This window comes from Labrus bergylta, chromosome 11, assembly GCF_963930695.1.
Source record: "Labrus bergylta chromosome 11, fLabBer1.1, whole genome shotgun sequence".
NCBI lineage: Eukaryota > Metazoa > Chordata > Actinopteri > Labriformes > Labridae > Labrus > Labrus bergylta.
In genome coordinates, this window is record NC_089205.1 from 17,441,569 (window position 1) to 17,585,747 (window position 144,179).

The 144,179-nt window shown below is 39.9% G+C and overlaps 3 protein-coding genes and 1 long non-coding RNA gene across 11 annotated transcripts; 3 read left to right on the top strand and 1 right to left on the bottom strand.

Moving 5' to 3' along the window:
- Positions 1-12,114: 12,114 nt before the first annotated feature.
- oafa (OAF homolog a (Drosophila)) lies at positions 12,115-25,191 on the top strand. The gene is made up of 4 exons (XM_020653877.3): positions 12,115-12,827; positions 22,880-23,014; positions 23,100-23,280; positions 24,192-25,191. Exons 1-4 carry the CDS (start codon positions 12,597-12,599, stop codon positions 24,464-24,466), a joined length of 822 nt encoding a protein of 273 aa, XP_020509533.1. The 5' UTR covers positions 12,115-12,596; the 3' UTR covers positions 24,467-25,191.
- A 1,178-nt stretch (positions 25,192-26,369) lies between these two features.
- tlcd5a (TLC domain containing 5a) lies at positions 26,370-32,368 on the top strand. 4 transcript variants are annotated; one of them, XM_065960621.1, is made up of 3 exons: positions 26,370-26,722; positions 29,302-29,505; positions 29,950-32,368. In XM_065960621.1, the coding sequence occupies exons 2-3, from the start codon at positions 29,310-29,312 to the stop codon at positions 30,387-30,389; spliced, it is 636 nt and encodes a 211-aa protein (XP_065816693.1). In that variant the 5' UTR covers positions 26,370-26,722; positions 29,302-29,309; the 3' UTR covers positions 30,390-32,368. The 4 variants fall into 4 exon arrangements, with proteins under 4 accessions (XP_065816693.1, XP_020510812.2, XP_065816691.1 ...); XM_020655156.3 differs by having other exon boundaries at positions 26,375-26,722; positions 29,857-32,368; XM_065960619.1 differs by lacking the exon at positions 26,370-26,722 and adding an exon at positions 26,923-27,625 and having other exon boundaries at positions 29,857-32,368.
- Positions 32,369-33,869: 1,501 nt separating this feature from the next.
- Positions 33,870-73,761, top strand: arhgef12a (Rho guanine nucleotide exchange factor (GEF) 12a). 5 transcript variants are annotated; one of them, XM_020654430.3, is made up of 42 exons: positions 33,872-35,000; positions 35,088-35,294; positions 50,848-50,868; positions 51,601-51,692; positions 54,067-54,132; positions 57,196-57,294; positions 59,073-59,122; positions 59,352-59,409; positions 59,494-59,666; positions 59,839-59,916; positions 60,656-60,775; positions 61,262-61,369; positions 61,783-61,899; positions 62,126-62,227; positions 62,437-62,547; positions 62,667-62,765; positions 63,937-63,979; positions 64,261-64,366; positions 64,514-64,651; positions 64,751-64,783; positions 65,323-65,437; positions 65,539-65,644; positions 65,729-65,932; positions 66,021-66,159; positions 66,248-66,280; positions 66,389-66,540; positions 66,738-66,884; positions 67,214-67,299; positions 68,013-68,138; positions 68,382-68,496; positions 69,385-69,485; positions 69,701-69,778; positions 69,959-70,034; positions 70,155-70,322; positions 70,533-70,620; positions 70,710-70,787; positions 70,871-70,965; positions 71,075-71,275; positions 71,372-71,608; positions 72,002-72,231; positions 72,344-72,422; positions 72,515-73,761. In XM_020654430.3, the coding sequence occupies exons 2-42, from the start codon at positions 35,263-35,265 to the stop codon at positions 72,523-72,525; spliced, it is 4,311 nt and encodes a 1,436-aa protein (XP_020510086.2). In that variant the 5' UTR covers positions 33,872-35,000; positions 35,088-35,262; the 3' UTR covers positions 72,526-73,761. The 5 variants fall into 5 exon arrangements, with proteins under 5 accessions (XP_020510100.2, XP_020510086.2, XP_020510094.2 ...); XM_020654438.3 differs by having other exon boundaries at positions 33,872-34,779; XM_020654444.3 differs by having other exon boundaries at positions 33,870-35,294; positions 72,005-72,231.
- Positions 57,163-59,345, bottom strand: LOC136180473 (uncharacterized). Its single transcript, XR_010667122.1, has 3 exons — positions 59,030-59,345; positions 57,439-57,640; positions 57,163-57,303 (listed from the first exon to the last, which is right to left on the bottom strand). It is a non-coding gene; the product is annotated as an uncharacterized lncRNA (long non-coding RNA).
- Positions 73,762-144,179: the final 70,418 nt, after the last annotated feature.

The following is a 144,179-nucleotide window of genomic DNA, read 5'->3' on the forward strand; positions in this document are numbered from 1 at the left end:
GCATAGAGCGATTCAAAGTGCTTTACAGCGTTAAAACAAAACATTTATAACATGTTTTGATACTATATAAAACATAACTTTGAAGCTCTGGGACTTGGAGCGTTTAGAACATGTTATGTCATTATGTATGTGATTACTTGCCTCTAGAATAATGAAGTTTTGTTTATTAGATCAAATTCATCATTTTCTTTTAGCAATTGTATCTAATGAACAAAACCCTGGTTATATATTTTGATGATTTTCCTATATTGTCACCTTTTGTTGCTATAAAATTGACTGTTTTCTAACATTACACATTCATTTTTTACAATAGTTTCATCAGCCTGAATGAAAAATAATGACTGAGCAATGCCAATACCAAACCATTTGCACTAAAGTGTTAGTGAGTCACTGATTTGGTTTTGCATTACCATCATGTTGGAAAAATCACAAGAATAAAAAAGAGAAGGGAGTAGAGTTTGAGATATCCTGACTGTGAGTTTGACTTTTAACTGTCAGACAAGTTTTTTACATAAGTAGAGATTTGTTCAGACTTTGGGAAGCTTCTTCTGGAGGCACAGGATTTATAATTCTACTGTTAGAACAAGAGGACTGGTACTCCTTGGGGAGAGGAGCCTCAATTTCTTTGACTATAATACGACATACTCTTTTTCATATCATTTGAACACTATTAATGTATTTATTTTATTTAACATATTTAGACCTAGTCAACATTTGGACAGTCCTTAGATCAATTTAGGTAATATTCTACTTTTCCACTTGGTGATAACAACATTGGAAATGTATAAATCCAACTCAAAATGGCTTTAATTGTTCTTTTTTGTTATACTCACTTCATATATTCATGGTTTTATTAATCTAGTTTCAGTACATCGCCTCAGGTTGAATTCAGAGTTTAATTTTGTTTTGGTTTGATTTACAGTATTATTAATACTTGCGATCCTTTCCAAATCCCCGCACCATTATTAGTGGCTGTCAAAAGTAATGATCTGAGCGGGTCCCACCCACAGCTTTAACAGCACAGGTGGTCTAACAAACCCCTGAGTCTGAGCCAGGGGGAAAGTTGAAAACACTCGGAGAAACGGAGAGGTAATTTGATCCCACTTTAGTCTGTCTATCTAGTTTGATTGCAGCTTATCAGATGAAAAGCTGTGAGAAAAAAAGTTAAAGGAATGTTGATCAGATGTGATAAAATATTCAGCTTGCAAAGCAGCACGGAGAAGGGAGGGAAAAAGCATCCACTGTCTGTTGTGTCTGCAATGCTATTGATCTGTAAATGTAAACCTGTTTTGACTTGAGGATTGTAAGGCAAACATTCAGAGTTTACGGGAATTCTGTTGAAAAAGGAAATGTGTGTAGTTTGTGTTCATTTTTATGGCCAAAATGTTCTCACTACATACTCTGTTAAGAAGGTGTGTGTGTGTGTGTGTGTGTGTGTGTGTGTGTGTGTGTGTGTGTGTGTGTGTGTGACTGTACACTGTCAACACGTTTCCCAAAATGGAAGTCTTGCAGCAGGAAGCCTAGGATGATCTATGGCCTATAACTTCATGGGGATCTGGCTAAAATATGAAACACATGGCATACAATAAGGTCTGTCTGTATGACTTTGTAGCTCTTTTATGGCCTCACTGGCTATCAATCTGTTCTTCATTATGTACTTCCAGCTTGTCTGCCAGTTTGAATCAGATGTGTCTGTTCTATGATTCTCAAAGTCGATATAATAAACAAAGAAAACTTTCCATGTGTCTTTGGTCTGACCAAGGATTAGACTGCAGCGTTAGTCAGGGACATGATTCAGCCAAACAAGCTTTTCTCTGCTGACAAGACAACAGCAAAAAAAAAAAAAAGAAACAAAAAGAATGAGACCTGTTTCATGTGAGCAAACACGCAGGCAGACAAAGCCACGCTTGTGGGAGAGGCGGTTAAATCATCCTGGATGTCCCCTTCCCCTGACTCCCACATCCAAGAATGCCTGTGCTTGTTTGATGACTGGACTGTGACGAAACAACCTAGATTAACTCAAGACAGTTACATCCCTGACAAGAATGGCGAGAGGTCAAAAGTCAGAGGAGAGAGTTAACCCGAAATTCTGCTCCTGCATTTTTGTGTGGGAGTGTTTTGCAGTCGAGGGGACAAAGAGAGGTGTCAGTGTAAATCCGGGCACCAAAACAAAAATGTTTTCTTTTTCTTTTTCTGTTTCTTTCTTGCTTAAACATCACAAGTCGACAATAGCAGTCACTCTCCGTATTATCTTTCCAGACAGTGTTTTTTATTTTTATTTTTGGCTTGATTTTAAGAGACACTAAATCCCCAAAAACAGCCGGTTGATTTAGCAGCTTCACGTTTTAACAAGGTATGAAGACCTCACACACTCAGCCACGGCCAAAAGACACCTGTACTACATAGTGAGAACACAGCTCTTAAACTTAATGTTTCCATGAAGAGCTAAAAGCTGAATATGACTCATTAAGGTGAGAAATAGAAGGCTTTTCACACTATTAAGAATGTGTTAACTCATAGTCATAATGTTTTAAGTGTAAAACACTTAATAGTTCTGAGTTTATGATAGACTTGTGGTGCTTTCACACTTGCACAAAACTCTTGAAAACGTCCTGAAATTTTCTCAGTGAGCTGCATGTGTTCACCCAAACAGAACAATCGAGCGTGAGAACAAAGGGTCTAAAATCTTCCAGAAAAAAAGTTTAGTGTCCTATAAACACGTCCATAGGAACAAGGGATCCTCTTCATTCAAATATACTTTCTACATCAAAAAAAGGAACTGTGGCAAGATCTTTTTTAATATAATGATTCTAATGATGGAAAAGATAATTCATTGTTTTGTTAGTTGTTATTTAGATGTTTTTCGCTGGTTTCAAACAGACTTTTTTAAGTACCAGGTAGTTAAATGCCAGTTGGCACTTTTTGCTTAGAATGATCAAACCCTACATTTAATTTGTCTGAAAACATTTCTCTATAGATTATATTCTGTTTCGAAGTTGATTACTTTCTCTTCCCTGCCATCATGTGACATGAGTTTATTCAGTGATGATGATCATCCTTCATTATACCACGCACCAACCTTACTCAGTACAGTGTGTTCTCTTTTAGGTCACTGCAGGGTTGAACTATCAAAGGAGACATTGGCTTAAGTAAATATTGAAAGGTCTGCTTTCCAAAGAGCTGTGCACATAGAGGCTATCGCAGCTCGAGTATCCATTTCCTGAATACCAGCATTGTTTAAGTCAGTTTCCTCAGCTTTCTTTTCTGCCTCATGCAGGCTTGACCCATTATGTTATGGTGCATGATGTCAGAGAATGGCTTCACATCTGCCTGCATCCTCTGTGTGTGTGTGTGTGTGTGTGTGTGTGTGTGTGTGTGTGTGTGTGTGTGTGTGTGTGTGTGTGTGTGTGTGTGTGTGTGTGTGTGTGTGTGTGTGTGTGTGTGTGTGTGTGTGTTTAACCTGAACCTGACTGACTTTGGTCAGAATTTATTTTTTCTTTTGTACTGGTTGCGAAGGGGAATTATCCACTGAAATCAAAACAAACATAAAATATCTAGCAAACAGGTCTAAGTTTGGTGATTTGTGCAGATAATCTATATCTATATTTGCATGCTTGATTGTATTTCGAAAGAGAACAGATTGAAGCTCAATGGTCGAAAGCAAATATGAGACACGTGTAAACAACAAAAACCAACGCATCGAAAGATGTTTGTTTTCCACAAGCTGCCATTGCTGTTGTGAAACTTTGGGCTTTGGGCCCTTTTTACTCTGACTTGACATTTCTAAACCCAGTTAACTGCAGACTTTTATTGCAGGCACACTCCCTGTGGTTATTTCTTCACACGTTTAACATTCTGCACGTGTTAAAACAGGAGCAATTATCTTATGTTGACTACTCACCGGGTTACAGTCTCTGTCAGTATAAAACACATATAAAAAAGCTGTCTCTTTCCCCCTCATAGTTTTAACAGCCTTCCAAAAACAGACATTTTACTGGTTTGACATTTAAGGGAGAAGTAGTTAACTTAAGAGTTCCCCAAGTCAAAAAGAGCTTCAGAGGACTAGAAATGTTTTACATAAGTACACACATGCAGTGCCGATGCGCTAGGATTTGTGTATTTGTTTATCTGCTATTTTTTGTTCTACACACATCTCTTCAGTATCGAGAGAGAAGCAGTGAGCTCGCCCTGGCAGCTGACAGTTTTAAACGCTAATCCCAGCGTATGAAAGAGGCCTGACAGCTCTTTAAGGGAGAGGCCCGCATCAGTTTGTTTACAGCGTGATAATCTGGAGCAGGCATCTTGATTGTGTGCTGGCAGAACATCAGCGTGCCGTGACTACCGATCCGCACGGCAATTACACTGGCCTCTTATCTGCGTGAATAGCCGCTCTAATGACAGATGGACATACAGAGCATGGTTTTTAAAAAAAGAGGCCAACAACAGAAAGTATCTTCTCTCAGTAATCTCAGGCTGGGTGAGAGCATGGGGCTGGGGTGGAACTGGGTTAGGATTTTCTTTCAGTAATGCTAATCACAGCTTTACACATGGCTTTTGTGAGCTTTACATGTAGGGGTGAAAACTGCAAATTTATGAATGTTCCTAAATTTTCACTGGTTCCTTTAAGTCCTGAGAAATCTTAGGGTGAAAAACACAAATCTGGAAGTAAACTTTTACTCAACTCTAGGTAATGTTTGTGTCCACTTGGGGGCAGGAGAAACAGCGCTGACATATTTTCACCTCTTTCGTTGATATGGAAAAACTTAAAAGCATATTTAAAAAAAAAAAATGTGTGTCACAAGTTGTGTTTCTGGCCACTTGACAAATATGAGTCCAAAGCTGACTTTCCATTTAAATGTTTTGGTTTCCTCCCTCCACAGCAGGGATTATTGGGCTCTTAATCTGCTAAATGCTTCACCATGTTCCCCAGCTAGCTGCTTACTCTGTTTGCCTTTTGATGCAGGCCAGGTAGTGGGCAGTTGGTTTTTTAGAGCTTTCTTATCCGAACACAGATGAATGGTCATAACAAACAGTTAGCAGTCAGTGTAATCTATAGAAAAAAATGGTTGCTGGAAAATCCTCTTCAAAGAAGTGTTATTCTTGTTTAGAGCACATTTTGCAAATAAAGTGATGCTGGCTCAGTATGTGTGTTGGATGTCACCCTCAATGGACAATAGAGATTTATAAATAAGGGATGAAAAAATACATACATACATGAAGAAATGTAACCAAAGTGAGAGCTATATTCTGCTAGACAACAGCACACAGTATATTTGCTAAGTAAAGTGTGATAAAGAAGGTTTAATTGCATCTGAAACTGTACTTGGGATTTACTTCACCAGCAACCTTATTAAACCCCCCCCCCCAGAGAATTAGCCGTAATTTCTGCTTGAATCTCAGCAGGCAGAGAGTTTGATTAATTAAATACAGAGGAGATATTCCCTGTATCCTGACCTGAACAGATGTTTCCTGAGTCATGCGCTCCCTCAGAACCAGGACTTTTAATCAACACCATCTGATGAATGGAGAATATCATCTACCTTGACGCCCAACATTTCAGGAAACTTTGGCTTTAACCTGAATGTGTACACATGGGATAATTACCATAGATGATGTTATTTGGGAGTTTAGGAGTTTTCCTGAAAGAAAATTAAAAGTGTAACACTTTACAATAAGGTAGACACATTTTGCATAGTTAGAGGAAAACTAGATGGAAACTAACCACTAGGTAACAGTTAGGTAACCACTAAGTAACCACTAAGTAATAGGTAGATAGTGAGTACTTCTTCGTCACATATTCTGTAGTAGCTAATGATTAGGTCATGGGAAACAAATGGGGAAATAACTACTAGGTAACCATTAGGTAACCACTAGGTAACCATTAGTTAACAGGTTATTTAAGTATTCTGACTTCTTCATGTTGAGAGACATTTATGTTATTTTGAAATATTACTTTGAAAGGGAATTTTATTTCCTCTTCCTGTTTTACCACATGTTGCTGGTGTATCCTCATGTTATTATACTGTTAATGAAAACAAAATACTTTGTAGAATAATTATGTGCTTGCTTAGTGGTTACCTAGTGGTTACTCAGGGGTTATCTAGTGGTTATTTAGTGGTTACCTAGTGGTTACTTAGTGGTTACTTAGTGGTTACCTAGTGGTTACTAAGTGGTTACCTAATGGTTACTTAGTGGTTACTTAGTGACTACTAAGTTATTACTTAGTTGTTACCTAGTGGTTATTTAGTGGTAACTTAATGGTTACTTAGTGGTTACCTAGTGGTTACTTAGTGGTAACTTAATGGTTACTTAGTGGTTACTTAGTGGTTACATGTTTATTAATTACTGGTTACTTAGTGGTAACTTAATGGCTACTTAGTTATCATTTAGTGGTTACCTAGTGGTTACTTAGTTATTACTTAGTTATTACCTAGTGTTACCTAGTGGTTACTGAGTTATTACTTGGTGGTTACTTAGTGGTTACCTAGTGGTAACTTAGTGGTTAATTAGTGGTTTCATTGTGGTTACTAAGTTATTACTTAGTAGCCACCTAGTGGTTACCTAGTGGATTCTTAGTGGTGACTTAGTGGTTACTTAGTGGTCACCTAATGGTTACCAAGTAGTTACTTAGTGGTTACTCAGTGGTTACTTAGTGGTTACCTAATGGTTAACAAGTAGTTACTCAGTGGTTACTTAGTGGTTACCTAATGGTTAAAAAGTAGTTACTTAGTGGTTACCTAATTAACTAGTAATTAGTTTCCCATTTGTTTCCCACTAACTATGCAAAATATGTGTACCATATTGTAAAGTGTTAGCTCCATCTCAGCTGTTAGATCACAACAGCCTGGACCTCCTGTAATGGAGGAAAGACAAATGATACGTTCCTACGCATGTGTTTAAAGTAGGATTGTCTTTCAACTCATGTTGGGACGCTGCCAGGAAAGATTCCCACTGTGGAGTTTAATGCTCCGAGCTATAAGCCCAAACCTGTTTATTTATTTTTACTGTTCAAAAGAACCTTTTCCCACTTCTGTATCTCTTTCTTTTACCCCCTCTCTCTGTGTCATTAACTTTATGGGAATTTCCAAGGAATTCTTTTGTAATGTAAGTAATTGTGTCGATGGGGAACCGTGTGTGTGTGTGTGTGTGTGTGTGTGTGTGGGGCGGAGGGGGGGGGGGGATGATGCTTTCCTTGGAAAGGCAGGGGTTAAACGAACCTTGCTCTGTTATTTCACCATGTTTTTCCTTTGAACTGTGCCCCTGCTAGTGATGACATGAGAACATCTGGATACCACTCAGGCAGTGAGTAATACTAAATAATTTGAAAATAGCATTCAAACATTTGTGTTTACTTGAGATTATGTAACCAAGATCATCACACAGAGAAACAAGTTCCAGGCAAAATTTCTGCTTTTCACTTTAATCCTCGGTATAAAGGGTCAACAACACAATTTACTTTTTTTATTCCAAGATGCTTGAACAGGACCTGACATGTGTCCAGTCTACAGTGGTAGATGAATGATTTAGAGCTATTATTATAGCAAAAGCAGAACATTACAAAAAATGTAAATATAACACTAACAAAAGTAGGTCAAAACAAGTTAGTAGTTCACATTATGTAAACAGGTGTTGGCGACTAAATCTTTTTGAAGCCTCTTCTTCAGCATTGTGGAGCCAGTAGTCACATTTTTTAACAAGATAGCGGATACCCATTGCTCTACCTCAATCCATACTGTTAGATCGCCATAGACCAAATTCACATGTCCATTTTCCAGGGCGTGAAGGTAAAATGGTGTTATTGTGTCCAACTTCTTAGTTCCAGGTTGTTATGTTTCTGACAAATTGTTGTAATTTTACCATTTCCTGATTGATAAGCAGCCACAAAGTCAATGGATTCTGAAATCTGGAGAGATGTCAGGCCATATTTAATGCTCGAATATTTGATAACCCACTAGATAAGACCAGAATGTCTTGTTAGCCATTTTCTCAGAGACTGCAGATACTTCCTAACCTGAGCGTGACGTCAATGGAAAAAGTGATGTGTGACTATTGTCTATTGGTGCAACTTGTTAAAAATGCATGTTCCGGAAAAATATCCTGCTTATATTCAATTTAACTCAAATAAGCTGTATTGAAGAGGTTTTGGAAATTGCCCATAAATCAGAAACTCAGTAGGAAAATGTTTACCGAGGTCATGAGGTTATTTTTCTCATCTGTATTACTGATTCATTAATTATCTGATTTTATTGGAAGCAACAAGTGGAGTCTCCACCTGGTGGCCATTCAGAGAATGCAGGTTTAGGCACTCCCTACTGCTATGACAAAAGTAATGTTGCACTGGTTGGCTGTTGCTATGAATGGCATTCATGTGTGCTACTATATAAAACAACCCTTGGAAATGAATTGAGAATACCAAAATAAAAACACAAATAAAAGCACAATAACATCGAAAATATTACTTAAGGATATTACTTAGGCTAACAAATGCTTTTGGTTTCAGTCCACTACTGTCAGTCTCCAATTTTCTTCTGTCATTTCAGTGAAGTACTTTTTTTTTTTGTAATTGAATTATGTGTGAGTATTCCTTTTTGCTATTTTTGATTGACTTTCATCCTTATCACTATGATTTTTGTATTTCCATTGCTGTTATAATATGTTTCAATTCTTAAGTATGCAGGCTTTTTCTGTACGTAAACTTCTGTTGCCTCTATAGTATCTTCCGGTTCCTATTCTCCTCACTATCATCCAACTATTCTCTTCCCTTGCTCTCTTTTCCTCCAGGAGAGCCTGTGCTCCAAAGGGTTACTGTGGCCCCAGAGCCCCACATGTGTAAGGGGATATCTCCTCTCCTCGCTCAGCCTACAGCAGGGAGCTAACCCAGAGACGCTGCTGCTGCCCCACCAGACCAGTTAGAGGGAAGAAAAGACGTGGGAGCGAAGATATGAATATATCATCAGAGGACTGGAAAGCTGCTTGACTCTGGCTCCTAAAATTCATGTGTAAATACTGCACACGTTCTCAAAAAGCATACACACATTACACACACAAACACTCCTGGCATATGTCTGGAAGAGGGATCAACTCGATCAACCACAGTGCTTGACTCTTCCCCACTTCCTGTCCTCATTCTGCAGCCCTACAGCGGTGAAACATCGCCAGTTTGTTAGTTTTGGAGGCTTTGTGATCACTTCTGACTACTTTGTTCAAGCAAACCATTATGGGCAAAAATATTACATCTCTTCAGAGAGTATTAGTAGTATTAAAGCTAGGCAGCATGTGATGGCGATCAGCCCACAATGCAAATATTGTTTTTCTGTATCTGGAGTTTTCAATCCCTTCTATGAAAGCAACATGTCCCAGTTTGGAAATATCCTCTTAATCCAACACTGCTTTTTATTAAAACAAGACAAACCTGATGATGAGATACAGAGGAGTCCGGTTATTTGTTCTGTTCAGTAGCAGAAAATTGCTGTTTTGGTAAAAAGCTCAATCTGGGTGGCACAAATCCCATGCAAATGTAACAGTTTTAAGCCAACCTTGTGCAAGTCCTCACACATGCACACACATAAACACACACATAAACACACACATGACTGGAATGCAGCATGAGCAAGCTGTGCTGTATAGTCAAAGCTGAACGCCTCACAAATAAGCATGATTTTGACTCATGAAAGGGTTCAAATACTTCACATTTCTAACAGTAAAAGTTGAAGTGCACATGTTGAGCGTTGGCAGCAACAGCGCTTTTTAAACAACATTTATCTTGGTGGTATGACCTAAAAACTTGCGTCAAATGTTATGCTGCTTTAAATACATAATTTGACTTTTTAATGATTAGAAGTAGGCCTTACTTTTTATTCATCTGTAATCATGGATCGTATTGATTGCTTTAAAAAACTCCAATGGAACATGTTCAAAAATTAAACAGATATAAAGAAATGTAACTCTACTATCTACAGTGTCATATCATTGTTTTTGTTTGGAGTCAATGCATCAGTCTTCCAGATTACAAGTGTGTCGATAAGGAGACTTCTGCAGCTGTGTCGTTCGAGTGAAAAGCAAACACATGCAGGAAGCAGACCTGGCAAGACCTGGGTGTCTTTTTCATAAGGTTTAGAAAGAGCGTAAACACTTTCCATGCATATCTGAAGGAATATTTATGTCAATTAAGTTAATGAAAGCATTGTAACATTAGGATTAAGGCAGTACAAAATGACATTAAGTGAAAGATGATGAAATATGTTGCTAATATGTTGCCAATATACCTTTATGACGCATAGCCTAATAAAAGGTGTCAAAATATTGTCTTTTCCTTCAAAATACAGATTTCCCCCCTCTCTTGCTCACTGGTTTATAAAAGACCAGTGATTTGAGGTATAGTGGCATTGCTAACCATAGACTGCTCTTTGTGTCAGGTATCACTGCAGAACAGCACAATAGCTAGTTAATCATAAACACCCTCTGTACACTGTAGCTTGTGTCTTTCTTTACTGTCTGACTGAGTCACGGCGGGCAAACTCGTGGAGCTACTGCACTTTGGACTGCTGTGTGTGTGTGTGTGTGTGTGTGTGTGTGTGTGTGTGTGTGTGTGTGTGTTTGTGTCAGTGCCAGTGCCAGTGCAACAATTGAGCACATGATTTTGAACTAAGCCTCTAAATTGTTGTTGCTTAAAATTGTAGGAATGAAGCAAGGAGTAAGCTTTACATGTTTGCAGACAGTGTGGAAGGTTTTATATCAGGTGGACTTTGGAGAATCCCATCTCATCACCAGCTTCAGGCTGCAGCTCTTTAAGCGCTCTAACTAAGATGTAGCCTCAGAGTACTTGAGGACTAAACTCCATCACAAAGGGGGGGGGGGGGCTGTTTGCCTGACCTCCATTCCTCCAGTCTATCAGGGTGCAGCAGGACCCAGTTTGGTTTGCCAGACCCCACAAAACAATGTTTACTCTGCTTTACAGCCCCTCTGTTTGTTTTCCCCTTCACTGGAGCGACCACCTCTCAGTCTCAGCAGCACTCAAGAAGTCCTGCCACATTTGGGGTCACTTGTAGCCCACCCACCCAGAATGCAGTGCGTCAGCTTACAGAGATAACAACACAACTCCTTAGGTGGTTTACTGCAGGGATGTTGCCCTCCCTCTTGAAACACACACACACACACACACACACACACACACACACACACACACACACACACACACACACACACACACACACACACACACACACACAAAGTGATAATTTACCATTTACAGATCTTCCCTCTGATTGGCAGCTTTTGTCTTTCCAAAGTTTGTCAGGCTGTTTATCATGGGCATCATAAAACTAAATAACTGATGCCAGGAGAATAAAGAAGCTATTGTGTTCTTGTTCTTCGAGTTGTAACCTGATAATCAACTGTATGCTGTCATCAAAGGTAACAATTAACTGACAGATTTATTTCAGAAGGTAGCACACCTGTATTCATAAGAAAAAATGTGACAGAGAGCTTAAATGCCGTAGATTAACAACTTTAAAACCAAAGCTTTTGAGTGAAACTTTTGGATTTTCTTCTCAGAACTGGTTATAAGCCAATAAGAGTAACAAATGACAAATGCAGGGAAAAATAGACAATCCTTTGTTTTGCTCATTTGGCTTTAGGGTAGACATGCTGCGCTGATTTTCACAGTTTAAGTCTAAATTTCACAGACTCAGCTAAACAAACAAGCAATAAAAAAAAGGATTTATGCGCAAATGAACGCAAATGAAGATTACATTTCACAGCCCAACACCTAATTTATATTAACTGGATTTAAAAAAAAAAATTCGATTTAAAAAGGGTTGTAAACTTAGGAAAATATCATCTTCCTCCAGGCCTACTACTTTTTCTATTACAACCAGCTGCAGGTTACAGTTTGCACACCAGCCTTTTATTTATCCTTACATGCTACGAACAACTCACCTAAAACTATCATTTGCAAATCCCCACAACACCTTAGTCATAATTGTTGTGGGGTATTATTAGTTCAGGCAGCTTGCTGGAGTGCAGGAGAATCACATGAGGCCTTTAAAGGGGGATGGGCAGGCTTTTCAGAGGGTGGTATGGCTTTAAGAGTTTACTACCATCTCTGCACTCACTCACTCAGGCGCACACACTCAGTCACAACAGAAAGTTTGGAGTCCAGGCGAGATCTGGTGGAATACGGACGGATAGGAAGTGCATGAATTAAATGAGGAAGGGAAGGCAGAAGTAGAGGAATATCAACCAAGCGCAGAACGAGAAGCGACGTGGGAACTTCGGAGAATATGTGGAGGGGAAACTGAAATGCGCATGAGCTAATCAACAACGCCGGAGCGAGAGACTTTCAATGGAAGTGAACTACTGAAGCTCCCAGCGGAGTCAAAAGCTCAGATTTTAGCCTAGGGAGACTGTTGTATCGTTCTGTAAACGTGCTCGTAAATCTGTAAAGTGCTGGCACACAGCAGACGACATGAACACTGTGAATATGGAGGAACAGACTTTACGCAAACTCCAAGAAAACAGTTAGGGGATATGAGCGCTGATCTTTGGATTTCGCCTCGATTTTTTCCTCTCTCGGGTTCAGTTTTGCTTCTTTGGGGATGTTTGCGAGTTGCATCTGTGCGGCTTCAGTTCGGATACTGACCCGTCTCTGCGCCCTGGTACTGGTGGTCGCTGTGGGATTCGGGTCGGAGCTGCGGGTCCGGGTCCGGCTCTCGGACGGACTGGTGACCGATGAGGTGTTGGAGGCGGACAGTGAGAGAGACTCCATATCACTCGAGTTCAAACAAGGAGATGGGACGCTCATCACTTTTGTGGCGGACTTCAAGCAGGTGAGAAGTAGTCATGTGTGCCGGTTTTACTGAACTGTGGTGCCATAAGAGGACGTTATTGCCCACTTAGTCTGACACATGAATGATAAGAACTATGGCAGATAGCCTACTGTTAGAAAGTCTCACACTACGGTGTAACTGTGAAGTAAGCCTGAAGCAGAATCTGTTTGCCAAAACAACAAGGCAGGGGGCCCATAAGAGCTCTTTGAGGGATCCCCAGTAATCTAAAACATTATGGTTCTTAAAAGGGTCTATTTGATAACATTAGGTAGACATGATAGGTAAGCACAGTGACTTAATAATAGATGATCTTGTTCTTTTTCTTCTGGAGCTCTCTGTGACTGTCTATGGGACCCCATTTTCAGTTTGGAAACTACTGATCTGATTTGATCTCGGCTATATTAAGAAACTTTTAAGCTTAATGGGGTTCCTAGGATAAAACTCAAATCCAAAAGGGTGTGTGTAACTGTGACCTTTCAGGGACTGAGGCTGTATTCAAAAGTGTAAATGTCTGATATTTTAGCTATTTCTTGTTGCCTTAACCTTTTTTCCCCCATTAGGCTATATCAAGCCATCTATAACACAAAAACTGTATTTGATTAAGGATACATTTGAGACACAATAACACTGTAACACACATGAACTTAAGAGATCTCTTCATTGATCGTTTTCCATCTCAGTGTGAGTTTCACTGAGGTCAAGACAGCTGTTGCTGTTGATGTGGATGTCCACACAGACCCCTGTGACCCTGCTGCTCGCAGGTCCAGAAGTGATCGTTATAGCCGCCATTTTTAGCATTCTTCTAAGAGCAGATCAAGTGTCCCCCTGCGTGGTCAGTGCTACATCCCAGACTTTTTTTTGGGGGGGGGACTAATGGCACTGTTTCACTTTTGACAATGACTGTTCATGAGACAAATAAATGTCAGTGCTGGAAGGAAGCTACAGCTGCTGCTATCGGCCAGGGTGGATGAGTGAGCGAGTGAGTGAGTGAGTGAGTGTGGGGGGGATTCAGAGAGGCGCACAGAGCAAAGGCATGTGTCTGTGATGGTTGCTGTCACACAGAAGCTGACAAGCTGGCGAGATGTGAAGGGGGAGATTTACCAGGATTAAGTGGGCATGTCTGACCTTTTTGATCTGTACGTCTGGTTCACTAACCAAAACAGCTAATTTAGAGTTGAAAGAGAAGAGGCCGTCACCCCCGATCATTGGTGACAAAACTGATATAAAGAGGCACACACTGATCTGTGTGAGGGGAAGCTTTTGCTTGGCGGCGCAGGGCCCTTTATGTTGCTGCGTTCCTTCATGCATGCACATATGGTTCTGTTTATTCGAATAAAGCCAACAGAACCTCTTAGATCACTTTACTTTTCCGCTGGCTGATTTATCTCTTCAGTTGTAGGTCGGCCTCTTTGCCCCCCCTCCTCCTCCTCCTTTTTTTCTTCTTCACCCTCTGTCTCCTTCTACCTCACTCCTTCCTGTCCACCTCTCATTTCTCCTGCATGTGGTTTTCATTCGGTCCTTTTGCACTATCTCTAAGATTTATGGAAACTTGGATGAGCTGTCACTTCCAGCTGCCACGAATCTGCAGTCCAGCATGTGGGAAGTAGAGCAATATAACAGGGATGTTTAACTCTGGAGATTTATAACCAGAAAAATGCAGCCAAAAGTGGAAAGGTGATGTAAAAGTTAGGTAGTACCACTCGGAAGATCTAATCCCTGTTATTCATTAACCCGATTATAGATGATTGATTCATCTGGGATTGAAGTCTATGTTCAAACAAAGAGATCAGATCTTTGTTAATGACTGGACAGTTTCAAAAAGAAGTCTGTGAATAATCACCAGACAGCAGGCGTCTTGCTCTTTTCTTTGTGAATACGTGGCAAAAGATTTGATGGTAAATGTTATAGCCATTAGACACTGGCTGAGCAAGAAGGAAGTTCAGTCAACCTTATCCAAGCAATGAATCACTGTGAGAATCGGCCGTACTGCGATTTCAGGAGGGTTACTCTGCAGACATATGGAAAAGATGATGTGGTTTAGCTCGCTCCTCACACCTCTGTGTCATGTTGAGTAAATCTCAAGATGTAGATAACATCGTCTGTTAAGTTTAAACCACTGCAGAACTGTGCTGGTGTCAGTTTTATGAAAGAGGGGCATCATGGGAGGGTTGGTTTATCCCCTTCTGGTTATTCTGTAATTGCATTTCTATGTTGCTCAACTTTTTGCAGAGTAGGAGGTAGGCTTCATCTCAATATTTCATTCCTGTGTATTGTATCAATCTGTTTGCAGTCCAGTGGTATCTTGATGACATCTTGCAGTTTCCCAACAAAAGACCAACCTCATGTGTTGTTGTAGCTGCAACATTTCAGTACAGATCTGCTTTTTTCACTTCTGCAACAATTTATGGTCAAACAAAGTCTGAGACTTTGAGCTGAACATAAACCATGTCTTTGAGTTAAATCCAAGGGAAATGTCTTGCATATCTGAAAGGCTGTTTTGGGTCTTTCCAGATGTAGAAGGTTTGTCGGAGAAGCTAATCAGTTTCTACTCTATTTTCATGTACAACCAGCGGATCTGGTACTGTAGGACTCTCAGACGATTTAAGACTTTTAAAGAGGGTTTCATTTCTCTAAATGCAATGGTGCACATCCTTGTACGCCTCTTGACCCGGGCTTTCTCAAGCATTTCAAAGGAAATATTTCTTTAAGCATTTGTCCAGAACTAATCTAGATTGATATGAATTGGCTGTTTAAATTTGGAAAGCTCTCCACCCCCACAAGTCATGTTCTCACAGTCTGCTGTCAAAGATGTTCCAAGATGCCGAACAAGTGAGACAGAGCTTGAGTTTGGAGGGATTGATAATACTTAGCTGTTATCTTCGTATCTTATACTCCCTAATACTGATACGACAACTTAAGTTTTGACCCGTACCAAGTGTTCCCTTCTGTATCCGTGCTGAGTAAAATACATGGGATACGTGTGATAACTTACTTGAAGAAAGTTATTGTTATTATTATTATTATTTTTTTTTGGGGGGGGGGGGGGGGGGGTTCTAAATAACTGTATCAGATGGGTCTGTTGTCTAGGGAACTCTCCGATACCCAATACTGCATTTTAGGCAGCATCAGTGGCCCATTAAACACTATTACTGGCATCAGAAACCATTTTTAAAATCATCCACTGAGTGTTCTGCAGAGTATTTGTCTGCGCTGGAAGGTTACATGGTTTTAGAGGTAGCCTGACCTCATGCTGTGCTGATAGATCAAGGGAGCAACAGATGTTTCAGATTACTTGACACTCACTATCTCACACTATCATGTTGAACTGGTCTGGATTATGTCAACAAAAGCACCATAATCAGAATGAGCCTGTCATCCATTTAGATGGATGAAGCTTTATTTTATTTTTTCACCAGATTAAAGCCGCTTCCATTTCATCCAGATGAGTTTTTTTTACCCACAGGTCACTTTACTGATTGTCTTCAAAGCACTGTAAGGCTTCATGGATACGCCCAACAGTGAGCACTCTGTGAGAATGAACTGGAGATTCTTTACACACCCTCATGTGTGATGTCAAAAGCAGAGTGAGAGGCAGGTTAGTTTGCCTTTCTGTAAGCCCTCCCCTTGGGATATATACAGTATCTGTTCTCTTGTAGCCTCCACAAACTGTGTCAAACATCACTACTGTTTAAATTGGATTTGGATTGAAGCTTTTATGAGCTATAAGACATACTCTTTTTCTCCTGCGCGGGAGGCTTTTTGTCCTTTTTATTTGTGGGAAATGCTGTTGTTTTCCAAAGAAGCAACTGCAAGTCAGTGCAGTGCAGTCACCATTACTTGTATTTTTTTATTTTTTATTTTTTCTGCCACACCTTACCTCTCACTCAACCCTGAAACACCATCCCACTTTGTCACTTGCACAAACTTGCAAAGTCTTTGTAACAGGTAAGTGTCACCTGTTCTGGGGAATGGCCTTGCTTCAGACACTTTTGAGGGGGCACACTATTGGGCCACATTGGGTTTGCCCTCAGTGCTATTGTGAAAGGTCACAGTGAGTCATCTGCGAGTCATCGATAGATCAAATCATCTGTGTGAGAAACGGAGCCGTGATTGAATGAAAATGAAACACAGCCAGTAAAAGACTTTAGTTATTTATTTGATACACAGGTACACAGGAATTAGGTTTTTGTTTTACATTAAGCAGTACCTTAAAAGACCTCTACTCCTACTCAGTTTCACTTCTCACTATATGGCTCCTTTCCACGTGGAAGAGATAATCTCCATAGAGAAGTAATTGCACAATGAGGTCCCATGAGGTCACTCTACAAGGGAAAATCGAGAGCAAAGACAACATTTTATACCTGGGATTATAACTGATGTGCATTTTCTTATTTTTTTTCTACTCCCACTGCACCTTTCATTGCACTGTGTTCAGGCGCTGGTTCCTTTCAAAGATAAACCCGTACACTTAAGCCTTTTCTCCTAGCCACCCTTTGTTCCCTTCTGACTCCCAATCCAAGGAAAATAGCTTCCTCTGTGGCCCTGTTGTGGCCCTTCAAGGCCCCACATGGGCCCCCTTTGGCCTCTTGTGGCCCCTGTTGATGTCTTTATCCTTTATCCTCCTCCCACCGGCAGGCCAGATGTTCGTCTGTGAGGCTGCTGATAAAGGGGAAAAAAACTCTCCATTCCCACAGACGTGCAAGGCGAGAGGACGCAGCAGAGTGACACATCTTTACAGTTTCTTTCCATCAGAGACATTGACTGCAGTAGCTGTGGCCAGCACAGAGCATAGTTAGGATCATTTCACCGCAGAGGTTTTAAGATTGCATGTGGCCACAAAAAAAAATGCTAACAAAGGGTTTACTTTGCCAGAACCTGTGTCCTGTTTTCCATCAGGTGTCCTGAAATGTCCTTTTGTCAAATTTGTGGCTCTGTCCTTTCAGTTGGCTCTGCCTGGTTACTGCAAAGATATACAAATATAGATCAGATTCCATGCAAAAGCTATAAAGGCCCACACTTGGGAAGGTAATAATTACTCAATTTATTGTCAAATAAACGACTCTTGTGTCACTTTTCTAAATTGTCTCTATTGTAAAAGTTATAGAAATTAAAGGCATGACTTTATGTTTTTCTAGTTCTGTAGAAAGTAGCATCAGGTCGCTTTTTGATCGTGCTATTATGTTTTAATGTCATTAAAGAGCTGTTTGTGTGTCCCTCTGCAACAGGATGCAAGCTGTGGGACAACGGTTAGAGGCTCAATGGGACTTTAGCCATCTCCATTGTTTATGCCTTATCTATCTGCCTCATTTCCTTCCCTGTTAGCACCCACTGTTTGTCTCTCTGTCATTTCCTGAATGCAAAGTCTCCATAAACAGTTTGGGTGTCTGGATAATTGCATCCAGACTCGGTGAGAAGGAAAAGTTCCCTGGTTGTGACCTGCACATATTTTGCACAGGTTTTAAAGACCCATTGGTGGGGTTTTCTGGCTGTTTTTCTGTTTTACAGAACACTCCTTAGTTGGAAACAATGTTACCTTCCATTGTTATCAGGCGAACAGCCAAGGGGAACACCTTTCTTTCCATGGCCTGCAGTGTTTTTATTGTCCATTCACTGCCACTGTTTACTAATTGGCGCGCTCCTTGGACAGCCAGGTGTGACCCAGCCCCAAATCTGACTCCACATTCCTGCCTTTGGAGACTGTGTAATTAGCTTCAACTCAAGCATTTCTCAGCACAGCAGCTTTTCTCCTGCTCCTTTTGTCTGTGTGAGTGTGGCTCACCCTCTCTCCCTCTTTCTCCCAACATGATCTTTAATCCCTGCCTACACCTGTGCTTTCTAAACAGGGGGCTCTCCTCTGCCAACACGGACCTTTCCATCACCAAACAGGGTCAATCTGAATGTTGTTTTAAAAGAGGCAGATCTGCCTAAATCCTTTTAAAACACCTACAACATTTTCCACTATGTTTTTACAAATAAAGACCAAAGAGATCAACTGAGATCCTAGAGGATGCTAGTCCCTGGTCACAATTTTATAGTATTTCAGAAAACGTTTTGGTTCCTGCTCTGAAAGATTGACTGATAAAATAATTCCAGACCAACCAAAACACCCACACAGACCCACCGTGATCCCTAATGAGTCATCAGAGCGTGGCTGACCAACAGTCCTCTCCAGGCAGCCGTCAGCCTTATCAACAGACAGGGTCTTAGAGGGGATTGGAAAACAGGAAGAACCTCCCGCACAGGGAATAGCTGCTGGCACACTGTTTGTGTTTGTGTGTGGGTTTGTGTGTACATACATTTGTGTGTGTTTGAATGTCCACCCATGCATGCAAGTGTGAGTTGGCACAGTTAGTACAGTTTTGCAGTCGAAGTCTTTTCCCTTGAATATTTAAACCTCTCTTAGCCACAGAAAATAACCTGTTTTTTTCTGTCCATTTAGGGCTTTACATAGATCTCATTTTTACAGCCAGTAAAGCAGGTACAAGCTAAGTGAAAAGAAGGTATTTGATTAGCTGGGTTACAACTACAGTGACTGAGACTGTGCACTGTAAATGGCACTCTGACTGACTGAATGGGCTTTTGTGCACCTCTTAAATAACCTGGCCCACCAAAGGTAACTGCCAATGAAACAGTGCCCCACCTCTCTGCTGTTTAACAGGTCAGAGTTTGACCCACTAGTCACTTTTCATGAATACAGGCTTGTGTTTGGCTGTTGGCCAGAGGTAGTTTGTCTCCAAATGAGACTAAGTCCCGGGTGTCAGGGAGCGATGCTAAGGAATCTGTACTTGTGTGGATTATTTATAGCTGTGCTGACATTTACAGGGCTCTGGTCGGGAAAAACTCAAGGCTACAATGTCCTTTGATTATGGTATTACCCCGTCTTTTTCAAGACAGGGGAATGTCACCCTTTTAATTCTTAATGTCCGCACCTGGTGATTTTCTCTAAATGTTGGTCTGCAGACCTTTAATTTTCACTTAGGTCTGTGAAAATGCACGTTCAGGAGGTGACTCATTCTCCAGATGTAGGCCTTACTTCTTTAAGGAGTACTTGTGTACTCAAGTAGCCTTACTAGCCTTTTTTTCCCTTCAGTTTAGAGAATGCAATGTCCTGAAGCTGAATCAGTGTTTTTCTGTTCGAAAGTATCTCCAGCTTTCAGGTCATCTTTTGAATAACAGGAAATACATGCATTACCCCCCCCCCCCCTTACTGCTTTCAACACAAGCTTGACACCTGTCTCTATCATGTTTGTCTGGTCAACTGAGCTGGTGGCACATTTAATAAATATATAAATATGTTGCTGTTGTTTGATCAGTCAGTTCACTCTCTTCTGTTTGGTGACCGTATGTTATCATAAAATCAAACCTCTGCAAATATTGCATTCTGACTGCTCTATTGTCTTTTATTTTTGACAAACAAGTCAGTGTGTGAATGTGCCAGGGTTGGTTTCAGGCAGGCACAAGTGAGTCTCGTCTTGTCCAAACAAACAGTTGGATCCTGCAGCTTCTGTCTGGATGGGGCTGTTGAGATGATGTCATTGTTGTCACTGTTTTTGCTATTAGAAGAAGTGCTGATTATTATTTCAGCAGCCAAACCACAAAGTTAAAAACACTGGGTTGTTATTGCTATTTAAGGGCCTCAGTTAGAGTAACTTTTTTAATGGGTAGTCGAAAGACTCGCTACTTGGAGAATTTTTTTTTTTTAAAGGCCACCGGTATGAATTGAGTAATGGTTTTAGAGTTGATCAACACCATTCTCATGTCTTCATGCTAAATTTGAAGCCACCAGTAGATGGTTAGCTTAGCTTAGCATGGCTAGTAAAAAGGGGGATACAGCATACTTTGCTGTGACAAAAGCCATCGGTCCGATATTTACCGAAGTTTGCTATTAGTGTGTCTGAGAATGGATCCTTGGCTTATCTTTTCCATTTAGTTTTTATGTTTAATTTTCTACAGGCACCAGCTACTCCGTCAGCTGTTGGGAGTTATTTCAAGCTTTTTTTATGCCAACAAGTTCTGCATTTACTGCAGCTGTTGGAGCACTCAGAAAATAACACAACCAACTTGATAAAGCGACTCTAGAAGTATCATGACAAAGAGCATGACAAGTTGTCCTTCCTGTTTCTGCATCGCTGCTCTGGAGGAAGTCATGCCTTCCAGCTGCAAATTAACATACAGACCTGAGAGTGCTCTCCCTTTTCTCCACCCAATCTGAAGCTAATTATTCTGGATTTACTTGTTTCCTTAAGGTTTTCTGTTGTGTGCAGATGATGTTGGCTTCAGACTAAGTTGCATCAGCTATCAGTTGCATCAAAAGCTGTTGCCACAGTAAGCAGAGATGCCCTCTCCTTGCCCCCTTTTTGGCCTTACCCCAAAGCAGGGCAGCAGAAGTAGACAATCATTAATCTGGACACATAATTACACAAGAGGAGGAGGAGGAGGAGGCAACTCAGCGTCTACATTTTACCATTCAGAAACATCCAAAGAAGCATAGTTGGTGGAGCTACCCTTCTCCTCTGTAATTACCCAGAGAGCCCTGGGGCAAATCTTGTGCGGCTGACACGAATGCCTTCCCTCCTTTCTGTGCCTACACTTACACATGTGCGCACACACACACACACACACAGCATCCCAGCGTAGCGCCATGTGTCTGCAGTATGGGAGGTCTCAAAGTCGTGGCCTCCGCGTCTCCCAACACTGGAGGGGGAAACGTCGCTCTTCGCCGTGTCTCTGTCGGCTTTGTGTTCCCTCTTCGTTACAACTCACTTTGATAGATTCATGCCTCCTGCAGTCTTGACATTCTCTTTAATCATTCCTACTTTGTTCTTTCTGTAAAGATAAACTACAAAACTGGGTTATTATCACAGCAAGGGTACATCTGAGGTATTTAATTTCAATTTTCTTTGCTTCTACAGTCATTTTGAGTCCTTCTTTTCTTACGACACTGAGCACAGAGCCATGAGGGGAAAGTCTGAGGTTAACATCACAGAATGCCTGCAAAGCAATATTTGCTCTGTAATTTGCTTTCCAGAGGTCAAATAGTCTTGAATAATTGTCTTGTGTAATACCCATGCCTGTATTGTACCCCTGCCACAAACTCTTTTCACAGACTATAGTGGTACTTCAAGAGATGAACCAGTGATCACGCAGAGTGGTCTATAAAGAGGTACAGAGCGTAAACACATCCAAGGCTATGCTGCATTGCTTACTTGCCAGTGGGTACACTGTTGCATACAGGAAGTGGAACCAAAGGGCTTAAGGAGAACTCAATGGGGTTATCTTTAGGCTGTTTTAGCGGTCCCAGAGTTCTTCCTGCTCAGAAACAGCTTCTCTTTCCACAGGCTTGGTTGGCTTCAGACTTCTGTGTGAAAAGTGGAGGAGGGGTGTTTTTGGGCCTGTGTGAGTCTATCTACAAGCCAAAGGTTGGGGGGTGGGAAAGGGGTTGTCTGATGAATAGGAAGACGGGTCTGCTGCTCTACTCTCCCCACTGCTGGAGCTTCCCATCATGCTTTGCATGCCCTCTCACACAACTCTTTACGGCCTTGGGTTTGGAGCCAGATTTCTCAACACGGTTGCCAACAGCAACAATTTTTTTCCCCTAGATTCCTCCACTATCACCATTTTCCTACTTGCACAGTTCCACATAAAACAGAGTGGTAAAATGTGCCAGACTTTAACAGCCTGTGAGAAACTTTGATAAGTTTGTGAAAAAAGTGCCCTAGGGATTTAATTTGACAGTACAAAAGAACCAGAACATAGCTAGATATACATTGGACAGACATACAGAATATATAAAGTACCATCAAAGTGTCAGATGATGCTCTGTGATTGTAGAAATAATAAACCCTCTTCACTTTTAGCAGACAGTTGTTTAAACATCTTTGAGCTCCACATATTGAATTACTTTGAGCGTCTGGAAATGGAAAGAATATTTGTTCTAATCTGTATGAGCCTACACATATAAACAGTAAGTTATTACGTCCTCGCCTGATGCACCACTTCAGCGTCTTCTGGGGAAGGTCTGTTTATCGTCTCGCATCCCTGATGTCTTGCAGGATGTGAAAATATTCCGAGCGCTGATCCTTGGAGAGCTGGAGAGAGGGCAGAACCAGTACCAGGCCCTGTGCTTCATCTCTCGCCTAAGCCGCAATGAGATCATACCCAGCGAGTCCATGGCTCGTCTAAGACAGGTATGATACCACTAATGGAAGTATTCATGTCTTATTTTTGTGTGAATATGTTCCTAACTCTTACAATGTTTGCTGTTCTGCTTAGAAAAACCCTCAGGCCATTCGCTTGGCAGAGGAGCGGCGAGGTCTGGAACAGCTGTCGATGAGCGCAGCGGTCAATCTAAGCCGGGCCTGGCAACTCAGCTCCCATATCCACAACATGTGCAGCGAGGCCCGGGAGGCCATCTACACCAGAGAGGCTGATGTTAAACACTGGCTGGACAAAGGTGAGAGTTGTGCTTCGTTGTGTGTCAAAATGTATATCCCCGTCCTCCGCTGTACTGACACTCTGTTTTTCATCACCTCAACTGCATTCAACTTCATTATAGTGAAATCACTGTTTATTTCTCTGGCATCTTCTTGATAAGGCTTCACTATTCTTGATCCGATCTTTTGTTTACACTTTTCTTTCTTGTTTTACATACCTGATAACATGTTTTCACTTTTACCTTGAATACTTTAGAACTTGAATAATCCACCCCTTGATCTTGGAAGTTGCACGTTTTTCCCCCTTAAAATGGATTTATTTGTACTGCATTGCCATGGACCTAAATTCATAAGTAAATTTGCTATTAAGTAGGTAAAATCATAACAGGAAATAAATCCCTCTTGCCACAAGTGTTGATCAGAGTTGTGAGATTTAGATTTCAAATTGGGCTGCACAGCTCTTAAATTTTCTCTTAATTAAAAAAAACAAACTGTAACATAATTGTACAACCCTCACACCTGGACACACACCTGGATGAAGAACGTATAATTTCCCATTAACTATACTGCCTTTTTTGCAGAGGGATCAAGTATCTAAATGGCAATGAAGTCCAATATATCCTAGCTGAGGAGAATCTTTATGACAGCACTATTGTCCGCTGACAGCACTGTTATAGAGGAAACAATGTTGATGGTCATGGTTCACCAAGCACTGCGCACCATTATCAGCGGAGGGAATCACAGTAGCATCTCCTTTGCATAACAAAGCTGCCTTTTTTTTGCCGCACCATCTCCTCTATTTGGAGCCACTCAGTTCCCCCTCTCCAGTTCAATACAGTATTTAATTGAGTGAAATCACACCGAGGATGATAGCTTGCTTTTGTTTTTTAAAGCTTTGGTAATAATGCACCCTCTCATCTCTGTGTCCCAGGAGTGGATGGCTCCATGTTCGAAACCCTGCCCCACACAACAGAGGTGCCCAGCTTTCAGGCTTGTCATTCTACTAAAGACTTGTGGCAACCGTGTCTCTGCACATACAGCCTGCGTCTGGAGTGGTACCCGTGTCAGTTAAAGTACTGCCGCAGCAGGGACACAACAGGAAAAGGCTCGAACTACAAGTGTGGCATAAAGAGCTGCAGCAAGGGCTACCATTTCACCTACTATGTCCCCCAAAAACAGCTCTGTCTATGGGACGAGGAGACCTAACATTTTGTTTTTAACTCTTCTAAAAGGAACATTAGTTTTGTTTCCCCCTCAAGCAAAGCCAATGCTTCTCAACCCATGCTATTTAAAGACAACACAGTAACACTGGACCTCAGTTTATATGATATTAAGTGAAGCTGTCTTAAATGGGGAGTGAGGAGAACATGATGTCCAAGCTGAGACAAAAAAAGAATTCAGGTTCAAAATGAGACCAAATCCTTTAAAGGAGGAGAGGTGCAGCTCATTGTTCTAAGAGGACCCACTTACTCTGAGCCTCTTTTGGGAAATTGACATATCATTGTCAACTATGACGGGACTTTGCCTAGAAGCTGTCACTTTTGTGCCTTTTTTTTCAGGGGTGGGGGGATTTGTGAAGCAGATGATTGATGCCATCGACGCAAACCTGTCAAACAAGCTACAATGTGCACAAATCTGGATAGTGCATTTCTGCTTATGCAAACACCAGCAGGGGAACAACAAAATGTGCTTCTGATCAAAGGAGCCGTACAAATGGTCGCCCATTCTGGTGAAGGATTATTTGGATGGTGGATTTCTCTCTTTTAAAAAAGCTCCGTGATAAACGGTTTGTAGTCAGCTAAATGCCATGTTTGTTCAGCAGCAAAAGCTGGCCAACAAAGACAATTCTTCCCCAATGCTGGCTTTATTTATTTTAATTGCAAAGTGAAATTATGGAGGACTATTTTTTTATCTTTTTTTAATTTTTTTTTTTATAAATAACTCATCTTATCTTTTTTGTGTTAAACAAGCTCTCAAAGTCACATAATCTACAAGTCCTCAGTAGCAGGAGTTCTTTGGATGTTGTTTCCAGGCTCATCTGCACACCATGCTAGTTGATTGGCAGTTTTAATATCTTATTTCATAGGACAATTTAAGTAAGGTCTCCTTTTTAAAAGCCATGAGTGGAGTCCTCGTGTCTGTCAATCACATTCTGAGTCAGTTAAGTGTCAAGTAAACCAAAGTCAAAGGAAATACTGTTGAAGGAAGGTTGTAATGTCTCACCATCCTGTTTATCCATGTTTGAGTTCAATAAACTGCAGCGTAGCCTTTTAAATGATCTCTACTGCCATCTGCTGCTCAAACAGGGTTTCTCATATCTGTTGAATCCAGAAGCCAGAATTAATATAATTTGGTTTCATGCCAAAAGCTAAGTGTTATTAATTTAAACATTTTATATCCCTAATCGTTTTGTCATGCTTTTGCGCTTCTTGATCTTTTGGGACCAAATTTCAGTTTGTGTGTCTGTTCTGTGTGGTTGAAGTATAATTTTGGTCTGTCATACCTCCATCTTCATCTCAGTCTTAACTGCCATATACTGTTCATTTTGTTTATGTTCTGTGATTGTTTGTCCTGCCTACTAAAGAACCAAATGAGTGAAATATTTCTATTTGTGGCCTTTTATGGTGATCAAGTGCCTTAACATTTCCACTGATATCTTTGCCATGTAATTATAGGATAGGTTCTATAAAAAATGTTTTTTTCTATGAAAGAGTTCTGACTACGCTGTTAAAAGTTGCCATAAGGAGAATATGAAGCAATTAGGTAATGTACCATTTAGGAGTTGTGTTTTACATGAATTGTTTCAATAAAGTCTTTCTTTGCACTGCAAAAAAAAAAAAGTGAAAGTAATATTTTTTTGTAACTCTCTCTGGGGACATTTTATGCCTTTTTCTAAGCAGTGAACAGAGGCCTGTCACATTTGACCACCTCAGCTTCCAGTGTACACATTTTTACTTTGAAGGTCAGGGCTTGCCACCAAGGTATTAAGCAATTACGATATTCTCAGCGACATTAAGTAAATTTAGCTACTAACAAAAATGAAACCCCTTTTTTACATTTATTGACATGTATGTGTATGTAGTTCCTCCTACTCACCACATGATGTCGCCACTGAAAAAAGGATGAAGCAACCTCCCATCACATGGACAATACATTATGGAAGATGGAAACATGTTCTCTCTGATATGAAATAATGACGCCATAATATCTAAACAACGACATAGAGTGGGATGATACGGAAGAAGAACCCCTCAACAATTGCCAAACAGTTGCATGTAGGCCTACAACGACCAGTGAGGTGGAGGGGCAACAACTGAAGAGGGATGCTGTGGAACAACGACACAGAGCAACCACTGTCTGCAAACAAGCCTTTTACAGCCTCCTAAACCAATATAACTTCACTGACTGAACGCAAAACGCGCAGGATGTACGCGAAGGAACAACTACATGTGCAGCCATAAGGTAAAAAAAATAATTTAATTTGACTGCTTTTGAGAAGCATCACCACCCGATAAGAAAACACTCCGTTAGCCCTTTAACGTTAGCTTGCTGTTGTTACTTTGCTAACTGGATAGTGCTAACTGGGTAGTTTTGCCTGCATGATCGTGTCTCTCTAAGGGGGGGGGGGGGGGGATATTATATCTGATGAAAAGGGAAGTTTTAAGTTTCGCTCAGCACGGGGATAACCATTAAGGCTAACATAAACTACAGCTGTTTTCAATTTACTTACCGCTAACGTTACGCCTTCGGTTTCCATGGAAAGAACCCTTCGACAATTGTTTCCATGGAAACCTAATAAAAACTGCTGTGCATGCCGCTAGATTTTTGCGTGTTGCGTTAGGGAACCTTGCTTCCACATCTGTTATTTCAAAGCCTTAAACCATCCCTATAACTCATCTCTGATCATATAACCAACAAAGAAATGTTCAAACAACTCTTCTATAGGAACACCACATAACATTTACGTTTCTAAAAATATAACTTAACTTTTTAAACTTTTTTTTTTTTTTTTTTAAATAAAGTGTAGGCCTATGTTAGGGCCATTTGTGTGTTCAATTTATGTGGGCTCTTTGTAGCAATTCATTGCTGTCCCAGTAGGTGGCATATTCACTTCGGTGTTGGTGAATGTACAATTAGAGGCGGAGGTAAACACTGACAGGTGAGCAGCCGACCGAGAGACGCGCACTGTTTTTGACCGCCGTTTGAAGTGTAGGGTGAATTGAACATTTAGCCTGGTTTTTGTTTTGCATTCAATTTTAAGTGTATGTGACGACCAGAAGATCTATTGTGAACAATTCGGATAAACCTGTTTGAGTGTGACAGCACGGAGTGAGTTATTCCCACGCAACACGGAAGACAATAAAAGTAGGGTAACCCCTCACTTGCTCAAATGTTTTGATATGCAAGATCAAACCACGACAGTGTATATTCTTATCGATTGCATTTATGTTTCTGCCTGTTCTCATGTAAGAGATAGGATACAGATTTGTAAATGTACCCAAACGGAATTGTCCATGTAGGCTATTTTGTGTTTATTTATATCTGTCACACATACCATTAGCACCATTGAATTCTTTGCTTATTAGTCATTTCTCGTCATGCAGATCCTTATGCAGATACTAGGCCTATGTTAAATTTCTTTCTTTCTTTCTTTCTTTCTTTCTTTCTTTCTTTCTTTCTTTCTTTCTTTCTTTCTTTCTTAAATGTTGGGCCAAGTGTTTTATATGTTAGTTGTTTTTAACAGAATACAACCAAACTAACCTTGCCTTTATATATTCTGTCATTCAAAATGTGTTTTTTTGTTTTTTTTTACCCAAACCCTTACAGAATCAGAATCAGAAATACTTTATTGATTCCGGAGGCAAAGCCGGTCGTTGCAGTTGCACAAAAACACAAGCAGTAGAAATATAGTTATATACAATCAAATATGAATAAAACAGTAATTAAAATGAAATATCAAGCAATAAGAAACAAGTTGTGCTTTGCAAAAGCACAGAGAGTGAGGACAATATGGACTATATACACATTTGTAAGACTATTGCACAGTTCATATAATATAACATTTTGTATTAATGGACAGATTATTCGTATTATTATATTGCACAGTTTAAATAAATAATGAAAAATGGAGGAGGTTACAGTTTTTTAGTGTGAGATAGTCCAGGGTCAGTTGTAGACTTTGATGGCCACAGGCATGAATGACCTCCTGTGGTGCATCGAGGGGGGGAAATCAATCTAGCGTTGATTGTGCTACTGTGCTGTTACCTGGAGATTTAAGGTGTTTTGTTATATATATTTATGCAGTCTGATTATGTTTGGACTATTTGTTGGACAAAACAATCAATATGCAATATTACAGACTATTTTCACTACATAATGACAGTATACTGCGGAATGGCCATTTAAGAAAATATTGGGAAGTTGTCCACCTTTTTTGCTACCTACTATGTCCACAAAACAGATTTGGCCAGGTAACCGAATTAAGTTTTCCCACTACAAATGTAATCACAGCTTCAACTCCCTCTGCCATCATTACTTATAGGATACCCCTTGTATTGTGATAGTACACACAAGAACAAAATAACTGCTGCATTAACCTTTCTCCCTCATGATGAATGTCTGACGCCCGGCACCCAGTAACCTCTCACCTAGTCCAGAAACTTGCTTGAAGTCTCAGAGACATCTTGTTCCAGACCAGTGAGGGTGGGCCTTTCCATTTGCATGGTCTGACCTCCTAGCACGAATGTCACAGCAGAAGAAGAGACGTCCCCCTCACCCCACCAGACCCTCAGCCTGCCAACTGTAGTGCTATTATAGTTCAAGCAAAGGCTAATTGTTGTTCACTTACAAAGGATCGCACAGTCCATGTCTTTGGATCGTAATGCTGTGTCTTTCTCCTGTAAGCGATATTACAGCACAAGATGAGTCTCTATGGATTTTTCTTTTAACTGTGTAATGTGATTCAAAGTTCACTTGATGACTGCTGACCGGGAAATTGTAAGGTCATCGTGAGGTTTTAGCTGTTTTCTTTTTGCCTGTAGAAAAGAAGATGGCACTCCTTGTGGTTTTTGCGCTGCTGTGCCTGTCCTGCTGGGCCTCTTTCTACTTTATCTTGTGCATTGTTAACGGGTCCAGAAGCTACGAGTGGAACTGTCGCCTCGTCACGCTGGTACATGGCATCTTGGCAGTCTGCATCACATCATACATAGGCCATGTGGATGGACCCTGGCCTTTCACTCATCCAGGTAGGGGGCTCATCAAATCATCAGTGTGTTATTATTTTTGCATAACAAACACATTTAATGAGAGTCAATTGTTAACATTGTTGCTGATTAATGCTGTCTATTTTGACTTGAAGTTTGAGCTCAAAATTGCTTCGCATGTTGTCCAAAATGCTGAGTGTTATTCAAAACAGACATTAGTGTGCACTGTTTAGACTACAACAACTTGCAAAGTGTGAATAAGCTCTTCATCAGAGAGCAAATCCTTTAACTGTGATCCTCCAACCTTTATTCTGTATTGCTTGTGTTATTGCAACTTATGTGTACAAATATGCTAACTACAGACTGTTGCATGTTTCTGTTCATGGATGCCAGGTACCAAGAACACTCCCCTGCAGATGAGTGCTTTGGTGGTGAGCCTGGGCTACTTTATTTTTGATATGGCCTGGTGTGTGTACTTCCGCACAGAGGGACCCGTTATGCTGGCCCACCACACCATGAGCATCCTGGGAATCCTGTTGACCCTGTGGCTGGGGGAGTCTGGCATCGAGGGATGCGCGGTTCTCTTTGGCAGTGAAATCACCAACCCCCTGCTGCAGACACGCTGGTTCCTCAAACAAACAGGACGCTACAGGACAGTGCTGGGGAACGTTGTAGACATCTCGTTCGTACTGCTGTTTGTGGTAATGCGAATCTTTGTGGGAGGCACAATGCTGTACTGTGAGCTGATCTCCCCAAGACCGAGATTCTTTATCAAGTGTGGGGGAGTGGCTATGTATGCTCTGTCCTGGGTGTTCATGGTGGACATTGTCCGATTTGCAATTCGGAAGAGCAAGAGCTGGCACAAACAGCAAAAGAACCAACAAGAGAAAGTGACAGCTAATGGCTACGAGTTGAAGAATGACTAATAGTTTTGTATTATCTTTTAGTAAACCGGTTCACATTTGGTGAGTTTTTCACTTTGGGTTACTTTGTAGAGACAGTACAAAAACAGTTTTTTTGGTATTTTAAACTAAAATTAAAAAGGGATATTTCACACAGTAGTCATGACTTTCTGTTTAGAATTGTCCTGTGACACCTTTTTGTGCTTTTTTTGATAAACTAGTTTTTATTGCCATAATGTCTGCTGAACACATGATAAATAAGGATTGATAATATACAACATGCAGTTAACAAACAACACAAATACAGTATGTCGTGTGTGTTCCTGAAAACCAAAGCACTTTCTATCAACACGTGAACAGATGTTACTCTAGTGGCCTACTCAAGTGAAGTGTTAGTGAAGAGACAGTTTACATGTAACACCCGTGGTGCTTGTGAAACATTTCTATTCACATCAGAAAGTAAGGGCTTAGCGGGGTTCTTTTGGCTCGTGTGAAACTTTGAGCAGAGCTGAAAGATACACTCAGGGAGAAGAAGTCATACCAGAAAGTCTGAGTGAGATACAGAGAGATGCATTGAGATGATGACTGTTTTTTTATGATTTACAGAAAGAAGTCTTCTATGCTTTTAACCACTGTAAAAAAAAAAAAAAGCTTACATATGATGTATTTCTCTCATGTATAGAAAGCAGTTCTCCTCTGGAAATGCGCTGATTTTGCAGTCTGTTTAGTTATGATTTACGCAAATTATAACCACTTCAAATGTTTACTACAAATTATTTTACATATTTTGTATTCAAAGTTATGTGAAATGTCTATATTTGCTGTATAGTTGAGTATGGACCAGAATGACTTGATTAAGTTGTTAAGACAGAAGTCCGATGACAGATCTGTATACTCTCTACAGGAAGTTCACTATTATTTAATTTAACAGAGTCATGTCACAGTCTCATGAAGATTTTGTCAGGTGAAACTAAAACTATTGAATGAAATGAAATTCACTGTGAGCTATCACAGCCAGGCTTTCTTTAGTCTTTGCCTTATGTTTGATCAAGAAAAAACAATGATTTAAGAGGTATATGTTCTACGTTTGATTAAGTCCCATAAACATTTTGATTTCTATATAAAGCCTTAACACAAGGGAGTACTGCCCAAATAACTAGGGCTGACAAATAAATAACTGTTGTTGTATATGTTCAATACAATGATAATGAAATAACACTGAGGTAATTGTGATTACAGAAATTCTGTTTCCCAGTTTAGTCATTTCTAACATGACAAAATAAGTAATTACTCTTTGTTTTATTGACATGTGGCGACTTTTGTCCTACTCTTTGTGTGGATTTTGACAGTGTTTGTCATTTTATATAAATTGTTGTCAGAAAAATATTAATCAAAGTATTTACATATGGATTTTAACTGGTATGGTCCAATCAGAAAAACACAAGTGCATCATGGGACTAAGGCGAAAGTGGTTTGGTATGCAGGTTATTAACATGAGTTAGTCAACTTCATGACTGGATTTGTTCGTTCGTTTGTATGAGGACAAACGGCGAACCACCAGCTTTCCTCTTTGTGCTTGGGCTTTATGTTTTTTTTTTTTTGTTATTATTATGAAGTTGTGATTTTAAATCTATTCAACATGGATATCTGCAGTTTAAATGTCTGTCATCCCTTTGTTTTGCAACTTGCATGAAATCACTGAAATAAGATGTGCTGCTCTCACACAAGGTCTAGTTTCCTCTTCACTATTTCATCTAAGAAAGTAACATCTCTAACTGGTGTGTGCCTTAGTTTTCTGAATGTACTTTCCTCATTTTCTTTCGTTTTTTGGTATGTCTTGTATTGTGAACTCTCAGTACATGTTGAAATTGTGAAGAGCCACTTTCAGTTTTGGGTTTCATGATTTGCCTTTGTAATGCCTGTGTGGAGTCAAATAAAGATGTGATTGATTGTTTTATGCATTTAAACTATTCAGAAAGAAAAATAAACATGAAGCTAAGGGATGGGCAGTGTTTGTGTCAATTAATTCAACAGACACTCCTATGTCTTTGTCTTACACTAGAATTGCACTGAGACTGAAGTTACCTTAGCTGTCCACATGATGGTGTCATATCAATTATAAATGAATGAGCAGCATGGCAACATGAGTAATTCTAAAAATGCTATTATAACAGTAAAATACAAACAAACAACAAAAAGACATTGTAGAAAGTAAAAAATGGTGCTGAAATTCCATGATGTATTTAAGAACTAGAGCATGCAAAGTTGTTTTGTACAACATTTTGAGTTATAGTGACTAGCATATGTTGTAGCATCATACAGTATTTTAAAGCTGCTACAAACATGCAGTTTCACATATGTCATTCATCTACACAAACACTGGCTATGTGTAAATAAATACTAAATTCATTGAATGAAATGTAAAGTTTGATATTGTTTTTGACAGGCAGTTTGAACACCTAACACTTACCATAACGTAGTTTGTAAAGTGTATTTTCTTCTCTCAGGTTAGTTTAATGAGACAAACACATGTAAACTAATATACAAACATGTACTCCAAGGGACTGTTAATGGAATCAATGAATATTAACTGCTCTGATACGGATTTTACCCAAAAATGATTTTTTTTGTAGACTATTGTCAAGGACATTGATGAAACCACCCAGCTGGACTCGAATATCCTTTTCTTTTCATTTCTGTCTCTGAAAGAGATCAAAACGTGCACAAACACATACATGAACACACAGACACACACCCACAGTCTGTCTTTCAGGCTTTATCTGCTGATGGGTTTAGTAAGATTCATAGAACAGGATTGTACTCTTATGGATGATGGACAAAGACTGAGCTGTGGGCTGTAAATAATGAACATAATGACTACTCTCTAGGTCCCTGAACAACCACAGATACACAGAGTATCATGAAATAATCATAAAACAGGACGCATAATTAAAGGTATTCAACAACCTAGAATAAACTGCCTCCTTACCACTTTCAAAAATGTCAAAGCAATGTTGTCGTATTTAAAAATTCAATAAATCAATTCTTATTGACAATTTTACCTAATATTAGTTGTTTGGCTTTATCTGCCACACTAATACTATACAAATCAAGTAGCCTTCTTATATTTGACAGGGTGACACGAGTGACTTTTTTCTTTAAAGTATGATTTAAAGATGAGTTGACCGCCAAATACAATCCATATTCTTCTCAATAATCAATAAATGAATTCACCAAAAGTCCAACACTTTTCATTCATAAACCTCTCAATTTAATTCGGTGATGAAATATTAAATATGCTACTTCAGAAATTAACAAGAAACTACTATTAGTCGCAATATTAGCAGTGGCTATTTAATAGTTATTGTTGTTTTTTTTGTGTATACCAGTAACATTTTCAGCGGTGTTCCCCAACATTACACTGAAACAATATGAGTTTTCTCATCTCCCGGCGGAAGTGGTTAGTGGAAGCGCTATAGTGGACTACAACAGCTAGCGAGCTAGGGCGTTGCTAGCGGCAGAAAGTGGGATTTTTTTTTTTTGGTATCTTTCCGCAAAGTTGTGTCCTCGTACAAATAACGTCTTGCGGTGGAAAAAGCTGCCGTGTGTGTTCGCTTATAAGTTTTTTTATGCGTCTCGTTAAGTATTTGTAGCTGGGGTGTTTTTTTTCTCAAAGGACTGGTGTTACTTTCTGTCCCGTTAGCTGACCACATAGCTAGCCTGCTCGCATCCACGGGAATTCTGCCGAGAAACGACTGAATTCTGGAAACATGGAGTCAAGGAACGTCGCGCTGTGCTAACCCGACTTCACTGGATTTTCTCTCGGGCCAAGGAGACTTTTTTTTTTTTTGAAGGACATTATACGAGGAAGCCCAGTCAACATTCACGCCGAGTTGTGTGTATATATTTTCGGTAGCTGGCCCCGGCTCATTGTTGTGAACGAGAGTTTGCTTAGTTTGCACTCGAAACAAGAGCATACGAAGCAAAGTTTTTTTTTTTTTTTTTTTTTTTTTGCTGAAAGAGCTCATCTGTTTTGTTAGCTGTTAGCTAACGACATTCAACAGCCAGCCTTCCCCGTGAGAAAAGATTTCTAGGAAGAAATACGTTGTTTTTTTATCCACCATCTTATCATATTTGTTGTGTTTCTATTTTACGTCGGTGTTTAACATTAGCTGCGGTTGTTTTTTGCGCTAGTGTGTAACACGGGGGGTTTGTTTTAAAAACTCGCTTTTTGAGCCACGGGAGAATCGTCCCCACATCCCCAGACAGGCATTTCTGGGAGCAGGGAATACCAAATGGGACTGGAGGAATTTCCAGCATCTTCATCAAATATCATTTAGGAACCGAGGCCATTCAGCCGAGCCCGGGGTGGTGGTGGTGGTGGTGGCAGACTGGACTACATCGCTGGGCCAAGGTGTGTGTTACATTGGGAGACAGATTGTTTACACATTTTACATCGGCGGAAAAAACTGGCATGTGAATGCACAGGATTCATACAAGGAGTTCGTACATGCAAGACAACTTGCGCCAGCTGGTGCAGTGTATTATTCTTGTTGCCAAAATATTGTTCATCGCCGGGGTAGGATATCATCTGACTGAGCAGCTAATACGACAGAGGCCCCGATTAATTTTAAGGTCTGCACTGTGGACAGATTCCTCACCTTCTGACAAGGGATATTGGGGAACAGACATTTAGACAGTATTTTTTTTTCTTCCCTAAAGTGTTTGGACGTGCCAGCTGTGTCCTACAAATAATTTATTCTCGACAACACCAGTCTCTAAATCCTTGCCTACCACAGACGAATGCCAGAGAAGGACGCGCCACTAAATCGCCTCATCACACTCTGGAAAATGTTAATCGGATATAATTTGCTGCAAATCTAGATCCGGAAGCCCAATGAGTGACACACAGTCCAGCTTCACTGACAGGTACAGTATACAACAGCATTCATACTCTTTTAAAGCACTGTCTGTACTCCCATTACCTTAGAGCAAAACATAATGTTAATTTGTTGCGAATGTTTGGTTATGGTGATATTAATCTGAAATTCAACCCGCTGTCTGATGAAAACATGTTTGACATGCTCCAAGCAAAGCACTTCTTTGTGGTGATGTGCTCCATAATAACTGGGTTACACAATCTAATTACTAAGAAAGGACATTAGATCTTTATGGAAACTCTGCTGATCTCAGCATGGGTAATGGAGTCCTCTGCAGACAGTAAAGTACCACTTGTCAATAAAGTAAGAATGCCACTGTCAGTCTGTGTGTGCCAAGGAACAGCAGCCCCATGATCCCTGCACACCTTTCAGCATCACTATTACCTCTAAGCCTTTAAAGCTTACCTTCTCCAACACCTATTAAAACAATCTCTGGATTTAGACAAAACCTTAGCTTCGTGGAGTAATCACCTTATCTCAGGCTTCTGTTAACTTCTACTCAGTGGTTGGACACTGTTGCTAAGATCAGCTGGCTAAATAGTGTGTCATGGCCTGAAGATCAAGTTAAATAGTGTGGAGGGATCAGTCTGTCCCATCCTAAGCCACTGTTCTGTTATTTCATAATTATAAGCATGAATTCCACTCTGTTTTTGTTCCTGGATAATAAGGAGGTCTCTGCTCTCAGTTTGATGTACTCTGGCATTGAAACAGAGAAGTGAAGCTGTTGCGTTACGTCATGTTCCGTCCCACCTGAATCCCACATACCTGCAAGGAGAGCAGGCCAATACCGTGGAATGTGATAGTTGGATTTTCAGGGCAGAAGGAAGCTTTTGTGCACAGGTTGGGATCTGAAAATATCCTCATGGGCTAGGCTAGGGCATAAGCTAGAGGCAAAAACCCAACCCCATTTTACATGACCCCCCTCCCCCATTGCTGGCACCAATTGCTATTGTGGTGCTCTTTATTGTGTGTCATTTGAGACGGCATTACCACAACAAGACAGCATTGTAATCATCATATCTCTCGTTGTTTAGGATATTACTTTCCTATCATTTCAGAAACTGTTAATGGAATTTAAACTGTACTTGATGCAGTGAAGAACTGCTCTTGCTGTTGGTGTAGTCTGCTGTAGTCTGATGTAAAGGCTTGAATCCAAGTTTTGGTTTGATATCTTTAAAGGATGGGGATTTCAAACAAATAAACTATTTTGTAGTCACTGACAATTCATTGAACATAATTTGATTGCCCTCCACCCACACATGTACACCCACACCTAGCCAGATCATGTGTTTCCAAATGAATACTTGTGATCAGATCTCACTTTCTCCCTTCATATGCAAACAAGGAGCTTCATTCAGCTTCATTAGCCTTTAAAAACAGTAAATGATAATAACAGACCGTGATGCAGCATGTCCACATGTGGTACAGAGGAGAGGATGGTTGCAGACTTAATATGATGACAAAATGACCTACGTGATTACGTGACCTACACAGTTCCACATTATAAAACATCAGTGTCCTAACTGTGCCGCATTAATATAAACTGATCAACAGCTTGCGTGTCACATCTTGCTTGATTCACAGTATGTGGAGACATTGATCACGTATCGTTGCAGGCTGTGCACGGAAATAAGTGTCTCTTTTTGAGTCAGGGAAGGGGCATGTCAGACAGAAAGATTTGCATTATATCTCATCTTCTCCTCTGTGGATCATCTGTATTTCCATTGCCCTGTAAGTGTTAAATCTCAGAAACTGTGTTTGTGGATCACGGTATGCCCCGCGCTGACTCATCCTCTTTCTTCATCAGAGAGGTTAAGAACTTACTTTTCACAACTCTTTTGATTTTATTTTCATGTCCAAGTGTGAAGACTTAGGCTAGTTTTACAAAGTGGTAATCCACACAGAATTTAAAGGCTGCAGAAGTATCTTTATCTGGTTCTGAATGTCACAGCCTCTACAGCAATATCACCGGCCCCCTGGCACTTGTGCTTTTTCTGCTTCTTTGGTTGTTTAATGGTGGTTAGCAAATCATTTTCACATGCACCACAGTGACTGTCTGGCCATAGTGCCGCATTACAACCAGGCGCTGGCAAAACTATAGAAAAATATATTTTCACAATATGGTTTAAGTTGCATGAACGCTTGATTTTTTCGAAATGAATGACTAATTGATTATTCCAAAATCATGACCCATAGTCAACCCTCCCTACCTCCCACACTCAATGTCTCTGTCCTTGCTTTCTCTCCCTCCAGCCTGTGTTGTGCATTTTGTTTTTGTTCTGTTGGCTTGGGTGGGAGCATGCATCCAACATCTATTGGGGCTGTGCCGCCAGCAGATGGGTCAGTTTAGTGTGCTGTGAGCTCTTTGTCATAGAGTTCTGCTGATCTCCACGTTTTTTCCCACCCCCCTCCCTGAGGCCCTCCCGGGAAGTGGTGCTGGTGACATCACTAATAGTACACAATAGCTTTCAGTGGGAGCAAACTGGCTGTACACAGTATGCTCCTCTGCAGGTCCATCAGTGTAGGTCAGGTGTGTACAGAGAGGCTGGTTAGAGACTATCTCCAATGTTTCCTTAGTGGAGGAAAAGGCTTTAGTTATTACTATTAGGGCTACACAATGGATTGCAATGGTCGGAATTTCTCTCTAGGTGCACGATTTGACCTGTTTGATGGAGGCCCAGGTATAATGGCCATGCTTCAACAACATGTTGATGCAGTCCCATAAAGCTCCCTTACCATCAGATACCCTCAGATGGATTGCCCCCAATGCAGTGATTGAAAAAAACCCCCAGCTTTTTTGGGTTAGGGAGGGACATGTTGCAAAAAGTATTGTGTAAAACACAAACAACAGCAGATAGACATAAAAAGTGAGTCATAGTCATTCAAAGGTGAGACAATATTACAATTGTTGTCACTTATTTCTATGTCAGTGGACTACTAAAGTAATCACGTCAACACTAAGTGATTATAACAACACAGTTTATGTTTGCTTTACTGCTGTGAAATTAGTTTCCTCATGATGGATGTTTCCATGAGTGCTTCTGTCAGCTGGGTTTGCTTGTATGTGTTTCCTGTATTTGGCATCTCTCCCTGATAATGCAGTCTGCTAGTGCTACTCCATCTAGTCAGCATTGATGCTAGTGAAGCAGTGTCAGCTGCTCTGAATGGTATTATAAGTACCCAGAAGTCATTGCACATGCCTACAGCTCAGTAAGCAGCAGAGAATGGCACTTTCTATCTTTAAAGCTTACATGTTTGTAGAACTGAAAGAAAAAGGGAGCTTCAGGTGGGAATTGCAGGGTTTCTCACGATATGGTTCATGATGCATGCCTAATGATAACCATAATATCATGATACAGCAATTCTGCAATATCTGATGTAATGCATGTAGGGCTACAGTAACCGATTATTTAAAAATCCCTGTCTTTAGTCAAGAGCAATAGTAATCTACAAGAGGAAATAAGAGAGGTCTCTTAAAAACAATTAAACTACCGGTAGTTTCCCTTTTTGTCAAACATGATTTCTTGCCCCTTTTACATATTTATTTTCTTACTAATTGTTTTTTAATTTATGCTCATCTCAATTGTTGTATTTTTACCTTCACTGATGTGTCACTATAGATGCTCCTAGGATTATCTTATCTTGTCTTATTACTAGGCCTTTGTAGTATCATATTTTAAGTCAATTAGACTGGCTAATGTAAATGATTTCCTATGTTGAAGAGATGCCCTACACCTGCTCATCCTACTCACTGCAATCAAATCAAAACAGCACAACAACTTCAACAAAACAAAGACATGTTATGACTGTAATTTAAATTGTTAATAGTAACATTTAATAATTACATTTGTTAACAAATGTAAAAGATCTGCTTTATTGTTTATAAACTCAAACTTCATGCAACCACTGCACAAGTCGGAGCTGGCCACCTCTGTCAAAAAAGTCTGTATTTATCCCTGCTCGTTGAAATAATGTGTCCAACAAAAAACAGAGTCACATGCTCTTGTAACTGTGCCGAATACAAGTGCAGCTAAAATGGGCAACACCACAAACCTTAGCCACCGTTTGAAAACAATATCACCCGTTAGAACACACAGAATGAAATAAATGTCCCAAACGACTGTTAGTGTGGACCATAGACTGTAAACAATAATATCTACAGTCTTGGTGTGGACCCTCAGCAAGCAACAGGCAAGTAAGTGTTACTGCCTAGAAGCAAACTGTCCTGTCAGCGTTGTGAAATGTTCGTCTGTTCAAGTAAAGTTTGTCAGGTTCTGGCAATAAAGAATGGTTAAACCCCAATTACCATCTGGTTTATTCAACTTTCTCTCGGTTCTTTCAATTTAAAGAATTAATGATTTGACAATTATCGTGATAATTATCGATATCGACTGATATGACATTTTTTATCGTGATAACATTTTTAGGGCATATCGCCCAGGCCTAATTGCTGTATTGATATTTTGTCCCACCCCTAAGGGGGAGCTTTTGCAGGTTCAGCAACACTTATGTTCAAGTCAAAACAAATCCTTTGAATTAATTCAGCAACATATCTATGTTTTATTTAACTGAGTATCTCATCTTTAGGAAAATAACAATGTGTTATGCTGTTCAAAAAACAACTAGCAGGCTATTCAAAATAAAAATTAAAAACTTATAGTTGCATCCCTAGTTCTTTAGAGTATCTTAATACTTTGTAATCTGGCCAATCCTATATCTGTGGAAGTAGTGTAATTGTTCTAAAAGCAGTGATGTTTCAAGAGTATCACACATTCTCTCGCACAATTTAAGTCAAGAGCAAAGAGACAAAACCCTCTGAATAATTTACAACCATACCTTATCCCTTGTTGTGATGGCTGTAGGCCTTTTCTTTTCCATTCAGTTCTTTTTCACTGCATTTTTTTAGGTCAAAGCAAGCTGTTGTCAGCCTTTATATCACCAGCTTTTAGCTAGCAGATTAGTGTTGATTATTTTAAGGGTTATACTTGACTCAGAATGAAGTAGAACTAGAACTTACATTATTTTACAATAATACAAACAGTTTCAAACATGTTTTCTTTCTACCCTGCCTTAAGAGGTCTGGCCAAAAAAACAACAACCAAAAAACATTTTAACCAGAAGGACACATTTACAGAAAATCATATCTGTAAAATTAATGCCACCCATGGCATATCTCTTCATCGATGTGGTGCCTGAGAGAAGTATGGTGGCTGGTGGATGCAAATACCAGTGATAAAGAAACGTGTGTAAACCCAACAGCTGTGCAATAAATCCCCCGTTGTTTAAAGAGTAACATAGTAAGATTTGGGTTGGATTGTGTTTTAATTATGGTTGCCCTGCAATAAGATGTTTGGTATACTCCCCCCCCCCCCCCCCCCCCATCCAGGGAAGATCTAAGAAGTCCAGATTGATGTATTGCTCTCTCGTCTATTTCTAATTATTTTTGTGTCATAGCCGGGTGTCAAGTCTTATCAAGGATTTTGTCATCGTGGGAATAAATGTGCATAGTTCTTGTTGCTTACACTGTGTATGACTTTAACTGGTTAATATTTTCTTTTTACATTTGAAGAGAGAGGACAGTAATAAGGCTTCAACCTGTTCATCCCTGCTAGATGTCATATTCATGCCTTGAACCATCACAGATACATTTACACTGAAGTCACTAGTGAGAAGAGAGCCTCTGAATCCTGTCGAGTCAGTTCTTTCTTGCAGCGGTTGTATCATATTCTTTGTTATGTCTGACCATAAGCTTTTCCCCCCGTCTCCTCAATAACATAAATGAGACTAGCACTAATTAAACTGCATTATATCATCCTTCAATTGGATCATTGCAACATACCACCCTGGAATTATTTTGCTGACAGTGACCGATTAACAAAGAGCTCTGGTAATAGGTTTATTGATGACATGGTCACTTTTGATTTCGGTGGGCAATTTAATATTCTCCAAAAAGAAAAATGAATGTCATGGTTGTCTTAAAAGCTGAGCTCTGTAACTCTGTATTTTAAATTATTAGTTGAAAGTCTGTTGGTCCAGATTCTTTGTTCTGTTTATTTATAGAATGTAAATGAGGACCTTAGGAAGACCCTGCTCACACCTGCATGTAACTTTGGCATGCACACACCAACTCTCACCTCTCAGTTCATGCTTGTCAGGTCCCATTTCACTCTTTTCACACACTCCCTTAATCACATCCATCTTTTATTTCACTCTCTGTTCCATTGGGCCATTTCTCTCCTCTTCACCACTAGAGATGTTCAAATACCTTTTCCTAATCTTCTAGCTACCACGAAAACAATAGAAAGGTAAAGGGGATTGGGGGGAGTAAGGGAGGTAAAGGTTAACACTGACATTGTACTGTCTTTAACTTTCTGCTAGCACCCTTTTTGTTGTTGTTTGTTTAGTGATATACCTCAAACTAGTTTTTTTTTTTTGTTTTGTGTTTTTGTTATGGTACAGGATAGGTGCATTAACTGGTGTACATCACAATACCTGCACGGCAGTCTTTCTGCCCTATCAGGGGCAAACCAATACTAGAATTGATATTGCTACAACATTAGTCGCCATCACATTTTTTATTTTGACTGAAGGAAGGACGTAGAAACAGTTTAATGAAATTTGCCTTGACAAAATAGCCAATTAGACACACATAATGGTTATATTCTATGATAAGCTTGGTCTTTTTTGTGTTTTTTTACAGTTGATAATAGAAAAGGGAGGAATTTTTCATCTTAAACAAGTCAGAATGTGCTAACAGGGAATAAATGTACACAAATATAGGAAAGGCAGGGCGATATAAGGGAGGGAAAGAAACAGGCTACGCCCCAGGGGTAGGGACTTTGTAGAACTGGAGGAAGTCTGGGCTGTGGCAGGGTCTCTGACTAAGTGCTGGGGGAGTTGGGGGGTCTCTCACACAGCACTGTGATGCTGATGCTTGTGGACACCCTCTACAATCCTTCCCTGTTAGCCAAGAGAGCTTCAGGGCCAAAACATTACTTTCACTCTACAAAGACAGGATCACTACAATGGAGGAAAAGGGGACACGGCTGAGAGAGAGAGAGAGAGAGAGAGAGAGAGCGCTGTCTTCCCCGAGTGTCATGTCCTCACATGTCCATGTAAGGGTTTTGTTGCAATGAACAAGGCTAATGCCTTTAAGCTAAGTGTGGCACTTGTGAAGCGATGATATTCTGCAGTCTGCACACTGGACAATAGATCTGATGCTGGAAATTTAACTTGTCTTCATATCTAAGTGCACACATGTCTGCTCAGTCTTTGTTTGATCTGTCAGGAAATCAATGGTTGATTTTTAAAAAGCAGCATCTCTGCTGTAGCTCCCCTCTCTGTAGGGTCCAAGAATGGGGATGCCCCTATTGAATGTCGCTGAGACTAGCAACCTACTTTCATACAGTGATTTATGTTAAACCACCTCCTTCTGCTGATTCGGGGGCAACAAGACACTCTTACACCTTCCTCTTAGGGCGCGGTCACACTGGTCATCTGTACCGTGATGTACCCAAGCACGATTGCCCCCCCTACTGCGCCATTCCCACGCTGGCCGGCACGGCCCGCGGTCATACTGGCCAGGACTAACCGTGCCTAAGCACGATTACCTCTTGTACATAACGTCGTAATAAAACACATGCATGCTTTATGTTATTATGAAACGTGCTCAGTTTACAAACAGGCGGACGAGAGTGAGAGAGAGAAAAAGAGACACGCAGTCGAGTCCGCGTCTGCACATCGGAGAACAACACACAGCATGACAGCTACTTTACTGACTTTGCAGCTTATTTTAAGCCATTTGAATCAGACACAGCCATAAATAAATTAAAAAATAAAATAGACGCGCGGCCGAGTCCACAGGCAAGTCCGCGGCCGCACATTGGAGAAAAACACAGAGAGCATGACAGCTACTTTACTGACTTTGCAGCTTATTTTAAGCCATTTTAATCAGACACAACAATAAATAAATTAAAAAATAAAATAGACACGCAGCTGAGTCCGCGCGGACGCCCGCACATCGGAGAACAACACAGAGAACATGACAGCTACTTTGTGGCTTGTATTGTGTCATGTTAGTCAGATACAGCCATGATTTCTCCATAATGAAGGCTGTCAGCGTTGTGTACTCGCGTGCTTGTGCCCGTGTATGAAGTGTACCGTGCTGAAGCACACCTCTACGAAGTGTGCCAAAGCCAAGGAAGTGTACCGTGCCTAAGCATGATACGGAGCAGTCACAGTGGTCAAACGAACTGGACTTTAGGGTTGAAGCGTGCTTGGGCACGGTACGGATGGCCAGTGTGACCGCGCCCTTACTCTACAAAAATACAGATTCTGTCACCAACCTGAATACACATCGACTTCAAATCGCTTTGATAGCAGAAAGCAAGGAGCAGAAAAAAAGAAAAATGAGGAAGAGAGAGTGCAGGCAAGGGTAAATGTTCTCATGGTTTCCCTTAGTGATGAATCACTCATATTTTAAGTGTCATCCTGCATTCAACAAGCGAGATTTATTTTAAGAGGTTAGCGTAACAGATGGAACATTTTATAGCATTGGAGAGGATGAGGTAGCAGTAATGTGCTTTTGCTACAAGTTGCATCAGCTTTATTAATACTATAAGGCTGCTGCTTCTGATAGCCTTAAATTATCTTTGAGACTTTTGCAAAAAAATGTAATTATTTTTGCGGGTGTTCCCAGCAGATCCATCCATAAGATCAGTCCTCTTTCTCTGTCCAGTCTGTTCTGAGATTGTGTTTTAGGGCTCTTTACCACCAGCAATATGGACAGTGTAGCACGTGGAACCACCTCTTTTCATTTCCCAGCGCTGGAGGACAGCAGACAGCATAGCGTGAAGAAATGTCTATCCCCCGGCCCTCATGTCAGGAATCCTGATGAGGTTTATTGGGGCAGAAAGGGCACAGTTTTCCCCCTGAGGCTGTAGCTTGAGCTCCAGAGCTATTGCTCTTGTCTCTCTTAACGCACCACACCTCTCCCTCCCTCCCTCCCTCCCTCCCTCCCTCTCTCTCTGTCTGTGTCTCACACACTCACTTAATCTTCTCCTTCTTAAAATCCATACCTCACCTAACACAACAGAACATGGCTACACTGCTAGAGTAGAAAGTAGAAACATCTGACATCAGTGTATTTGATAAAAGACTAGACTGTGAAACAGTAGGTGGTTTATAGAAGCACTATGCCTGTGTGGGTGTTGACTACTTCTTTTTCAGGGGCAGGGAGTGGAAAGATGTGACGTCATGCTGGCTGTGTATTTGTGCACCCACAATGTGTGACTCAGGTATATAGATTAGATAACAAGCAGTGTGTGTCTCTGTATGTTTGGGTTCTCTGCTATTGGCAGGCTGCAGGCATGAATCAGGCTTTTCAAGAGACTGTATCATTACACCATTGAGATAGAATAATACAGCAGTTTGTAAATAGGGGAATGAATGGTTGGCCGAGAAGAGACGCTTAGACATTGCACAGTTCCATAGGGTGCTTAGCAGGCCGGTGCCATGACTCTGCACAAAACCAAGCTGAAGGCAGTGTGCCGCTACCACCACCACCAGAGTTGCACTTGAGTTCTGCCATGTTTTTCAGGCAAATCTAACTTTTAAGGAAGTTTTTGCAGCAAGTTAGGTTCACCTCCTGGAATGAAACACACCTCTGTCAGATCTGTGCAGCTTGATGGCACCTCCCAAAACTCAACAATCCTGTCCTAGTTTCATGACTGTATCTGCTTTTACTGATTCAAAGAGGAACCAAGAATAAGTTGAAGTGCTTCCGGTGAATCTTACAAGAGTTGGTCTAGTTCCTTGTTGTTCACTGTTTTCCTTCCTCTTCAGTTTGGGATATCCTTTCAAAGAAATGGCTGTGTTTCAGAGTCCTGTTCCCTCAGGGCTGTTTGTCCCTCCCTCCTTCACTTCTCTCTCTCTCTCTCTCTCTCTCTCTCTCTCTCTCCCTCTCCCTCTCCCTCTCTCTCTCTCTCTGTCTCTCTCTCTCTCTCTCTGGTCTGCTCTAGTCCCGGCCTCTCTCTTCTTGCTGCCACTGTTGCTGCAGTTGGCCCAGCTCTGCCACAGTTTTCCATCAAAACACCAAACCTCAATGGAGCATTCAAGCCCAGGCCCGCTCCAGTGCTGCCCCTCCCTCCCATCCCACCCTGTTCTGACTCTGCCTTTTTCTCCCTTTCTTACTGCCTGCAAAATAAATGGCCTCGTCCAGGAAGGACTTCAAGACTGTTATAGCTGGATCAGAAGAAGTGAATGGGTTAAGTGAAATAGATTTTGAAGAGGGGAATTTTATATTTTCAGAGTCTACCTTGAGATAGTTACTTCAGTCCATAAAACTATTTTATAGAGTGATAATAAATATATGCTAGTAGATGTTATCTAAAGTTTGACACCAAGAAGGGTTTGTCAAAATAGCTTTTGATCAATTTAATGCTTGACTAGGGGTGTGATGAGATCTCACAATATTAAAATGTGACAATATTTCTTGCTGTGGTGTTAACTGTCTTACAATTTAAGTGCATAGACCCATGTGGGAGTCTGATGTTGAACTGCAAATTCTAAATCATACCCTGGCCACTTTTAAATTGTTGTGACAGCTAGTGGAGATACAGATCACAGTTGATCCCTGACCCGAGCAATCGGGTGTGCTCTATGACTAACTGTGTGTGTTAAACCGGTGACGAGGGTATGGCCAAAAATCGGTGTTGTAGCAAAACGTATACCAGTGACCGTTTCATCACATCGTGTTTGTTTATCATGCATGTATCAGCTAGTGGCTGCGTACAAGTCAAGTCAAGCTTTTATAACATCAATGAGCATGTAGTACAGTGCAGCTGTAAATTTAGACAAAAAAAATCCCTTACATAGCCCTGTGATTGCTCCAAACACTGAAGATATAGTTCCTAACTAACCCTCCCTGTGTGTTTTGTCTGACTCACAAGCGTTGTGTGTGCAGCCAGTGCAGACACACACACACACATCAACTATGTAAGTTTATGTCCCTGATGGGGGATAACAAATACTATTATTTTGAAACGATGCTTGTATTGTTATCATTGTTGGAACTGTAGCAATGAGTATATGGTCACGGAAATTGATTACCAGTTAAAACATTTCTTAAAGGGCCTGCATATTTATTTTGTGACTTTCAATCGAATAGACCTATTTTTACAGTCATATATTTTGTCATCAAAGTTTTCTTAGAATATTGTACAAATTATCATCCTGTCTTGTCTTGTTCTCTTGAACCCAATGTGGTGTCTTGACTCGTGAGCTGAGTGTATCGTCACACCCCTTCAATTGACTGATCATTTCAGCTCTTGTATTTTAGTAATAAGTCATTTATTGTTCGTGTAATAGAGTGAATAGTAGAGTGTTTAAAGTACCATCAGGACAAAGAACAATAAACTACTGTTGTCTACTGGACAGAGAATTCCCTGCTAATGTGAAGCCATTGTTGTAGTTCAACAGAGACATACTGTTAAGTTATGCAAGCTATGACTTTGTGTCAGTGAAACTGTTCAGGGTAAATTCAAGGGAAATGTTGACCTGGCAGTGAATTCCTTTTAAAATGAACCGTCACCATTGTAGTAACTGGGATTGTTACTCATCAGAATTCAGGACAGCTGAAACAAACATCCTTTCAGATTCTTTGGGTGTCATGTATCATTTCTCTGTGGCATCTTCAACTATAGATGTTCACAGTATTTCTGCCAAGGAGGCATGTTTGACTTATCACAGCTACAAGCCTGAGCTACAGAAAATTGAAGCCTGCTAAGCCAGCTGTATAACTTTGACAGCTACTTATTTTGGACAGTAAATCTCGGGTTGAGGTAATAAATGCATGTCATGCTGTCTTTAGCAGGTATTTTTCAGGTAACTTACAGTCAAATATGAAACACTAACGTTTGGCCTGTTATGGCGAGGCCTAGATGTATTTTACTAGCACATTTTAACCTAAAGTATTACGTTAGTATTTATTTGTTAGATTTGAAAAGTGTAAGTAAACTGTATTTAGAATCAACTTGTGGAGGCGCTAATGGCCTAGCGGTTAGGACGCGCCCCGTGTAAGGAGGCTGTGGTCCTGTAAGCGGTAGACCTGGGTTCAAGTCCGACCTGTGGCTCCTTTCCCTCATGTCATACCTAACTCTCTCCCGATTTCCTTTCTATCCATTGTCCTATCTCCATAAAGACATAAGCCCAAAAATAAATCTTATAAAAATAATCAAGTTGTTTTAAAAAAGCATGATATTGTTTTCAATCTTTACAGTTGCACAATCCAAAAAGTGCAGGATAATAGATTAGAGTTTACAACAAGTGATTATTATGAGTTAATCCTTTTTGTATCACCAGCATGAGTTAGTGTGCCATCTTTAAAATGCTAAAGTATGTTTGTTTTTATGCAGCCTTTTTGCACATGTGTTTGTTTGTATTGCTGCTATGACTTAGGTCTGATGACTTTAGTTGTAATTTCTCTCTGTTGCTAACAAACATGCTTGTTGCTGCACACTCTTGTGGTAGGTGCTGAGTTTGTGTATTTATTATTAAAGTGCCTTTAAATACCAAATTAAACTTCTGCTTCCACACTGAATTAAACTGAGCAACCACCCTTTCTGCTTTCACTTCATGTAGAAGTAACTTTCGTAACTCAAAGTAGCTCTGAAGAAGAGTAGAATAACTATTAGTACTTTGTGTGTGTGAATATGAAAACCTTTTACAGTCTGCTGCTTTTACCAAACTGAAATAGATTGCTAAAAAAAGATGGATCATGTGCTTTCTTCTTGTTGTGGTTTTTTGCATCTTTCAAAGATGGTTGCTTTTGTAACTAAGTTGTTGGAGTTATTTTACAAGCAATTATTGTCAAAATGATTCAGCTTTTTGGAGTTTAGTTCAGTCTCATTTATTTATGTCAAGACAACTTTTGTATTCAACAGCTGCTCACTCTGAAGTGCAGTTCCTGTTGAAGGCCTTCTGAGTAATCTCCGCCTCAGATGTTCCCTTTGCATCAGAAGTTGTGAAGAAGCTTTTTATTTTTGTTAAGTCCATCTCACTTTCAGTATTGCTTTTTTGTTGTTGTTGCAATGGTGTGATATGATGATCAGTTCTTCTTTCCACTCCGTTAAGTGTGGGAATCAATGTGACAGCAGCACTGTTCACCAGAGTGGAAAGATGTCCCCAGAGAGAGAGAGTTCTTGTTTTTAATCATTTTAACCTGCCTTCATTTTTGTTCCCATTTAAATCCTGGTTGTCATCAAAGGCATTCAGACTTTACCTGTGGATTACAGTGACTCAGGTCATTTGCTCGTTTTCTTGAAAGCAATTTGCAATTTGCTTTAATTGAAGTGTTGCTATATCTTTATTTAATTGGTGAAAGCCTACTGTACTCACTAACTAACTAACCTACTAAATATATTTGAAACTCACACAATAGTAGGCACTTGAATAAGCATCCCATAATATTTATAACAAACTGCAGCCATCTGATGATCGATAACCCCCTGTTTTTGTCTTAATTGGTGTAAATGCGTTTTTTGTGTGTGCATCCTTAAATGAATCAATAATATTATTTTCAATCCATACCTTTGCAGTCTTTCTTATTTCTGTTTGTTGATGCAGTTCTCTTGAACGAATCCTACATTGGGGTTTATTGCATGCTGATAAAATTCAAAAATTATAAAATAAAATGTATTTCAACTCGTCTCTTTTAAAATGTACAATCCCTGCTAAAAGACAAGTAGAAGTACAGTATGAATTCTGATAGATGAATCATGGGTCTAATTCAGGATTATCAACAGTTTAATGCATCATCATCCAGCCCTCAGAGAACTTGGATTGCCTGTCACGTTTTCAGTCGTTCCTCTACCATTAACCAAGAACAACATCTGCCTGCTCAGTTTTGCCGTCCCTGAGCTTGTGCGTCGTACACATGTCCCGGCTCGGTTTGTGTGTTTATTTGCTGACTTTTCCATCTCTCCGATTCAGAGGTTTCTTAGGGAGTGGGCTACTTAGTTTTTTTTCCCCTGCTGGAAGCTCTGGAACTTATTACAGTCTGAGGCATTTTCATAAACGAGCCATTCAGCTGCTCCTGCATGGATCTGAATGGGACACACTGTCGCCAGGAGAAAGAGAGTTAATGTGAGCTAGTTAGTCGTGAGACCTCCCTATTACCGTCGACTTGTGTTCAGAACTGAGTAGTTATTTGTTCTTGTGTTTTGTATTTTGCTGTAAGCACTTACACTTTAAAGAATACCAGTAAAACCTAGAGTTACATTCTTTTTTGCTTGTCTCTTTTACACTGCTTTCTGCATGTTTAAAGCATACTGCGACTTAAAATGAAAAATAATCCCACCTGGTTGAGGGATGATGGCTTGACTAGTGTTAGTGGAGTATAAAGTATTACAAAATATGTTGTGGGGACTTTCCTGACTAAGAACAAGAATTAAAAAAAAAAAAATGTATTCTCCTCTTGACGACAGACCTTACAAAACCTGACTTTTTTACAATTCTGCATAATTATGATGTTGTCAGCAAACCCCCTTAATAACATGTAAATCACTTTGAATTTTGTTTCTTTATCTGGCTCATAACGCTATAGTGAGCCAGAGTGAAGCCTCTGTACTACATTCCACACAATCTACAGATGAACAGCTGCTACTCCGGGTTGTTATCGGTAGAGAATTAAAGACGTTTTCCTTACAGACGTAAACGCCACACTGAAAAGGAAGTCTTGCCTGGAAGTGGTTTAACGCTAGAACCTCCTGTTTCAGCGCAACTATGGTGAAAAATTATTATGGACCCGTTCTCACAGGCATATATCGCCCTTTCAGACGAAGATAGACAGCGATAGCAGATGGGTTCAGAGATTGTGTTTTGTGAGCTAATTTGCACTTTTTATATAGGTACAGTGTTAAAGACACTGAACTGAATGGCTCATGGATCAGAATACTTTTAACATTATGAGCACGATTATAAGGTTTTGTTTTACAGATTATATCAGAGCAGTATCTCCTTTAATCTTACTTAGTTCTTATTTGACTTCCTGAAAACTGTAATCTTTTCTAAAATAGTGCTGACTACATTCCAAAATTATTTCATCACTTCATCACTCTGTGGCAGTAATCAGTCTAAGGCAAGGCTGTCTGAGAGGAAACAGGCCATGGATATGATTGGGATATGATTATTACAGCAAAGTCGTCATGCCTGCGAGGAAGAAGATTGCAACACACACACACACACACACACACACACACACACACACACACACACACACACACACACACACACACACACACTCAGCTGAGATCTGAGAGGACATTTGACCTGGAAAAGGCTTTAATCTGCAGCTGAAGAACTCTGATGTTAGATCAGGATTAACATGTTTACCACTATACGGGTCTTGGCAGAAGCCTCAGATTGGTCTTGTTTTTCAGCTTTGATAAAAGGCATCAAGCTCAGCTTCTGTTAACATCAAAGCATTAATAGTCTGTCAGGTCATTTCTGTAAGATACTAATGTTCCTTTTGTCTTTTCTTGCAGGTTTCCCAAGAAAGCAAATAGGTAAGAATCATTTTTTTATTTAAAAAACATCTGCATGCTAATAGGTTGATCCTCCTGTGGCTACACAACATACACACAGTTTCAGATTCATATGTACCCTTAAGAGAGAGATTTTACTAGGCCTGGTCTGCTGCAACACTGAAGACTTCAGAATTTGGACCAAACCTACCCTCTCACTTCCCTCTCTCTCACTCTCTCACGCACGCACGCACACACACACACACAGTGAGGGACAAAGGGGTCCCTCTTCTGAGGGCGGCCCATCACTGCCTTTCACTGTGAACAGAACAGTGGCCTTTCACAGTTGGGGCCGGTATAAGCAGAGGCAGCCATACATAGCCTCAGAGGGTTCAAGCCTGAGTCTGGCCTTGTAGCACCTCCTCTGAGGAGCGTCCTTTCTCTGGCCTTGCTCCCTAGGCGCTCAGCAGAGCAGCTCCACTTCCTCTCTGGCTGTCACATTATACAGTAGACACACTCAGCATGATTCATACACTAGGAGGTCCTCCAGCCACATTATTCTCAATGCTCAACTGAACAATTGCTGGTTGTGTGTTGATGTAAGTCCTCCTGAATCTTCCTTTGCCTGCAGCATTCATATGCATCGTATAAATACTGTGCCATGACAGTGCCTGTAAAATCAAGGATACTTGTAAAAGACTTATGTGACGGCACATCATGGATGAATGCCAACATATGTGCACCTGTTTCTAATGGCTGTTTCTTTATCCCCAGAACTAGCAGCATTCTCAGTAAAGACCACCCCCCAGACAAGAAACCCAAAAGTGACAAAACCTCACTTCCCTCCAATGAGTTTGACCCTACAGGTAACGTCTCATTTGTTCTGCATCTTCGTCTTTTCCTTCTGTTCTCTCTCACATACTCTCCCTCTGTCACACATGGTTCTGTCTCTCACTGAAACACACACACAAACAGTCTCATAATACAAGTTTCATGTTAATGGTTTGCTCCATGCACAATGCATGCTGGGATGGTGAGAGGTAGTGTGTGTTTTTTGTTCTTTGCTTTGTGCTCTCTTTGATAACTTTACATTCATTTTACTTGTGTGGTCTGATCTGAGATTACTGTGTGGGTCTTATCACTGGAGCCTAACAACCTATTTTGAACAGGAGTTGGAAACGTTTTGATTTAAAAAATGTAGCAGAAAGCACAAAATGTGTTTAGTGCTCAAGTCTGCATTAGACACACTCTTTGGCTGACGCTGACATGTTGTGGGCTTTAAGCTGATAAGCACAGAACGGTTTCATTACTGGACATTCAAACCTGCATGTTTAATGTCCACATGGATCTTGTAGTTTTGCATTTCTAGCGCACTGTGTCTTTTGATTGCTCGAGGTGGTTGGGTGGTCTCAATGCATACTCGGAAGGGCACAAAAGCCAATAAGCCTGTTATGCACGCCAGTTTCAAGTTTATTGCAGGGTGAAAAACAGACTAGGCTGATATGGCGACACTCCCTGTGGTATCTGTCAGTAATCAGGGCAGCATGATTTGAGATGACTGAAGCTTCTGTATTCAAAACAAAATAGAAAATCCTCTCTGTACCACATGGCAGCTTATCTCTGTATGATGCAACACAGCATAGACACCGTGTGTTCTCCCAGTGGTTACACAAGACATGCACTGTGTTGCCTGTCTGTGTGTAACACTACACTAAAAGCAAATGACTCTTGATTTGATTGAAACTTCTATACTAAGGTCATCTTCAAATTATTATTTGTAGACATTCATATTTTACTTATTTTCATGAGCTTTGTTTCCTGCCTGCATGCTGTTTGTTATGTGTTTTTTTAGAATCTCTTTCTAGTTATATTCAATTTGCATGGACTTTATAACTGTCTTTTCCTAGATTTTCTCCTCGTTGCACCTTTTCTGTCATCATTTCAAAGTGATTTGGGTTTATCAGGGATGGGCAGGAGTAGTAAGTTACTGGCCAATTCAAGTGGCATGTTTGCAGTTAAAAACAATTAAGATGAGGTTATATGTTATTTTATAGGCAAAACATTGTGGACATGAAAAAATTCAGCTAATATTTTTGTTTTTACTAAGACAGATTCCTTCCTGCTATGTTTTTTATTTTTATCGTAAGCTCCTCGCCACTATTTGTAAAACCACTTCCAGGTGTTGAAAGTCCGAACATAAACTTCATTGAATGCAATTTCAGAATTTGTCTCTCTATGCTGAAATTGATTTCATACTGATGTGAGAATACTGCAGTCCTGATATGAAGGCTCAGTTCTACTTATCTAAAACAGTATAACCATATTATTGTAGATTAAGAAACTAGATTTAATTCATGGTGTTTAAATTAGGGCCCGACCGATGTGGGATTTTTGGGGCCGATACCAATACTACATAAACCCATAAATCTTTGAACTGTGGCTTATTCCAAACAAACATTGATACAAATATTTATCAGCCGATCTATCTCCAATCTTTAGAGATAAACACACACATTTATTGCGTTAATCCCTAAAATACAGTTATCAAACACTTGTGGAAAGGAAGACCAGATGGTCACTCAACTGAAAAGTAACTGTGCATGTACGTGAATCTCAGTTTGACTCTCTGGAGAGTGATAATGCTTGTTGTAATCCATATAGCACACTCTGCTGGTGTAGGAGATCTGCTATTGTAATACAATGAAGCACAAATTAAATACTATTTGACTGATTAATAAATTGAGTAATATCCGCGTATATCGGAGATAAAATTGGTCATTGCCAATAATCATGTTACATGCTAATATCGGCCAACATTATTGGCTGGTCGATTAATCGGTCAGGCTCTGGTTTAAATAATATAGTCTGCACTGATGTTAATGACTTTAATGCTGGATACAAAGTTTTTATGTTATTGAAATCCTAACTAATAAGTAGCATTAGATGACACTTAAAGAAGTGTCGCTATTTATAAAAGAGGATGGTTCAAACAAGAAGACAGGCTAGTTAATAGATCGTGACAGCACTCTTGCCTATCCCAATCATTCTGTTTTATTAATAGACCTATTTGTTCATTTGAGTTTTCTTCTTCCATGATTGTTTCTCCTTCATGATTTTCTCTTTCCTGTTTTGTGTTTCCTTTCCTTGTTTTGGTTCTTGTTTTGTTTGTGCGTGTGTATGTGTGTCTGTCTGCTGCTGTGCTGTCTGTGCTGCGGTCTGCGTGGTGGGGGCTGTGAGCAGAAGCTCTGGTGGTGCAGAAGAGTGGCAGCAGCAGTGTGCTAGCAGAGGGGAAGCCTGAATCCTGTGGTAAGATGCTCCTGCTGGAATGACTGGTGTGACAGCTGCATCTATACATCCTGTAGATCCTGATGTGAAATTGCCTCTAGATGTTTTGATTGTTTTTACAGTAATGGCATCAGTGTGTATTTATTAAAACATTCTTATAGTGGCACCCCCTAAGATGGGAGCAGAATCAGTACCAAACAGGGTTGATCTTCTTTGTAAACATGGATGTGTTTCTATAGAGTTGCAACTAAGGGTAATTGTTATTAATAATCAATCAGCACATGGTTTGCTCTGTAGAATACTACACAACACTTAATGAGGCCAATCAAACTTAACTAAGGCTTAAGATGGTATCTTGAAAATTATGTTTAAACTTTGACAAAAAAAAAGCATAGCTATTTTTTCGAGGAGATTTTCAACATCTTGAAAAAATTTTGTTTGATAAATCAATTTAGCTTAAATTTGACATTTCAGTTGTATTTAGATTGTGGTTCCAATAACTAAATATTTTAGCACGCACAGTAAAAGAAAAAGAGTAGAGTCTGAGTGTGCTCAAATGAAACCTGTTGCCATGTTCATTGTTATCAGCCATGAATGTTTTTGTTTTATATCTGGCTTATTGGGTTTTGAGATTTTTGTGTACATCTCAAAAACCCGCCTGTTGTGGTCTGAGATGTACAAAACACTTACATTGCCAACATTCATCTAAATCCACCGTCTTCATCTCAATCCATTGTTGTATTTGTTCATGTTTGCACTATGGATAAAGGTCATTGTAGGATAATGTAGAAGATCTTGGTAGCGTTGCTCAGCCCGACTTAAAAGAGACATTTGGATCACCAGGATGCAATCAAACAGTTTACATTAAACCGTAATCCTGCACTTTGCTCAGTTCCCAGAACTAATGTTTAAATGTAAGTGACGATTTCAATCTGGTTAAACGTTGATCTCTTGTATAAGAGAAAAAAGTATTTACATGCCTACAAGGCCTTTTGCTTGAGAGTTAAGCCAAGCGCCTGCTGCAGAAGGATTAAATGATGTTTTCTGAATGCACATGTCAGTATGAGGTCATTATTGAGCCTCTTTGCACTGTGTTGTTACACCTCTGTTCATGTTCTCTTTTTCTTCTTACATCATCTGAGAGGGTATTTTACAATTACCTGCATACATTGCTTTTAGACACAAACTGTCAAGAAAAAAAAAAACAACATTTATATTAGGTACATGACCTCAGTGCCGCGTAGTGACTTTACTGTCAATGCGAGTGGCAGATATGCCAGACTTTGCTGATGTCCAGTATCTGTTTGGGACACAGTTTATCAGGATTAACCTCCACTATCATATGTAACAAAGCAGAGGTGTGATCTTTTTACTAGACTCAGTGTTCTCCATTTGGTCTGAACTGAAGAACCTCACAGATAAAAAAGACTTTATCACAGATCAAATAGTCTGTCTTAAAGATTATTACAAAAGTACTCTGACCTTTGAATGCAAAATACTTGTTTTTGTGATTCTGAGGCTAAAGGCACTCTTTCAGTACTGGAGGTCTATTTATTGTCTCGAGTACGTTTCATTGCATTTCAGCAAAGGGTGGTGATTACAGATCAGTTAAACCTCTGAATAATACATTAGCTTAGCTGGATTGACCTGATCAGTGATCCTTTCAGCACTCCCACTCCTCATAGTTTATAACCCCAACGTGAAGATCTCTAAAATAGTACTCAAGCATAAAGAAAAGGCAAAGGATCAACATCTAGAGGCAAATTCACACCAGCTCTTCAACCCATATGGCCTTTACAGTTTCCTTGACACCCCTGCCCTCTCCCTGATTCCCCTTCCCCCTGCTCCCTCTACTTTGCTGAGCCCTCTGCCTCTGAACCCCTCCCCCAAACATGGAGCTTTTGCCTCCCCTAACCTCTCTCCGTGTATTAGCTCCTATTCCTTCCACTCTCCAACCCCCACCCCACCACTACCCTTATCGATCCACTCACCTCTCTGGTTGATGCTGCACTGACCTGGGAATCTCAGATATAGCAACAAACATATTCAGTTTGGGTTACTTATAATACCTGCTTCATATTGATGTGTGTTTACTTTCTTTTGTGTGTACTGTCCTGTCAGTCTAGTCAGTGTCAGACAGACGTTAAAGGAGCTCTTACCTCTTCTCGCCACAGTTATGAAACCCCACATTAAAAAAAAACCTGAAAAGTAACATTGCTCCTCCACATGTCTGCTGTGTCAGAGATAAAGTGCTTACATTTTCAAGAGGATTGATCATTCTATTTTGGTGTCTAGTCAACAAAGACATTATTCAAAAATGGCAAAACTTTAGTATGAATCCAACATACATCAAATCTTCTGACAAGATTTGAGATATAAATTATATTCTATACTGGCCAACCTTAAAGTAAACTGTCTTTACTGGACGCTCTCAGATAAGATCCTGTGATTCTGTAAACCGGATACACTACTAGAGACTTGTTTTGAGTCCATACGTCAGTGGACAGTTTCACATTTTTAAATTGCATCTAACTAACATGGGCATTTGTACTGTACACTCAAGTCATTATGTGTCGCTGTTCGTCCACCTCTGTTTCTCACTGTGGAGAGGTTTCTTTCTCAATACAGTGTCAGTGAAAGTAAAAGAGCAAACATTGTTTTCATGGTTAGTGTTGACAGAGAGAATAAATGCAGAGATCAATCATTAAAAGATGATGTACGTACATGAAGGTGGCCATTGTTTGAAGAGATCATTTTTAAGTTTGAACCTTTACATCAAATAAAAGCTTCTAAAACATTTTTTGTGAAACCAAATTTAAACCAGCAATAGAAATCAAGTGTAAAAACAGGCATTCATGGAAGTGAAGTGAAGAAACTGATTATGTCACAGAGTTAAATCCCATCAAAATACATGTTTTAACTTATTTAAAATATCTACTGTGTGTTTAGTAGAAGGTAAAACGTTTCAGAGACTTTAAGTACAGTACAATGGCTGCAGTGGGTTTACTACATTTCAGTTGATATGAGTGACTTCCTGTTCCATTTGAAGACCCTGTCTGTCTTTTCCGTTCTCCTCACTTGCAGGTCTGGTCCAGCGATGTGTGATCATACAGAAAGATGAAAACGGCTTTGGGCTCACCGTCAGCGGCGACAACCCAGTGTTTGTGCAGCTTGTCAAAGAAGGTAAGAAAACTTGAGAGGGAGGAAAAAAAAGATGTTATTACAGAGGCAACTTCTGGTCTGAGCAGACTGTCACGGTAGTTTCCCCTGTATTCACAGATATTCACTTAACTGGGAGTCATCAACCACAACCACTCTGACACTTACTTAGAGAAGCAGAGCCTTTCACTCTACATTTCCTCCTTAGTAGTTTCCCTGTAGCTGCAGCATCTGCTTTACAGTGTTGCGTGTTTTACTGGGGGGGCGGGGGAGGATCTGACAGGGTACTTGTGTGGTTTTCCGCAGTCTTTCTCTGTTTGTATGAGATGATGTGGGCTCCATCAAGTCTCAGAAAACGTTGCACACTGTTCTGTAGTATCAGAGGAGAAAGGAACTGGGCAAAAGGTTTTGTTGCACTGTCATCAGTGCTTGCCATTTTTTAATTGTCACTATACGACACCATTCACTCAACAAGAGCATTTACTCAGTCTCATCTGATAACTTTAATCACTTTTTTTATCACTTAATTTTAACCTGAAAGCAAAGAGAAGGATTTGGTTTTATTTTGTTGTAGTTTCTCTCAATCATACTGGTTACAATATTTAAAATAATATTTAATATTTGATGTGTGTTTTGGCAATTCCTTAATGTATTTATTTAGTATTGCGATTGTTACAACTCTGGCTCAGAGGATGCAACATAAAGGATTCATTATTGCAAAAAAGAATGTCAAAACAAATACACAAAGAAGTGTTCACTGGTGGCTGATGCCATGCTGCTGATCTTGGTTGTAGCCATCTTAGCTCCGCAAAAGCACTGAAGAAGATACTAGCGAACAGAAAACATAATAAATTATCTGCATGGAGATCGCTCCAAACCTGTGCATACAGTCTATGGTGTTGCACTGGTCACAGGATATTAACGTCATCACCCCCTCACACTCCCTCACAGAGAATTATTCTGAATATTTCCTGCCATGTTCTTGGGTTAGGGTTAGGGTCACAACAACTTCATGTGAAACATTTACAAGGGGCTGGCAGAAAAAATTCCAGGTAAAGTCGAAGTGAAAAAATTGTCTTTTGGTGTCCCTAAAAGTTTCAGGAGGTTTTCACGAGTTTTGTGTATGTGTGAAAGAACCATTAGAAAGAGGGGGGAGGAGCTTGACTCAAGCCTTTGTAGACAAGCCCACTGATACCAGTGATCAGAGGTTGGTGGAGACATGGAAGTTGGGTAATTCCTCAAAGCAAACAAAAAAAGAATCAGCTTTGTTCATAACAGCCTTCACATATTAAAAATTACAAAGTCAACAGGTTGCTGCCTCGCTTGCTTTTCCTTCAACGTTTAGACAGCCTGATCAGGAAAGAGTACCTCTGTAGTTTAGTGACATGAATACAAGTTCCCTTCAATTACAAAACTGGGGACACAAAGGAGAGGTAAAATTGTATTTGTTTCACAAAATACTTTGGCTGTTTACTGCTGACTTAAGACACAGACGGGGATCTCATAATAACCTGTCTCGTGCCTAAATCCCTTTGTTTGGGGTGGAGCTGTGAAACAGGTCCTTCTTGTAACATAACCACTGTTATGGTCTTTCAAAATAGCACTCAAATAGTCACTTTGCAACAGCAAGTCTTAAAAGGCTATACAGTGTATTCATGGTGAAGAAACATCAAACATTGAACCATGACAGTGTATTTCTCTTTCTCCTGTTTCCCCTCCTTCCTTATAATTCCTCCATTTGTTGTATTTCTTTCCTCACCTCCTTTTTTTTCTCTTTGCTCTTCTCCGTCTTTGTTCCCCAGATGGTGCTGCTATGCGAGCAGGTGTTCAGACAGGAGACAGGATCATCAAGGTATTGTGCTCATCTGCCTGCATGTATTTAAACTGCTAACGTCACTGTTGTCTTGTCCAAGGCCAATACTGAGGCTGTAGGCTGCCACCTTCTGGTCAGTCTGTATTTCTACTCTCTTCTTCTAGGAATTGAATGCAATCTCAAAATGTGAAGCTTGAGTTAAATTGTTTTTTACTCTGTATCTGTTTTTTATTTCATCATCGTAGTTACATTCTCTTTTTTTTTCCAGGTTAATGGGACCCTTGTTACACATTCTAATCACATCGAGGTGGTGAAGCTTATCAAATGTAAGGTCGTACATCTGTGTTCTGGCTATTTGAAAATCAATGTGAGAGGAGGGCTGACACTTTGCTTTGATCTTTATATTGTAGCGGGCTCCTATGTGGCCCTCACAGTGTTGGGGCGTCCACCAGGGCTCCCCCAGATTCCCTTGTCGGAAGCAGAGTCCGAAATGTTGGGCGTAAGCATTTCCTCTCCAAACTCACCAGCAACAGAACGCCCCTATAGTCCTCTAGACCGCTTCTCCTCCGCTCACACATCATGGGTACTTATGACATAAGTTACTATTCATTTCCTTAAAAAACATTTAATTAACTTTAGATTTTAGTTTACTTCCTGGTTATCTTTATCTTTCTTCTTGGTCTTTTGCCCTGTAGTGTTCACAAAGTTCCCCCATGTGTTTTCAACTTTCTTTCTTTTTTTTAATTGACTTATAGGATGAGAACAGCAGTGTCTGCAGCCAGAGGGTTGACAACTTACAAAAGACGCTCTTAAGAGAACAGCAGGAGCTCCAGGTTAGCATGACCATCACTTCCCCTTTTCCTGTTGTCTCATATCAACTATAAACAATGCTCAGACAATCGGGTCCACACATTGTTCAGACTTGAACATTCAGAATGTAGAACTTTTTGAATGGGTGTAGCCTGGGAAGAAAGTGCAGCAAGGATTTGGAGACTTATTTTTGTAAGGATGATTGTTTTCTTGTCGATCTTAATATAACATGTATATGGATCTATCCACTATATCAATGAAAGAGTAGAAAGCAAGCAAAATGTAGGCAAACAGAAAAGAGTACAAAGCGACTACACTGAGTGCAAAGTCATCAAGGTCATCTACATTCCCTCTAGCTGGCTGTCTATGTTCTGTACGGTGACCGTCTCATGCTCCGTTCACACATCTGCTCATTCAGAGAAAAAAAATTGGTCCCTCCATTGCTTTCTACATTGTATCACACTATTCTGTATATTTAAACCCTGCAGATGAATGTTGTGTTATTAATTGGGTTAAAAATAAAGTACCGGTAATCGGCTCTGGTTCATTTTGAACTAGAATTGCAATGGGAAGGAAGCGGGTCGATGTGCAGATATAAGACAGCTTTTTTAAGAGCAGAGATTTTTGAGACAGCACTTTCCTTAACATCACAGGCTTTGTCCACAAACGCAGAATGTATTTGATGTGCATGATTGTAAAAAGATATCAGTTACTACAGGTTTCTGATTGCTTGTTTTGATTTCACCATTTCTTGTTGTTTAGGCCATGAAGGAAGAGTACAGCAGGAACCCCTCCCCCAAACTACTGAAAGACATCCAGGAAGCTAAAAAACACATTCCTCAGCTGCAGGGTCAGCTCTTAAAGGCCACTGGGGCATCACAGGTAAGCAACCCCCCCCCCCCCCCCCGTCTTCAAACTACCTTACTACCTTCATGAACCTGCATGAAGAGAGTGGGTGTCCAGGAACAGTGATGTACCAACAACATCCAGGCAGCCTCTGCATAATTTTGTGTTGTGTGTTCTGGGATTGCTCCAGACAAACAGTAATCCTAATCTCATCAGAGGATTAGGTTTTCTCTGTGGGAAGCCACTCTTTTGTGTCTGTGTGACAGCTTATTTTACATACAACACTCACTGAACCTTGTGTTATGCATGTCAACATATTTGTCTGCATTTTACAATTTAAACATTTAGATTAATGAGATTACACTCCTTACATATAAACATGAACAAGTATTACCATGATCCTTTGCCCTTGGACTTTTTCTTCAACAAAACATGTCGTCTTTGCTGCTTTTTGTATCTTATCATTATCTAATTGTGCTGTTCATAATGCGTATCAAATCTTGTGTTTACATGACTCTTCAGGAGGCGGTTCCAGGTGGTGATGCAGACGATGGTAGCATGTTTGACACCGAGCACACCCCGGGCTCTAAGGGAGACAACAGTACTGACCTGTCCTGGATCAGCTCTCCTGTAAGTTGTCACAAATCAGGCCTACTAACCGACATCATGTGATTTTCCTCTGAAGCCTTTATCAAGCTCTTGATTTTATAAGGCTTCATAAGCTTAAGGACTTAGGATTCATGGCATCATGCTGAATTAATACCATGTAAAATCACCATGTTTAGTTTTGGCTACTTAGACAGCAAAATTGCTAGCATTATATTGGGGGAAAACAATACATTAAAAAGATGTTAGGTTCTATAGTGATTTCTCTCTTAAAATTTGTTATGTGTCCGATTGGACTTAAAGCTGTTTGTTAGCACTTACTGGTGTTTTTCCTCCTCTCTGTATCCTTGCAGCTTTGGATAAAAGTGACTGCTAAATGAATTGTGGAATTGTAAAACATTGAATGATTGACGTGTTTTATTTCATCCCACCTTCAGATATCTCGGGGATTTGGTCTTAGCTCTCCAGACAGCCTGTGCCCCAGCCCAAAGAGCACTCCCAGGAACAGCTTAAACTCCTGCCACTCTCCAGAGGCTGAGGACGCCACTGACCTGGTAGTTACACTCAACATCTGTATGCAAATTCTGCACACAAGAAATACACTCCTTTGCTGCTCCCTTTCCTGGTGTAAAGTTGTGTTTTATTTTATAGATATTGAACATTTTTCAGTGTGTGATGAATAATGACTCCAGTGCAAATCTCTTGGCTTAAACATTTCCAAATGGAGAATTTATTTTGGTGAAACTCAAATCCAACTGTGAATCACCATCTTTCCCCCAGGACTCTCTGTCCCCTACTACAGTAAGCAGCCCTTCTTCCTCCCGCCTCGTCTCACAAATCATTGGAGCAGAGGATGACTACTTTGATTCAGACCAGGAGCAGGTAACTTTCAACAGGGCAATCTTAATATCCTTGTCAGTCATGGTTTCACTTAAAACAGCCATCACATTATGAGTTTTCTTAACAGGAATGAAGGAATAAACCAAAATTGTTCTATGTTTGCAAAATCTAAATTTGATAATTTCAGGTCATTAGATTTAAAGTGAGCACAACTGACAATTTTGAAAACTGTTGTGCAAATTTTGTTGCAGACAAATGGCCAGTGTAACAATTTTAATAGCATCGATCAGCTCAAGTCTCGACCGGCCCACCTAGCAGCCTTCCTTCACCATGTCATCTCTCAGTTTGACCCTGCTCCTGTGGTAAGACCCTCATCCCTTTTACCTTGTTAAAATGTTTTTAATTTTTCCTTTTTTGTCATGCAGCCTAAAAGCCCTCTCAGTTTAGTTATCTTTAAATGAATCTAATCGTATGTCCTCAGCTGTGCTACCTCTACGCTGACTTCTACAAGCAGACCAACTCCAAAGAGACTAGACGGGTGTTCATGGACCTCCACACCTTCTTCATTGACCGGGGAGCAGTGAGTACAGTTTGTCCAATTTGTCTCATGTTCATCAGTTCATCATCTGTCTTTCACACAAAGTTTAACAATATGTCACTGATTTGATTTTGACAAAAAAAAAATGGAAGTGCAGTAATGTTTGTCATCACATTCTCGTTGGAAAATTTAAACTTACAAGAGAAAGGCAAACCTGTGGTTACTGTCTTTAAATGTGACTATACATTTGAATTACCAATGATGAGAGGTCTGAAGTATATACACAGTTTGCTGTTAACTTTGAAGAGTAAGAAACCGTCCCATTTAGAGCTGAGGAAAAGGTGTCATTTGGTTACAATAGGGCTGTTACATCATTGCCTTTCTACCAAGGCAACATCTAAAGAAACATCAGTGAGTGAGGTAACGAAATCTGCAAACTGGTTATAAAAGCTTTTTCTAGCTGCTATTTGACTTGATATGAAAACACATCATGAATACATTTGACTGAATAGATCATGGATAAAACTTTATTTATCACTTTTATTAGCATACTTGATTTCTGCCTCTGCCAATATGGATAGATTCTCATCAGCAATGGTGGTCGTTTACCGTTAAACAATAAAGACAACAACTCCCATAATCCCAAACTACTTTAGGTTGAGGCGGCAGTTGCTCAGTAGGGACTTGGGTTGGGAACCAGAGGATTTAATCCTCGTAGGGACCAAAATTTGGCGGTTGGTCTGGTAGCTGGAGAGGGGCAAGGGCACTCCCCGAGTACTGCCGAGGTGCCCTTGAGCAAGGCACTGAACCCCAAAACAGCTCTGGTGTGATCGCTGCGTAGCAGTGTGTACCAGCCCCACTCTGACATCTCTCCACTAATTCATGTCCACAGCTCCTGTTTGTGCATGTGTGTAATTTGGGCCTATGTGTGTGAGAAGCACGTCTCTCAATAACAGAGTGTGAACCAGAATTTCCCTCAGGGAGTAAGTCTAGATAAAAAAAAGTATGTAAGAAAATGTAACTATTTTTTAAGATATTGCTTTGATTGAGAAACCTCTAGTTACAAAAAAATGTAAATACTGTAAATTGAATATCATTTGAAAGCATTTTGCTAGGCCTCGATATGTTCACGTTTTTGTGACGACTTGTTCTCAGAGAATACAGTAAATTTTATCTATTTATTAATACATTTCTTTTTGTTATATTTTTACAGAATTTAAAGGTTGCTGTCCCTGAATCCATCTCTGCTGATCTCGGTAAATATCATGCATTGCATCTTCATCTTTTGGTTGTCTGCCCAGAGTCATCTTGGGTCTGTGATTAGTCTATAACAGTCCACTTCATCCGTTGACTCAGTGCAGTCACTTGACCATCCTCACAACACAGTCCTGTTATAATGATCACATATTTACGCGATGCACTCCAATGCGTAAGGGGCTGAGAAATGAAATGCTCTGAGTGTTAAGTACTGCTGTGCCATAATCTCTTGAAAAACTTGTCGTTCAGTATATGCGACTGTGTGATTGTGTATTTGCAGATCGACGTCGTACAGAACTGATCCCAGAGGAAATAAACAGACAACATGTTCAAACACTGCAGGACTCACTGCTCCCCGACATTCAGAGGAACCTTGAAGACTTCAGGTAAACTGGTCCTCTCAGTTGTTTTGTCTTTGATCCTGTGCTAGGGCCTTATTAGACTTTTAAACATGTTGTTAAGAACACTGCTTTCTGTTTCGACATGTTTTGCTGAGAATTTGCTGAGAATTTACGATGTATTGGTACATGTAGGCAGAAACGCAGTATGGGCCTGACAGTGGCTGAAGTAGAGTTGGCCAGACTGGACCAGGAAAGAGTCCGTGACCGTGTCACTCTGGAGCGAGAACGCTCCTATGCTGAAAACATCATCGCCAAAATAGAGGATATCCTGTAAGTACCACAGGCCATGCATACAGTCATACATTGCTCTCTGCTGAAATCAAGTTCATGACAGCTCAAGACTGTTTTTCTTCTTTGTATTGTTTATAGGTTATCTACTCAGACCACAGAGGAAGAGAAATGGTGAGCAGTCTGTTGTGGATGTGGTTGATGAAAATAAGTGTTTTCTAAAGCATATGCATGTGATCGTTTAGGGCTCATAAGGCTCTCATTGCCCCTCACACCATCTGTGCACTCGCAGAATTTACAGTGTGTACTAGTCCAGCTATAATCTATTAGAATTACAGTGTCACATCTTATTCATCGGGCTTCCTTTTAATATATTCTTAAAAGCATCTTGTGTCAATTTTTGAATGTAACTTGTAGTTAGAACACACTACAGTATTGTGATGTTTTTCAGGCCCCACTGAACATCCTCTACTCTTAACACATTAAGCACTTGGGTAGTGTCTTACATATTGCATCTAATTCATGCAGTATGTTTGTATTACATTATGTCTAAGTGTGAGTGATTTATTCAGCCTGGTTCAGAATACTTAACGGTCACAGCACACCCCAGATGGTTTGTGCAGATATTGTACGGGACATTAGAACACTGTTTAAATGTATAATTCTGTTTATTTGTTGTTAAGAATCCCGACTCTTCTTTTTTTGTCCTTTAGCACTACAATGCAGTATGTCATATATACATACATGAAGCACCTTGGTGTGAGGGTAAAGGAACCTCGCAGTCTAGAGTCCAAACGGGTCAGGATCAACTTTCTCCCCAAGATCAAGGTACTCTAATCTGTATTCAGCTGTATTCTGTGTGCCTTTACTCTTCTCTCCATCTCCCCTTTATCATCTCCCTGACACATCTTGTCTTTGATCTCATACAGAAAAGCATCAAGACTGAAAAAGAAGGAGAGGAGAAAGTGAAGAAACCTAGATTTCCCAGCATCTTAGGACCCCAGCGTCGACCCAGCCGCATTGAGGCAGCATCAAGTGAGTCACGATGCTGCAAGGTAAAAATGATGGCACTGCTTCTAGATCTGTTATAAGTTTTGACTCCACTCTTCTCTATTTCAGTGGGGAAATCCTTGGATGGTCGCCCCAGACCTCAGAAGCAGTTGTCGCAGCCTTCACTGGGTGCAAATGATCACACAGAAGGTGGTCGTCTACGAGGCAGCCAATCAAGCGAGGGCTCTGAACTCACACACTCCACATCCGTCAACACCTCATCCCCAAGCAGCGCCAACTTTAGCTCCGACACGAGCCGAGATAATGAAATGGGTGAGCTAGTTAACAAATTCAAGAAACTCATGAGTAAAACAACAAGACGGAGGATTCAGTGGTTTCTAACTTGTTGCTTGTCTCTCAGGCGGAACTCCAACCTCAGGCCCCTCCAGGCTGAGTGACGGCCTTCAGTCTGACCCTCTGGATGGCTCGCCGTACCCTGCAACACACGTAGACCTTTACAACCTGGACCAACTCCAAGAGGATGACAGAGAAAGTGATAGGTGTGTCTTAAAGTTAAATTTGCAGGAACACTTTTGCTTTCTCACGGAGGGAAGATTCATTTTTAACACGCATTGTTCTTGTCTGTAGAGCTCACGAGGGAACACCGAAGGCCATAAGAAGGTGAGGATACTGTTGAAACTTGAATCAATCTAGAGAATAAGAATTGGGGATATGCTGTGTTGAATATTTATCAGCCAGATGAAAAGCTAACTTCTCATCTCGACCTAGGCTTGATGGACTTGGTCCTGCAGATGTCCAGAGCGAAGACGACCAAGGAACAGATTCTGAGCACGACCCTCCAAACTGGCAGCAGCTGGTGGGGAGAGAGATCCTAGCAGGTCTCCGGCCCCAGGAAATCAAGAGACAAGAAGTGATTAATGGTAAGGACATGGTTAACCTGTTCAGATGATTAGACATTCATTTAAAGTAAGTTCTGTTTTCAAAGAATATAAGCTGTTTCTCCTCTGTGTGCTGCATAGTATCAGTCTGAGAGTGTTATAATACAGTATGCGGCAGCAGAGCATTTGAAGTTGAATAGTCTGCCACCTTGAGGTAACATTGTGCACTGTACCCGCAGAGCTGTTTTACACTGAAAGAGCACACGTGCGGATGCTGAAAGTTTTGGACCACGTTTTCTACCAAAAGCTCTCCAAAGAGGCCATCCTGCCTCCTGCTGACATCAAGAACATCTTTACCAACCTGGAGGAGATTCTCCTGCTGCATGGTACACACACACACACACACACACACACACACACACACACACACACACACACACACACACACACACACACACACACACACACACACACACACACATCCTGAAATCCTCCAATCACCTATGTTTACCGCTTGAACCATTTTAACCCAGTAAAAAAACAAGAGAGGTATTGAGAATAACTAATAAAGTTTAGGTTAAACTAAAGCAAAACAAAATGTTTAAATGCAGAACTTCATCTGTGTTTAGAAGCATCACCATCAAATATTGCAGCTCTGATTCGTCCCCTTTGTTATCTCAACCAAACACGTTGGTTCTTCTTTTTTAATTTTCAGTTTCAATACTGGAGCAAATGGCAGCCGTTCGGAAGAGAAATGAGTCTTCAGTAATTGATCAGATAGGAGACGACTTGCTCTCCTGGGTGAGTACAATTCTCAGGCTGAGATTGTGTTTCCTCCTTTCAAACATTTTCTTTCATTGAATGGATTTCAAGATGATTGATGTGGTGGGCTGGAAATAGTGTCTCACAAATAAAAATTGAACTGTTCCCTTGAATTGCTTTACAGCGAGAGAGAAATGTTGATGTTAGTGTGAGATTGCTTTCCTCAGCCTCAGCTCTGTTTATATACTGATGTGTCATATGAACAGAAATAATTTTTCATATTTTAAATCCTTCAAAATCCTAAAAGGCAACACCTAGGAAATGAAACAAAAGAATAACGTAACAGGAATCATTGAAGCAAGAGAGTGGATAGGAAGTCTGCTTCTCAGTTAATGGTAACGTCAGACAGTGCCCTAGATTTAACTGACATCGCTGCGTCTAGATATCATGTTTGATACATTAGATTTGAGCTAGCTGCATATCAGCTGGCAGCCTTGTCTGAAATGTGTCTATGGGGGATAAGTAGGGTAAACATTCCCCTAGGGGTCCAGGCATTGATCTAGTCTACATTAAAAGTTAAGCTCTCTCTTCTACTTCGAGGACTTAAGCCTGGCCCCCTTCTGAGAGTCACTGCTCATGGTTTAATAGTGAGACATTACCATGGCAACTACCCTTGACCCAGATCTACTGGGTGACTGATCACCGTCTCTGTTCGTCTCTGCTCTGTCCCGACTTGGTTTGGGTGGTTACAGTTCAGCAGCGGAGAGGAGGAGAAGATCAAGCAGGCGGTGGGGACGTTCTGCAGTAACCAGCCGTTTGCTTTGGAGATCATCAAGACCAAGCAGAAGAAAGACTCACGCTTCACTTCATTCATCCAGGTGCTCACATCATGCTCATATACTCCAGAAAACTGTTGTTCCAAAAGATAAATATGAAGTAAAAAATTAATGAATGCAAGCTCAGAATATTTCATAGAGGACATTTAAAATGTCACTTCCCTGAATTATCGTCTAAGCTACATTTGTTGTATGTTAAGTCATCATTTATACTTTTTCCGGAATGTGTTTTTGCTGTTTGCGTACCTTTTAAGTTAAGCAAACTTGTGTTGCATTGCTTTGCAGGAGGCAGAGAGTAACAGACTGTGTCGCCGACTGCAGCTTAAGGACATCATTCCTGTCGAGATGCAGCGACTCACCAAGTACCCCCTGCTACTAGAAAACATCGCTAAGTACACAGGTGCTGTCATGCTGCCTTACCAATCAGAGTTCCTCACAGCATCTTAATTTATTCATGTTGTAATCACTTCAAGCTGACAAGGTTGTTATGGAAATGAATCCAAATACTGCCCAAATGTCTTCTATGTAATAGTGGTTCAAAACAAGATGTTTTAATCAACAGTATAAGTGTCAAGTGGGTAAAAGCTTTTCTGAAGTCATACAAGAGCTCAAACTTCCTTCATAGTTGGTCTACTTAAATTCTTGATGAGTTGTTTTATCACTTGTTCTATTTAATAATCACAAGTTACTGGAGTTTTGAATGAGTGAGAAAGCAAACGTTCACATTTTAAAAGTAATGAATCAGAAACGTATTTGGATTATTTGCAAACAATCAATGTGCCCATTGATTGTTTGGCATAGGGATACTTGGGTTTCTACAGCTTTGTAATAGAATATAGGGATTGTGATACGCCGCATGCTTTAATATAGCACCTGCATGCACCATTAAGCCTTAATGATGTCAACATGCCTGCAGGAAGAGCCACAGAACAAGCTGCTTACAGTTCATGCAGGCTCAAAACCGATCCCTCATCTGCACCCTTACTCAGACACTTGAAAGTCCTCCACCCAATCATTAGTGCTAAGTGGGTGGTGCACATTTTAGGGAATGTCTCACCCATTATTTGGTTCATCATTTCTGACTTGGCTGCGGTTCAGCCTTCACACAGAGAGAGCACACTAATGATAAAGTTAACCAGCTATTAGAGGATCATAATGTCCCCCCTGCTTTATCGTAATTTTTGAGAACGATGGTGTGGTAATGGACAGAGGAAACATCAATTTGCCAGACAGTCCCCTGCAGAACTAAGAAGCCTTACTTCTTTTTTGATGTCTTATTATCTTATAGACAGTACATTGGAGAAGGACAAAGTGAAGCAAGCAGCAGACTGCTGTAGGAAGATTCTCAATCACGTCGACCAGGCTGTGAAGGAATCTGAGGACAAGCAGGTGGGATGTTTTTTTAAATCTCCTTTTCAGTTTCCACCACCCCCTTTAATGTTCTCTTCCTTGTTTAAGTCTCCTCCAAAGTCCTTCCTTCTTTTCCTTCTCTGCCACACTCTATTTTGCACTCCCTTCTCTGCTCCTCAGGCAGACACTCCTCATTGAAGAGCGCTTACTTATCCCCTTTTCTCTGTCTCCATTTTTCCCGGCCCTTCCTCTAGAGGTTGGAGGACTATCAGAGAAGATTGGACCTCTCCTCTCTAAAGCAGACGGACAACCCCATGATCCTGGAGCTAAAGGTGAGTTATCTACACAATGCTTTTTGGCTTCAGTTAAAGCAGCATCACATTTTGTACACCCACACACACTGTGTTAGAAGTACGGTAAGTGCTGGGTAGTGCATGTGGAAATGGCTCCATTGACCAGCAGCAAGTACTTCATAGGCTTGTCATAAATGTGCTTGTTCTTCCTTTCAACAGAACTTGGATCTAACTAAGAAAACGATGGTGCACGAGGGTCCGCTGTCATGGAAAGTCAATAAGGACAAGACAATTGGTTTGTAATCATCACATTAGAAGAATTTGATTGCTATTAAACTCTGATATAGTTTTTTTTTTTTTTTTAAATTAAAACCACCAATAATGTCTCACAACTATCCTTCCTGTTTCCTTTCAGAGCTGTACACACTGCTCCTGGAGGACATCCTTGTTCTGCTACAGAAACAAGATGAGCGTCTAATCCTCAAGTGTCATAGTAAAAACCTGGCAGGCACAGCAGATACCAAACATATCTTCAGCCCAATCATCAAACTCAACACTGTGCTGGTGCGCTCTGTAGCCACAGGTGAGTAAATAACTGATAACTTTGATGTGCATATTGTACAAGAATGACAGAAAAATAACAGGATTTGTCAAAATCAGATTGAATCATTAACACTATTTAGGAGAGCTGCTTGCTATACCATTAACAAATTAAGGTATTGTGGTATAATTGGAGTCAAACCCACAGGGCAGAATATTGATTAATCTCATCCACTGTCCGCACTCTCTCCAGACAACAAGTCCTTCTTCGTCCTCTCCATGTCAGATAATGGAGCTCAGATCTATGAGCTGATGGCACCCACAGTCTCAGACCAGAGGACGTAAGGCAACACACCCTTAAATCTTGTTGATTAATTCCATTCTTACTGCTCCAGTTGTTAAATGGGCTAATTTTTTTTTTTAATACAAGGTGGCAGCGTCTGATCACCCAGAGAGCTGAAGCCATGAAAGTCAAACCTCACAGCGTTATACCATTACCTCAGACTGAGTATGATTTGTTTCATCGTTTTTCTCATTTGATCTGATCAGATTTGAATTTGTTGATAACATAAGATATTGCTTTTGTGCCAGCGGGGAGAGAGACGGTGTGGAGATCATTACAGCTGGTGTTTCCAGGCTGAGCAGAGACTCAGACCGCACATCCACCGGCAGCACTCAGTCCACAGGTGACAGCAGACGCTTGTTTCTTCAGTTTTTCTCAGATGTTGCTTTAAATGCTCTACCATGCTCAGCTATGTTGATAATCCTCTGATAACTGTAATTATTCCCCCTCAGATAAAGAGAACAGTCCAGCCTCTGGAAATGTGATACAGAGTTGTCTACCAGGCACTAATCCATTTGAGGGAGGGAAGGAAGAGGAAGAGGAGGAAGAAGGTTTTGTGGACCCAGAGCTTCCTTACCAAGTGGCTGAGGACAGAAAAGAAGCTGACTCATTTAACATGTTTCCCTCCAGAGCTGACGAAGCACTGAAAACATGTAAGCAGACAGAAGAGATAACTAAAAATTCAAGTGCTTCTTATGCAGTGCGTTGAGCAGCTCTTCTAATTTGAACTAATTTCAACTTCCCTGCAGTGGCAGCATTAAAGCAGGTGTTGGTGACCCAGCTGATGTCCCAGGAGGCTGTAGAGCAAACCAAACGCTCCACCGGGGCTCGTCTCCTCAGGACCACGTCTTTGCGGACCCCTGTAGACAGTCGTGCCCGGGTGATGGTTCACAACGGCTCAGATAAGAACAGCTCCCAGACAGAGGACCGGACTCAGGACCTGGGCTCTGGAGACACAGGCTTCTTTGATTCTCCTGAAGATTATGGTGAGCCTGGACAGTGTAGCCTTGTGAAACCCAACAGTCAAATCAAAAAGAGTTATTTATAAAGCGGCTCAAAGGAGTGGGAAGCAAATTTCACTTAACTTAAATTTAACAAAATGGCCCACCTTTTAATGACTGAGAGGAGAGAAAACACAATTATGTTTAAATGGGAGATACAACTGTTTGTCATTAGTGTGGCTATGCCATGAAATACTACGTTTCTGTAAAATTGCCACTACGGAGCAAAAACTGTAGAAAGGAAATAAAATGGTCTCAGTATTGACCCCTGAGGGACTCCTTAAATAACTAAGTAGTTGTGTTGTGCAGATAGCTCATCGCTCAGTCAGTCCCGATCCTCGTGCACTTGTGTTAAATGGCTCCTTGTGATTCTCTCAGCAGGATATTTAGTACTGGAGGGTTATGGTGGCCAAGGGGAGAGCAGCACAGATGATGACATCTTGGCATCAACCACAGGGAAGCAGCTGCGCACCTCACAAGGCTGTGCCGCCGACTCTGGCATCAACTTGAGGTTCTCTTCAACATCACAGGCTGGCAGCCTCTCCTCTTTTAGCAGACAGGTCCTGTCTCATCTAAGAAACCTTCAAGCCAACCTCAACTTTCTGAAGGTACTTAACATATAATGATCTTAACACACATACCTCTGGACTTAGATTTTTAAACTTTATGGTCATTTATAATGTCTGTTCTCACAGTGAATGGTGGGTTTTTGTCTTGCAGGAGGTGGAGGCGAAGTACAATAATCTAATACGCCAAAGGCCAGAGAGGGCAGCAGCAGCAGACACAGATGGAAATAAAGGTAACTATTATATTAATGACCAGATCATAATATGTGAATCATCTCCTGTATGTGTCCTTTATTCTCATCCTGAAATTGATTTCCCTTCACAGATAAAAGATAGTGGGAGTCCGTGCCTCAGCATTCAGCTCTGGTCCCAAAGAGGAAGTACCGACTCGTAGTCTGTGCTTACTTCTTGTGTCCTGGACTTTTCAGGACATTCCATAAGCTTGTCCTCTCACTGCTGAGCCCCTCCTTTTTTTTTTTTTTTCCCCGTTGTCCCACGGTCCACACAGAGAATGAGAGACTTAAATATAAGCGGAATCGGATGAAGGAGGAGTCATCTTTGTGATGCCATGCCCCCCTCATTCAGCACAAGGCAATCAGGGAAGTGGGATTGCCCCCAAACCTCACTCCTTTCCATCTAACACTCGTTTTCCCTGGATCTCCCTGCAAGAAAGAGAACTTATACCAAAATGTACAAAGATGTGTGTTTAGAATATATATATATGAAACACAAAACAAGAAAAGGAAAATTTTAAGATAATGTATTAAGATTTTTTTTATCCCGAGATGTATTTATTTTCTTTCTTTTCATTTTTTTAAGTGTTTCCCACATTGCTTGCATGCTTTTGGCCATGGTGTTAACCTTTTTGGCTGCTTTTCCTGCTTCTTTCATACAGGGTTAGTGTGAGTGTTGAGTGCATGCTAGCATTCAAGCGACGCTAGCCTTGCACACCCTGATGAAATGGCGGGAATATATTCAGACTGATAGAGGCCAGAGTTGCACTGGTGATGAATGGATCCCATTGTGTTTAAAAACTCTTGATTGTGTTGAAGTCTAGAAATTCAGATGAATTCTAGGTGTGGTTTTTAACTAGAATGAAGAGTCTGAAGGCTCTGATCTGGTCCTGTTGCATTTCTGTGCTGCCTCCTCCTCCCCCCCTCTCTCACTGTGAGATGTATTTGTCTCTTGTCAGCTCCTTTCTTCCTTGGTGTTTGATTCAGAACCTCCTCTCCCCTCTGAACACTTATAGGTGTCGTCCTTCTCGATTTCCTCACAGCCCAGTGACTTTCATGCTTATTTATCCCCTCCAACACTCTATATGTCATGCTTCCTTGTTTGCCTTTGGGTATCTTGCCTCTTTCCCCCTCTTCTACAAGGAGCAGCCATGCTCTTTCTGTCTCAGCTCCAGACAGAAAACGCTGCTTCTTTCTGCTACTGTTGGCGATGCTGAGCTGACTGCCTGATATTCTAATAATGTCATGAAGTTCAACATATACTGTTAAATGATCAAGTTGGAAGGTTATGCATAACTTTAATAAATAAATGGTGCCATGACACATTCAAAAAGAAAAACGTGCACATTTTGTCTCTTAATGCAATTTTGTATGTGACTCTGAAATTATTTTGATTGATGACCATTCTTCTTACTCAAAGCATGATGAGAGAGATGAAAGAACTTGATTTGTCAAAAGGCAGCTTATAATTGAATTTGTAAGCCACACTGCTGTAAAAAATAATGTAAAATAACAGTCAGTAATAGAACTATTCATGAACTGTGATCATCTGAGGCATCACATCCTAGCTGTTTTTTCTTTTGGCTGAATTGTAGTTTCTGTTAAAGATACTATCTCCAGTGGTCTTGAATATATATATCCACACATCTTGAATATGTGCTGATTTTTGTCCTGAAATCAGGAAGAATACTTTTTTTTTTTTAAATAACACATTCCCTTAGTAAGTAATGTCAAGGCATGTTCATGTAAGATTTATGTTGCAATGTGACACGACTCTAAATGCTCATCTGGATGTATCAAATATAGCTAGAACATGCTAGAACTTAAATTGGAATTTGTGCAAACGCTTTCAAATGTTTGCTTGCACCATGATAAACTGGACTACAATTTCACAAACATACTGGTAAAGTAAATACACCTATGTAGTATTTAAATAGCATTTAAGGTATACGTCTACTTTTTACAGCCTTGGATTATTCATGTCAACAGGGCGAAAAACATATTAAAAAAAGGGCTCTTGTCTTTGAGCGACAGAACTGAATGACGCATAAACTAAAACATGTTTACCTCAGGCTATCTAAAAAGTTAAAAACAATGGTTGGACATTTAAGCCAACAAAGACATTTTAGAGCAACTTACTTTGATGCTCTTGGTCAGTAGTTTCATTTTGAACTTCATAAATAATTTGTATTTTTTGGGAACATTTTGTAGCACTAAATATAACGAGGGTGAATTTTTGGGGTTTTGGTTATAGTCACCAGAGAAGCAAACCATAATTGCCAGCAGGTGGCAATCTTCTCCCATTCAGTATCAAAGCAGTAGAGGGAGACCCACCCTGAAACCGCAGTGACATCAGTGTTTTAAATAATCCATAGTATTTTTTGATTTTCTGGAAACATATGCCTCTACTCTCTTTTTGCCTGTTATAACGGTCAGAGGGATCCTGCAGGGTAATGTGCAACATTTATTGCTCCCTTCAATGGAAACGACTGTGCTACATTTGGCATTAATTTTGCACTGGGTGTTTGAGTGTGACAGTAAGAGCTGGAGGAAGCCTTACAGCCTTACAATGATATGTTCACTCTACTCACTGTCACCCTGACTGTATACATGTTGCAGTGAAACTGAGTGCAGAGGAACAAGGAGAGATAAGATAGGAGACAGTGAGAAGATACATTTAGAATACGGGTAATAGAAGGGGACTGCGTGTGAAAAATACACAGAAGAGAGGGGATGGTAATTGATTGTCTCCATTCTCCACATGCACCTGTCACCAAGCTAATTGGAATGGTAAAGCCAAAGAGGAGAGAGGTGTCATTCACAGGGAAGGATTTCAGGAGGGCAGTTCATGTCAAGCTTGTCTCTTGTTATGAGACAAACCGTTTTTGCCCTCCTACTCCTCAGCTTTGCAACAGTGCTGCATGAGTAATGAAATGAAGCTTTAGTCTTTAAAGGAGGAGACTGAAATTTGCATCCATGCATTGCTGATGTATATATTTCTAACTTTCACCCTTCAGGCACTTTAAATTTTGTCATCCCTTAAATATAGTATAAAACCAGAACAAAAAACAGTCATCCACATGATTTCAGATTCTGATTGGAATACTTTTTAGATACATATTCAAGGCTGCAAAATCAAGTTGAGGATTTGTTTCCCTGATTCTGTGCACCTCAGAGATCTGTGAACATTGGATGATTATAGCAGAGCGTGTCATTTTGCTTGTTGCTATGGGGCTTAATTTCAGGATAAGGATGCTTGACTAAATAACTCACCTGTGACAGGAAACAAACAGGGAGAATTTTCTGGAGACCTTTTTTTTTTTCATACACGTCTCCCCAAACAGTCTTGTAATTATCAAACTCTGAACCAGACTGCATAGTGAAGTTCCCTAAACACACACACACACACACACACACACACACAAATATATGTGCTTGTTTCTGTTCCATAGGCTTTCTCATCAATATGCTAATGTATCTAAAAGTGCATCTATTACCATTCTGATGCTTCAGATCATATATATTCTCATACCAGCTTGCAGCTGCTGCATTACACAGAACTGAATCAAACTATTGTTGCTGCATGATTGGTTTCTACAGCCAGTGTTGTCACATAGAGAAGTATTCAGTGTCATTCACAAGCCGTGTTAAAACTCGACCACCTATCAAACCACTCACAGGCAGGATGCTCCTCATTCTCTATTCTGTGCTCTTTGGTGGCTGATCATCAATATTCATCTGTGTTTCCTGAGCTGCTGCTCTTATAAATATATATCGTTGAATCACCATTGCGATCATCATGTTTGTGTGAGGTCAAACTTTTAGGACCAGGCAATAAAAAAAACAGATAATATTCCTTCACTTCTTCTGTGCAGCTTTTCCAGCAGAGTCACAGTGGGATTGTTGGGCTATGCAATAAGTCACTGTCTAGTTTCATGGTGCTCATCAAAGAGTTTTACATTTTCAACTGGTCAGAAAAAACAGAGAGGAAAATAAAATCTGCTGATTTAAAAAAAAATGTATTAAAGTAAATAGTCTATTCAGGCGGTGATATATGGCTGTTGTCTTTCTCTCTAAATAGCTCTTGTTGATAATTTCTTATTCGATAATGTTTCTTCCATCATTTCTGAAAGATGTTGAATTTTCTTCTTTTTTTTTTTACGAAAATATTCTAAAAAAATATTCCTTTGAAGAAAATACTTTTTTGTAAGTAACCTTGTAAAAAGTGTTTAATTCCACCTGCACTGTGAAATGCATGTCATTTGTCATTGATGTAAATCAAGGACATTTGATGATTCTTGTAACACCATCTCCTCAATTATAACCTGTTTCCCAAATGGGAACCCCTGACCTCATGGGATTGATTTTCACCCTGCAAGTCTCCCCCGCTTATCGAGCAGGAGCCAATATCAGATGGATTGGACTGAAGATCGATGTGCTCTCCACAGTCGGATTAATCCATGGCCTCTCCTGAGTAATCACTGTCCCAAGCACAACAATGAGCCAAGCCAGACAAGGGGAGCATGTGCTAAGCTGATGCTTAGAGATGAATGAACTGACTCCTTCAAATGGGAGGAATATGCTAAAATATGTGCTGCTGAAAGAGCGGACAGTCATGGATGCCAACTGAAAAAAACGGTACCTGAACCTATTCAAAGGCTGCTGCTGGGAGACACTCGATAATCAACCTATCCAATAATAAGTAGCTACCTGTGGCCTGGCTTGGCATTAAGCCTGTCTTATTACTACGCAGCTCTTTGATGGAGTATCTGGGTAAAAAGCTTCCTGCAGGCCATCTGGCATCGGGCTCCCCCAGTTTTTCATTTTGTGAATGAGAAACCAGAGACAGGCCAGCGGTGGTGCGGCAGAAACCAATGCTGATTTTGGTGACCAGCACTGGACAGATACGTAGATACACAGCTAATGTCCTGCCAGGTTGGCTCAGAAGAGAGTGGGCGTTTGATTGTAGTGACCCCTGCCATTCAAACAGAGTAAAGGGAGGGGGGGGAATCTGAAATGGAAACTTAGGGATTGGTTAACAGCGTATGCACAGAAATAATGCTGGAGTTAGCTCCCCTGGGCATGATAGAGGTCCTCAGTTCCTGTGTGTGACAGGAACAATGATTGGAGACTGCCTAGCTCCATCTGAGGCTGGATGTTGTTGAGAGGAGAAATTGATTTTTTTTCATGTATTACCCTCAATAAATGTCTGCCTCGATGAACCCATAAGGAGAAGAGTCATTCAAAACTGGAATACACTACAGTAGAATGCAGCTTTCTTCAAACTATTTCAAGAGTAATTTGTCAATTATTTGCTTAGTTAGGAAGATCAAAAGTGACCATCTTTTATTATTTGCACCTCACATCCATAATAATGATGCAGCACCACCTGTTCCATTACTATGAACACTTTTTTTTAAATAAAGGTTTGTTTTTTCCAGGGGACATTTTTCAATCATGGTGAATTTCCAGGCAATATGTGTGTGGTGAATCTGAGCTGTTGCAGCAGTGTCCCTTGTGTCCAGTGATGTTCTGGAGTCAGGTTGGTGTTAACTTGCTGTGCTTCAGCGGCATCTCAGTATTAGAGATGGATCAGTAATGTGCACCTGTCTTAAAGTCCCAAAAGGAAGCTGAAAGACAAACCTGGAGTCAGGTCATTTAATCTACCTGACAAGCTCCTGCAGAGTAGCGATCAATAATTCTCCAATGCTACCATCAACATCTGGAGAGAATGAACAAAATGTGAGAAAAGATGGAAAGAGAATGGCAAAACCTTACCGGAAAATAACCGGAGTGTTTGTCTTTTGCTTGTCTCGACGGGCTGGAGGCCCCAAACTAGTCATTTGGAAAAAGAGCATCCCCTGCTGTTGGCCTTAACTCGTCTGACAGCCTCCTGCTGGATTGTGAAAAGGGCACAAATTCAGTGGACACATATAATCCCTGGAAGGTGAGCTGTCTCTCAATACCTACAAGAGCAAGAGTTCAGACAGGGCTTCACACAGAGAATGACTCCAGTCTAGAGCCCGGCTAATCTAGATAAACTGGTTCACAAGGGCGGATGGGGGAAGTGAGAGGAGGGCACCTCTTAAATGGTGACCCACTGAGAGGCCTCTGCTCTCTACATTAACACCTTCACCTTGATAATGAGACAGAAGGTGGTTTGGGCTCACACAACAACGCTACAACATACAGGCTTTTGTCAAGTGTTAAGTTCAAAATAAGAGTCTCCACTTGTCTTCACTTTCTGAGCAGAAACACATGTTCATGAGAGACAGCTTATTTAGGTAATGGCTGGTCTGGATCGTTCATTTCTATGTGTTTATAGAGGTCATGCACTGACAGTCCCAGTGCTCCAGATCATGATATAGTTGTCTGCGGTATAAATTACACTCTGCCAATGTAATTCAAAAAGAAGGACAGTTTGTGTTGCGAGCTGTTTAACCTCTAATAAAGTCAGGAATGGTGATTGACACGTGGATCAGATTACTCCTGAGCTGAAGGAAATTAAGATAAGAGGGGATGTTGAGTGTGTTCGTGTGCAGGTGAATCTAATTCACCTGCACAATTCACTTAAATTCAAATTGACGGCCATGCAAAGCTGCATGAGCTTGATTCATACAGTGACGGATGTTTTGTTCCTTTAAGGGCAGCTAAGGCAATGCATGTCATGTCATAGTGATGGGAGGTGAGCACAAAGGAAGAATGATTCCATGGTTAGGACATTTTCTTATGGATCAGTCGGCTCTAATTCGGAAGAACATTTGAGTTTGTGCATTAACTCTAGTACAGCATCCTACTACAAGACAGATATCCCTCAAGCAGTGAGTGCTTCCTGAAACTATTACAGCATCCTAAGTGCTCTCACCTGTCCTCATTGCTCATTTCTCCTGCCTTGGATTTAAAAAGAGAAACACTTTACTGCCCATTCTCATTAAGCGGAGAGTAATAATACTCTTTTTTGTACCTGGATAATGGTTTGCACAAGTTACAAAATTGTCCAAACAAAGCATATAACCACCAACCTGACAATTTAAAACAGCAGTGCTGCACTAGAACAGAAATGGTCTGATTCATGACTAATGAATATTTACTATCAAGTCATGCCATGTTAGAAACTGCAGAGACTCACAGGGGAAACCACGGTGTCAAACCACGATTGGCTGAAAGTTGTAAATCAATCTCCAACACAAGCAGCTGTCAAGGTGAAGGCCTTACTCTCCATGTGGACATGCACCAGTGTGCATTGAGGGCTTCACATACTTATTGTATGTACATATATTTATGTGTATGTCCATATGTAAGTGGCTTCAGATACTGTACATTCCTCATATTTTTCCCCAAGGGATTATGAAATGTCTTGTCGTGGCAGTCTGTCCTGTACACTTCTGCTCAGCTTCAGTCTACATCATATTTCATCGTGACGCAAGATTTTTTTTGCATAAAAAACATATAGTAAAAATGCTTCGCTGATGCTACATTGTCCCTCTGCTGCAACTAGGATTTTATCAGCCCGAATTGGTGGCTCATTGTATATCATAAACAAAAAGCTGACAGTTTTTGAAGTTCTCTGGGTTACAGGATTCCTCTGGCAGACGTGAAGGTTGGCAGTCAAGTTACTGATTGATGCACAGAAATGTGTGACATCAGTTTTTCCCCACACCTACCTCAGAGAATTGAGAAGATCCCCGACAATATAAGAAATACAAACAATCTCTAACTTGATTTAACAGCCTGCATCACTCAAAATGAAAAGCTAATTAGAAAATAAAACTGGTTTTGGGGGCCTTTAACTTTCACAACAGATCGATGGAATAATCAAAGTCCATATTTACTCACAGTGAAGACTGATCTTTGATTCTGGTGTGTGAAGTTCAGTGCAGAGTTCACACCAGTCCTCTCAGAGAAAAATAAAAAATCTCAGGTTTACTAGTGAATAAGGGAGTCAGTGCCCAAACAGCAGACTGAATAATGCCGTGAATGCTTATGAGGCAATTTGCTGAAAATCCATGTTCTGATTGGACAGTGGATTTTATTCCCTATAAGTGCACCTTGCCAGCTTCCTTCAATCAATAAGCCAGTAGGTATGTACCCACCCTCTGACTTCAGCACAAATGTGTCATCCATTGTGTGCTGTTCCTCTTGTCCTTATTCTCATCATAGTGAGGTGACTGTACCCTTGTCATGCCATTTCAGCATCAGCAGCCTTATTCACATCCATCCCACCCACACACCGCTGTCGCTTTCTGGGGATTTCAGACGTCGTCAATAATGCCTATTGCAGTGTCAGTGTGCTGCCTAATTGCAGTTTGGCTCAAGCTGAAATATATTTTGTTTCAAGGCAGATGTGGTCATCGGAACATAAGTCAAGGCGTACATAATTGCTCCTCCTAATGGTACCTGGCTAAGAGACAGTGACAGACTCTTGTATGGTATGGCTTGAATGAAACATATTTATGAACCTTTTTTTACATCTGGCTGTATTTTCAGTTGGCTTCCATGACTTTCAACAGTTTCTGTGTAGGTCGGTTCTATGGCACTCAGTAAATTATACTGTACAGTTCTGTGCCTCAAAAAAGGCTACGCAGCTGTCAATGTGCCAGTTCCACAAGTCAGATTTTTCTACATGCCCCATTAACAACCCATTTCACATCAAGAGGTGCACAACTCTATGATTGTGCCTTAAATGGAACATCAATACGCCTGTTCATTTTCTCGGGGCTCCTAAGCTGCTACACTGCACAGCAAATCAGTCCAGTTCAGTGGTTACTAAGACAGCCATCTACCACAGCTACTCAGCACTGCACTGAGCTCTGAAAACACTGACAGTGAACTTATGTCTCAGGTTTCAGAATGTGACGATAATGTAGAAATCACTTCATATCTTTGGATATGTAGTGTGTGTTAAGAGTGAACTGGTTCTGTTCTAAGCCCACTCTTCCCGGACCCTGACTGGCAGATGATTCCAAAGTAGAGGGGCCTGATAACTGACGGCTGTACCTCCTATACTACTTTGAGAGACTTTAGGTATGCCTTGGAGGGAAATGCTCTCGAGGGGTATTGGGGGCACTATGTCCTCTTTGCTGTGATAGGTTTGTTCAGACCTGGTATAAGAATGCCTCCAGTATGATCAATTCACGAGTGGACAGCTCTGAGTTTGAGTGCTCACACTTTGAATTAACATCTCCAAATGTGTCTCCAGTGACCACTTGTAATCGGATCTTACTTTCAAGCATCAGATGCGAATTAACACAAAGGCTCATACACCTTCATTAGACTTTAAAAAACCATGATGCAGACTTGCAGCCAAGAAAGAGTAAGGCTACTCCCTCTCACACACTCAATTACAGTTCCGTAGTTTATCTTCATCCTCTCTGCCCATGTCTGGGGCCCGTTTCTGAAGGAGGTTCAACAAACTCTGGACTCAAACTAACCCTGAGCTCTGAGTTGTTTTACCATCAGATGGGAAACTCTTTTCCAGAACAGCTGATTTGAGTTCCTTCAATCATCTCTGATTAGGTTCACCTCGGAGTTCAGCATGTGCACCTTGACACCTTGAAAAAGCCAACATTAATGGAGCCCAGATACTTCCATTCACCATTGCACAGGTGATCCTCACACTTTACCCCTCGCGAACTAGAAATCCTCATGCAGACATACGGCAACTATGAACTTGTTTTAAGTAAGATAAAAGGTTACACTGCTGTACAGGCAAAGGAGAGAGACGTGGCATTGGAAAGCCGTCCTGTTCAAGTTAATGTAAGTTGAAATCTGGTCAATTAATTTAACATTTAATCACAATTATATTTCAAGTGAAAGTTGGTTGAATGGTATCAGTAGTCTATGGTGTAAAATATATCATTTATTTTGCAATCAAGTGGGAGAAAAGCAGATCTAGAAGTAGTTCAAAATGAGTTCAAACAGGTATGACTTAGGCTTAAAAGGCTCATGGTGGTGCCTCACTTAAATCATATTTAAAGATAAAGATAAAGATAAACTTTATTGATCGCCCGTGGGGGAAATTTGTGCAAATTGACATATTAACAAATATCATTCAATGGCTATTTCAATGAACGTTAGCGTTGTCCCCAACACAATGCTGGTTTCACAAATGTCCTCTCAGCTATACCCTGTTCAGTTAATTAATTAGGCCTAATAATTAGTATTGTGTGACATAAATGCCAGTCCTGTGGAGTGATGCAGCATCTTTATCCATAGGCTTCTCAAGTAAAGGACATTCCACGTTCGACATAATAAGGTACGATTTATATAGAATGCCTAACAGTGTATTTATGCTGTTAAATGATATAAAACAACCTAGACTTTTACTCAGAGAAATGATGACTGTCCACTTACACGTGATACGGGCTGACTGACTGAATGAATGAAGTGAAATTGTGTTTCTGGCTCTGTAAGGGGGAGGAGACGGAGGGAAAACTCCGGGTTCATTGCAGAAAACCTGCTCCTGACCATTTTAGGTTCACAGACTCTTCTATAGTTACTGTCTCAGAGCCTAAGTTACCTCTCATACTGGAACAGGCATGAGTTACTTCTTTGTCTCAGGTTTGAGTAACCCCTCATTCTAAAATGGAAAACCCAGAGTTTCCCTCTTTTCAGGGTGAGCAGACTCAGTGTTTGCACTAAACCTGCTTTCTGCTTCAAATGACATCACCTTCGCAATACATCATCACCCATCATGGAGAGGCTTTGGCATCAATGTTGTGCAACAGAAGGACTTGAAGACATATTGTCTAATACTCAGCTCGGCAGCTTTGGTTACTGCAAATGCACCCAATAACAGACTTGGGTCTTCAGCAGTTTGACTGATAAGTTGATATTTTTTAAAGAAAAATACAATGATTACTATTTTCCTTTTGTGTGGATTCTCGTGTTTTTTTTAATATTATCTTTGGAAGTCAATCTATTCTCCCAAACACCCACAAACAATGGTGTAACTACCGATGGTGCAAGCAGTGCAATGCACAGGGCTCTGGTGCTTTGGGGGGCCCCATAGCATCTGTCAGTTAATGCGATATTATTACTGAGGGTTAAGCGAGGATCTGTTAGCACTCTGAAAAGTAGAATCAGTCAGTTGTGAAATATGACATGTTTCTAAAGTGCCAGTGCTTTTTTTTAAATGGCCATTTGTTTAATCCTCATCGATATGAATTGAAAGCTGCCCATAGAACCAATTTTGGATGTTTGGTTTGATTTAATCAGGTTGAGATGGTTTGGGGAGGGCTGCTATCAACATGGATAAATGTTTGCTCCAGCTGCTGTCCGTGGTGCTCATCAGAGGCTGGTTTGGGTGTCATTATCGTGATGTTTTTCTGCATGATGACATCAATCGTCTGTTGTGGAACTTCATTGATATTGTCATTAAAGTTCAGGGGGAATCTTTGATGGTTCTTTGGAATTCCTGGGTAATAGTTGACTAGACACATTTTGTTACCTACCATTTGTTAATGGTCATAAAAGAAACATAGGGTTCAGACTAGACCTGCTCCTTTTTGTTAAGTGTATTGAAATAACTTTTGTTATGAATTGGCGGTACACAAATGAATATGGACTGATTTATTGAAGGTATAAAACAAATTTAAATGATAGGACACTGACTTAAAGGTAAGCAATACAGTGAAAAAGAGTCGCCTCAAAAGTTACGAAAACTATAGAGGCAAAGTTCTTGAATGAAGTTTACTGATCAGATTCACAAAGAAATCAATTTTACTCCATTTTTTTTTTTTTACCCATACTTGAAAAACTGAACCATTCGTGTTGATGTAAATTGGCAATTATCTTGTGTTATTAATTGCATGATTCATACAAATAATGTCCATTGCAATGCACTTCCTCAGATTTACTTAAATTGTATGTATTGCGATCCATCTGAAAGGGAGGGACTTTGCCTCTATTATGCCGGCCTATGTGAGGGGAAATATCTTCGAGGTTCCCCTTAAAAATAAAAAATAAATAAATTAGAATCTAAAAAGGAATGACACACCTTTTTACCCTGGAATTACTTAGTTATACAAAATAAACGTAAAGGATGGCATGAGACTTGTGTAGATTAAATAATAATTATCCCTTATCAGGGAGTGTTTTAAGTCACATGTACTTGAATGAAAGAGAGCAATGCTGTGTAATGTTCAGGTTTGTATTCTTAAGCCAGTGTATATTTAATTTGGGTCATGACCTTAGAATTTTTTTGTATTTGTTTGTCACATGCCTACCAAATGTCAAACTGCAAAATGCTACTCTGTTGAAATGTTGAAGGGGCAGGGCTGGTTTGCACCACACACAATCCTAAAACCCAGATCAGATCAGATATTGTGATCTGACTTAAAATGTGTTCATTGTGTTGTTAGTTTTCATGAACCAGCAGTCCCCCAACAACAACTTCATGTTTTATGGAATACAAGATGTTCTGCCAGGTACATAATTTGGACAGAAGTTTTCTCTAGCCTTGAACACTGAAGGACTGTGAGTGTAACAAGAACTGTTTAATGCAAACTTTACACTTCCACACATTGCCAAGCCCACACCCTTAAGGCTAAAATATTCATGCAACAGCCCCTTGCATGAGAGGGAGTGATGCACTGAATATCAGCACTGTGCTGTGATTGGTGGGAGAAGAAGAAACTTGGCACTCAGCCTGATGTTGTATTTATATTATAAATGTTCTCACAAATAGTTTTACAATATTGAAACCATTTTTAGTTTAAATAGGTTTAAAAAAGTACTGCATTAGGCTTTGGCACATTTGTTCATGTTCTAGCTAAAAATAGCAAGAATGTCTATGCCAAAGTTAGTCTCCACTGTAGACGGTTGGTCTTTAGGCTATCCTGCTCTGATAGAGGTCCTCTCTACAATGCCTAATATGCTATTTTAATGCAAGGGGTGAAGATTGGACAGGGGGTAAAAAGTATCTCACCCACCGCTGTTAAAATGACTGCTTTTCTTTCCTTCGAGGGGTGTAAAGTGTGTCATGTCTGTTTGGGATGCGGAATGTTTTCTTTTAATTTACATACTTGCCTATTTAGCATGGATTGATGCGGACATACCATGATCAGATTTGACTGGACTGCACTGTCTGTGACCGTCAGTCTGCTAGTTTAACCTGGAGGGAGCCACGGAAAAAGAATGAGCAACTACACAAAGGGAGATTTCCATTTCTGCTTTTACGCTTTTCTGGCCGGCAGCGGGCACACAAACATACAGGCACACGGCATACACACACAACTTGTGACAAAGTTATTGTTAATTCATTTTAACCTTCGGACAGGAGGGAACACACAGATCATCAGGTAGGCTTATAGAAGTTTGGTAAAGTCGAATTGCATTACGCAAAACAAATGCAAAGGGTTAACACCACTGTGGTAAAGATTCAAGCTGACCGCTCAGTTCAGAGAGGATCAGAATCAGCTAATTATTGGCCAGGTATGCTTACACACACAATGAATCTGACTTCGGTGATCTGTGCTCTCTATGTACAAAAAGTACAACATTAAATATCAACAATAAACACAAAATTAGCAAAGACGAGCTAAACGAGACACTAGTGCAGTGGTGGGGATAGTGCAAAGATGCTGAGATAAACATGATAATAAAATATGTAATTATGTAGATGGGTAGGTTCATTTACAGTACATGAGGTAGGACTCACTTTAAGTGAAACTTAAACGAGACTTTGACAATCTGTGACAAATATAATAATAATATTTTTTGTATTAAAGAGAAAAAAAATAGCATTTGCTCCTGTAGCAAGTACATGTTAATAACTAAAAAAAAGCTTCTTCTTTTTTTTAAGCAATATTAACTAAAGAAGTGTTAAACCATCTTAAAAATGGTTTGTATTTTCGCAGTAGTTTTATAATTCATAATTTTTCGGAAAAATGGTTATCAAGAACTTTATTGGGCTGTAGCCGCCCAGTGCTGCACTGGTGCCAGCCGATGTATAGTATTTAGGCTTAACTATTTGTGTTGACCACAAAGTAAATAAAGTATTTGTCCATCAATACAAACTGCTTTGCTCTCTGTCTTGATGGAAAATAATTTCTGGAATAAATTTAATGTTCATAGTTTTGTCTGCAACTTGGCAATTCATTTTGCTGTTTAATGCCAAGTGCTTAAAGATGCCTTAAAGAAGTCTGAAACCTGATACGATTTGGTAATTATCTTGGATTTGTTACATGCAATTAAAAATGTTGTGTTTATTGTCAATTTCTTATTCAGAAAATGTAGTTCAAGTAGAAATTCTGAACTAAAACAGATTCTCCCTCATCACACTTGGAGGCCATTTTTTACCACTGAATTCAGCCAATTTTCAGAAAAAAATGACCCTAAAATCAATGATGATGTAAGTGCATGGTATATTTGGAAATGCTTTAAGTGCAATACTTTCCCGTCAGCAAGCCAATTTGGCGGACCACTTGTTTATCTGCCTGGAGCACACTGGGTCTGTAGTTTACGAGTCAATCCAATTTTGCCTAGTAGAGTTTTTTATTCTTGCTCTGTGTTTTTTTTTTTTTTTATCAACAAAACAATTCATGAAAATCATGGGTTGTGTTATTATAAATAAGTAATATAAAAAGTGTAAGTCTAAAACTTACTTTTAGGGCAAATTTTGATTCAGCTGTTCTTTCAAATTGAATTTGTGAAATTTGAAGAAAATCTGTGACCGGGGATCCAAGACAATGGCCTCCCCAATGGCCTCCTTGGAGTGCTGCATGGGCCAGATCCAGCATCGGTAGAGTCCCTTTAGGCGGTGATAGGTCTCGGTGGGGTTCTCACCAGGGGGAACAGCGCTGGAACGAGATAGCTGCCGGTACGTCTCTGTAGTGGTGCCAAGCTTCGTCAGCAGGGCTGCTTTCAAGTCCGTGTAGCAGCGGTAGGCCTCCAGTGCCTTACCAATCAGCAGTGGAACGAGCCAGCATGCCAACTCACTTTCAGACCATATCCAGGTCTTAGCTATTTGCTCAAAACAAACACAGCAAATGTCCTCGCTCATCTGGTATTGAGAAATTCTGGGGTCTTAGTGTCTCGCCTCGGTTGATCAGGTCTGCTGCTTGCAACCTGAGACTGTAAGGAAGGAGCTCAAGATGCTGACTCCTGATGTCCTCACCAGGGTGCTGGGGTCAACAGTTCAAATCTCAGGAGGCTGCTTGCAATGGCTATACTTTGGGTTGCATGTTCTTCCCCTGTGGTCCAATAGTTTGTCGGGGCTTGGGCATGAGTTGACAAGGCTGCTCATTCCCCTGGAAGAGAAGCCCTAAGGCCTGTTACAAGTTCTCCCCCTGCTTCCCCTGCAGATGCTGGTCATTTAGGAGCTCCTTGGGCCGGCCAGGGCCTGTACTCTGTCCTGTCCTCTGATGGGCGTTAGCGCTGTTTCTCTGTCCTGGCAGCTGCCTGCTCAAGCTGCTCTCGCCACTTGGACTGCAGTCCTAAGCGCCGCCTTTGGGGCTGGATAAGTTTCTTGCGTCTAGCCATCCCAATCCTGACAAAATATGTTTCACCCCAAATTTTGGAAAAACACAGTTGTTGTGAAAAGACAGCGGTGATTGTGTAAAATATTATGGGTGGCTTCTGAAGGTGCAGTGAAATAATTTTTACCAAAGTGCAGAAAATATGCAAAACGGAAAAAAAATACAATTAACAAACAAACTAAGGATGGCAAAGTCAAAAGTTGACATGAACCAAAATCCAAGCAAAACAAGAGCGCTTCCTAGTTTGGGACGCTGTTACCTTCTCTGTTTCCAGATCCAGGCTGGAAAATATAAGGCAGCCATCTTTTAAACTAGAAGCCCCTCCCACTGGGCGTTATTAATTAAATAATTTTAACCCAAAAAAAACCCCATCTTATCAATTAAATCATTTTTATTTTTAAACTCATCCTCAACAAACATTTTAAACATTTATTCAAAATTTGAACTGAGCCACAACAATATATTTGTGGATATACTGAGAATACAAACATTTGATGAAATTTTTCAACCAAAAAAAAAAAAGATCGCCTCTGTTTGGCACACAAAACGGGACATGGCGGCGTGAATATGCAACGCACCACACGGTAAGAGCGATTTAAAGTTGTATTGCATGTCAGATAAAATCGATTTCTCGAGTGTAGATATCTTTGCTGTCGCTATGAAGCGGAGAGGGGAAGGATGATGATTATGGTGTTATTTACGAAGCGCTGTTTGAGAGAGGGAAAAGTTTGGCGTGTACACACAGTGATGGACAATTTAGATATAGCCATTGACATTTTCATCTCTTTATATGCTTAAAGAGTGACTAAAACAGGATTGAAGAGGTGCTAATGTTGGTAAGTATCGTGACAGTTTGCAGACCTTCTTGTAAATATATCTCATCCAAAGTTGTGACGGAGTTAAGTTGAAAATAAAGTTTATCACTGCTCATTCACACACAGGCGGTCAGTAAGCTACTGCAGGGACTGAATGGTGACAGGCCGGTGCAGATTGCAGCCCTGTATGAGCTGCTGCCTGCTGGCATCCTCTTTTTTATTTTTATTTTTATTTTTTAGAAATTTCCTGAAGTGCTGTTTTAACCAAGTCCCACCCTGGGTTTGTAGACATGAGCTCACAGTTGACACACATGCATCACCTGGTGAATTGGACTATCTCCTGTTCTCCAGTTTCCATAGAAATGTTGTGCAAAAAAAACTCTCCTCTGTGTACTCCGGGCCATAAAAGTAACCTCTTAAAAATAAAAAATAATTGCTCTTTTCTTTTTTTGTTTTAGTTTGGTTGTATTTGTTGTCTCTTTCGAAGCCCCCTGAGACCCAAACATTTGATCAGTTCGCTGCAGGTGGAGGAACACGTGGTAGCTGGAGAGGTGCCTGCCAGGTCACTTCTCAAGTACTGCAGAGGCGCCCTTGAGCGAGGCAGCGAAACCCCCAACTGCTCTGGTGCGCTCCCTGCGTAGCAGTGTGTAGCAGCCCCACTCTGACATCTCTCAACATAGGATCTCGCAACATAGGATACATGTGCGTAGGGGAGGTGCGTAGCTTGTGATGCTTAAATAAATTGGCTTGCTGATGGTTTAGTTCTCAAAAAATGTCTTACTATAGCGCACAATTACATTGCCATTGATTTTTAGGTCAGTTATTCTTATAATCAGCTCAATTACAGGGTAGAAATGGTCATGTCTGTGGCAGTGTAAAGCCTAGCATTCGTGATGGCACTGATGACAGACATGCATTTATAGAGAGATGACAGAGTGAGGGGGCTGCTCAGGGACTGGCACCCTGAGCAGATGGAGATACAGTACCTTGCTCAAGGGCAACTAGTGGGCAGGAAGTAAACTGGGACCTCTCCAGCAACCAGTCCCAATTCTATTTGGTCTTTGCTTTAACGAAGCATATTGTTCACACTTTTCTGAAAAGATATTCGGTAAAAAAGGCTTTTCTGTGTGATGCGATTGGTGTGTCTGGGAGCTGAGATCGGATGGTCACATGTCGGTGTCCATCTGTTCACTGTGCACATTAATGTTTGCCTTAAAGGACATAGAAGACAACAAAGACAGTATAAGTGTGGTAAAGAACGACACAGTGCAGCGGCCCTCCACTTGAGTGACGCCTCTAAATGATTGCACTACGTGCTCTATCAAAGGATCAAAGTGAACTTGACTTGCTGTGCAACTCAAATCAAACTGAGTGACTTCGGAACATACTTGGTGTGATGTATAAGCTGATGATAATTGAAATTGCTTCGCTTTAGTTAAAGCGAGTGTCTGCTCTCATTCTTTTACGTATGTGTGTGTGTGTACATAAACTGGCTCTGCTTCTTTTTCGACCGATATTTGAGCTTTTTTTTTAAAGTGGACTGTAAACCCAAAACGACTTGTTGCAAAAAGAACACATGTACTGTGTTTTGGTCTTTGGGAGGCTGACTGGAGGGGTTTACGTTTGTTTAATTGGTGTGACAGCTGTAGGAGTACAAATTGTGTTAGGTTTGAGCTCTGCGTCTGAGCCCCTGACAATGTCTTGGTGGCTGGCAAGAAACAAAGCATGAAAAGGCCATTTTCCTGGCCATTTTTGCTTTGTCTTCTTTGCAGATGTTAAAATGTGTAGAATCGCAGTTCGGGAACCGTGATAGATTTAAAGTAAGACCATTAGTCACAACCCTGATCTTTTCATTATCTTCTCTCACATACATTCTTGGCCGTGATAATTACTGTGGGCTCCATTATGTTGGATTTGCAGTCATAAGCTAACATTTTTTTGTAACAGGGGACATAAATCACAGAATGGAGGTTGATTGGGTTCAAGTCTCTGAGTATCACACTTGATTAAGTAAAGGAATGCAAAAGTGAGAAAATAAACTCTCTCTCTCTCTCTCTCTACACACACACACACACACATAACTTCACTGTGTTTTTTTGGAGGAAAAAAAATAACACATGTATAAGTCATACAGTGCTGCCCTGTATGAATGATTTGAAGATATTGACTTGTCTCCAGAAGGGAAAAACTTGACCAGAAACATCGCTCTGTCTGAATCACATGAGCTTTTGCTTTTAAATCGAAGATGCAAGATGAACTGGTGCCTGAAAGGGTAATTAGACCATTGATATGTTATCCTTAACCAAGCATACATTGATGTGTGTAATGATCCTAAATAGAATTGAGTCTAGTCTGAGACTGTGCACCAGTAAGCAGGTAACACGATTGGCCTGTTTTCTGCAGGTCACCGGTCACCATGACTTCTTTCTCTACCACCTTAACTGATTTTTATTATTTTTTTAAATTTGATATCCTTACTCAATCCCTGAGGGAAATTCGGTTTACACTGTAACTGGCAACATAATATGAAAACTAAAAGGCCCTTTGTGATTTCCTCCATCTTCTTACTAGAGCCTTTTATTGATTCAGGCTGTGTCCTTATTTGTCTCGCTTTCTTCACACTGTATGTGTCACTACTAGTCTGACTCATCTGTCTGATGTTCTCTTTCATGTCAGTCTTTGACCCTTCACGTCTCCCCACTGCTGTGACCTCAACCTAATTACTAAACTCATTTATTTCTCACTCACTCCTGTCTCATCTTAACCTCACTACCTCCCTTTCCTTATATTACCTTGGTAATGACATGCTGCTTAACCCTTGTTGTCACTGTACAGAGACTGAACCTACGAGCCTTACTGTCACTCTCTCACTGTTTGATGCCTCACACCATCCTCACCCCCTAACCTTGTCAAATGTTGCCTTGGTGTCACAGTTTGGTTTAGAGATCAGTTCAAAGTTCATGCAATAAAGGAAATTCATTATGGCGGAATAATCATTGAAAAAAAAAAAAAAGGAAGAGGGAGTGGATAATAATGACAAAGTGTGGAGATGCTGTTTGTTTTCCACAGTGCCTGCTTGTGTGGTGGTTGGGAGTAAAATGGGGGTGAGAAATAAAACTTGGAGGCGGCACAGAGATTTATTTTGTTTGATCAGGAAGGCTGTGAATAAAAACGACAGCCTAATCTATCTGCCCCCATATAAAGAGTTGTTTTGCTGTTTAATGGAACTCCACTGTGCTTCTATCACCCAAACGAGTGCAGCTGACATTTCCATCCTGAATCCTATTAAAGACAAAAAACCTGCCTTATCTTCATAAAGGGATTCAAGCCAGTAATTCTTGTTTGCATGTTGTAACAGCTCTGCAGAGAGAGGTGTCAAAAGCCGGTTTGCCTGAATGATTATCAGACACATGTTTGAGATGTGCAAATTCGTCAAAAGTCACCATCCTTTAAAACTCTGTAAACACCCAGCTGCTTCGCACATGTTCACAAAAGTTTTGTTTCTCAGAACCTCACCCTCTTTAAGGTTTAAACTCAATTACCAGTGGGAAGCAATGTCTATATATATCTATATATGCTATATAAATCAGAACTACCAATGGAAATCATGCCATCGTTAATGTCCATGTCAGAAGTTAAAGTTCCCTCATCATCAGTTTCATTTCTTTGGCCTTGATTTTCTATTAGGGCACACCACACACATTATTCCAATGAATTTTGTTTGGCTCACTAGTCAGCATCAGAATCATAAAGATGTTTACATTTTGGCGCCTGCATTTAAATTTCCATAGGAAATCTACCCATCCCTAGGTTTATATTTATTGATTGCTCCCTGGATCTCAGCTCAGGACAAGCAGATAGTTAAATGATAAAGGGATAGTTTGTCAGGGAACTCTGGATGGTGAGTGAGGTAGACTGCAGTCATGTGTACTATGCTGGTATCCTCTGATCCAGAAAGATCCACAAGTACTGGTTTTACCAAGTCCCACTTGTTGCTCTCCGGGATCAGTGACATGGGCTCACAGTTTACTCACCTGCACTATCAGGTAACTTGGGATCCCTCCTGTCCTCCAGTTTCTATATATTTTCTCTTTCAGACCGGTTTTTCCTTTGTATCCACAGTAAACAGTGTGTCATATTAGTTGTTAAAAATGGTTGATTGTTTAGTTCGGATGTATTTGTTGTCTCTTTTGAAGCTTGCAAAGCCAAACAGCTGATCGGTGTGCTGCATGCAGAGGAACACCTATGTGGAAATAATAGTAAATCAAAGTAGTGGTGCTTAAACAGAGTGTCTTGCTGGCGAAAAACTAAATAGCTGGGATTTTTTTCAATGTAGCGTTTACTATGACATTGATTTTTAGCTAATTTTTTCTTAAAAAGGAGAGAATTACTCCTTCTGCATAGATGTATAGCCAGGCTTTCATGCCTTCACTCTCATCTGTCTCTCCTTAAAGGAGCCACGCTGACTGGCATCTCCTGTTACTAATATATAACCTCATACAACCCTGCTTCAAAATTACCGAACTATCCCTTTAATCCAACTGAGCTACAAAGGAATACTTGCATATTTTGTTGAAAATGTGGTCTTGCTTCTGTCTAAGTGCAGTTTTATCGCTGGTAATTTAATCAAATTTCCATTTCAGTTAGGATTTTGGCTTCCTGCAATCATGAAAACAAGATAATTGAGGTTAAGCAATTATTGTGCTGCATGCTGTGTTGCGTTTGTCCAAAGGTTTTCATATTTTTGTCACATTACAAGTTAACGTTATTATTATCTGCCACAATGGCACCATGCGAGCTGTATGCCAGTATTGTTCAAAACAAATCCTTGTGGTAAGAAAAATACTTTTCATGTTTTAATTGGTTCATTTTGGGCCTTTGTGTATGACAAGTGTTGCCTTTACATTATCTGATAAGAAATAAAATGCCAAGTACAATTTCTCTGGATAAAGAGCAACCAAGGACTTTAAGGACTTTGTGTGACTAGTGAATAGAAGTGTTGATGTGGAAAACTCAGATGACACCAGAATTACACTTACGGCTTCCTCAATCATCCCAAATGTCATGTCGGTTTAGCGCTAGCAGCCACGTTTCACACCGAACACGTTCATTAATTTACCATTTGTGCACACGAAGACATGCAATTACACACAAACACACTATCACTGGTTTGTGCTAATTGGAGCTGTGGAGCCTGTTGGCATTCACACTGTTTGTGTTAATCCAATTGAGATGTGACTACTCAACCAAGAGGATGAAGCCAGCAGCTTCAGGATATGAGATCGAGATATGGAAAATCACAGAGCAGGGACCGAGTCATGTACATTTGCTTGAGTTTGTTTGCATGTCTGTTTTTGAGTTTGTGTGTGCATGGTTGTGTTACCAAGCATTAATTGGCCACCAGTGCATTATCTCTCGTCTTGTGTTGGCCTTAAATAACAAGCTAATTGCTGTTAGCATGCAATTGCAATGTTAAGTTTGAACGGACAGCAGTGATACCACATATCGATTGGTTAAATTTAGTTCAGGTCCCCTGTTCCTTTTAATGGCCGCAGCCATTATCACTCTGTGCATCTGGTCCCATTAAACAAAGAAGAACTGTATAGGATGGAGGAAAGTGATGCACCTTTTTCTGTCTTAATGGTTCCTGTCTAATTAGTGTAAGTACTTTAAACAGCGGTGGTAGGATGTGTGTTTTCACTGTCTTATTGACTCTGCTTATAATAGATTAGATACGCTGTATGCTGGAGACGAGTGCATAACAATGCAGCGAAGGGAGATATGGGTTCAGTTCAACAGAAGTTTTGTGTCACTGTGATTCTCCCGAGACTGCTTGCTAAGCAAAGCCTGCTTTGTGATGTTTGTTTTAACTGGATATGCTTTACAGCATGGCAGTTGGACAGAGATGCTCACACTACTGTTTCATTGTGACTAATTGTTTTTTGCTGCCTTTTGGTAATTTATTCTTCTCTAGCCAGTACTTTAAAACAAACCAGGGCTGCACATTTTATCTTATTACATATCCAGAATGCTCTCTCTTTAGTATACCAAAAGTATAATATGTAACAATGTTTTTGTGGAAATAGCCTCGTGGGTTTTAATAATTCCCAATGATGGGTCTTTGGTGTAAGATTAAGTAATGATGAGATGTCCAAGCCTCCATTGTGTGGAAGTGTGAGACATGCTGTATTTGTTGTTGAAACTTTTAACTTGTTTATACTTTTCTCTGTGGGTTTTATGAAGAGGTCACAAATTGAGTATGTGCATTTGGGAGATAACTGTCTTTCTGTCACTGGGAGGGAACTTATAGATAAACAGCATAGTTGATCAAGATGCCCTCTTTTTTTTGTCTAAGGCATCGAAGCAGTTAAAAAACAAATTTATTCACACATTATTTCCAGCTGCAGCGTAACCCATCTTCTTAACACTTACAAGGTGGTAGCAGCAGGTCTGTCCATGTCCCAGCGGTCCTCATCTCCAACAAGCGCTGTAGCTCATTCAGAACTCTTCTGTGTTCTTGTTGTGGTGACACTGTGGTTAATGTTCCCAGACATCAACAAGCTGGCTATGCAAGACAGATGCAAGGTTCAGAGTCTATTTAACAAAACAGCGAGAACCGTCATATCACTGTCCATGTCATCCTGTATCAGCCCACATCTTGACAAGCCGCAGTTCACCTGGGACGGGTTACCCTGCAGCGTTGTTATTTTTGAAGGAAACAGCCAGGTTTGGAGTCATTATGTATACTTTGTACTCAATGCTTTCTACTTTCTCTCACTAGTGCGCCTCCTCTCTTTGATCCTTACATGAATTTAATAAGAACACACTGGAATTGATGAGCACATTTTCGGTCTGCCTTGATCTCCTTACTGTTAATCATTACTCCAAAGCTTTCACAAAGCCAAAATAAAAAAAAAAAGATTTGTAATGTCCAATGAAATTATGTCCCTTTCCAGAGTCTCTAATCACCATGATGTGGAACTAATGAGAATCTTTATTCCTTAATGATGTAATTGAATTAGGTTTAAAGGTTTATAAGACGTATTTGCATACTTTGAATCTTTTTTTTTCTTTTTTAAGATTTCTTTTTGGGTTTTTTGTGCCTTTTTATTGGAGAGATAGGACAGTTGATAGATTAGGAAATCAGGCAGAGAGAGAATGGGGAATGACATGCGGGAAAGGAGCCACAAGTTGGATTCCAACCTATAGGCTACCCGCTTGGAGGACTACAGCCTCCATACCTGGGGTGCACACACTAACCACTGCGCCACCAGCGGCCCATACTTTGAGTCTTTTGATTTTAACCTTACGATGTAGCTAAGTGAGGTGATCACCACTTGTCTTTATTTATGCTTGACTTCAGTAATGATGCTTGACTCCAGCACCCACAGACTACCTTCCGGTGTCAACCATCAGTCTACCCAATGAGAGGGCTGCTGTAGCCCTGGTAGAAAAGACGAACATTGTGCAACTTTTGAGTTGTTTGGTGCATATCAAAACCACGAGTTCTCTTGTTTTTCATGACAGATCTACAGTATAATACAAATCTGATATCGCAATCACTATAGTCAGAGAACTGACCACGGTGCATGCAGTCTGTGTGTTCATCTTAAAATAGGCTTCAGGCAACACTACTGCAGTCACAGATACACCTGCATGACCCTCGCAGAAGAAGAAGCTCAATTACAGATGTGAAACGACTTATTTATTTATTCCCTTGAAATTGTGCTCAGATTCTGCTTAGCCGTGTCCTCAGATCATTCCCTCTGAGTTGATTGGGTCACAGCGTGTTGTGTGAAGCTGTCAGCAATTAACATGATGAGAAGTAAAATGATACTGAGGTTCATACCGGATAAAAACAATCATTGTGTAATAACTTCATTCCTTTGACTGTCAGAAGTCATGCATAACCTTCATACTCTTTTCACGACTCTGTTGGTACCATTTCACTACAGGATTTCTGTGCAAGGCAAGAGACCATTTTTTTTTTATTCACGCCCATCCTATTTCTCACTACCTTCACTGCTCTGTTTGTGTGATTATTTTGCTGATTTGCTGTAATTAAAAAAACTGAGACATTATGATAAAGCCTTAACAGATAATAATACATCATGGTGTTTGCGTGTGAAATTTCACCCTGTGAATTACAAAACTATTCATCTATAGTTAAACAGCTCGCACCATGATTTATTCTCACATTCTCTGATTTCTTCTCATAGTAAAAAAGCAAAATTGTGTGAATGGTAAAATCTTTGCTTGAGATATTATTTGTGGCAGGGCAATTTCCATCCCGAGTCAACTAGTCCTCCCAGAGAGTAGCCTGCTTTGACACCTTCCCCATAAATAATCTGGTGAATATGGAACGGTCACATCAACCACACTCATGTTCTAAACATAATTTAAAACTATCCTAACACCTTTCACATCTGATGTGTCCAATGTGGATTAAGACAAGTATGCACGCTCCTCTTAGGACATAAACCCTCTTTCTGGTTGGCTGTAAGCGCACGTGTTATGAGCACCCGGTTTTAAGGTGATGAGTGCAAAGCAGGGAGTAAATAAAAGAGTAAATAAAAATATCATAACCAACTGTAAACCAACGTTGACAGCGCAAGCATCTATACAGCATTCCTTTTCTCTCATTTCTTTCTTCTTCTCTGCGCTCCAACAGAGACAAAAATAATCTCTGTACTTCAGTCCACAGAACACAATGTCATACGTTTATATAGGGGCTATTCAAGGTGGAAGGTAGTTTTAATTATTGAGAATTCTTCACTGCAGATTTATAAAAACTTCCACTTATACAGTAAAATTAATAATAGCTTGGATTTATGTAGCATCTTTCAAGGGACTCAAGGACGCATGACTTCAGGGCTGAACAAGTAAGACATAAATTAAAGATGAGTCAATTATAAGCTTAATAAAAAAATATGAGCAATGTTTGCTAAGGATTTAACTCCATAAGTTGAGTTCAAAAGGTGGCTTTTCAGTAGTTATATGATATAATAAAAATACAATATAAGAATAAATACTAGCCCTACCCTATACGTATGACTGAACGCATCTGATGAGATTTGAATCCTTGCTAGGACAAACATTCAGTCTCTCTCCTCAAGGAAGGATTTACAGTTTGTTGGGAATAAAAATAAAAAAAAAGGAGCGTTTAAGAATCTGTGATGTGTTTGACATAAGAGCTGCGATTACCAAAGTAGGACAGTTGGTGCCATCAGCAATGACACATACAAGCGCTTTGACCTGAATGAAAGAAGTTACAATTGGAAAGGCCAACTCTGTCCATAAAAAATGTTTCCCCTTCCCTGTTTATAAACTTACATTGATGCACCAGTCTATTGGGATTGGGAGTTTGTAGCAACTGTTGTTTGGTGCACAGGAACTATCATGAAGGAGAAATAGGTTGTCCGGAGCATTCTTTGTATAAATTGTTTGGCATGTCCTTTGCCTCAGATGTATAACCAATTTATTGGAGGTAAAAGTAATGGATTATATTTTTACATGATTCAGTTTATCATTTTATGTGTATACAAACCCATATACCATAAGAAAGTTGGTTGGTAAGGGAATAAGGAAAGTACTGTAAAAAAAATACACAATTGCAGACATTAACTCCACAGGAAGTGTGGGATTGTGGGTTTTGTGAAAACCAATGCAATGGATAACTGCAAAAAAAAATGTAAAGTTGAAGTGTTTCTGTTCTGTTTTCATCCAAGCAAATGATAAAAAAACAACTCTATCAATCATGACAATTCTGAAATAAGAAATGTAAACTTTAATATGTTCCTAGTATTACAAAAACAATACACAAAGCCTTTTTTTTTGATACAAAGAAAAAGAGCACAAAAAGTTAGACTTTGTTGGATGGACATGGATGTATAAGGAGCTTCAGGTGTGCCTGAGGGCAGATGCCACAGACCACAGTCAAGATGAGCTGTGGCTTCAGCAGCCTTGAGCAATCTGGTACCTTCACCCGCAGGGCTGAGTGCATTCCTGGGTGTTTTTATTTGTTTATAAGGACACAACCATCTGTAACCCCCCCCCCACACACACACACTCTAGAACACAAGCTTTTGATTAATTATCTTTTACTTTTAATTAATGTTAATTGTTTTTGATGCTCATTAATCATAGGACTTTCCCGCTTTATGTGTAAACTAATACAGAGCCTAATTCGCCTTAATTATCCTCTAACATAATTAATTGGATCGAATGCCTTTTTTGTCATTTGGCACGTTGTACAATGAAATGTACTGTGCTTCTCTGGAAAGAAAAGAAAAACCTTCAGCACGTACTCATCCATAATAGTTATTAAAAAAAACTGTTCTAAAATGATTAAAACAAACCCTGAAGCTGACAGAAAAGGGGAAACTGAAGTGATGGCGTGATATGAAACTGTTCAATCCTTTTTTCCTCAAACATTCTGTGGACCATTAGTGAAATATGAGAATTGCACTGCAGACTCGACTCTCATTTATATTTGGGAAAAAAAAAGAGAAGTAATCAGTGTAATCAATAAACCACAGGTCCCTGTTATAAAACTACTTTCTCCCCTCATGCTGCATTAAACTCACAGGTCACATCTCCTGATTGATTCATTTACAGTTTATATATTACTATTTAAAATACATGGAATTAATACAGTCTTGAAGTATTCATACTTTGACATCCTTAAATGTACCCTGTCCTATTTTGGGCTACTTTTACAATCGAGACATTAGCATATATCATAACATTCAAAACAATGAAACATAGAAAAACAAGCTGATTTTTTTTACAGACTTGACAGGTTTAGTTAACCTTCATTGTTCATGAAGACTCATGGAGGAGTTGAGTTTTTAACCACATGTGCCTCGGTAACTTAACCTTCCTCTGAAACTGCAGACGTTATACATTTACATTATTTCATGTTTTTATTATTAACTTTTATTGGATCAGACATTTTCACCAGCTTGAGTCCTGATCTTAAATGTCAAATATCAAATTATTTTCAGATCAAATATTTGTTGTTGCTGTGCAAAGAAAGGTGCACTTACTGGTGAGTTCATCCAAAAATATCAAACAGCACGCACATCCAAAAAGTTGAGTACTGAGTGCTGGACAAAAAACATCCAAAGACAGAGAAAGACTGGCACTTACTGGTGAGGCATTTGCTACCTCATGATAATAATCTGGCACTCAGAATCTTTTATTAAATAAAACTGGGAGACTGGCAAGTGCATACAGAGTGCTTTATGTGCTTTGGGTATCAACAGGGAAGACATACATATGCAATAGACCCTAAATTACATTTTTTCACTTTCTGGCAGAAGGCTGAGAGCAACAGCCTTCAGCTAGAAAAAAAGCCATTAAGCCAGTCTCCATAGCCTACTGTTTGATATAATGGCTGAGGCTTAGAGACGTTAGAGGACGGTGCAACAAGCTAAGAAAAAAGCAGAGAGGAACCAAGCAAGAAGATGAATTACAGTAAATATTGGGCAGGCTTTTACATGTTGAGAAAAAGTAGGCTGCAAGTCCAAAACCAATATCGAGGTACAAGGATCGGGACACTGATGTCAGTACACTGTCTTATGACATGCAGTTGCACTCAGAGGCCTTCAGTGGGCACCAAAGCACACCAAACCAAATTCCTCCATAATGTTGCTGTAAAAAAAAAAAATACATTTTCAGTGACGCACTTTATCAATGCAATGTTCTTCGCTGGGAAAGGTCTGTTCAACAGGTGATAATGATTGTTTTGCTGATTGCCAAACTGCTTGTCTCCTGGCTGAAGAACATCCTGTGGATCGAAACATTGCCCTTCATGAAGTTATTGCTCATTGGGAGCTGCACAGAAGAGTGTGTGGACCTTCCCCTTTTTTCTGCAGTTTGTATATATTTTGTCCTGCACCTGTATGCATTTGCTTGGATGTGCGCACTGCCCACACTCGTCTTTTTTCCTCTTAGCTGTGAAAGGGCTATAAAATGTATCCTGCAGGTTTCAAAGAATAACTTCGATGAAAAAGAGAAAAGGTTCATAAAAGTGTAACGCACTGAAATTAATAGATGGATATTTCCCCCCCTCAAGCACATGACTTTATCTTTCTTTACAATAATGATTGATTTCTCTTGAAATAGATTTGAGGAATTATTTGATGGAGCATTTTATATACCAACTTGTTTTAAGCTTATAGTTAGTTTTTGTTTTTAGAGCCTGTATGTGTAGCACCAGTACCAGGACGTAATGATAACGGAGATGACACACTGAAGTGCTGCCATGCGTAACTGAGTATCTGTCCCAGATATCCTACGGGTTATATGTTAAAGCAGCAGCTTTGTGTGTTTGTTTTATTTAACTCTGCTCTAGTCAGGAACTGCACTTCGAGTTATTTCGAAAAGATTCTTCTTGAAGATTAGTTATTAGAATTTATAAACTGAGTTTTCATTTTGGATATGTTTTGATTTGTCGGATTGCCCTGCTCGTGCTGTGATGTTACTAATGCACATGTACAGAATGCAGTGGTTAAACAATATATTGTGCAGCCTTAGTTAAAATGCATTTAAGCATGAAATTATTCCTGTGTCTAGTCCTAAAGCATTTTGGCTCTGGCCTTTTCTCAGAGCATCCTTATGCCATGTGTTCCTGTCTGTGCATTCACTGTCTTGTTGATATGATCCACACAGACAAGTGTAAAAGACCTTCTGACATAAAAATACTTTTTATATTCATAGATTAAATTTAGATTTCAGAGCAGCGACTGGCCCACAATAGGTCCTTCCTCAATGTCAGCCTGTTTTCATGGTGTGTCAGACTGCTGGCTGGGTGAACATGATGGGAACTAAACAGACTGCAGCAACCTGCAAAGCCTGCAGAGTTGAAAGAGTTGATTATGAAACACGGCCAGATCAATAGACAGGACGGATACTTTATGAGGTACTAAGTGCATGCAGCTTACAATCATCACAAGAGTGTGTATATTGGCTTATGGAAAACGAAGACACTTAGACTCTAGTTATGTGAAGAGAAATGAGGCTGAAAAGAAGAGAGGAGGGAGATAACACAAAATGGTTTAATCATCAGAAGGAACTTAAATTCATCAGATTTTTTGATGGAGAAATATATCAATACTGATATTTATTGATGCTCTTTAAATTAAATGTTTCTTTGTTGATTTGAGTTGAAGCTTTTGCTCCAGCTTTTATGATTTCTATTGGATTTTTTTCAGAAATAAATGAAAATTGCTTCAAACAAATGATTACAGTGTCTTGAGATAATAACAGCGGTCTGTTGAATATTTAAACTCTTCTTTTTTTTTGTGGGTATTTGTACACAGAGCAATGAAGGAGCAACAACTTGACAGGCTGTAGCCTTTACACACACCCCAATTTTCAGCTCCTGAAAACATTTCAAACAAATTTTAGGTGCATCTTCCTGAGCTGGTTGTTCACACATGCACGTGACAATGGGAGACTGATGTATGGAGGAGGATAGGAAATTCACAGACAAGTGTAAACAAATAAGAATAACATATATACCAAATGTCTTGGAGCTCACGAACACTTTGGTGTCTACCAATCAGGAACTGGTACCAATTTAGTACCAGTGTCTGATATCCAGTCGTCAATGTATGAACATTTTAAAAAAAATCTCACGACATCAAACACAGAATGAGAGACTGGTACTATTTTTATCAAGTCCAAAATCACTGCAGCAAACATCAAAATTATTTTTTAATTGGGACCACTCAGAGACATACACACTACTACACTACTATATATTGCTCTCCTGTCTGTGGAGACTCTCTTTACATCTGATGCTGAGGATTCACTGTTGAGCTTGTCTTTGTCTTTACAGAGGATGTTTGTATCAGGGGAGATTCTGGAATAAAAATAGATGCAGGTAGGTCAGAAACATTTTGGATGTAAAGGACAGTTTGAACTCTGTCAAGCCAAACCTTAAGCTGACATGACACGTTGATGGGATAAGGAGTTTTGAAGACGGGACCTTTTATGTGTCGGAACAGAATATAGGTCATTTCTATTATGTGAAAGAAAGATAGATTTTGTGTGGTGTTCATAACTCGGATGTCTTTGTTCTTGTCTCATTGAAGGGTTTACTGTAAGGAGAGAATTTGAGTCTTGAAATATTTCAGTCTAAATGCTTGTTTCCAGCCCTATTCTCTTCAGAAGGATTTCCATACAGACCACATTCCTGTGGAGGTGGTGCTGTGTTACGTCTGCCTTCATGGAATCTGTGCTAAATTATGCATTTGACTGTGTACCCACAGGGATGAATATTGTACTCCAGGTCATGCATTATAAATGAAAATGAACAACTGTAAGGATACACAAACACCTAGCATCCTCAGGTAAGGTTAACACCCCCGAAGGATTTCAAAGTCGTGTTGCTTAAGTAATTTGGGCCACCCAGGGGACCCAGAGGACAGACACAAGGACACAAAGCAAAGGCACTGAGATGATGTGTCTTTGCTATTTCTCAGTATGACTCGCAGGTCGCCTGGATCTAATAAGTCTCTCTAAAATCCTTCCCCTCTGGCAGGACAGTACACCTCAGACTGACATCATCAGTTTCTTCAATGTCCATTACAGTCTATCAGTTAGAAATTTTGTGAGAAACCCTCTAACCCAACTAGAGCACTGTTGTATCTGGATGTTCTTTTATGGCTCCCCACTGGCTGCCTTCTCGCCATGCTGCTGTATTGCCAAATCTCTTTAAGTATTTTTTTTTACCACCTGAATGTTGTCAAGTTCAAGGTCAAAATTGTCTTCTTAAGCCTCTTCTTGGAGTCATAGTGAGCAAATGGGGAGTCTCTATGTGTGTGTGTGTGTGTGTGAGTGAGAACTGATTTAAGGCCCCTGGCCACAGGAAGAAAGGCTTCTCTACACTCCAGGCACGTCCCTGAAACCAGCAGCAGAGGAAGAGGCGAAGCATTATTGCTTTTCAGCATTGTCACCTGCAGATGTCTAAATGAGTTGGTGCTGTCCTGCAATGCCCAACATGGCAGACCAACACTTACTCAACTTCTCTTGCTACTGATACACCATAGCCCCCCTGCTAGTTCTTCCTGTTCTCACTTCAGGATCATCCTTCAGTATCACATCCTCCCCTTTACCCTCATTGTATGTCTCTCTCTCAATCTCATGCATGCATTATCTGCCCATGCATTTGCTCTTTCCATCACCTTTTCTTTCCAGTCATAGTTTATTGTGGTTTGTCATGAAGTTATGTCTACGATATAATAACAATAACCAAAGTCCAAATTGTTGTCATATCATCAGAAACTCTCTCAAGGGCCTGTAATACACTGCTTTCACAGAACCGCATCACTGTGATGACTACAATCTTTGCACTGTTTCCAAAATGGCTTTTCAGTTTAACATACCTTTCTGTCGTGGAGACAAACCCAGTCTGTGTGACAATCCATAAACAGAAATGATTTATAATATAGACAGCTGGTTTCCGGTTATATTTTAGAATTATTGTTAGGAAATGTTTACTTAATTCCACCTTAAGCCATCATGAAATGTTAACATCATTGCATGGCACTGGCATGAATCAGTGGTGTGTTCACAGCTGGAAGTCATTTTGACACAGAAGGGCATAACTCATGAAATGAACTTGTTCTAGTTTATCTACCTGAAATGTAAATGCAGTACTCATAGTGCTTGTAGTAGCATGGCTGAATATGAAAACCAACACGATATAGTTCCTAGTCTAACCCAGTTTCCCTCAGCCCACGTGGTAAGGCTTCCATTTTTACTTTTTGCTCACTGCCTGTCACCCACTTTTCTTACCTTTCAATGATCTCTCTTTGTTTTTCTTTCTGTGCAACTTTCTCTTTCTCTGTGCCTGGCATGACCATTTTTAGTCTGGGGAGTTTTATTCAGCGTTGTTTGGCATCAAAGATTCCCAGTGGAAATGTTAATTGAAAATATTCCTGCAGCTAGAGTAGTAAACAACAGACGGATTAGGGCTTTGTTTTGAATAAAAATGTGTTTGCCTGTATGAAAATCATATTTGATTTCCATTAACTTTTCTGTGGGTTAGTCCAGAAAATAGTGAGGATTAGTTCCATCACAGATTTATATTTGTGATGTCTCTTTACACAACTTTTTACCAAATGTCCCCTTTGCCACTTGAGGTTTGATAAAGGAAGATGGGGTTTGTATCAATATCAGACGATGACAGCTCATGACTTAGGAAAACCTTATCGGTCCCCTGCAGTCAGTCTGGGCAGCTCGCTGCTGCCTCTCATCTCTCCTGTATGTTGCACTGACTGTGTCTTTTACTGCACCTGGGTCTCATCAGGGTCACGTCATCAGCTGATACGAATCTATATCCCCTCATAACTCCAGGCAAAGAGTAGAAGCGGAGAAGTATCGCCTCAGCCGACTGAGGTACCGAGACACTGTTACATATAAACATAAAATAACAAAATATTCACTCACACATGCGTTGTTCTCCAAAATACTTTTTCTCTGTATTTTTTTTCTCAATTTGTAAGTCTCAGAGTTGTTCCCTGTGACCAAGATTGGATAAGACTCACTCACAAGTATGTGGATGAAACTTTATTTACTTTTTTTATAAAGATGACTAGCCAACTTTTTTGTTTGCCATTTAATGACTTAGGTTCAACTCAACAATCTACAACAAAGCCAATAAGCAGCCAGTCCCTCTACAGCCTGCAACAATCTTCCAGCTATGATTTTCTACTTGTCGCAGTAATGGAAATTATATTTCCTTCTGGAAATGTATCAGAGGGGGGGGGGTTGTTATACTTTGCTATAAAGGTCCAATAAATCAAATCCTACCGTGTGGCCTCTGCTGCAGCAGCTCTTTGCAGCTGTCTCGCTCTCCCCAGGCTGTCCTCTCTCCCAGATTACCTTAAGGGATTGATGGCCATGCCAAAGCAAAAACAGAAAAATCCATACCGCTCTGCTGCCCTTTCCATATGACATTGATTTCACAGTGAAATATCAATCTGCATATGTCATGTACTGTTGCACGCTCTCAATAGTAAAAAAAACAAGTTTAGAAGTAAATCAGCATAAAGCAGACCTTCTTTTGCTTCAGCTCTCTTTATATTAGGCACTTGAGAGAGAAAGACAAATGAAAAATCTATCCAATCCACGAGTTAATGGAGTTATGTGATGAAGAATTTATTCGTAATCTTCAATAAGCTTGTACCTGTACACATATGTATACAAGCGCAAACAAACACACAGTACAGGGATAAATTATTACCAGCCTGAGGTGGTACAGGTATCCTGAGGACTATGTGTCAGGTAAGCTTTGATATGTTTTTTTTTTTTTTTTTACGTATATCATTAGGCACATGTACTGTAGGGGTGTAGACATTAGCTAATTTAAATCAGGCAGAATTAATCTAGTGGATTATAAATACATGTAAATGGGAATTTGCAACTGATATCAATTTACTCTTAGCTTTGATAAGTTTTTTCTGCCTCTACATTCAGCTGCATTCAATTTTTTCTGACCTCTGTTTTGAAGCTCGACCAGTTAAACAGTCAGCCGACTATTTTATCGCAGATTTGCGCAGATATTACTAGATCAACCAGTCAAACAGCATTTCATTTTAGTTTTCATTGTATTACACTAGCAGTTCTCTTTCACCAGCAGAGTATGCTGTATGGATTACAACAATCATTATTAGTGATGCACATACATGCACAGTTACTGTGCTGAGTAACCATCTTGTCTTCACTAATTATCTTTGATTACTTGATATGAGGGATCAACGCAACATATTTGTATAGCTACACCTGTCTTTTTCTACAAATCAAAGATAAATTTAAGAAAGATATTGGTATCTGATTTTTTATCTCTCCCTAATATCGATATCAGCCCCAAACATCAATATCGGTCGGGCTTTACTCTGTATACTGTAAAGTGCCTAGTTTATGTCACAAAATTCAAGTAATATCAGTAATTTCCAAACTACGTAACAATGATGCAGAAAGTGATTCATTCCCGTTAATTAACTCAGAAAAACAGAGATGCATGAGTAATTAGATTTATCTAACATCATGACACATCTGCAAAGACAAACCATTAGAACTTAGCATTATTTATTGAAAATATATAAGCATGAGGTTTGACTAGATGGCCACATTTGACATCTGAATAAGAATGAAAGCCTTTTTTTCTGTTGCACTTTTGATGATTTACTCTTGGAATAATTCCTCAATGGTTTCTTTGCCTGACGAAACCCTTAATGTTATCAGTTACCTGGCTGATGTAAAGTTGCAATTGCAAATGTTTAGAGCATATTTCAAGTTGTTTTGGTTTCATATTTTTTTGGACGGAAATAAAAGCAAATAACAAAGAAAACTCTGGCAGTGTACCTGAATGGTGTATCCTTCTGTGCAATTACTGTCAAACATAAACTTGTCACCTTCAGCAGAAGTCTCATCTCTACAGTTAGTGATGATAATGCAGGTTTTGTATATACGCTGCGACCGAGCAGGTGATCTCCCCGTGGTGCTGAGTGATTAGGTCGATCCCCAGCGAGATCCCACCTGAGTAAGGGGGCTATTAAAATGCAATGACATGAGATTAATGTTCATCTTGTAAGTGACATTTTCTTTCTCATTTACCATGAAAATTGTCTCCCAATATTGTGTGCTGGGCCTTGTTTGGAATGCTGATGAGTTGCAGAAGCTGTTAAAAAAGAGGAAGGGTGTCTAGCTGAGTAAGGGACAAACAGTAAAAACAATACCATTTGCAAAATGGCACAGTGAACTTTGAGACTGTGGTAACAGTGTAGATTGAAATCGTACTGTATAAGGATAAATGTATTAGGAATTATGTGTAGGCTGAAAACTGAACAGGAATGTGATACACACATGTAGCACAGTTTTTCTGTGGTTGGGTTCACAGGTTAGAAAACAGAGAAAAAGTTAGTTGACCTACGACATTAGAATGTCTTCATGACTCTGGATTAATGAAAGTCTGTACAGTGTAAAATGGATACTCTCCTTAATATTACGTCTGTGTGCCTCATAAATTGAGATCCTCCTGAGCTCATCTTCTTTGTGCATTCGGACTCAGATGCGTTATCTCTTTTTTCCCCTTTTTCTTAGTGTCTGTAGGCAGCAGTGCGGTGTGCATAGCCCTGGAGCTGCATACTTAATGTGTATGTGAGATCAAGAAAGCTAAGTGGCTACCACAGTCACCCAGATCAGACAGCCTCCTGTGCTGCAAGATGGACTAGAGCCCCACACCTCAGGAGATCAAAGGTAGGAGAAGATGCTTGGTAAACAGCCGCCACTCACCTGCCCTGTTCATCGACTGCATGTAGAGAGTGAGGAGAGGGAGGAACTAATAAATCCCTTTGACTTTGGGCTCTCTGCTTCCTGTGTGTTGGAGTTTTTGACTGTGAGATTTTCTTTCAAACACCCAAAGGTTTGGGAAAAACACAGGCATAGTCGAAAAATGCATTCATTTATTTTAGCCGGCCTCCCAAGGTGCAGTGTCTGTTTTCTTGTTGATAAGATCCTTGAGACTGATGAAAGCTGGGGACAGTACTACATTTGACGGAGGCAGGCCTCCAGTAATTGTCTACGAGTTGGAATGCATTTCAAGATTCTGCAGAGCATGTGTTTTAAATACACATTTTACATATCAATACATTCTGCCACAATGCTCAGAAATGAATACTACTTATTTAGAAATGTTTTAATTTAACCTTTATTTAGCCAGGAAAAAGTCTCATTGAGATTAAAAATCTATTTTACAAGAGCGTCCTGGCCAAGACAGGCAGCAGCACAATTACAGGGTTTCAGACATAAAACACTGAACAACAATGAACATAAATACAGGAATCACAAATGTCAAATGTTATACTATTGAGAGAACTGGAGACAGAGATCTTGAAATTCGCATTCAAGAGGAACACATATTAACATTTTTTTAGCCACCATATTCCCAAAAGGCAACTCCAGTATACTATGAATACAAATGCCAGAACACAGTGTTCTGTAAAGACATTGAGTTTCTCTGAGGCCTCAGTGCCCTGTGAAATCTAACACTGACAGAATTTGACTTTTTGCTGACTTTGGCTCAGGGAAACTGGTTTTAGGACACATTCAGTGCCCACACGTGCAATCTTGCATGAGATGCAAAAATTGAATATCACCTCTGTGCAGATGGTGTATTATTGCCTCTCAGTATTTTTCAGCTGCATCATATTGATGCCACTAGGTACATTTGTTCTTCACAACCTCACTGGAAATGATGTACTGGTACTGGTATGTCTTGTAAATCAAATCATCTTCAGTTCTGCTTACTGATGCTCTCACTGCTGCCCAGAGCAAATTATTCTCTACACACTTAACAGAAACACAGCATACGTATATCTGATGAACCCAGTCCCTTCTGTCCTAAATAAGTTGTGTGGGTTTTGGTGTGTGTATTTTGTGTGTGTATGTGTGTGTGTGTAATGAGCTGTTTGTGTTGTTTGTGTGTTGACTGAATTCATCAGTCTGCTCCTGTCTGTGTTGCCTCTGGGCCACCTGCCTTTTTCTTGCCTCCTTTCCTGGCTGCTCCTGAGAAGAAGAGATAAGGCCCACTGATGTTTGTCTGCTCCCTGGCAGATTACTGAGGCAGACAGGTACAAGGACTCTGGCAGACAGTTACAGTATACTGGAGGCCAAAGAAAAACTTGTTTGAGAGGCCTTAGCTGACCACAGCCCCACTCCGGCTTGAAGGCCATCTGGCTTCTTCATGTATACTGTTGCTGCTCAGCCAATTACTGTTTTAAGAGAAACACGAGTCAATGTGGGAAAAGTCTGGAAGTTTCTTTGATTAAGAATCTTTAAATGAGAGTAGATAGTCAAACAAAATGTCACAGTTTTTTTATTTTTATTAATAGTAACAAGAAATTCCAATTGCATAAATGAAGAAAATTATTTAGGTCAGTAGGTCACCAGCATATATACTGTGTATACTTTGAATACAAGGAATTTATATAAACATAAATGATGATTATTATTTCATTGATCCGTTTTATTTTATTCAGCCTTTATTTAACCAGGAATATTCTCATTGTAACATAGTAACCCTTTCTAAAGCACTTTGTTACAGCCCTCTGGTAAAATACTTTTGACAGGTGCAGAAGGCAGAATCTAATTGCCACACTACATAATCACATTTTCTTCGAAAAGCCGCAAACAGAAAATGAAAGGGTTTCACACAGTGAGCAGTGTCACTGATTGTTGTGAGAACTCAATGTATAAATAACATTACATTTTATTCCCCTGTTAATTGTAATTCCATCAATATTACACTCATAAGTGAGGATTTCAGGAAAAAAAACAACAACATAAAAACCTGCATAAAATTAGCACATGGTCAGTGAGGAACTGCCTAGGTGTCCTTGATTATGCATGTTTTTTAGACATAAAATCTCCGTATCTCTGACGCAGCTACGATCAGGACAGAGAGTAACAGTGGACATTTTGTTTTAGATAATTATTATTATTTAATTTTTGGGGGGCTTATCAGCCACTCCCTGCTAAGTGCTAAGGCTAGCTCTTTAACTCAGAATGCCAAATAGAGCAACACGAAACTCAGCCAGTCTCACAGACGACTGGAGAAGATCATGAAGTATGTACTCATTCATAAATAGACTTTGAATCCATGCATCAATGAATCCAGAATAGTTTTGAATCTATTCTGAATCGAATCGTGACCCCAAGAATCAAAATGGAATCGAATAGTGAGACACCCAAAGATTCCCAGACCTAACAGAGAGTGTAGGAAAAAGATAAGCAGCTAAACTGTTGCGCCTGAGAGTTTTTGTCTTGGTGCTGAGGAGACAAGGCGCATCGTCTGTATGATAGCTTTCTGCCTCTGAACAATGAAGTAACAATATTGTGATATTTAAAGTCTCCATCTGAAGAATTTTCTAATGATTAAATTAAGACTTTCTTGCAATACAGCTGAATTTGCAACTGGTGAGAGTTGGGCTGTGTGGGGTGCCCTTGCCTGGGGTTTCTGAAAGTCTGAGCCAGCCTGTGAGCTGTGACTCGACACAGACAGAGCAAACTGTGAGCCTGAATCCTCAGTTCTGGGGTGGATTGTTAAACAGAATCCATTTGAGTGTCAGACGGGACAGTAACACTCTGTGGTCAGTGAGCACCGTATTCTTGTGTGTGCAGAGAGCTAATAGTCATCCTTCACTATTATTGAAAGAACCAACACATAATTATAGAAACTTATGAATCTGAATCATTTAATGTTCTCTGTGATTGTTAATGGTTTGTTTTAATGATTTTTAAAAGTATTTTTTTTCCCTTTGCTATGATGCTTTTGATGTCTTGTCAGCTGTGAAGCACATCAAATATACACTGGCAGGAAGAGGGGATCTAAGGGGTTAGAAAGAGTTAAGGAGCAGACTGTGGAAACTTATAAAATAGTGGAGCAGATCTCCAGTTTTCATTTATTTAAAACACTTTAAGCCTGATTTACTAAAGGTTTACGTGTTTTAAAACGTGTGCAAACTTGATACCACCAGCAAAAAATGTGCTATCTGATCTACTAACGGCGCGCAGTGAGGATTGCGTCTTTCATATGAGCAAAACAACATGCATTGTCCATTTAGTATGTTTGCCTTAATGAATATGCAATATGGGGCGTTTCTGCCCTAGCGTGCAAAACACTGGGAGGAGAAAATGCAAAGAACTGAAGTTAGTACACGCATTGCGATTTACCAAGCCTGGCAAAAACTACGGTGATTATGACAGTGACTGTATTTAACACCTTTGAAAAGAACGTGCTAACCCAGGATAACAGTGTTACGCACAACAGGCTGCTGTTATTGAAGTTAGGAGGAGACATAGGCACAATCAAAGAATCGCGTATGCCCCACACATGTTAATATGTTTGGAATGACAGCAGGAAACACCATGATTAAACTTTATTGTTGCCTATTTCTAGCCAACAAAACTGAACACTCAGCCTCTGCATTCTAAAGAATTTCAACATTTACATTTATTTCTTCCTATTTCCCTCATTTCGCCAACATTATATTTTAAACTGGGGATTTCCTTTTTCTCAGGCTGCACGTCTCTCCCCCAGCTCGTGCCCTCTGTCGCGCTCCTCTCCATAGTGCGCACGTCTCCTCCCTCTACAGCCTGCTGCTGCTACGCTTGGATGGGGGGACCTCACCACTGCTTGTACCCCAATCCTCGATACCTCTTGCCAGAGCATTTATGTCCGATCAGACACAGCGCTGGCCACCTGTCTTGTGCGCAACAATGTGCAGAGTGTCGCGCATGCAGTCATCTTGTTTTCCGTCCAAACTCTCCATGACGTAAACCAGTAGAACACGCAAAAACCTGACTTAAATAGTACCGCCTCCACAAGGTTTGCACCTGGTGTCATTCACGCAAATTTTCTTAGTAGATCACCCGCAAATTTCACACTAACCAAACGTTCAATTTGTTGAAATGAACACGCAATTTAGTACTCTTTAATTGGGAGCTTAGTAAATCAGGCCCAGTGTCCAAACAATTGCTTAACCCATCATTTAGACTGACACATCCAGTATGTATGACCACATGCTGCCTTATTTTGCTGAAAGACATTGTAGGCAGGCTGGTTTACCATGTGATAAATGTACTTTTAATTCAAAGTGAAAATGTTTTAATAGAATAATTAATAATAATAATAATTATCTGTAAAACAATTACAATAATTATCTGTAAAACATGCAAAACATAAAACATGCAAACCATATGATCTTCAGTTTGCCAACCCCTCAGTCTTGTTAAAAGTTTAAGTTACAACTGTACAAATGAGCACATAGTGCTTAACAGTCATCTCACTGGGTGACTTGCTTTGCAAGATCCTTTACCAGTGAAGACTTGAGCTGGGCGAGTGCTGTGATCAGCATCTGCTTGGAGGTTGAATACTTTCCTTTAATAATGGCTGATAAATAATCAATAATAATTTAATAACTGAGTAACATAAGGATGAAGGCAAGTGGCACTTTTCAGCTCACAATTAGCGGCGTCATCTGGTCAGTCAGAAGTGATAACAACAGTCATTTGTACAGGGCTGAGAGTGACTCAATAGATGGCTCTGTTATAGGAATGAGAATATGACAGGTGAGTTCAACTTCAGTTAATTGATGGACATTAAACTCTTATTTTACTATTTTAACAATCAATGAATGCTTCATGTTATGAGAAATTAGTGACCAGACCAGGTGACACTGTCTCTGTGTCTCTTCTGGTCTTGGTGTCTGTCAAAACGCTACAGGGTAACTTTTGTTTTTTCTACGTGAAGCATCAGGGAGATAAAAAAAAAAAAAAAAAAAACCTTGGTATTTTACTCCTCGGGATTTGAAGTGGCTGCTGTGTTGTTGATGTATAGAGAGCTGCAGGTGTGGCCAAGGGCAGAGAAGAGAGGCACAAACGGCAGACAGGATGATACGATGCTTTGGCTGCATGATAACAAAATCTGGCACCTTTCCAGAGGAATGTATGAAGGCTGGGGCCTTCAGGGCCTTTGTTGTTTTGAAACAAATATTCACAGCCACTTGAACCCTCTGTTTCTGTTTGTCCCTATTTTCTCTTTGGCTTAGTTGACTTTCTTCATCAACAAGGTTTGACACCGTCGCCCAAATAACACCAATAACACCATTTGCATTGTGAATTTTCTTCACCTGGGATCACAGTCTCATTCATAACAGTGTGTGAGATGTGTGGGGAAGAGGCTTGTTGTTAATGACAGCGTTTCAAAACAGCTTAAAACCAACTTGGAAATGGATAGCATTGACAATAGGAAAATGCATTTAAAATATTTTTCAATAATCGCATAAGTAGTCCATATTAAACATATTACATTGCACGGAAAATACATTTATTTTGAGTGAGGACATAACAGTAGACTACTGTATGATGCAAATTTGATTAAAGATAAACTTTATTGATCCCCCGTGGGGGAAATTTGTGCATTACAATTCACAATGCAAATGGTGTTATTGGTGTGTTATTTGGGCGACAGTGTCAAACCTTGTTGATGAAGAAAGTCAACTAAGCCAAAGAGAAAATAGGGACAAACAGAAACAGAGGGTTCACACTAGGTGTAATAATGAAGGCAAATTAGTCGATATGCTCTACTTCGTATATTCCAATTTTTAATTTTTAAGCTTTTCACTAATTGTTTTAATTGGTCAAAATGCATATTTTGGTTGTCAGTTAAACATTTTATTCAGTGTTCTTTGAAACACCTTCCATCTCCTCAGTTAGTATTATTAGGTAAATATCATTAAAGTGAATAGAGCAGACATTGACTGATTTAAGAAAGCTTTGCCAAAGCATATTTGTTTTCTTCTTCATTATTTTGATTTAACTCTGTCATATACAATACACCAAAATGTAGCAACTTAGTGTTAACCATGTGAGATGGGGCCATAAATGGTGTTTGTGCACACGTCATTCTTCTTTCTAGTTAAAATAAATAAGCAGTTTTTCTCAACACTTTACTTTTGGTTGCTACACTATACATTCTGTTGGGTACTCTGTCTGAGATTGGAAAATGAGAGACGGACGGCGACATAAAAGAGAGTGGAAGACCATCTGAGAGAAAAATTTAAGCGAGTAGGTGTGAGGCTCATCAGTCAAGAATAAGAGATAATCAGGACTACAGAGAGGGTTCAAAGAATAGGGGAAGAGCAGACTGTCAGAGGATGTATTAAGAGAACCCGAAAGGGGGCTACATGTTACCTCAGCTATTAGAAACAGTGTGAGAAGCAGAGAAGCTGCGTGATGAGTGAGTGCAGTGGGAAAACTCGCCACATGCTTCTCCCCATGCCATCAGCACGAGAATGAAGGGCGGCAGAAGGGTTGGATGCAACAGCTGGCTCCAGCGGTGTGTGGTCAGGGGTGCTATTGTTTCAGCCTTTGAGGCCACCCTCCAATCCCCTTTACAAATTGGAAAGACCACCAGTCACAGTGACACAGAAACTGGCTGTTGTCAGTGGGTAAGCTGTCTGATGGATGGAACCACTTTGCCTGGTGGATAAAATGGTAATGGGGCACAAAAGGTCACAGTTGGATTATGAGTGTCTGGTCTGGTGGCATGAGGACTGAGGCTGACAGTGGTCAGTCTAGTTTGTAAAGCTGGTGCTCTCCATTTTATTCTGCTGATATTTGACTGGTTATGGCTGGTTAGAGTTATTAATGGCTCCAAAATTGGCTAAACCTTGTATGTGTAGAGCATTAAAGTCTATTTAACTTTGGAATAAAGTCATTCATTTCTATTCAGAAATCTGCTGACTTCACAGAAAAAAACAAACACCTATACCTTTCAGCAGTATAACACACAACAGGGGTGCAGGATTAGAAATCAATGCATCACATTTGAATAACTGTATTCCTAAATGAAACAAGAAAGTTATATTTGCAAAAGTCTGTTTTTTTGCAATTAGGCAAGTGTGAACATGGGGATTTCCATTTGCTGTGCTGCTCACCATAAGAGAAACGCAGCACATAGAGTAGCCAGGAGAGCGCCATGCACACAGAGCACAGAGCAGATTTGTCTTGCAGCTTTGGTTCTGTCACAGTCTGTGTATGCTGGGGATGCATACTGTTAACACTACGGCTTATCTTGTGCTGTTCAGCAGATTCCTGTAGATTCCTTGTAAATAATTAAAATACATGCAGCTGGTGTACACATGGGGACACATGGCTTATCAGAAATCTACCATTCTACGTAAATTTAGTATTATTGAAGGTAACTTTTGCTCTTAACTATGCTATAGGGGTAGTAACAGAGCACCAAATCAACTATTGTTTACTGCACTTTATGAACAGATTTATGTCCCTGGTGCACAATGTACATCATTAGAGACCATTGGAACTCTTGAAGTATTATCAGCAAAAAACAATGTTGATCAGTATGTCAGCAAAACTCTTATTTCACAAAAGGATTCAACCTGCTCCTAATTTTGAAAAATGTCAGTTACAATAGAGGAAAAACATTCATTCAGTTTTGCTTGACGTAGTTATCTGATACATTTTCTGGTAATGTTTGTTACGTCAAACTCTATTACGCAATGAGCTCAAACAATGTTGATTGAGCTCACAGCCTACTCATGAAAACTCTTGGATTTGATGTGAAAGCAAGAATTTACACCTCAAATCAAATCAAATCTGAATCTATTTTTCCAGTGGATGTTTGAGTTTACTTATAAAGTTCACATGGTAGCTTGCTATTACAGTAAGGCTTTTACAGTAAGTCAGGCTAAATTAAAGATGAGCTAATTAAAAGGTCCATGGAGCATGCCAGCACTAATTTCATTTGTCTCCTCGAGCTCAGTTGGCAAGAGAAAGAGAGAGGTGATGTGTGGGAGAACAAGCAAAAAGGCTAAAGGAGTGTTATCCTGCAAATTCATCTGATACTAGAAGATATGATTATAGAATGTTTCTCTGTGTTTGACAACATTAGAAAATGTGATGTTCTTTGAATACCTATTCTTAATTCCCACTGGTGTGTGGGTTGAAATTTCTGTAAATGTTGTTCACCTGAAAGCAGAGATGGCTGGATAATTCAAGGCCTAAGGCATAGAAGAACAGATTAGGGCATCCATAAATGGTCCTCTCTATTTTCAGCCTTTTCACACTTTGTCTTTGTGGCATGGCCTTTTTCAAACCTACGAAGGCCATTCTTAGATCTACAGTGTGGACTCCACACTCCGGTAACAATTGAGAGAAAATGTTACGATTTGACAGGAAATAACTCTCATGAGTTGATAAATGGACACGTTGGAAGGGAAATCTATGTTTGTTGGCTACTAATCTTTAAAAATAATAATTTGAAAATAATCTGCAGATTAAATGGTAAAAACCATTGTTGTTGCGACCCTTCTTTCTAACTAATCTCTACTCCCCACAATAATAATGAAAGTAAGAAACGGTGAGGAAAATCTTTGCTAAACCACCTCAGCTTCTGTTAAAAATAAAGGCAAAATAAGAGAAAAATAATGTATGTTGCGCAGCTAAACGTTACATTTCTTATTGTCATCAGTCACAGCGGCCTCTGTATGTGGCCATCACCATGGTAACTCCGTGTTAGCCCACTCTAGTATCCATATTGATCTTCACTCTTTGAGTCTGGATGTCTTAAATGAATTGGAAGGCCCTTTTCTGAGAGTACAAGCAGAACGTTTTAGCTGTGTAGTAAAGACATGCCCCACACCAACAATTAAGTTCTTTAAAACTTTAATGCTGATCAATCAATAACTGAGGTTATTGATGCAATAAAGGATGACTGCTGAATGTCCTGTTTGTTATTGTTTGGCCCAACCCTCAGTAGGATTGCTTCCAAAGGAGGCTTACAGACCCATTAATCAGGTCCTGGTTGATCTCTCCTCAGGCCAGAAGTGTTCTGAAGGGAAAAGCTCCTGGAGGTGAATTCTGCAGCAGTTTTTAAAGATCACAGTGGACAAGCCATGATGCCAGCAGATTGCAAGAGTGGTATTCTGATCTCTTAAATCTAGTGCATGCAGACTGAGATTACTCATATTACTTTTTTCAATTCCAGTCCATACGTTATCTCATTTATAATCCTGGACACCTAGCCCATCACTTAAATGTCTTAAAATCACCTGATTCTGATTGTAGGAAGTGTGACACTATGTTGGAAAAAGAATGGTTTTGATGCTGGCACCACCTTCGTTGGCACTTTTGGGTTAGTAATAACAGGGTTGTTTAAGTGGATCGGTATCTGTAACCCAAACGGCAAAGCCAGTGGCTCCTTAATGCTTTTTGATTTCAAGTCATTCATTCTTTTCATGGAGCACTGTCACAGTAGGCATGTTGGGTACATCTGTGACATCATGCGTCAAGCATTATCTCTGATCATAATCTTCCCAAAGGTGGGGAAGACACCAGTAGGTGTGTCACTCAGCCCCCCGTGTTCAAGGCTTTAATGTAATAAAGCGCCTTCCTGCTACATTTCTAAGCAGTTTATGTAATAAATACACGTGTGCAAACATGAACAATATGTAAACGCCATCACATACATTTACTCAATGTATACTCAGACTTAAAGCACCATTTGGTTAACCCTGCAGCTTTTAACAATGAATATACAAGTTAACCTTCAAGAAGCTTGATGATTAATTTGACTTCATATTGTTTTTACCTCCCTCCCCTCAGATTCCTTGATTATTTCTACATGTATTTAATCTAAATATTTGTATACCTTTACGCCCTGTACTGGTCAACAGAATGGTTGCCGAAGTCTCCTGTGGGAATACTTGGCCAACAGAAATAAAATGGTAAACCCAACTAATTAAATGTAAGGGAAGAAAAAACCTTCAAACCTTACCAAGCACCTCAGTGACAGACACCCAGACCACTAAAAGGAGTTCAAAAACGACAGACTAGCGTATAAGCCGCTAGTAGGATGCTGATGAGCTGCCATATTATGGTTTTTCACAAGCATACTGAATTTGACAGAACATTATGGTATTATAGATTTACAATTTGCCCTGATAATAAGGGGGAAAACGACTAATATTGATTGCATATCAAAGCAACGTTTGCAACTACTTGTTAACAGCTTGTTACAAAAAGAGAACTCAGATGGTTCTTGATTTTGATTTCTTATCCACAAAAAAACATATTTTGATCTTAGATTAGCAGACAATCACTAGTGCACAAGGACGACAGACTGGTGGGTGTGCATCCAGAGTTTATCAGCTGCCTGTAATTTTCTGCCATTGCAGTTTTTGCAGAGAAAAATTATATTGCATAGTCATTTTTTTCAATACGTTGATGATGAGAGCTGTATATTGATGTAGCAATAGTTTGCTGTCAGTTCTTATTGTCTGTGTTTGGATGGATTTTCCATAATACAAATTCATCGTCATCAGAAGATTCGTCTTAATGACCTTGGTAATTAATTTACAGTAGTGCCATCACAAACAGTGTTGATATCTATGGGTTAAAGATGATCTCTCTCATATGTTGGTGACCATGAAACCTGAGACACGCATTCATGTTTCACTCAGAGGAATTTGTGATTATTTTGGTGATTCTCTGACTTTTTATAAGAGCTGTCATCTAAAGATTTCAATTTGTCCATTTCTTTGGTTTTGGTGAATGTTGCTTTTGAGTTGCGGAAAAAATAGACACCTACAATTTCGGATCAATTTGTATATAACAGATGACCAGAGTCTTTTCACTCCAATTTAAAACTGGATGAGGGATTCTTAGAAGCTCTTTGTTAACAGTTCAGATAAGTGCCAAAGCCTATTTCACATTTTTCTTTTCTGATTTGAGCATTTTAAGCGTGAGGCAAGTCACCTCTTCGAATCTTTTCATTCTGTTCCATATTTTTTTTGTCATTCAATGCACAATGTCCTTGAGCTCCAAAGTTTCACAGGTGAACAGAAGCAGTAAAGAAATCTCTGATACACAACCATTTGTATCCCCTCTCCACTCTTTCCTTGAATCTGGTTGCCTCCTCTCATCATCTCTCTTTGAAATCAAGTCTTTCTTTCTTTTTCTCTTACATGAAAACACTCAGACACTGTGTTGTGTTTGAGATTCCAGTGCTATTTTTGAGAGTTGGTGCAGACAAAGTTTCTTCAGTATTGAGCACTCATAAAAGGTTTTACTTTTTCTTTAAGAATTGTTCTGATCTGAGCTATTAAGGAGCAGCACAGCGCTTCCAAAAGTTAATATCAATAGGTAATTTTAGCTGAATACTGGGTCTAAAGTTCATGTACAAAAAAAATCTATAAATAATCTGCTCTATTGTTTCATTTTAATCTACCGTGGTTAAAAACATGAAATAATCAAATATGAACTGTACTGCGAATACAGTATAAAGAGAAAATAATATATTTGTACTCTTAGAATTTTCATAACCCTTTTCTAGTGTTGATTTTTTAAATAGAGGGTAATTGGGTTTCTGACCACTGGCACATGGTATTAATTCAGAGCACTGAGAGGATATCTAATCCTCTATTTAGTTCCTCCATACATTTTATTTTAGGCATCTCATGCAAACATTCAAGAACAACTGTGCCTAAACCAAATTGATTTCATCATGAAAAATTTAACCGTAGCATTCATTCACTTCACTGGGGGGCTGGCAGGAAACAGTACAGGCAAAGTACACTTGCAGCTTAACCCGGAATATCCTTTTAGTTTTGTGCATAGTGTGAAAGCACCAAAAGGAACAAGGCAAAAACGGTCATCAAAGCATCAGACTCTGTTGGCTCATCCGTCACTTCAGCATTGTTCTTCCTTTGCGTCATGTCCTGCCACCTCATTCCCCCCCGCGTTTAACATGAAAGTTGCATGTGTGGATACCGCTTCAGAATCTGCCTGAATGTCTCTTGGGGTGAAACAAGCCAGCATCACACCGTTACTGTAGACCATTCCCAAATTTCTTTACCTTTTTGTTCTGTACTTTATCTTTCTCTCTGACAGAACTATTTTACAGCTCCAATGCACCTCATTTATATAGTCAGTGACATGCATTCATACATTTTCCATCCGAGTGTGTACCAATATCCCAAACTGATTTCAATACTGCCCGGCAGAAACTCTTGCAGTAGAGGAAACACCAGCAATGAGACCAAGGCGGTTTGAGGAAATGAGTGTTCCATTATTAATGCTCCCTTCACTTACTTTATGACGCCGTTAGGTGGTCATGCTGTTGTCGTCTGTCTTCTTTTATTATCTTTGGTTCACCACTGCACTTTAATGGATACGTCAAAAAATGAAGTTTGCCTTTTGGCACTGTAACAGAGACCCAGGGTCTCAGGCTCAGTGAAACAAAAGTAAAGAAGGTACAAATCATAAGATAGAAGCACAGTTTTAATGCGTTGGTTTGTTTGCCCGCCAGAGTGAAGCAATGTGAAGCATTTTACCAGATAAGCACTTTTTTTTTCTCAGTATTTGTCTGAAAGCATTATTGGTATGGAATTATTTTACCTTAGTTTAAAAAAAAAAAAAAATGTTAAGTCAATATCCAATTTCCACCAAAACGTATTTTATGCATTTTATGTGTCAGCTTACCCTGTTCTATTTTTTTAAACAAGTAGAGCAGTTAATATCACATTCATTATATAACTGCCCAGAAATAGTGATGCAAAGATAATTTACATCAAGCGTGATTGCTGTTAGTATGTCCTCTCCTCTTTGCTTGGCTCGTTTGCTGCTTGTAACTGCTCTTTTCTTCTATCTACAGGGGCTGGATCTGAAAGCAGCAGAAAACGGGACACCCTTGGACAAGTTGGGATGTATTGACAAAATGTAAGTCCAGAGTAATGCTTGCCCAGTGGGACCTCCCTTCCCTAAAGTTGATTATCGTCGTCAGTCTAGCTCAAATGATGCCTGCTTTTACTCATCCACTCCTTGGGCTCCTGATATGAAGGTTGGTAATAAGATGCTAATAAGCTATGCAGTCCTAAAAAAACATGCTGAAAACAACGTAGACATGGATGACTTGTTTAATTCTGATGCAAGGTTTTAAGGAAAGTTACTTTAACAATGACTCAAAATATAAATGTTAACATATAACATTTCACTGTGTAATATTTGAAACAGCAGCATTAAACACTATTTTCTATGAGGTGTTATAAGCTGTACTGTCAAATATTATAATTTCATTCATTTTCATTTCATGAACGTTGCAATGACTGCCTGAAAAATTAACCTGAATCTTTGAGAGCTGTATCGAAGTTATTAATGTGGGACCACATAACAAAATGAGAAGTTGCATTGCATTTCTGTGACTTTTCACAATTAAGTAGATATTCCGCCTTGAAAGTTTCTCTTAAATTCTGCACACTTTATAAAATGATGTGACCATTCAATATTGTAGAGGAATTATGTGGATTATATGCATTTTAAGTAGTAGTAGTGTATGCTGTGCACTAGTAGTACTACATACTACATTACTGCATAGAGTAATCAAACAGTGAGAAGTTCTCTCTTTAGTTATGGCAGTTTCATACCCTGCCATAAAGCTTTGCGAGTTTCATTAGTTAATTAAAACCGCAAGCGGTGATGAAGGGCCCCCGCCCCCCTGTACATGTCGTGGTGTGTCACCACCACGGGGAGCGCAGTAGCAGAAGGATATGGCTAAACAGTGGGCTTTGCAGATTGATTTATGTAAAAGTACTGGCATGTTCAAACAGGCGACACTATGAGGATCACAGAATATTTAAATGCAGAGCAGTTCAGGCCAGCACTGTCATGATGGACAGCTACAAAGTGTTCTGCTGTGGTGGGATCTTTCGATACCATATGCACGGCACACAAGTGGCATATGAGTGGCATATGCTGCGACATATGAGTGACATATGTCGTGGCATATGCCAGTCTGGTCCAATCATGTGCTGCGGCATATGACAGTCTGGTCCACTCATGGGCTGCGGCATATGCCAGTCTGGTCCACTCATGGGCTGCGGCATATGCCGCATATGAGTGGCATGTGCCACCTTAACCATCCTCAAACAGATTTTTTTAAACCACAGCCTACTAACAATATTTCCAGCTCTATTTATAGCAAGGATACATATGATACAATAATAGCCCTATATTATTAAACTATCGCACATTATCTGATGATTAAAGAACAGCATACAACTTTACACAAGTTACTAAAAAACATTTTGGGGTTAATTTCAACAAGAAAAGGCCTATAGTTTAATCATATTCTTCTGGCTGCCTGGTGTCTCATCCAGACAGTTTGGTGCTTTCTTCATCACCCTGGATAAAGTCAATCTCAAACACCGCCAAAGCTGTCGTTTGTTGAGTCTGAGCATGTAGACATAAAACAGAGAAAAACTGTTACACTGATGCAGATCATTTGAAATCACTCCATCATAACTTTTGCGACCCCGCGTTGCATCTATATTAGGCTACTGCATGTTACTGGAGGGGATCTGGCCTTCCAGGTTAGTAAAGCCTATGTCAAAGAGAGAAGAGACCCCCAACTGACCACAACAATTATATCCAGAACAACTATAGATCGATGTTGTTTCAACATCACTGTCATTAAAATCACTATAACATCGAGGGTCATCGATTAGATTTCAATTTCAAACAAATTGACAAATCTGTTTTTGTTCATTGATCAAACCTTTGATTAATAATATCATAGAGTGAGGGAGACTGCTGACTCACGTGAGTACTCTGACACTATGTGATCAGTGTGGGTCCTGTAAACATATAAACATATAGACATTGCAGATATACTCGAGCATAATGATGAACGGTGGAGGTTTTGGCACTGTAGGAGGACAGCGTAAATGCAGCAGCAATGTGGTCTCATTCTCTGATTTTTCTTATGTTTGTGACCCATCTGCTGCAGTAAACTACTGATATGTGCTTTCTAACCTTCAGTTCATTCACAAGCTCCTCCATTTCTGAGTCAGAAAGTTTATTTTATTTTTCTAACTTCCGGTTTTCAGCATGATCCTGCCCTGAAACCCTTTGACATGACCCTTTGAGGTACAATCTTGGTTTTGCACAACTTTAGAACTTCAACATGTCTAGAACACACTGACACTGAGAACAGGGCCTCGGAGAAGTACGTTCAAATAGGTAGCACGTATCACGCGAAATTTGGGCCATTATTTTGAAATTTGTAAGAAAAAATATTATGGTGGACTTCCTGTTTGGGTTTGACAATGGGTGCAAGATGATTTTATGTAGGTCCTGACATTGTTAATACATACAAATTGGTATGCATGTAGGCGAGAAAAATCTGTATGGGCAGGCCTTTTGGAGGAGTTCACGGGGGCGCGCGGAGACATCAAAGTTTGACGGTACGCCGTGGCACAGATACGTTAAAGCCTCCAAATAAGCGATTCATTGTGGCGAGGGAGAATAATAACTCCTTCACTTTCAATAGGGTCTCTCCGAGGTTGTTGCTCGGGCCCTAATTAGAAATGTCAATTTAGATGCAGTCAATGACAGATTATCTAACAGCTGTGTGGAAAAGAAGAGTGACATTCATTATCACCTTTTAATGCAACAGCTCGCTGCTTCCCCTGCTCTTACATATGTTTCAGTGAAAGAAACTGTTGATAGAAATGCACATTAATTTCCAATCCATCTGCTTGTGCATGTGTGAATACACAGCACCTTGAATAAAGACCTTGAGTTGTGATAAAGCACCTTGCCCTGATTGACATTTAGATATTTTAGGGGGAATTGAAGTATTATTTTGCCATGAACCCTTCAGTTTACTTTAATAATATATTTCAGTCCAAGTGTTAAGAGTACTAACCTTTGGAAGCAGCCAGGACTATTTGTCTCGGCACTGATTCAGACATCAATAGTGACTGTGTCTTCATCCTTGTTCCTTCAGGCTTGCCCCATGGTCTAATCTTATATTAATTAGGTCTTAGGTTTAACAGATCCAGAGCATCTGTCATTACAAATAAGTCGACTTCAGGTATGCAGAAGACGAAATGTACATTATGTGAAGTTTTCCCTCAGACTATAGGTAGGAATGATGCTGATTATAGAGCCAAAATAGGTGAGATAATTTCTGCATACTAAATGCCACACACTTGGATGACTCTGCAAAATGCCATGAATCTTTATTGACAATGTAAATAAAGCTGTCCTCTACATTTTCAAAATACTTGTCTATCTTTCTCAAAGAGAAAGTAGAATTTAAAGCATATTATTAAGTTTCATAACAGCCTGGCTAATCTCCAGACTTAATTCAAATTTGTAAGTGTCCTTTCATTTGCCTGCTTATAATTGTCAAGTCAAGTCAAATCAAGTTTATTAATATAGCACATTTTAGCAACAAGGCAATTCATGTATCATGACCAAGGGAAAAAGAAACAATAAAATCAAGCACTTCATTATTTCTGTCAATGATAGTGAATTATTACTATAAGTAATCAGCTCTGCATGCACACAGGAATCTGGTGCTCTGAAGTCACTGACAGCACTGTACCTACGGACACAGATCCACTTGAACAATGCACCCCAGATAATCTTCCTGAGGATTTAGACTCCCAGTTGGTACCGTCTGTGTCCAGTCCCATGTTTATAATAAACCTACAATGTATCCAAGTATTATGTACATGACTTTTTTTTATCAAAGCAGCACATAAAGCAACAGTACGGCTGCTTTCAGTTGTAATATCCACTTCCTTATGTTTCGGTCTTAGATGTAACATCCAGTGTTTCCACAGCAACGATAAACATTCTGTCATGGTGGCTCATCATGGCGGCTGCCTCGGCAAGACACGTCCCGTTCCAATTATAGAATGAGGGATTTCTCTGGCTTTGATAACTGTTGGAAATATTTGAGGTAATGTAAGTACTCAACAATACAATATATATATATATAACACGTGTTTATTCAATTTTAATTCGTTTACATATTTTAGTGTAAACTTTGTCATAAAATTCTACATATTGTATGTTTGGTCTGATCTAAATTATTGTGAAATTGTACCCAGGTTTTTCTTCTGAATAAGAAAAATCAAATCAGCTTTTTTAAACAACTAAGCTAAAGGGGTGTTCTCCTCAAAAGGATAGAAATATAAGTATCTATGTGTATGAGCTGTGCATGTGTGTGTAGTGAATCAAAGATCCTCAAAAGGATAGAATAAAAGAAGCTGTATATGAGTAAATGTAGGCGTGTGTGTGTTTGTGTGGGACGGAGATGAAAATGCAGGGAGTGATGCGGGTCATTGAAATGTAGACAGGCAGTCAGCCAGATGCTGCTGAAATCAATCCCAGTGTAACAGATGGCAAGATCACTAGGAGCATGGTTTTTCTCACCTCTTTGTGCTGCACTTCCCCATGGGATACTCCAGACGCCTGTCTGCTGTAATGAGTGTAGCCTACAGCACACACACATGATTTTTGCAGATGCCTCCACACCTAGAAATGAGATGGGTTCGAAAATGGGTTTGGATGTGGAGGTTTTGAAGAAATACTTCAGCATTCGGTAAGAAGAAGTTTGGCCTAAAGGGGGTAAACCACAATAAAAGAAGAATAAAATCAAGGTGCAATATCTAACAGCGCGGTGGTTTTCTACAATGCCTTTGTTCAGAATACATTTACATTTCCTTGAAAAAGTTCCTCGTTTTAGGGACTGAATGAAGTTTGATTTCAGTCAAAGTTGTCTTTAGTTGTTTTCCCTGATGGTTGGGATGTTGGCTTTTGTATGCATCTTCATGAAGAATGCATGCGTTGTGACCTTGCCTCTTTCCAAGATCATCACAAGGGATTCTCCTTGTGACTAATTACCCTGTTGAATGCACTAAAATTTTAATCCAGACTATGCAACCAGTCTAAATGTTAGAAAACCCTTAAGGAAAATTCAAACTTGAGCACAATTTATTCAACACTGCTTGCACAGCCCAACACTGCATTTTTGGTAGCCTATATAATTCCTGTAAGAACCAATTCATCAAACTTTTCAGTTATGAAATGACTGCCTAAATGTGTGGCACTGCCTTTTCTGAACATGGCATATGTTCCCACAAAGCAAAGTGCAAATCACCAAATATAACTTTACAAAAGATATTTTAAATAGCACTACGAGCCTTCACTCCTTGATAATGTGGTTACACATATCTCTGTTCGTTTTAAGTGACACAGCCAACATACAACTTCATGTCCATTTTCTAGATTAAAATACTACCAATTTGCCCTGCTCCTACGAGATGTCATTCGTCTAATTTGCTTGTTTACATCTTGGCAGTAGAGCCAGGAGAGCAGGCCCTTTAAAACTGATCTATATCCTCAGCTACAGCGGTTGGCTGTGTTGCAGCTTAGACACAACATTTGTGCAGCTTTGTGGGCATATTAATATAAATATTGCTAATGTGTTTGAACTGTTTTGTAATTCTGGTGCCAACTAGCAAGGCTGACACGTTTTAATCAAAGGGTCGACTAGTTTCACAGCTCTAGTCATCACAGGTTTTATTATGAGGTGAGATACTCGTTCCGCGTGTTGACGTGCATTATGAATGTGCTGTATGCATTTTGGAATCACAGACTAAGAGATTTATGAAATGCTGCAGCTGCATTGATTCTTCAGTTAGATGGAATAAATGTTTACATGTTAGTTCTGTGCCCTTCTGCACAAACCTTTACTCATTTACCTTTTTCTGTAACATTATTTTTTACTAATGTTTATGCAAAAAGCACTGTTTCATAAAACATCAACAAAAAAATGAAGAACATCTAAGACACAGAGTTATGTTACAACTGTATAAACAGCAACAGCTTAGGGGGATATGAGTTGATCACCAGAGACTAAAACATGATTGTCCATTTATCAAAATATACCAGATCTACGATAGGTTATCACCTTCTTGTGGGAGATATGTGTCCCATTTTTTTCCACTGCCTAGTGTGGACAACCTCCCAGAAGGGTTGAAGCGTGATGCAACCCTGAAGTATGTGTGTATGGTCAGCCATGCAGGGACCACATCTTCTCCAGCATTTGGGTTGTGGACTGGGCTGTCTGGATTTTTCCTCTAACCCCTTTTTTCATACACACATGTATTTACAGAAACACACAGAGCTGTTTTTCTCTCCCCTACAAACCTTTAGTGGCTGGTGTAGGAGCTGTTGGAAAGCCTATTTAGCCTTGTTGTTCTCTCATTACCGAGCTCTGTGTCTGTCTTGGCACAGCTTTGATTTTGTCAAAATAAATGATTCTTGTTATACACGCAGAGGAAACATTACCAGGGATTTTGTTAAGAATGAAGTTTCCTGCTTATAATAATAAAGTGGATTTCATTTGCCAAAAGTCATTACTGATAACATCAATACAATACTGTATATCAAACAGGGCCCAAGCCTACACACAGTCGTACCAATTTATATTTCTGCTGATGCTTCGACATCACTCCTTTCCTGTACATAGATTCTGTATGAACTATACTTTCCAGAGACAATAAAATAGCTTCCATCCACCACTTCTGTAACACTGTTGAAATAAAGCTTTGTTCTTCTAGTAAAAGAAAGTGTCTTGTAGGGAACAAGTCGCCCCTCTTTTTCTTCTTCTCCAGAGTGATATCTAATGAAGGGATGCAGGTGTTGTGAATTCCCCTGGTGCTTCCTATGCTACTGTGCTGCTGCTGTACAGTCGCTTAGTACCTCCGGGGGAAAAAAAGCTGGTAGACGAAGTAAGTCCACCCCTGGAGAGTTTGGGGAACATAAGAGAAAGCAGCAAAGACATATAGAGGCACATATCCTACCTCAGTAAACATAGTCTACAGAGAACATCGGTGCAGTTAAGGTCAAGATAGGTTTTACACACATAGCTTCTCCTCATTGCTGACAGGGGACAGAGAAATTAAATCAGAAGCGAAACTTGTTCTCCATTTAAAATGTAGAGCCTAGCAAGCTTCAACCCTGGTCTCTTTTTCCGTTACTGTTGTTATTTAGTAAGTTATTTGCTTTTCACCTTGGCCATGGCTAATTTGATAGGTGCTGCTAGATGTCAAGCAAAGTTGTCACAACTGCAGGAATGTCGCAACCCTTCTCATGCAATCACCTCATGCCAAACTTATCCATAAGCCAGCAATCTGTCGGTCTGCGGCAGTTGCAGACTGTTGCATAGTCGGCTTCAGAAGAGAGTAAATTAATTGTCCTCGCAACTTTGTCACCAGTCATTGCAAAGTGAGCGCTTTTTCTTCATACCAAAAAACTGACCAAATATCCAAACAAGGCAGAAATGGTGATTTAGCCTGAGATGAGGCTGGGCAGTAATTATTGGAGGCAGTGAGGAGCTGTGGAAGCGAGGCTGAAAGAAGTAAGGAAAGAAAGCTAAAGTGTGTAGGAGGCACCCACACAGCTCAGCTTGGCATTAGCCAGAAGGTCCAGGCTTGTTTGTCTGGAAACTCTTCGGAAGGGACAGATCAAAGCCAGGGCAAGGGGCCACAATTCAGCTTGCACACAACTCCAAGGCGGCAGCACATTTATGCACGCAAACACAAAGAAACACAGGGCACACTAGCTCCCTTTGCTTCTTTTGATTGCTTTCTAAATCTCTCCTCCAGTTTCAGAGTCCCCACAACAAAAGCCAGTCTTCACTGGCAAAGCATTTAGCATTTGGAAAAGTCAGTTCTAGCCAAGGCTTTGCAAGCCTTATTTTTATTTGATTTTTATTTTTTCCTTAGTTGTTACTACAACTTATTTATTTTTTTTGACAGTGATTTTTATATATTGCTATCCTATTTTATATATACTTTTAACTTTTTTGTAGAGGTGACTCGGGGAGAAATGCACAAACATTCCAATGTACCTGTACTATCCTGTACCTGTGCAAATGGCAATAAACATCTAATCTAATCTTAAAGAAACCAACCTTTTATTATTCCTGAAAGTTGCATGACAAGCAACATAAAGTGAACCTGTAGAGCTTTTTTTTTTTTTTCCCTTAGACTTCTTCCAGTTCCCGTCTATACAACACAAATTACACTGCAAATGTTTAGAGACATGTATTAATTATTTATTTTCCGGACTATTATTCAGCCCCATCATCGGGTCAAAAGTTGAATATCTTCAGTAAAACTATCCATCAAAGGTTTGATTTGTATTTTTCCTTTCACAAAGAACTTCAGAGCCTCGCAAAGCCGCTGGCATAGCTGTAGAGTCCTCCTCTAAATCAGACAGCTGGTTAGGGCTCCTGGGAAAGCCATTGTGTGCATAACACGTTATCATTTCACAAACTTACACATCTTGCTCCTTTTTCCTCGACAATCCCTCATCTGATTGGCTGTTTGATCTAGACACCGATTAAACAAGACAGATGACAAGTAACAAGACATTTGATTTGTATCCTCCTCTTTGAACTTGTGCAGTTCTTTTTGCATCATATGCCTCAACAGCGAGGGTGATCCTTTAATTCTGTGTGTCAATCAATGCTAACTGCTGCTTTGTTCATGGTGTTATAAGCACAAGCGTAGTTCTTTGTCTTTTATGACAATTGGTGTAGCAGATCACGGTTAACCAGTGATCCTTGATCTGTTTGGATCACCCCCTACGGATTGATGGAAGATAAATTTACCTGTGCTAAATAAATCATTTAGAAAAGTGTGTGTGTCTGTGCACCATGGAGATCCGCAGTACAATTCGCATTCACAGACTTTCACACATTTATGAAGACACATTTTAATTATACTGCGGTTAAAATGCAAATATATCTATTCATACGCATACATTTTTGGCTTATCTGAAAAACCATACGCTCTGTGACCCACTGCTGTAATCTAGAATGTAAGATGTATGTGTGTTTTTAATTATGTCTGTGTTTGCTTGCCCTCCTTCGTGTGTCACATGTAATGAGGCAGCACGCCTCCTCCGTGACCCTCTTTCACTTGTCATCTCCTCCAAACCTAGACAAACATTTGGCTGACAGCTTGTGGCAAAACATGTCAAATCAAATGATTAATAGAATTTTCCTCCTCATCTTTCTCACACTGTCTGTTTAACAGATGTGTGTGTGTGTGTTTATGGCGGTGTGTATTTGTGCTGCGTGTACATGGATTTGAGTCCTGTCACTTAACGACTAGAGTGCTTCGAAATGTCCATCGGTCAAATGTGATTGGTTAGTCACAGGATGAAAAGCAAATTAACCCAGAGAGCAGATGTCTGTTTGAATTGAGGAAAAGGGCGCACGGACCCATCAGTCAATCATGATCGTCTTCAGTGAGCCCAGGATTCATTGTCATATTTAGGTAAAGTAGAAAAAGACCTTTTGTCTGTGGTGTTCATATTTTATTGTCTGTTTCTGAACAAAAGGTTGGATTGGATATTTATAATAAGTGATATGTATTGTTTACCATACTGTTAATGGTATAGAGTTACCTGCCCACATATTCAGAAGAATCCAGTTGATATGAATTATCCTGTGCGTAGTACATCATCAAGGTTTGTATATCATTTAAGTGCTGTTCTTCTTCACTTTAAGAAGTTTAGACTTTCACCCTCATTAGTTAACATTCATACTTCCAACATCAAATGTTTTTCTTCAACACTCCACCTTCACAAATTCTTTCAACAAAAAAACAAACGAGTTGGCAAGAGCAGTTGCCTAGGAACTAATGTGCTTTTCAGTGTTTGAAAAAAACAATATAACCCCCCCTATTAATTTAAAACTTTGAGACCATTACCACTGCATCTATGACAAAACGTTCTATTCTTAGCTGTCCACAGTTTTGTACATAGCCAAGTTGCTGTTACATGGTTCTGAAAAATACAAATCAGGCTGCTTTAAATGCCTTGGCATTAAGGGACTAGTATAATCAATGAAACTCAAGAGAAATCAATCATTTGTGCTGCCATGCCATTAAAATTCCCTCTGATGCTCAGGCGCTCCTGTATTATTCTTCTATTTAGATGACATTTTAGAGCCTGAATACAAGCCTTGAAAGGCAGATTTACTCATATAGCACATTTAGAACAAGGACTAATGCAGGTGTACTAAAGCACATGGAAACAGAGAAACCCCAGGAGGAGCCTGGGAGATTACATAGCATTCCCAGGCCAGGTGGGATATATTATCCCTCCCGAACCAGACCAACTGGCTTCTGTCGATGGGAAGGCGCAGCGGCTCTAATCTGAGTTCTCTCTGGATGTCTGAGCTTCTCCTCCTATCTCTAAGGCTGAGCCCATGCACCCCTTGAAGGAAACTAATTTCAGCTACTTGTAACCGTAATCTCATTCTCTTGGTCACTACACAAAGCATATAGCCATAGGTGAGGGTTGAAACTTAGATCATCTGGTAAAACGAAAGCTTGTCTTCAGGCTAAGCTCCCTCTTCACCATTACTGCTGACGCTGCCCCAATCCTTCTGTCAATCTCACAATACGCTTTACCCTCCCTCACTCACTCAGCGCCCTCTGGAGGTCCCTGTCTAAAGAAGCCAAAAAAAGAAACAATGAAATTATTTGGTCCCCAAACTGGAAACTCTCTTCCCCCTGGCTGGGCCATGAAATCCTGTCCCTAAAAATCATGAACAAAATTCAAAAGAAAAAGCCCTGGCCGTTGCCAACATGTACTGGGAAGATGTCTGACTTGTTGCTGAGTATGCGGAGACAGCTCTCACTTCAGTTACACAGGGACTAGATTTCTCATCGCAGCGGCCCTGGGACTCCAATCGTGCTTTGCCACGGCACTGGGCAACTGGGCCTAGTGTTGGTGCACTTTAAGTTGGGCAGAGGGTTCCCTGTTGAAATGAAATATCCTGAAGTATTTAATCGTGTTTGTTTGTTCAAATCCTTTGACTGGAAGAAAATTTAGGCAAGCACACTATTCTATTATTAACTGCTGTTAAGATCCATATGAACAGTAAAGTGAAACAATAGGAAATAATCAAGTTGTAATGCTGCAACTGTCTATAAAGTTGATCAGTGCTGCAAAACTAAGTGCACGCCCAGAAAACAGTGACATTGCTGATAGAGGGGAAAAAAAAGGTGTGAGGAATCAACATGACAAAGAATGCATTAAATGTGTTTGTCTTTTGTAGGCTGTCGATATGAGTAGTTCTTAATGCCCAAATGCTTCATACCACAGTCCACATGTTTCTGAGCCTTAATACTTCCTTTGGAACGTTTTTCTTTTTCAGATTAAAATCTTCAAATCATCATGAGACATTGAAAAATTCCATTTGCAGTGTGAGAAAGCGAGGTCTGCTAATTGCTTGTTTACTCTTGATACAATCAGTGAAGAAGTGAGGTTTGTCCGCCTGCACAATGACAACATCAAAGAAGTCTCTCCAGTTTTTGTCAAAAACAAACATATTAACTTGCAATGGCTTTTACTGATACATTTTGGAGGCAGAAATACGAGTATTTGTCTTTATTGCTTTGTATCTAGAAATATGTTGATTAGTCAATCAGACAAAAAAGCTATTTCTGCTGAAGGACTTTGTGATTTGCAATTTTTACTTCTAAATCCCTTCTGAGTTAGAAACATAACTTGGTGCCACCCCCCTGTTAGTTTCTCCTTGACTGAACCAGCAAAGCAATAGAGGACATTTTATAAACCTGGAAATGTCGCTGTCTGTTATACTAGTTGCCTTGTGAGTGCGTGATTGAGTGTGTGCAATTACTTTCATTCAATCATCTCACTCCCTGGGTGAGCAAATGATTTAGCCAGCTAGCTAATTAGCTTACGGAATAATGCAATAAAAATTTTATTTTTAATGTGAAAACAACAAAACACCAGCTGTCATGCACAGAGAGTGAATCAGCGGCATCATCACTCAGTGTTTGTTTCAGGTTAGTGCGCAGAGACATCAAAGTTTGAAGGTAAGCCATGGCCACGCCCTTTAACGTAGAATCGTGCGAAGCACAATGGGAGGTCTTCATGTACATGTAGGTTAACCGCGGTACGCTGAGTGACGTTTGGAGGCACTTTGGAGCCATTCGGTGACGCACAGTAAATGTCACCTGAGGCTGAATTTTAAGTGAAGTTTGGTGAGTTTTTGTGCACGTTAAAGCCCCCAAATAAGCGATTCATTGTGGCAGGGAGTCATTAAAGTTAATTTGATATTTATTTATAATTGTAGTGATGATTTAATATTAATCGAGAATGAAAGACTGACATAAAATTCAAATGTTGATTTAACAACATTATCATTGACAAAGGTTGATTGATACCTAGTGTCAAGGATTACTTGCTATCTGGGATTATCTAAATTTTTACTGGGCCGGCACTGTATGCCAGTCTAACCCATAAATGGCACTGGACTGTTTGGCAATCTGACATACTAATGTGCCGCCACATATGAGTGGCATATGCCGGTCTGGTCCACTCGTGCTTTGGCATATGCTGCAAATGAGTGGCATATGCCACCTTAACCATCTTTAAACTGATTAAGAAGTAGTGATTTCCTCATGACAACAGGTGGCGCTGTGACAAAAGAAGGCTGAGTTTTGGGTGAAGTTGTGAGTTTTTGTGCACGTTAAAGCCCCCAAATAAGCGATTCATTTTGGCGAGGGAGAATAATAACTCCTTCAGTTTCAATAGGGTCCTTGCTCCAAGGTCGGTGCTAGGGCCCTAATAGGTTTTTGCCCTGAAGCCAGTTTAAAGACTTCCATCAGCAGCAGGGCTAGCTCTAGCCATTTTTGAGCCTAGGCAAGATTATAATTTGACACCCCCCACGCCCCAGCCCTAGCATCTCAACATCACCTTAGACAAAAGTTATGAAATCGTACTCAGTGATGTTAGAATAGCATATATAGTTTTTTCTGTGCCAAAGTATCAATTTTCATATATAAATGGGAATTCAACAGAGATCTGGCAATTTGATTTCAGCTAACTATAATGTGCAAAGATATGAGGACATCATTGGGCGTTTTAGTGCCCTCAAACCTCAGTATGACTGGAACTGCCACTGTCTGTTATTCAGCTCTCTGTCTCTTTCTGAATCTTATGCTACTCTCCATCGTGCACTGCTGTCTCATATAAATAGTTTAACTGTAGTTTAGGTCTAAGTAACATTAGTAAAAAAGAAGTGTATGTCAATAATCAACATTCTTAATGTGTCTTTGGGGTCTAGCTTTTAACCCTCATTACTGTTCTGGAACAATCACAAGAGATCAAGTTATTATCAACTGTATCTGACATTGCTCCTCTCCTCTCCTCCCACTGTTGTGGAGTGCATAGTGAGTGAGTGGTTAAGCCAGTCAGAGAGAGCGAGAGAGAGAGAGAGGCTGAATTGAGCTGAGGTATAGGAGTGCGGAAGTTCACATTCTGGTAATTGGTTTGCATTCAAAACCATCAGGCCTTACATCGGTGCCCAATAGATTGCCTATGTCTAGAGCCGGTCCTGAGCAGCAGCAAACAGCCTTGATCTTCCTGCCATGTGACTGACTACTGTCTGAGAAGAACCTTTAGAGATTTAATTATTCTGGGTCACCTGGCTGAGCTAGACTGTAAATTCAAGCTCAATTACTCTGGTTGTAGCAATAAAGATGCAGCAGAGGAAGAGATAAAAGAGAGTTTAATGTGTGCTGTTCACAGATTTTGTCCATTAACAGGATGTATGAAGGTCTGATAGTGATAGTGTGAGTGTGCATCCGTCAGTGTGTGGCAGTAACGGCTGTACAAATAGAGGTGTCATTTTTCAGGAGCTTTGTTTTAGTGTTGCTGGTTCCTGAGCCAAATAGCAATGCTTCTCCACTCATTAATTGAGATTAATGTATCTTGTACTTGGTTCCTTATAGTAGCTTAGCTGTTTTATTGATCAAGGTTCAGCTTCTGGGGAACACACATGCAAGTGATTCCCAAACAAGTTAACATAACCAACACCTGCTAAGTTAACCATAATGCAGTTTACATTTTCTGTAAATTAACCATACTTTAAGGAAGTGCACATCACCTTAATCCAGCCGCTATGAAGAGATAGCCTATGCATTAGAGAAATTCTTAGTGTTAAACACAAAACATTGATTGTCATTTTTAATATTAGCTGTATGAAAAAATAAACGTTCACCAAAAAATGAGTGGGGGGAAAAGCGTCCATGTCTCAAGCTACTTTTGCTTTGTTGCTGTAGCTTAGCTTGCTACATTTCTCTAGGTGTTAGCTTTGGAGCATTGACACTCATTATGGAGAGTAACTGGTAGCTTAGCTTACTACATTTAACAAGTGGCTTGCCCAATATTAGTATCTGTGTGTGTAATATGGCAATATATTCCTGTAATTACCACAGCAAGGCAGACCTCCTCCTCTCCAGGCTGTATGAAACTCAGGTTTAACCCCCCCTTCTGCCCTCAAGCCTCTCCTCTCCTCTCTATTCTGTTACTTTGTACTTCCTTCCTTCCCTCCATTTCTTTTCCACCAGCATGCAGAGCCTTGGATTCCTAATCCATCAGATTTCCTCACAAGTCTCATTCACCCACACAATTGACAGTTTTCTCACCCCTCAACCTGCTCCATACCTTTTTTCTTTTTTTGTTTTCCCCCTTTTCCCCTTCTGAACTTTTCAACTTCCCTGAACCCTGCTCAGCCTTGAATATTTTTTTTTTTACCCATGCTTCCATCCAGACGACTCGAGGGCTGATTCAGCTACATGCCTCAGCCCAGCTCTTACTTTCCCGCCAGCAAAATACAGCACTTATGAAACAGACATGACCTTTGATGCTTCTTCCATTAACAGGTATAGTACAGGTATGTAGCCATGAGCATTAAAAACATGAGACATAGAAGGACAATTACTTACTGGTTTTGAATTATACAACTATAATTAGTGATCATAATTAGTTATGTCTTCTGTTACACTATTGTCTAAAGAACCATCATCCTCTCAATGGGCCTCATTCACAAAGAGTGTGTACGCACAAATCTGTGTTTAAAGGCTTAATATGCGATTTTTCACACTTAAATGTAATAGAAATCAAGTATAGCCTCTGAAAATAACTCTGAGTCATTTTTTTAATTTTTTAATTTAACCTTTATTTATCCAGGAAAGTTCCATTGAGATTAAAAACCTCTTTTTCAAGGGAGTCCTGGTAGTCATGACTGTCTACAATGGTTGTCACACCAGAGTCCCGCTGTCTGTGATGCTTTCCGAGTTTTCCGAGTCCTAGCTTCACTTTACATCGCAGGGACGGCCGGCCGGCTCATCCCCTCACGTATAAAAGTTGTTTAATTGGACTAGAGAAAAGAAGAGTAACATACTGTACTCACTGCTTAATTGAATGTCACGTAAGCGTTTCTAAATCACGGTCATTTCGGGTAAATTTACATGCAGTGTGAAGATACGAGCATAATAAAGATTGCTAGCATTAGCATGCTAACACAACAATGCAGCGCAAGTTGTTTTGGTTTGATGCTGGTGCTCAAGGGCGACATCTGCTGGATCAAAAAAAAATGCATATAAAGCCTTTAAACTGCTCATACGAACATTTGATGCACATCATGACATGTACAGTGTATTTCACATTATTTCTTCTGGTCTAAAAAAAAGAATCGCTGTTATTTTTCAAAGTCTGAGAGGATCAAATTAAACAGCTATAAAATATTAAATGATAGTAGATTCTGATTTCCTTTATCTGCACTCTTTCAGTATTCCCTCAACTGTGGCATCAGACTAATATAATATTTTTGTTCCTGATGTAGGACCAGTCTTAAAATATGTGCAGGCGACATTGAAATTCTCTTTTATCACTTTCACTAATCTTTTTTCTACCACCAGCCACATCAACACTACCGTTGCTCGGCTTAATTCTCTTCAGCAACACAAAGCTGCAATAGGCAGAGTTATTCTGTAATTCTGTTTTTATGTGACCATAAACTACAGCTAACATAGATCATGCATCCTCATCAAATGAGTCTGTTTTTAATGATAGTAGCATTATCTTCGCAGCTGTGAAGTACACTGTATCTACACAAAGATTATGTGCATAGCCTACATAAAGTCATGCTGCTGTTAACCACGCAGAGCCTCACAGAGGCACACTTCATTAATCAGAAAATTAACATCCTTGTGGTTTAATGGCTGATAAAAGGGATAACACAAATGTTTTATATCTCTGTGTGCATGTGTGTACATGCAATGTTTAGGAATGGATTTACTTTTCTTGTTGTTTCTAAATGTTTAACTACACAGACTGATGAGGTCCATTTTCAGTGTAATTTTTGTGCAGGGGATTCTCTTATAGCCTTTTACACATTGGCCATCATTATGCCTTTGTATTTATATTGCTTCCCCGATGGCATTATATCAGTGTCCCAGTGTGTGATTTTACATTGCCTTTCTGCATTAAGAAAGAAACGAGCTGAACAAACAGTGGCACTTAAAGTGACGTTTGACCACTATTCAGGATATATACGCTGGCATAGATGTTTTTCACTGACTGAGTACAACCTGAGGGCTCACACTGTACTTGTAAAATTGGGACTGAGCGCTGACAATCGTCAATAAAGTTTGTGTATTTCATTTGTCCCAAAGGCACGGCTCAAATGCCTTCCCTGTCAAAAGCGCTCTCACTCAGCAAACACACACAAGTTAGCATGCAAGCAAAATCACAACAAATATTCCCTGGTAGCTGAGGACCTGCAGCTAGTTGCTGCCTAATTTCTCTTGTTAACATATTTCCTGATAGCAGGGGTACGACTCCTCAAATATTCATGCATGCTGTTGCCATGGTTTCAGACACTGTCTGCCAGTGTGCATAGGCGCAATCAGAAAAAAAAGCACTGGAGTTGGGCTCGTGGCTCTGCTCTCACTGTGCAAGTGTGTTCAGTTGTACGACCAAGATTTCAAACATACCAGTAGTTCTTTCGATGTTAGCAGAAGCAGACAAGGTCGTGGTTGGACGTTGTGTCCCTCTCTACGCTGAACTCCAAACAACACATGATCGGGCTGACATTTGACCTGACTTCAAAATCAGTGCTACAACTCAAATATCGGATCAGAATCGACCTGTATCCCTGGCTTTACTGTGCTAAAAGTGCAATGAGAAGTCGCATAATACCGTAGTTGGCAAATTCTAACTTGTGTCAAAAGCTTGACGATTGCTGTTTTCTCATCCTGCGGATTGTTTTCCATTTTATTTTATCCTCCTCTCAGTCTTTTCTAAACATATCTGGCACTTTATTCTTCCTTTTTGTTAGTTTTAATCTCAATGAAACCTTGCAGCCATTCTCTCTGAAACTTATTCCCCTTTCTTTTAATTGATAAGGGAGGATACTTTTTACAAGCATGGCAACTGACTTCTGTTGCAATTGTGTCAAACAGGCCTGGCCAAAAATATTTGATTCATTTAATAACCTTTACAACTTGACAAGCAAGTTTTTATATTTAGCAAAGGTTGAGGTTGTCATACCGACAATAAACTCTTTTTAGGTGAAGATTTGTTTTTTTCTCCTTTATTTGTAATGAAAGTCTGACTGTTTTCTGTATTTGTTTACTTAAGATTATAAAGAAACTGAGGGTCATACTATCAAGCCAGTTTAACACACCCAGGCTTTCATTGCTTATGCTGGCTGAAGGCCGGAAGCAGCAGTTAGCGATAAGAAGTAATACACAAAGGTAGTCGTGATCTTGTCTGTGAACTCGGGCTTTATATGCTTCAGAATCGATAACTGCTTACATGAAAGGAAGTGTTACAAAAGATGTCTTAGTGGAGCAGCCGATTCCATCTCACACAAGCTCTTTTGTTGAATTCAGACTTCCCTGACTGAAGTCTCAGCTGACTTTGGAAGGCAGATTGACTACTAGGATGAATACAAGGTAGAGACATCATCATTACTGCTGTCATTTTGTCAAGGTCTGAATGTTACGTGGGGTCAGAATTTTCTGCAGTTGCAAGAATTGCAAGATGCTATTACATAATTCTCTATTTCCTTTTATTACATTTCAAGACAGCCTTAATACCTCTTAACCCTTAAAACATGCACATGCCTTTAATCTTAGCAGTGACCTATCACTCTGTGTCTCCAAAACATTATTTTTAAACTTGATCATCTGTTTCCATTTTTAACCTTTTTTTTCTCACTTTACAAAGCTGTTTAAAGGGGATGGTGCTTGCTGAGACATTTATAAATAACATTACAATCCATTGTCACGAGCAGAAAAATATGAAATATGCTTATTGAGCCTTAACCTCCTTGTACTCATGACTTTGTTAGCATTGTAATCATCTCAATCTAAAGTAGCTCTCAACAACATACTGTAAGCTTCTGCAGCGTCTAAATGGAAATAAGACTGCTTTTATGGTTTTTCTTCATCTGTACAACGTTTAGAACTAATTCAGATTTTGGCTGCTCTGTTATGCATTTAAGGAAGCACTCACACTAAGCAATCCATCGTGCCTAAGCACACTTCACCCCTAAAGTCCAGTACATTAAACTAGTGTGAGTGCTCCGATCCGTGCACGGTACACTTCCTTGGTCCTGGCACGCTTGGAAGAGGTGTGCTTCGGCACGGTACAGATTATGCAAGAGCACAAGTGCAGGTACACAACGTGGACAGCCTTCATTATTGAGAAATCCCGGAGTGTTACGGCTGTATCTGACTAAATTGAATCTAATCAAGTCACAAAGTAAGTGAAGTAGCTTTCATGTTCTCTGTGTTGTTTTACAATGTGCGGACGCGGACTTGACCACGAGTCCTTTCTTTTATTTTTGTGTGTGCTTTTCGAGTCCGTCTGTCTTGTAAACTAAGCCTTCTTCATTATAACGTAAAGCCATGCATGTGTTGTATTACGACGTAATGTACAAGAGGTAACTGTGCTCAGGCCCGGTCAGTCCTGGAGCAGTGTGAGTGCAGGCAAGCGAGGGAATAGGGAGGGGGGGACAATCGTGATTAAGCATGGTACGGGACAACTTTGCCTAGTGCGAATATGCCAATATTCAAATATATGTGAAAATTATACATTTTAATATACATTTGTAATGCATAAATGACTTAAATGCAGTATGTAGAAAACAAAAGCCTGCCTATATGTCGTAACGATGAGCAGGGGTTGAGCCACACAGGGTGACCTTGCCGCTGTCTGATATTAATGAATGTTATTTTGATGAATACCATAGGATAGTGCCTGGGAGAGAGTAGTCTGTGTGGTTTTATGGTTGTGCTTTACTGAGCCAAGAAAACAAGCCAAGAGCCTGTAAATGTGACTATTATTGTGGCTTCTGACTTGTACCTCATTAGGGGTGGAGCACTCAGGGCCATTGTAACCTTCAGGAAACTGACAGAGAGAGGCAGACAGAGACACAAATCAAATCTAAATCACATCAATGAACTGCATAACTGATATGAGACGCTATTAGACAAGTTCAGGTGTGCTTCACAAGTGCTTGTTAGAATTTCAACACATCAACATGTTTGTGAGTAGGACAGATCTTTAAAAAAAAAAAAAAAAAAAAATCTAGTTTTATTATTTGATGCCATTTACTGATGACATAATTCACACTGAGAACAAAGAGAAAGACGGCTTGCACACTGCAGGACTCCAATATTCCAGAAATGTATTTAACCAGAATGACGTTTTGAGCACACCTGCTCTTCATCAAACAAAAGGTCAAATTGCACAGTGCCATCCTAAAAAGGCATTCTGCAACGCTTTGTTTTAGCACTACTTCGGCACACCATATATGTGTTCCAACCTTGTATGGCATGATTGAGGCGTGTTTCCCCCTGAATCATTGTGTGGGTCTGAGTCACAAGAGTCAAGCATCATACACTAAACACACATTCAGGTCTGGCTTAAACACACACCAGTTTGAAACTGTATGCGTACCTACAAACATATATTCACAAATGAACAGACAGAGTTTGTGGAATAACAGAGGAGCACATTGTTAGTGAGGGACTTTTAAGATGGGAAAGATCAGATGAGCATTTGTTCCACATTCATCCGTCTTTATTTAACACTGCCCTTTTCCTCTCATTCCATTCTTCTTTCATTTCCCCTCTAATGCTTCTTGAAATAACACTGATTTGTGGCTCTCCACAGGCCTCTTGTGAGGTGACTCTACCTCTTCTGGGCACCTTCACAGTATTCCAAACACGAGCACCAATCAGACACAGTTGTAGGTATGATGGCAAGAATTCATTGGAGCTGATTTTGCCTTCCAGGATTCTTGAGGTTTTATATTCATGCCTTTTTAAGAACTGAATAGTCGATAATTATAAAACAATATGCTTTAAATAGATAGTCTTCAAAGTATCTGTATTATAGCTAATCAATGTATATTGATCTGTCTTAAGTAGAAGGCACATGTGCTGTATCCCACGTCAGTGTCTAAAGTGTTTTTGTGTTTTTAGATAAAATCATGTTTATTGTCAGCAGTTCTAAATAAGATATTTAAATGTTTTTTTTGGCACTGCATGAACTCGTCTCAGAAGATTCTTCTTTATAGCTTGATTATTTGAATCTGTGGACATGCAGTTTTTTTCCTTTTTTCCCCTGAAAACAAAAATATAAATCATTTCTGTAAGGTGTGTGAACTCTTTTCTTACAACTGCATGCAGAAAAGCCTAACAACTACATAAAACTATAGAAAGTTTGTAGACTTTATTGTCTGAACAGAGGCTGAAGTGTTAGACTGGCAATGTGTAAGTAACCTGAGGACAGAGCTCACTTGAACCTCTTATTTAAGTGAGTGGACTATTTAAGAAGGGACTTTTACTTGCAATTAAAAAAAACACCTGACGTCATAATTTAATTAAAATCTCAGAGAACCATTCTTACGGGGGAATGATGTGTGCAAAACCACCTTGTGTTTTTCAGAAACAAAGCTTTTTACTCCTGCTCTCAAAATATTGACTTGCTATGGCTCAGCTGACATTATCCGTCATTAGAGCGTTTTCTGCTCGACTATATTGAAGGCGGTTGCATCATTTTGATCAACTTTTGCTCCCCACTATACAATAGCTCTGTCTTCATTCTGTTTTTAGTCTTGCTTTTGCTGGGGAAACGTGACTGATAAAAAGTTAATTCTGATATGAACCTTATGCTGAGCTCCTCAACTGAATTAAAACATGTTTTTATATTTAAGGTTCAACACCTTGTGTTAGGCACAGCAGTGAAACACTCCTAATGTGTAAATGAGAGCGTAATGCAATACAACCCTGTCCATGGGGGTTTCATGTGTTCACACGTGAGTATGTTTATTTAGGTACACGTATTCCCTTTACATGCTTAAGTTTAGCTCTAATAAGGAGGTTCCTTTTTTGGGCACTGAGTGAAAAACAACCAAATCAGGTCAATTTTACACTGTACACAATATCTGTGAAATAGATGATTTGAAAGAAAAGTTGACTTAAATCTCTGTCATTATCAGGTTTGGCTAATTTGTTAAAGATTAATAAAATGCTCAGGTTTTTAAATCAATGGATTGTTTGCAGATTTATCTCAGCTCAAATATGTAAGAGCAGACTAGTTTTTAAATGATGGGAGGTAAGACCAGTCATCAGATTCTTTCCTTTTATGCATATCTGTGGGACAATGCTTGGCTCCTTTTTTTTTTTCTGGACCAAAAAGTGAACCTTTTTTCAGTAGCACTTTACTGAGTTATTACTTTTGTTTTTCATTTACCCTGCAGCAGTGAACGACAGCAAAAGCTTCATTTGCTGGGAGAGCGGGGCTTTTAATGTTGGACACCATATCTGAAAATGGTACAACTGCAGAACAATATCCAAAACTCACCTAGGCATATAAAAATGGTGTTTTTTTTCCAAGTATATCATTCAAAACATGCTTGATACACCACTGCTAAGTCTGCAGATTATCTGTTCTCCTCTGCTGCCGGCAGAAACGTAAAGTAAAGCACGCCAGGCCTTCATATTCTACTTATAGATCCTGATTCTATTTGAGGAGCTGCTGCAGCATCAGACCAGTTTATATTAGCCTTACATCTCTACTGACAAAGGGACTGCTTATATCTGGTGTTAATAAAAAGTGTGTATAGTGCTGGGAGATTTTAGGGAATGTAACACTGGCTGGAACAGTCGAGTTCATCCCAGAGCAGAAAGTGTCATTCCAGAGAACTGAACAATGCAACAGATATTTTTCGTACCTAAAAGCCTCATACTCTGTCCTTTGTTCGGTGCTTCTTTTTTGTCATGTCTAGACGTTTCAAATATTCCCTTTGAACTCACTGCAGTTATTCATCTGAGAGTATACATTCAACGTGCATATTCATTTTCTGCAGATTGTAACAGTCTCTCAGACCTCCTTCAACATTGGTCACACATCAGTTATTTCCTGCTGCAAGTTGCGCTCGTGCCAGTTCTGAGACTCCCAATACAACAGTTCATGAATATATGCAAATGTAGCAGACTCATTATGCATCTGACTTGCCTTTAGTTCAAACTGTCAGTTTTAATGGTCCATTTGAAATTGAACTACTCATCGTTTGATGTATGATTGACAGTCTGATATTAGGGTTGTGTAAACTGGTGCTCACACAGGGAAGTAAACAGCTGTCAGAACATCCTGCTCTGTCAATCGCTGATCTTCCTCATCTTGCCCTGTTGACAAAGTGTAGACAACCTCCTGGTCTGTATATAACAAACCAAGCTCAGACCTTTTATTGCAGTCCCTGACAGGTGATCTCACTGGATGTGGAGGAGTCTTTAGCTGCCTTGGTTAATTTAACTGAGGTAGAGAATCAGATTGGTGCTGTTGCCAGCAAGCAATGCTGAGTGATGTTGAAGGTCAGGATTGGAAAGATTTTGTCAGAAAGACAGCCTTTGTGTGCATCTTATCAAACAAACTAATCAAACCAAAATCCAACATTAAACCAGCCTGGGAAGAAGATCTCCACATTAATATAGGTGATAATGACGTTTTAAAGACTTTGTTCAAACCTGCTACGATTGCACTGCAGTCCCATTTTTCTCTGATCTCATTTCACTATTTCGTCATAGCTTCTGCTGGTTGTTCTGTGAGCAAAGACACCAACTTGTGTTATGATAGCAGCGTTTTATGTCATGATCCTC

Excerpts from the sequence above, each read along its gene's own strand:
- oafa (XM_020653877.3), top strand. The coding sequence starts at position 12,597 with ATGTTTGCGAGTTGCATCTGTGCGGCTTCAGTTCGGATACTGACCCGT. Across the intron at positions 12,828-22,879 it reads TTGTGGCGGACTTCAAGCAG|GATGTGAAAATATTCCGAGC; the intron begins GTGAGAAGTAGT and ends GATGTCTTGCAG. Across the intron at positions 23,281-24,191 it reads TAAACACTGGCTGGACAAAG|GAGTGGATGGCTCCATGTTC; the intron begins GTGAGAGTTGTG and ends TCTGTGTCCCAG.
- tlcd5a (XM_020655156.3), top strand. The coding sequence starts at position 29,310 with ATGGCACTCCTTGTGGTTTTTGCGCTGCTGTGCCTGTCCTGCTGGGCC. Across the intron at positions 29,506-29,856 it reads CTGGCCTTTCACTCATCCAG|GTACCAAGAACACTCCCCTG; the intron begins GTAGGGGGCTCA and ends CATGGATGCCAG.
- arhgef12a (XM_065960254.1), top strand. The coding sequence starts at position 35,263 with ATGAGTGACACACAGTCCAGCTTCACTGACAG. Across the intron at positions 68,139-68,381 it reads GCTTCACTTCATTCATCCAG|GAGGCAGAGAGTAACAGACT; the intron begins GTGCTCACATCA and ends ATTGCTTTGCAG. Across the intron at positions 71,276-71,371 it reads TGACGAAGCACTGAAAACAT|TGGCAGCATTAAAGCAGGTG; the intron begins GTAAGCAGACAG and ends ACTTCCCTGCAG.